The sequence below is a fragment of the Lepus europaeus genome, chromosome 1 (genome assembly GCF_033115175.1).
Source record: "Lepus europaeus isolate LE1 chromosome 1, mLepTim1.pri, whole genome shotgun sequence".
Classification (NCBI taxonomy): domain Eukaryota; kingdom Metazoa; phylum Chordata; class Mammalia; order Lagomorpha; family Leporidae; genus Lepus; species Lepus europaeus.
In genome coordinates this window covers 109,071,448-109,215,626 of record NC_084827.1, presented here as the reverse complement: position 1 = coordinate 109,215,626, position 144,179 = coordinate 109,071,448, and the positions used below count along the sequence as shown (strand labels likewise).

The 144,179-nt window shown below is 37.7% G+C and overlaps 1 protein-coding gene across 1 annotated transcript; it reads left to right on the top strand.

The window, feature by feature from the left end:
* Positions 1-46,069: 46,069 nt before the first annotated feature.
* Positions 46,070-111,641, top strand: SCN7A (sodium voltage-gated channel alpha subunit 7). Its single transcript, XM_062200245.1, has 24 exons — positions 46,070-46,297; positions 48,387-48,505; positions 48,833-48,922; positions 50,726-50,854; positions 52,284-52,375; positions 62,047-62,253; positions 63,260-63,329; positions 66,972-67,113; positions 72,163-72,375; positions 79,614-79,704; positions 80,707-80,945; positions 83,619-83,792; positions 85,763-86,119; positions 91,041-91,478; positions 92,280-92,385; positions 94,202-94,356; positions 96,827-97,000; positions 98,875-98,982; positions 102,606-102,884; positions 103,612-103,665; positions 104,345-104,482; positions 107,004-107,108; positions 107,687-107,957; positions 110,596-111,641. The coding sequence occupies exons 1-24, from the start codon at positions 46,070-46,072 to the stop codon at positions 111,639-111,641; spliced, it is 5,025 nt and encodes a 1,674-aa protein (XP_062056229.1).
* The last annotated feature ends 32,538 nt before the right edge of the window (positions 111,642-144,179 follow it).

Here is a 144,179-nt window from a genome sequence, read left to right as displayed (position 1 = left end):
GAGACCCAAGAACTTTCCCAGATCCAATGTTTCGCATGCAGGTTATTCTGGAGACTGTACACTGGCATGGATGGGTCTGGAGCAGTACAAGGCACATAGGATGTAGAGAGCCCTGATCTCTGCCTTGAGAAGCACTCTGGCTCAGGAAAAAAAGGGAGTTCTTCTGGTGGCAATGGGGCTGCATGCTGTGGTGTAATAAAGAAAGGAACTTAGAAGTGCCTATGCTCTAGCAGCTTGAGATTGGGGATGGAGGAAGGCGATATGGGTTCCTTTTTTTGAGTAACACACTTGCGAGGGTAACAGATTTCTGCACTAGATTTAAAGTCAATATGAGGACTGTGGATTCTCTTGTAGGGAAGGCTATTGATCTCTCATGATGGTGGGGGTCACAGATATTTCCACTTAATTTCCCTAGTAAGATGGAGCCCTCCAGCTAGGTTAGCTAGCATAGGAGCTATGATGTGCTTTGTTTCCATCTCCCTGATGGCTTTGATTTTGCTGTTTAGAGTTCCCATCACTTCTTTTTGTTTTTTTGTTTTTTTTTTAAGACATATTTATTTATTTATTTATTTGAAAGACAGAGTTACAGACAGAGGGGCTGGGGAGGAAGACAGAGAGAAAGAGATCTTACATCTGCTGGTTTACTCATCAAATGTTTGCAATGGCCAGGACTGGTCCAGGCTGAAGCCAGGATCCAGGAGCTTCATCTGGGTCTCCTACATGGATAGTGGGGGTCCAAGCACTTGGGCAATCTTCCACTGCCTTCCCGGGAGCATTAACAGAGTGATGGATTGGAAGTGAAGCATCCAGGACATGAACCAGCAGCCTTATGGATGCCAGCCTTACAGATGATGGTGCCACAATGCCGGCTCCTCCTATCATTTGTTTGCTGAAGGTTTCCCTAAATCTCTTGGCAGTCTTCCTTTGGTAATCTAGTTCTTCTTTGAGATGGGGTTAAGTGCAAGGATCTCCAGAAATATTTTTCGTTAATTCTTAATAAATTAAGAAATACAAAAAGGAAAATATGTAAAAAAGAAGTTAAATCTAGACCCAAACACACCAATAACATTAAGAGAAAAGAATTTTCAGACTGAATGAAAACCAAGCTAAATTTTCTGAGTAAAATAAACATGACTTAATTATAAGAAACACAAAAGTTAAAGGACGTGACCAAGTAAAGGATTAACCAAGTAAAGGATAGCTACAGTAAAATAATGCAAAAAGACTAATGCAAGAAAGATAACTGGAGATGCACATAACATTTCATAATGACAAAGATTGAACATGAGGAACTATTACAGTGTTATATCTGTATATCCAAAAATGAGAGAGAAATATTCAGAAAATCAAATGAAAACACAATCATATGAAGATATATTTCCATATCTCTTTCAATAACTCGTGTTATATTATTATTACTAATTTAACTTCCACATATGAGAGACCACGTGATGTTTCCTTGCATCTGCCTTAGTTCACTCAGCATAAAGATCTCCAGTTTCAGAAGAGTGTGTTCTAAACCTCGCTAGGGGGACACAACAGTTTCTGGTGTTTTACAGTTTCTGGTGTTTTGCAGCACTGTGGGGGAACTGGAACAGAAGAGATGGTAGGCTTCAAACACCTGGAAAAGATTAGAAAAATGTAAAGGCTGATTGATTGGCTGCTATTGTTAATTAGTGCAGTGTATATATGCTTAAAATTTGCATTGTACCACTTAAATTTGCAAGTATTATTTGTTAATAATTATATTAAACATAAATTAAAAATAAATTAAAAAGCAAGCAATTCATAAAAGGAGATAAACAATCAGGAAGCATATAAAATATCTGAACAACATCTTTAATGAAAATGGTCTGACATAAAGACATTCTACCCAACAACAAGGCAATCTATCTTTTCCTCATGGGTATATAGAATATTTAACAAAAAGGATCATATCTTGGTCCATAAAGGCAAGAGTTTTAAAAACATTCGGAATGCTTCTCTGACCACAATGAAATTAAGCTAGTAGTAAATAACAGCAAAGAGAAAATTACCAATTGTTTTGAAATTAATTAATATACTTCCAGTGAGCACATTAAATTGGCAAACAAGTAATACTTTGAACTAAATGTAGATAAAACAAAAACTTACAGAATGTAGTAAAGCATACCTAAGTTAAATTTATAGACTTAAATGCATCTTGTCATAAAGAATTCTTGAACATTAATAATTCAAAAAATAGAGAAATACCTGCAATTTAAATATATATAAAGAAGAAATAAATAATAAAAATAAGATACACAAGCAATGAAATAGAAAACAAATGAATAAGAAAAAACTCAACAGAAACATATTCATTTCTTTAAGAAAATTGAAAATAAAGTGAAATTGATCAGAAAAAAGTAAAGAAATTATCAAGTCAAATTTTAAAATGGGACAGCTTACATATTCTGCAGTTATAAGATAATAAGGAGAGAATATAATGGACAATTATGTTCCAATAAGGTAAACATTCAGATTGAATGGTCGCATTTCTTGAAAATGTATTTTTTCAAATTTTCCATGAGGATAAATGGAAATTAATAATAGTTCTATACCCATTTAAGATATTGAATAAAATATTTTTTCAAATTTTATTTGTTATACAAATTTTATAAATTTCATATGTACAGATTTAGGAATATAGTGACACTTCCCCCCTTCCCTGCCTCCTACCCATGCTCCAACCCTTGCTCCTCATCTCTCTTGCATTCCCACTCTTAATTCTTACAAAGATTATTTTCAGTGGGCTTAATGATCATATAGTTAACTCTAAGTAAAAGAGTTCAAGAAATATTATGAAGAGGAAAAACAAAAAACAAACAAACAAAAAACACTGTTACTCAACAGAAACTATAAACAATCATCAAATCTCAAAATGCTTATTTCACTCTAGTACATTACATTTTGGGCACTCTATTAGTTACTTGAGATCAAGGAAAATATATGATATCTGGCTTTTTGGGACTGGCTTATTTCACTAAGTATAATGGTTTCTAATTGAATCCATCTTGTTGCAAAAGACAGGATTTTGGTGTGTGTGTGTGTTTTTTTTTTTTTTTACAACTGAGTAGTACTCCATAGTGTATATGTACCAGAATTTCTTTCTTTTTTTTTTTTTGAAAGATTTATTTTATTATTTATTTGAAAGACGGAGTTACAGAGAGAGGTAGAGACAGAGAGAGAGGTCTTCCATCCGCCAGTTCACTCCCAAAATGGCTGCAACAGCTGGAACTGCACCGATCAGAAGCCAGGAGCTTCTTCCAGGTCTCCCACTTGGGTGCAGGAGCCCAAGAACTTACGGCATCTTCTACTGCTTTCTCCATCCATAGCAGAGAGCTGTACCGAAAGAGGAGCTGCCAGGACTAGAACTGGTGCCCATATGGGATGCTGGCGCTTCAGGCCAGGCTTTAACCCACTACACCACAACACTGGCCCCACTATAATTTCTTTATCCAGTCAATAGTTGATGGACATTTGGCCTGATTCCATATCTTAGCTATTATGAATTGTGCTGCAATGAACATGAGGATACAGATAACTCTTTCATATACTGATTTTTTTTTTTTTTTTTTTTTTTGCTGTGGGTAAATTCTCAGGAGTGGGATAGCTGGATCATGTGGGAGATCTATTTTCATATTTCTGAGGTATCTCCATACTTTCTTCCGCAGTGGCTGCACTGGTTTACATTACCAACAGTGGACCAGCATACTGGTTTCCCCACATCCTCACTGTCATTTGCCATTTGTTGATTTCTATATGTGAGCCATTCTAACTGGAGTGAGGTGAAACCTCATTGTGGTTTTTTCTTTTTTCTTTCTTTTTCTTTGACAGAGTTATATATATATATATATATATATATATATAGAGAGAGAGAGAGAGAGAGAGAGAGAGAGAGAGAGAAAGGTCTTTCCTCCATTGGTTCACTCCCCAAATGGCCTCTATGGCCGGCGCTATACCAATCCAAAGCCAGGAGCCAGGTGCTTCCTCCTAGTCTCCCATGTGGGTGCAGGGGCCCAAGCACTTGGGCCATCCTCCACTGCCCTCCCGGGCTACAGCATAGAGCTGGACTGGAAGAGGAGCAACCGGGACTAGAACCTGGTGCCCATATGGGATACCTGAGTATTTTCTCAAATGTCTGTTAGCAATATGAATTTCCTCTCTTAAAAAATGCTTGTTCAAGTCATTTGCCCATTTTTAACTGCATTGTTTGTATTGTTGTTGTTGAATTTCTTGAGCGCTTTATAGATTCTGGATGTTACCCCTTTATCAGTCGCATAATTTTCAAATATTTTCTGTCAGTTGCCTCTTCAGTTTTCTGAGTATTTATTTTGCGTTACAGTAGCTTCTCATCATGATGTAATCCCATTTGTCAATTTTGGCTTTGATTGCCTACCTGTGCTTCTGGGGTCTTTTCCAAGAAGTCTTTGCCTATACCAATGTCTTGCAGAGTTTCCATAAAATTCTCTAACAATTTGATGGCATTGGGTTGGAGATTTAGGTCTTTGACCCACTTTGAGTGAATTTTATCTAAGGTATAGGTGGGGGACAAGTTTCATACTTCTGCACATGGAGATACAGGTTCTCCAGCACCATTTGTTGAGGCGACCATCCTTGCTCCAAAGATTAATTTTAGCTCCTTTGTCAAAGATAAGTTGGTTGTAGATGCAAGCATTGATTTCTGAAGTTTCTATTCTGTTTCACTGGTCTGTAAGTCGGGTGTGTGTCAGTAGCAAGCTGTTTTGATTGTAATTGGCCTGTAGTATGTCTTGAAATCAGGTATTATGACATCTTCAGCTTTACTTTTGTTGTGTAAGATTGCTTTAGCTATTCAGGGTCTCTTATGTTTCCATATGAGTTTTAGCATCATCTTTTCTAGATCTGAAAAAAATGTCATTGGTATTTTGATTGGTAACATGTTGAATATGTAAATTGCTTTTGGTGATATGGACATTTTGTTGATGTGGATTTTTCCAATCCATGAGCATGGAAGATTTTTTTGTTTTTAATGTCATCTTCAATTTGTTTCTTTAGTGTTTTGTAATTTTCATTGTAGAGGTATTTGACATCCTTGGTTAAGTTTATTCCAAGTTATTTAATTATTGTTGCAGCAATTGTGAATGGGATTGATCTTAAAAGTTCTTTCTCAGCCATGATATTGTCTATGTATACAAAGGCTAATGATTTTTCCATGTTGGTTTTATATCCTGCCCCTTTACCAAACTCTTTTATAAGTTCCAGTAGTCTGTCAGTGGAGTCTTTTGCATCCTTTATATGTAGAATAATGTCCACCGCAAATAGGAATATTTTGATTTCCTCCCTTCCAATTTATATCCCTTTGATTTCTTTTTCTTGCCTAATGTCTCTGGCTAAAACTACCAAGACTATATTAAACAGTAATGGTGAGAGTGGACATCTTTGTCTGGTTCCAGTTCTTAGAACTACTTCCAGCTTTTCCCCATTCAATAGGATGCTGGACATGGGTTTGCCATAAATGCCTTGATTATTATGTTGAGGAATGTTCCTTCTATACCCAATTTGCTTAAGGTTTTCATCATGAATGGATGTTGTATTTTATCAAATGTTCTCTCTGCATCTATTGAGATAATCATACAGTGTTTATTCTTCAGTTTGTTAATGTCATGTATCACATTGGTTGATTTGTGAATGTTAACCATCCCTACATACTAGGGATAAATCCCATTGTGTCTGGGTGAATGATTTTCCTGATGTGTTGTTGGATTCAATTAGCTAATATTTTATCAAGGATTTTACATCTATGTTCATTAGGGAAATTGATCTATAGTTCTCTTTCTCTGTTGCATTTTTTCTGGCTTAGGAATTAAGGTGATTCAGGTTTCATAGAAGGAGTTTAGAAGGATTCCCTTCAACTCAATTGTTTTGAATAGCTTGAGGAGAATTAGAATTTGTTCTTAAATGTCTTGTAGAATTCAACAGTAAAGCCACCTCGCCCTGGACTTTTCTGTGTTGGGAGGGTCTTTATTACTGATTCAATTTCCATCTTGGTTATTGCTGGGTTTAGGCTTTCTATGTCTTCATGACTCAATTTTGGTAGATTGTATGTGTCTAAGAATCTATTTCTTCTAGGTTTCTCAATTTGTTGGCATATAGCTCTTTGCAGTGATTACTGATGATTCTTTTTATTTCTTTGGTATCTATCGTTACATTTCTTTATTCATCTCTGTATTTACTGATTTGGGTCTTTTCCCTCCTTTTTTTTTTTTTTTTTTTTTTTTTGGTTAGGTGGACCAAGAGTGTATCAATTTTGTTTATTTTTTCAAAAAAACAGCTCTTCATTTCACTGATCTTTTGCATTTTTGGGGTTCCAATTTTGTTTACTCTTCTCTAATTTTAATTATTTCCTTCCTTCTACTAACTTGGGGTGTGATTTGTTGTTGTTTTTCTATGTCCTTGAGATGCATTGATAGTTCATTTATTTGGTAATTTTCCAATTTCTTCATGTAGTCAACATGCTTTTGCTGTATTCCATAAGATGTGAGATGGTGTATTGTCACTTTCATTTCCAGAATTTTTCTATTGCTGTTTTGATTTCTTTCTGGGCCATCCTCCACTGCCCTCCTGGGCCACAGCAGAGAGCTGGACTGGAAGAGGAGCAACTGGGACTAGAACTAGTGCCCATATGGTATGCTGGCACTGCAGGCAAATGATTAATCTAGTGCAACACGGTGCTGACCACGGAACCACTATTTATTCAGGGGCATGTTGTTCAGTCTCCATCTGTTTGCATATGATCTAGAAAATCTTGAGTTGCTGATTTCAAGCTTTATTCTATTGTGGTCAGAGAAGATGCATGGCATGATTTTTATTTTTTTGAATTTTCTGAGACTTGCTTCATGGCCTAGCATGCGGTCATTCCTAGAGAAAGTTCCATGCACTGATGAGAATATGTGTACTCTGCCACTGTTGGATAAAAACTTCTGTAGATATCCATTAGGTCCATTTAGTCTATGGTGTTGATTTATTCTGTTGTTTTCTTGCTGATTTTCTGTCTGATTGATCTGTCCATTGCTGGAGGTGGATAAATTTATAAATACTTTTAGAAATCAGTGGAAATGAGGAGTGAGTGTTTAGAACCAAGTAAGAAAAATTACCAAGATGATAATTAGTTTTACAAAATCTTTAATGCCAATCTTTTTTTCACCCAAGTTACAGTAATACTGGAAAATATATTATTACCATCAGAGATAGCTATTTCCTTAAAAGCTAAAGCATCTATACTTAGTCGTATTTAGGAAATGGATTCAAATTTAACTTGCCACTCATGGCTGCTAGAAAATCAGTGAAGGAGTTACTTTTTTCAATACCCTCCATTTAGCAATCCCTGTGGGCCTGAGAGGAATACTTTGTCCTTCTGATGCTTAACATAATACTCTAAGATGATGTCAGTACTTGGCCAGAGATGTTACATTAGGAAAAGTGAATCTTTGGAAGAAGCCCAGGGCTACTCTTCTTGAGCAAATAGAACAATCCCTAGGTGAGTTCTTAGCTGGTTCTGGGTAATGATAGAGGAAGCAGATCATGGTGTGGAGAAGGCCCTGGTGAAGAAGCTGCTGCTCCAACTTCTGGCAAAGACACGTTAGGCTCACATGCACCAAATCATTCCGTTATATTTAGGATCCTTGTCAAGGTAGTATAGCACCCATGCTTGAGCCTATCAAAGATTGTGGTCTGCATTGTGGTTAAAATTTAAGTCACTGAACCTCATTGCATACAAACTAGATTTTCAACAAGTTCTTCCATTTGTCTACACCTGAAGAATTTGGAATATTTTTAATTGAAAAGATTGAGCTTTCTACATTTAATATATAGGGACCTTGGGGCCGGCACTGTGGCTCAGCCGGTTAACACCCTGGCCTGAAGCGCCAGCATCCCTTATGGGCGCCGGTTATAGTCCCACCTGCTCTTCTTCCAATCAAGCTCTCTGCTATGGCCTGGGATAGCAGTAGAAGATGGCCCAAGTCCTTGGGCCTCTGTACCCACATGGGAGACCCGAAAGAAGCTCCTGGCTCCTGGCTTCAGATTGGCACAGTTCCAGCCATTGCAGCCAATTGGGGAGTGAACTATCACATGGAAGACCTCTCTCTCTCTCTCTGCCTCTCCTTTCTCTGTACAACTCTGACTTTCAAATAAATAAATAAATCTTTAAAAAGATATATGGGGACCTATATATGATGGTCAAGGGGAAGAAAAACTAATAATATAAAAAAATAATGTTGTAAAAATAAAGAAGGCTAGAGTTCCATAATTAGAAGCATCTTTGTTCAGTTGTATTGAATCTCAAAGGAACATTAGCTGTTACAAAGTAACAGGGATCCAGATAAACAAGTTATGATGATCTGCCGTTTCAAAACCCATTGAAGAATAACTAGCTCTGAAATGTAAAAGAATGATAAAATTATCTGAGGACTGAGGAGCTCAACAGAAAGGAGAATCCAGGCTATTTTCAAGCAAACAAAATTCTTTGAAAATAATAAATAGTGCATCATTCACATCTGCCATTATGCTTCTGACTTTAATATTTAGCCTAAAGTGAATTGAAGCCCGTCATCAGTTTTGATGAGCTGAAGTACTCACTTGTATTGTATATAATGTTATCTGTAAAATTACAGATCTAAAAGTACTGCTTTTAAACAACTTATTTTAGGTAAAATTAAGCCGGTGTACTCCAGATGCAATTGTTTGTTCTCAATCATAATATTCTTGGTCTCAAAGTCCCCAAGACTCAGAAATTGTTAGAGCAATAATACATCTCTCATATCATCTTCACTCCCTAAATCCATTTTCAGTTTTTCTCTTCTGCTCTTGGACTATTGAAAATCATTACCATTGCAGCCAGATCAATTTTGGTACCATTAAAAATCCTGACATTTATTCTTAATGGCTCTAAATGTGGAAGCCAAAAAGCAGTTGCAATTGATTATATGTGGAAAGTTCTTTTAGTCACCATTAAAGCATTTGCAGAAATTTTAGAATCTGCAATTGAAGATGTCTCAAAAGATAAATTCTTATTAATAAATTTGGCATATAACAGAAAATATTTAAATTCTCATTATCAGTAAATACAATATATACATGAGTTTTCATTTGAAAAATAGATTGGAAACTAATTACCAACTTGCTGTTCCTTCTTTTCCTAGATTCCACAATAGCTGGAATTTAATAAGCTCCTCTTCCCATCAAGTGTATCAAGGATTCCCATGCATTCTGAGATCTTGAAACAGATGATGTGATTAAAATAAATTTTGAGCCTTGGTTTCATATAAATTCCCTGTGGTCTGTCCAGAATATCAAATGAGACTCTCCCTGAAGCACTTTAGTGCTATTATTTTTACTGCAGATATTTTCAAAATTTCTGATGTTTTTCTTATCAACTAACTTAATTTTTGCTCTTCTTTCCTAATCTTTTCCTATGACTGGATCAGGAAAGGATCAAGTATTTAATAAAGAAGATGATTTCCAAGTTTATTTTTTTTTAATATTTTAAGTTGTTATTTCTAAATAAACATGGATTCTGGAAATATGAGATACTTGATGTTAAACTTCACTGCCAGATTTGTTGCCAATACAAACAATCCAACTATAGTTAGTTTATCGTTGAAATTGTGGAATTGGTCCAAGCAATGGACCAAGCTTAGCCACCACTTCTGATGAGTTTATTTTTAAATATCTGTCATCTAGATTCAGAACAATTCTTCTTGAACCTACATATTACCTTCTATTTGTTCTTTAAATGCACTACCACTATGCACTATATGTCCTACTTATTTATCTGAATCCTCTATATGATGATAAAGGGGCATGGAGCCTAGCACAATATGTGGCATATAGAATGTACTTGACAAATATTTGTGTATAATATTTACAATGAAAAATCCCTTGCTGCTTGTCACTGGAGAATTAAGAAGGAAAAATTCTGACGTGTAACAACTTGTTCATCGATATTTTGTCAACTTAAATGTTTTTTTTTAAAATATTTCTCAAATTTTGCTTAGAGCCAATAAGATCTTTGGCTCTGACCTGGGCATCCTTCGACTCCAGGGCAGGTCCATTTCCAGTGATCCAACTCTTGGCAGAGCTGCCAGGGCTCTTCACAAGCTGACTTCTGCTGAAGCCCAGGCTTACCACATTGAAAGCCACTGCAGTGGACTGGCCTGTTGGGTCTCCTTGAGGGCACATCACTGTACAGATCAGCCATTAATAGGCCTGCCACCCATTGCTTCTGATGCCGAGCTTTCATTTCCTCCTGGTTTGTGTTCAAGCAGACCAGAGGATGCAAGTCAAGGGAGTGCCCAAGTCCCATCTCTAATCTTCAGTGGCCTGAACTACAAGTCTATAGTCACAGGCATGTTCTGTAGTAGTTTTTCTAAGGTAGACAATGCCCATGAGGAAAACTATATTCTCACTTAAAAACTTTCTTTCCCTTTGGTCTGAAAGGGAGGTTTTTTCTACTTACTGTATACTTCGCTGATGGCGAAGTGAATCTAGCTATGAGATTATTATTTAAGACATCTTAACCACTAAATGCCTGCCCTTAACTGTTAGGTTTAGATTTTAGACTGGAATTATTTGAGATATACCAGTCAAATCAATTCAAACATATCATATACAATCACTAATCTTACCATAGCTACAGCTGGAATGAAAATAAATCTGATATCCGAACCAAAATTATGTACAACACTCCACTTCCAATAATAATAAAAAAAGCTTTATAAAACAATGAAAGTGTGGGAGAGTAAGGTTGTCTGTTTAGACTAGAGGGCTGAATGTGAACACCAGAGGGCAGTAAGGTATTTTCTTATTAAAAGTAGTGTTTAAATTCTTGCAAAAACTTAATTTGAAATATTTTTCAGTCACAATTACTGAATGTCTACTGTTTGCAGACCTCTGAAGAGTATGTTGAGGACATTCCTAAGAAATAAAGTACATAATTCACAGTCGTTTCAGAGGAAATAATTTTGAAATCCATTCTAGATCTTATTTAATTTGTGCTTGCTAATTCAGTTAAAATATAACCAATACTCAAGTCCAATATAGCAGCAATCTATAATTTATTGAGTGATATTCTACTTCCTTTGTGTAAATTGTTTCTGAGTAGATGGCAATAACTAAATGAGTGCTAATTCTTTTCTCCAGTATTCATACTGCATTAAATCATATAAAGGAAACTCTTTTGAGGTTATGTTTTCAGGAAATCTCATAATTTCATGTGAGGAAAAAATACACAAATAAAATTTTAAAATCAGAAGTAGAAAAGAAATGGCTTCCCCAACATCACATCATCTTGGCATGCTGCACTGCCCTATACGGTAGCAACCACTAGTCATGTATTGCTGCTTAAACTTAAATTACTTCCAATAAAATAAAAATTTGAAAATACAGAATCCCCCATTTCACTTGATATACTGCAAATGCTTAATAACTACTTTTTGCTACTAACCATTGTGTTAGGCAGCAGATTATGGAACATTCCTATCATGGTAGAACACTCTTTTAAATAGAGTTGAGTTTGAAAAAGAGCTGTTAACCAGATTCCTTGAGAAGATGTGCCATTTAAATTGAGCTAGGAGGGGCCGGCGCTGTGGTGTTGTGGGCTAAGCCTCTGCCTGTGTCACTGGCATCCCATATGGGCACTGGTTCAAGTTTTGGTTGCTGCACTTCCAATCCAGCTCTTTGCTATGGTCTAGGAAAGTTCAAGTTCTTGGGCCCCTGCATCCATGTGGGAGACCTGAAAGAAGCTCCTACCTTCTGGCTTCAGATCAGCTCAGCTCTGGCAGTTGCAGCCATCTGGGGAGTGAACCAGCAGATGGAAGACCTTTCTTTCTGACTCTTCCTCTCTGTTTCTGTAATTCTACCACTCAAATAAATAAAACAAAAATCTTAAAAATAAATAAATAAAATAAATTGAGCCAGGAAAGCATGGTGTCAGCAAAAGCAGAGAAAAGGGTAGCTTCAAGAAGGAAGTAATACAACAGGGTTGTTAAGTAAATGGAAGCTGAAAATCATCTATCATTTCTGGCACTGAGGAGTCTCCTGTAACTTTATACAGTGCCTCCCCACTTCGCAGTGTGAATGAAAAAACAAAGGAAGATAAACCAATATGGCACCTAATGGAGACTTCAGTCACTAACTGTAAAATGTGACTTGTGACTCTGTCAAGAGTATTTCTGTAGAAGAGAAGGAGCCTAAAGCCAAATTCCAGAGTTGAATGAAGGGAGCAGTGAGGTGAAAACAGAAATACAATTTCTCCTAATAAATTGATAGAAAGAAGAGAAGATCATACTACATCAGAAGACAGAAGGTTTTTTCACTGCATCTTCTGCTTTGAGATTAATAGATGAGCTTCAAATTCACTCACAAATCTTATTAAATTAAGGATAAAATTTTCTACTTTTGTGCATTTTGTGTCTTTTATTCTGTAGCTAGAATATATGTCTATAGGTTAATTGAATGGAAGAATTTGAAATAAAGAAAAAGAGTTGGAAACTAATTAAGTAAGATGTAAGAAGAGTCAAAAGTACCAGTAACAGATGGAGAAGCAGATAGAAAGTCTTGAAAAGTTCAAAAGTTCTGCAACATTTTTTATTTAAACAACTTCATGTTTCTTCATGATTTCCCCCAAGCTTTCTCCAAATATTTTACTAAATAATATTTCAACATGGACAATTCATCCATAAAATATTACATTTGTAGAACATATCACTAATTTATTAACTAATTTATCAGCAAATATTAACCAATTAGTGTAAGTTGATTTTGTTTAGTACTTTGCTTTAATATTACATGTGTTTAATTGTACCGACACCAGAGATGCAAACAGAGGCCTAAATGCAGTATAACTTCAATTTTAAAACATTTAGTACATTTGGGAATCAACTCAAGATACGTAATTTATTTTCCACCTCTCTTCAGCAGGCCCAAAGTACTCATTGCACTTAGTAATAGTCACAGTTCCTAGGACTCCTGCCTAACTAGTGTGGCGCCACATCCTTTAGCCTGTCAACATTTACTTTACTTTGTACATTTGGAAATTGTTTTGTTCCTTTGTTATTTTACTGATTTTCTTGTAAAAAAAGCTCCAATAACAATAAAAATATCAGTGAGTCATTACCATAACAAGGAGCCCTATATTAATTGCATCATTTGATCTCCTAATGATTTTATAGGTATATTATTATCTTGCTTTGCAGATGACTTAATGTATACAATTCTTGAGTCTTCAAAGCTGTTAATTCCTGCATTTCATCAAGCAAAAACAAAGACATATTTGAGCCTGTAAGACAGTGAGATATGGTGACAAGAAAGAGATACATTCTCTGATTCCTTGCATATATCATTCTGGAAAAAAAGATGCAACTGAAAGAAAGAGTGACACAATTAATTATTTAATTCAAGTAAGAAAAAAAAAATCCCTAACTGGGCTGGCTAACTTAGTGGATTAGGTAGCAATGAAGGATTCTCTTAGGATTTGAAAAATGAAGGAAAAACGACTAACGGGAAAATAAAACAAAGGGCAAAAAGATGCAGTTAGAGAAGAAGCTGGCACAAGATTAAATGTTCATTTGTTCTGCTTTCATGTAACATGCTGAAAAAAAATCTGATTTGTTCTCTGTTTACAAACATTTCTGAATGACTGATTTAGAAGGTTCGCTTTTCACCTCAGCTGACGTCGTGCTGAGATGCTCCCCCTGGAGCATTTCATGCCAAGCTGACTTGATTCACTCAAGATGTATTCCCTCCATCAGCTCTACACTGAGGGAAAGGTCCTGTAAAGGAATTCCATTCTGTTTCTTCAAGGGATGAAATTACTTACGGGAAAGAGTTAGAAACAGAAAGGAAGAAATAAAGACCTGAAGGACTTCACTGAATACAAGGGCTGGTTTGAAAGATTGATGAAGGCTGAATTTTTGAGGCTATAGCTATACATGTAATATCCACTAAAGAGGAGAAAACAAGTTAAATACTTTTTTTTTCTGGAAATTTTTCTCATCTCTGATGAGATGACAAGATGTGAATACCATCTCTTTGGAGAGTCAACTTTAAAAATCTATGTGTGTATGTATGTGTACGTTTGTGTGTCTCTGTGTGTGTGTGCGTGTGTGTGAAATGTGGAACGCCAAGGTTTTTTTTTTTTTTTTTTCTTTCCTTCAGATAGTTTAAAGAACTAACGTATATATCAGGGCAGGTGTTGGGGCATTGTTTATACCTTTACACTTGATCTTAGCCGCTTTAAAGTGGTGTGATAACTTCTTGGAAACTATACATTAACTTTATTTTAAAATACTTTTCTACATTTTCTTCTGGTAAAACAGAAACTTGATTTAAAAAGCTAAATACTTATTTTTAAACCATCTCATCTTCCTGGATTTGTTTCTCAATAGCCAACCCTTTATTTTAACCATCTCATCTGTAATTTGCTACTGGATTTACCAAAAAAAAAAAAAAAATCTTAATACTACTCACTTGCAATTCATCAATTTTAGATATTATCTATAACATTTCTAATGCTACTTTCATTCTGTCTGCATGCACCCTGGCTATTTGACACAGGTTAAGCTCAAATGTTCATATTTATGATTTTACTAAATAAAGAAGAGGGATATAGCCGTATTTCTTGGCATGGACATATTTTCACTTTCCTCAGAGTTAATGTTTCAGTAACTGCTAAAATGTATTATTTGTTTTTTACCCTTGGCTGAGTCTTATCACACCTCCAATTTTTTTCTGCAAAATACCACCTGTGTCTCCATCTCTGTTCTGCCACAGGTGCCCTGTGCTACCGTGCACTGGTTGCTGATACATTCTCTCAAATTCCCCTACATATTTGTCATGTGTCAAAACTCTGGTTACTGTTTCCTAGGAACTTTTTTGTATTGTTTCATCCTTGGATATACCACACTTTAAAGTAACTTCTTAAGCAAGAATGCATAGAAAAAAAATTTTAAAAGTGCATAGCAATTAAATTTTTGAAGGCTTTTCTACATGGAAATTATTTGCATTCTGTCATATTGATTGATGATCTGGCTCCATGTAGAATACCAGATTATCTATTTCTAGAAATCCAAATGTATCACTCTGTTCTCTTGTAGATTTCAATATTGCTGTTGCTAAATCTGATACCATCCATAGCCTAATCTGTTCTTGCTGTTGGTGTTTTAAACTCATAGATGCTATTAGAATTCCACTAAATCCCACCAATGTCATTTTTCTAGTCCATGGTCTGTTTCAGAGCTCCACATTAAATCCAGTTTTCCTATCTCTTTAGTCTCCATAATCTGGGACAGTTACTTGGCCTTTCTTTCCTTGCCAGTCATTACCTTTATATCTTTGAAGAACTCTTGGCAGTTATTTTGTAGAATATTCCTTAATTTGGGCTTATCTAATGAGAATTAGGTTTAAGTATAGGTTTGTTTGTTTGTTTGTGTTTTTTTTTTTTTTTTTTTTAACAGGCAGAGTTAGATGGTGAGAGAGAGACAGAGAGAAAGGTCTTCCTTCTGTTGGTTCACTCCCCAAATGGCCGCTATGGCCAGGGTGCTGTGGCCGGTGCTGCGCTGATCCGAAGCCAGGAGCCAGGTGCTTCCTCCTGGTCTCCCATGCGGGTGCAGGGTCCAAGCACTTGGCCCATCCTCCACTGCCTTCCCAAGCCACAGCAGAGAGCTGGACTGGAAAAGGAGCAACTGGGACAGAATCCGGTGCCCCAACCGGGACTAGAACCTGGGGTGCTGGCGCCACAGGCGGAGGATTAGCCTAGTGAGCTGCGGCGCCGGCCTAAGTATAGTTTTTAAAATGACACTGATATTATACTGATGACTTCTCAGGATGTTATCAGAAGGAATATGATGTCTGCATGTTTTATTTTGGTGATGTCAATGTTAATCATTATGCTGGCTTCTATCATGATACTCCATTGTATATTTGCTATTTCTCCTGCTTGTAATTAGTATCTATTCTGTGACTAGGTTATTTGAGACTTTAATTCCTATTTCTCTTCACACTTTCATCTACTAATCTTAGCATCTATCAATTTGTCTTGCCTTTGGTAACAGGATTTTTTTCCTTATTTGTTTTTTTTTTAACTTTTATTTAATGCATATAAATTTCCAAAGTACAGCTTATGGATTACAATGGCTTCCCTCCCCCCATAACTTCCCTCCCACCCGCAACTCTCCCCTTTCCTGCTCCCTCTCCCCTTCCATTCTTTATTTGTTTTTAAATAATGGTCTTCATTTGTTAAGAGCACTTTTACATTTACAAAAAAAGTTGAGACTATGATACATAGAGCTCTCATATACACTCTCTCCTCAACATAGAGGTCTCCCTATTATTTTATTTTATTTTATTTTTCTTGAAAACATGGAGAAGGAAGGGTATATTATCATTTACATGTTATGATTCAATGAAACAATATTTATAACTACATGGCAAATGTTTATGCCTTATTCTAACTTTCATATTTTAGTTAAAACATGTGATGTTTGTCTTTCTGAGACTGGCTTATTTCACTTAGCACAATGATCTATAGTTCCATCTATTTTGTTGCAAATATCAGGATTTCATTATTTTTATGGCTTAGTAATACTGCAGAGTGTATAAATACCACATTTTTTAATCTAATCCTCAGTTGATGGACATCTAGGTTGAGCTGTTGCAAACATGGGAATGCAGGTAACTCATTAGTATGCTGATTTCATTTCCTTAGAATATCTTCCCTGTAATGGTTTCTCTGTATTATTGCTATCTTACATTCATATGGCACATTTGTTAGCTTAATAAAACAATGTTGATACATAATTATAAACTAAAATTCCTAGTTAATTCAGATTTCTTTAGTTTTCACCTTATGTGCTTTTTTTCTGTTCTAGAACCCAATTACCTCATCAAACATCTAGTTTGACATGTCCTTGTTCTCCTTTTGGATATGACTGTTTCTTAGACTTTCCTTAGTTTGCTGGCCTTAACAGGTTTGGGGAGTACTGGACATGTTTATTTTAGAGTATTTCTCTATTGGAGTTTAAGTGATATTTTTATCATGATTAGTCTGGCGATATGGATTTGGAGATGGACAGCACAGAAGCAAAGTGCTATTTTTACCATATCACTTAGCATGAATACATACTTCACAATAATTTATGTTTGCTAATATTGGTCTTGATAACCTGGCAGGAGTAGTTTGTTAGATTTTTCCTCTATAAATGTAATTTTCCATTTATTTCTTCTTTATTGTATCTTCTTGGTAAGTTTCACAATTTTCATATCCAAACCAAATAATAATCTATAATAGATTAAGTTTACAAAAGATCTTTCACATGGTATTCCTTAATTTTTCCTTGCTTTATTTAAGTGTAATTGATAAATAAAATTATATATTTTCAAAACATGCAATGTGATTATTTGATATATGTAGACATTGTATAATGATTACCACCAGGAAATTAATCAACACATCCATTACCTTATGTGGTTACCCTCTGTGTGTGTCTATGTGCATTTGTGGTCAGGACACTTAAGATACGTTCTCTTGGGGCCAGCGTTGGTGCAGCAGGTGAAAGCACTGGCATCCCCAGTGGGCGCCAGTTCGAGTCCCAGCTGCTCCTCTTCTGATCCAGCTCTCTGCTATGGCCTGGGAAAGCAGTAGAAGATGGCCCAAGTCCTTGGGCCCCTGCACCCACTTGGGAGACCCAGAAGAAGCTCCTGGCTCCTGGCTTTGGATCAGTGTAGCTCTGGTCGTTGTAGCCATTTGGGGAGTGAACCAGCGGATGGAAGACCTCTCTCTCTGTCTCTACCTCTCTCTGTAACTCTTTCAAATAAATAAAAATAAATCTTTAAACAAGAAAGATACATTCTCTTAAGAGATTTCAACTAAACAATAACATTTTATTAGCTATATTTGCCGGAATCTAGTCATCTTACATGTCTTACTTCATTTTGCATTGCTATAACTGAATACATGAGGCTGGGTACTGGATAAAGAAAAGAAGTTTATTTGGCTCTTGATTCTGGTGGCTAGAAAGCCTAACCATCATAGTGACAATGTCTGCAGAGGTCCTCCTGGCTACATTCTGCATGGGATTGAAGTGGAAGAGGAAAAGTGTTTAGAGACCAAACACATGAGGTAACCTCACTTTATAACAACTCACTGCCAAAATAACAAATGCTGTCCTGTGGGCCCTATGAGATGTGCATTAATCCCTGTAAGTGTGGTACCCCTAGTAATCTAAGGACTTCCCACTAGTTTTTTTTTTTTTTTTTTTTTTGGACAGGCAGAGTGGACAGTGAGAGAGAGAGACACAGAGAGAAAGGTCTTCCTTGTCCATTGGTTCACCCTTCAATGGATGCTGCGGCCAGTGCACCACGCTAATCCGAAGCCAGGAGCCAGGTGCTTCCTCCTGGTCTCCCATGTGGGTGCAGGGCCCAAGCACCTGGCCCATCCTCCACTGCACACCCTGGCCACAGCAGAAAGCTGGACTGGAAGAGGAGCAACCAGGACAGAATCTGGCGCCCCAACCGGGACTAGAACCCAGGGTGCTGGCGCCGCAGGCGGAGGATTAGCCTAGTGAGCCGCAGTGCCAGCCATGGACTTCCCACTAGTTTTAACCTCTTAAATGTTCCACAATCTCTTAACATTGACATACAGGGGAGCATGTTTCCACAACATGAATTTGTGGGGGAACAAACAGCATCTTTTAAATAGATTAGTTCTCTTTCATCAACATTCCCCATTTCCTCCATACCCCAATCTCTGACAACCACCATTCTAATCTCTCCTTCCATGAGGGCACTTTTTTAGGTTCCATCTCTAAGTGAGATTACATGGTATTTGTCTATACTGTCCATTTCTAATGGGGATACTTTTATTTTCTTCCATGAACATATGGCTCTCATTTCTCTCATTAGTTATATTATCTTTAAATGTTCTTCTGTAACTCACTGTTCCTACCCTCACTGGGTTACTTCTCTCAGGAGGATTGTTTCAGTTCTTCAGTGCTGTGATGAAGGCATTCCTCCAATGTCTGATTATTCTTCTTCAGTGAACACCAAGACACCCATTGGATTCTTTATGCATTTAAGAATGAGTTTAGGGGTTGAGGAAGTAAAACTTGAATCAAGAATTATCCAGTAATCAACCAACTTTTTGTTGAGAATAGAAAATGCCAGGATCATTATGTCTACCATCTGGAACAGGTCATATTTTTTTAGAAAAAAATCTTATGATCTCATGATCTCCCTTTCTGAAATATAAAACGCGACAACCAGAATTTTCTGTGCAGAGTTATGGGAAGAATTCGGAGGGAGTATATAAGTCTCATGTAGAATATAAATAATATAAATTCTTACTAGATTTCTGTTTTCAGTCCAGGATTTCTCTTAAACTTTCTCTGTGTTTAATTGATTTGCAAACTCTACAATGCAGATTTTTCTAAAGTGCATACTTCTTACTTTGTGCTGAGAAAGCAAGCATTGGCTGAGTAGGCTGGAGTTGGACTGCCAGTAGACTAAAGATTTGCAAACAACTTTCCATTGTTTAGAACTCAATCTTAGGCCAGCGCCATGGCTTAACAGGCTAATCCTCCGCCTTGCGGCGCCAGCACCCCAGGTTCTAGTCCCAGTTGGGGTGCCAGATTCTATCCCGGTTGCCCCTCTTCCAGGCCAGCTCTCTGCTATGGCCCGGGAAGGCAGTGGAGAATGGCCCAAGTACTTGGGCCCTGCACCCGCATGGGAGACCAGGAGAAGCACCTGGCTCCTGGCTTCGGATCAGCGAGATGCGCCGGCCGCAACGGCCATTGGAGGGTGAACCAATGGCAAAAAGGAAGACCTTTCTCTCTGTCTCTCTGTCTCTCTCTCTCACTATCCACTCTGCCTGTCAAAAAAAAAAAAAAAAAAAAAAGAATCTATATTTCAGATTTCCAGCACTAGCAGGTGCCATATATACCCTTCATTTACTTTAAAAAAAAAAACCAAAAACTCAATCTTGTCCATTTGCACGATAAACAGGTCATTTCAGCAACTGAGATGTTCCCAACTGTTTACAGATAAATTTAGCTTGATTCTCGATCATACTTCTTTTTTACAGACAATTAAAGTAGACTTCCTTACCTACACTTTAATGTATAATTTATTATTTTCTATCTACCTTCCACTTTTTATATTGTCTTTTGATGTTACAGACGTTTCTTAGTTTCACTGAAGTTAGTTTCTTAGTTTCACTGTAATGTTAGGTGCTTCTGGGTTTTTTAATTCTTACTTTAAATAATTTGGGATAAGAAAAAAGTTTTTGAGCTACCATCATTATCAAACCAAAAACCAAGTGGTAAAATGAATAAAATAATGTATTTATGAAATTTAAGGAACTTGGAAACAACTGGAATCTATTGCTATACTGTTGATTTGGTTGTTTTTAGGCCTGTTACTTTTAATTTAGGTAGGGAGAAATGTTTATTTTTACATTTTGTTATGGTTTTTAAGTTCTTATATATTTAGAAATCACAACATCTTTCTTACTTTACTCTTCAGCACTGGCATCTGGTCTAAATAGAATGAAAATCATAGATACTGACAGGACATGATAGAGTTGCTAGTCATCCCTCGAAATGTATTGTTGTCTTTACATTTTTAGAAACTTCTATTTTTAGCTCACTGAAAATACACCAGAATAATATGATATTTCCCAGTCTTCTTTGCCATCAGTTGTGTCTATGAAGTTATATTCTGGCCAACATGGCATGAACTCTAAAATGCATAGAATAAAATTTCTGACTTCCTTTATTTCCATCTTCTACTGCCTAGAATATAAATGCATTATCAAGCCACTGGAATCATGCAAATAAAAGTAGCACTCTAGAAACAATAAATCAGCAAGATTGAAAGTACCTGATTCGTAGCTTTCAATTGCTTATGACTGGATTAGTGTATCTGAGAGAAATAAACTTTTGTTGCATGTAGATTATTGTCATTTTAGATTTTTTGACATGCACATATTCAACTATTTCATGGATGTGCAGGAAAATGACAATGGGATGTGCAGATAAATGACATCAAATTGCAACTTTGTAGCTATCTTTGTTTTCTATCTTTTTTTTTTTTTTTGCTTGAAATTATTATGGGCTTCTGCCAAGTCTGGCTGGGAATTACTTGGCAAATAATGGTTGAACACGAAATTGCAAATGGAATGTATTGCGGTCAGGAACATTTTGAACACAAGCTCCAGATGTGTCTGTGATTTTTGTAATCTGATTCTGGGGACCAAGAAATATTATCAAATAAAGATAAGCATAAAAAATTCAAATTGTACCATATAGGTTTGCATTTTCTCAGTGAGATTTTCATATTTGCTTATTTCTAACATTAATTTTTTTCTAGTATCATTTTCCAGTAATGCCAATCTTTGGAAGATTTTTGAAAAATAGAACTGGGTCAATGTGTTTATGGATTTGTCCCAAGGGCTCCAAGAAATTGGAGCCAGTTTAGAAATTTATTAGGTGATAACTAATGTTCTAAAAAGGTTTCACATACTTTTATTTTATACAGAGGAGCCCAAGTGGCTGTTACCATTTGTGGTCTGTTCTTTCATTTCTGAGAATCCTAAGGAAACAGGCTGTTTGTTTCATACCTCTGCAATTGTCAAAGAACTCTTCACAGTTCTAATCAATAACAGGTCTACATTTTATGGTTGTGAAACTTAGGTCAGCATCGAATATTGGCGCAAAATTTTTGGCGTAATTTCAATGAACCTAAAAAATATAAAAGATAAGAACCAAAGAAGAATGCTACTTACATAAAAAGTAACAAGAAACTCATCTTTTATGAGTATAGATGAATGATAAAAACTCAAAGAAAAAGATCAAAGGTGCTCTAAAGATATCACACATTGAACTTAGAAAGTTAATTGGCAGTTGAAAATAACATATGAAGTCTTAAAAGCATAAAGTTCAAATGATTCAAAGAGACATGTTTCTACAATATTTTTATATTATATTCATTATAAAATAAATCTTGGTGGAAGTTTTAGCAATAATCCCCAAACCAGTATCTATTCCTTATTAGCATATAATAAGGGTAAGGAAAATATCTATCTATATTCCTGACACTGACATATTTGATTACAAAATAAACTGCTTGAGATAAACATCCTCCATTCAAGTAAGCATCCAGGAAAGACCCGCACCGGTCTATTAGCTCCAAGCTTAATGTGAAAGAGCAGATTTCCCATCACAAGATAGAGAATGTACCTTCAGTGCTTCCACATTCTAAACATACACTTAGGAAACAACTTCTACATTCTGTGGTTTTTATTTTATTTTTATCCTTCAGTTTTAGTTAACAAATAATGCATCTTATGAGCCAAAAAGGGGTATTTTCATCTTTGTGTACCTTGTAGAAAGATTCAGTCAAGCTAATTAACATACCCATTACCCCATTGACTTGCCATTTTCTTTATGTGGATGAAAACAGAAAAAAATAAGTTTTCTTAGCAATTTTGAAATATACATTGCTGTTAAATACAGACACCACTCAGTGCAACAGATCACTAACATGTATTCCTCCTGTCTGAGACTTTGTGCACTTTGATCAACATCTGTTTTCCTCATCCTCCTGCCTACCCTACCAGTCTCTCATGATAATTTTCCTACTCCTTCTATCCATGAGATTGACTTTTTAACATTCCACATATAACTGAGATCATGCAGTATTTTCCCTCTGTGCCTGACTTACTTTATTTAGCATAACATCCTCCATGTCTATTCATGTCCTTCTCATTTCCATCCTCCTTAAGACTACATGGTATTCCACTAATGGAATAGCACCTTTTCTTTATTCATTCATTGATGGACACTTCAATCATTTCAACATCTTGGATATTGTGAATAATGCTGAAATGATCATGGGAGTCCAGCTATTTCTTTGCCATACCAGTTTCAATTTCTTTGACTATGTGAGATTTCCAGACCACATGTAATTCTATTTTTAGGAATGTCCATTTTCCAAAGTGGCTAAATCAATTTCCAACAGCATACAAGGGTTCTCTTTTCTCTACTTCCTCACAGTTGCTATCACTTATCTTTTGGATAATGACACAATGAGTGTACCTCACACCTGTTGGAATGGCTATTATAAAATACACATCTTTTTGATGTTGAGTGCTTTCTTTCTCTGAGTCTCTTTGTATTCACCATGAATAAATTAGACTTTTTTATTTTTGTTGTTTCTTTTCAGGCAGGCCTGTACTTTGTATCAAGATTCTGCAGCCAGGGGAAATTGTCATACTTATTTATTTAAAAAGCATTAACATATTTAAGTATCAGAGATTAAAAAAGAACAACAACAAACAACAACAAAACCAATTCTTTGGCCGGTGCCATGGCTCAATAGGCTAATCCTCCACCTGCGGCACCGGCACCCAGGGTTCTAATCCAGGTCAGGGCGCCAGATTCTATTCTGGTTGCTCCTCTTCCAGTCCAGCTCTCTGCTGTGGCCCAGGAGTCCAGTGAAGGATGGCCCAAGTGCTTGGGCCCTGCACCTGCATGGGAGACCAGGAGGTGCACCTGGCTCCTGGCATCAGATCAGTGTGGTGCGCCGGCTGCAGCATGCCGGCCACAGTGGCCATTGGGGAGTGAACCAACGGACAAGGAAGACCTTTCTCTCTGTCTCTCTCTCTCACTGTCCACTCTGCCTGTCAAAAAAAAAAAAAAAAGAATTCTTATGTTCTTCACATTACTGTGAACTATGGCCAGTTCCTAGAGTGAATCACCCCATTGTTCCAGGAAGCTCACATGACTAGGTACACTTGGTGACAATTCCTTTAGCAAATTTACTGTGTAGCTAGTACTTTACACCCTCTGTTCTAAGCACCACCGGGCAGTGTGGAATAAATAAGTGCTAGCTGTCAAGCAGCATGCATCTTAGTGGAACAAGACAAAATAAACAAAGAAGCAATAGATATTTAGTGCAACAGATCAGCAGTATACAGAAAAACAAAGCAGTTGCTAACTATGACAAGATTCAAAGTGTGAGTGTGGAAATAATAGTTAAGTAGCATGGAGAAAATGTAATTTATTAGGGATGAAATCAGGACTTTGGACATTGGATGTTTCATACAGTGATCCTTGTATTCAAATAGATGAAGAGTTATTAAGAATGACAGCAAGAGTTCAGACGGAGGGGAAGATTGTCAACCAAAAAATAAATTTTTAATAAATAACAAAGTCATAGAGTCAGAAGATTATTATGATCAGAAAAGGAAAAGGATGGTAGAGCTGGAGGACATATCTTCACTCAAAGGCAGATTTGATTTTTTAAAATATATTTTAGGTTTGGGAACACTTGTTTTCTTGTCTTTTTTTAATAGATTGTTTTATAAACCCTGATGTATTCATGTGGATTGAGAATGAAACCACCAGGTCCATGTACTTTCCTGCGGTAACACCTGTGTGGTTAGAATTAAACAACCGCATTTAAATAGGCTACAAGGAAAGTAATGAACCCAGGAAGACAACTGGCTCTGGTTTAGTGTGAAATAGTGATTTCTCCTGAAAAGGCAGAGAATGGGGGTTTAGAGCTTCCATTCTTCTCTGAATACCCTTAAGAAGCACATCTTGGAACACACGATTGTAAGTTTCTTAAGGTAAAAGAGTAGAAAATGGTCCTCTCTAACCACCGCTTCTCTTGGCTGAGAAATTCAGTGGGCTGGATAGTGCAGGGGGAGGAAAGAGATTATTATGTTTCTCAGTTCCCTACTAGGAGCAGAAACATTGCCAAGATATTTCAGAACTAGCCCAGCAGTATCACCCAACAGTAATGGCAAAATATTTGTTCCAGAATAACGTAAAACAACAACAGAAATGTTGCTTAACGTAGAATAGAGACTCATTACATTGGTTTCCCTTCCGTTTGCCTCTTTTTTTTGTGCAATACCTTAGGAGCAACTGCCAACGTTACACATCATACAAAGCAATGCTTCTCTTTACTTATTTCCAAACACCTTTCTGAAGCTTTGTTTTTTCTATTGGTATTGCTAAGTTTTTAAAGTTCATATTACATTTGAATGTACTGCCAGAAGCATATAATTTTAGTGGTTCAGAAAGTATGCTTACTTATGATTGCTTCGGGGGAAAGTCCTAACACAGTACAAAATGTGCTTGCATCGTCATCACAGTGTGGAGAAGCGAAGCTGGAAAACTATACGATGTGGAATACTTTTTTGTATACCTTAAATAAAATTTAAAAAGAAAAAAAGACTTTTGAAAAGTGAAGGTAAAAATAAAAAGCCTGAAGATAGAAAAAGAACACGAGTGGGTGCTTGATTCTGCAAAATAATCATTCCTGATTTTTTTAAGTGTAAAGATGGTATTGGATTAAATGCTTTAAAACTTCTTGTTATTTAGAGATATGCTGATTTTTGGATTAAATAACGTGCTATCTGATAAAAAGGGTTAGAGAATGAATGTTCTATGGTGTGGCAAAAATTTTTCCAAACTCCTTTTTGGAAAAGACCCAGCACCCCTCTTCCCTTCTCCCACAAAACTACACAGTAGTTCCCCAGGTTTTAAAAAAAGTATGCACAATTTTTCCTCTATCTCTTGTGTTTCAAATCACCAGAGTAGGAAAGAAATCTGGAGCTAGGAGATTATAGTAGCTCTAGCTGTCTCTTCCTTAACAGTTACACACCTGCACACACAACAGCACACAGTCATCACAGCCCTGTCCAGATTGCGATGTTGCACGTTGACAATTGCCCCTGGAAGCTGCAGAGGGGAGAGAGAAACAACTGCAGATACAGAGCCCGACTTTGCTGCCTTCCTCTCTTCTCCTCTCCTCACCATGCTTTTCATTACCCACCTCCCCAATTTAACCGCAGCCCGCTCTTCCATGGCTTTGCTCTTAATTCCTGTACGCCCTCCTAGTGTTATCTCAGCTCCCCCCTCCTCACCAATCCCAGAATCTCTTGCCCCTCCCCGCCCAGGCAGGTAGAGCAGACGCCACAGCTGCCTGCTATTGCCTCCGCAGCGGATCCCATCAAGATCTCCCCGCCCACGCCCTGAAGTCTCGCACTGGCCTGGGGATGAGGGCGGGGGCGAGAGTGGCGTGGCTCGGAGAGGGGAGGGGGGACGTGAGAAGGAGACAAAAACAGCTTTCAAGCGGCGGGCGCACTCCACTTGGCATCTGGGCAGCGGGTCTGTGGGTCAGTCCTGGGAAGCCACCCGGTGATTGGTTTTGCAGCTGGTAATTCAGTGGGGCTCGGCTGTGACCTGAGTGTGAGCCCCTGTAGGGAGCAGACGCCTGCCGAGCAACACCTTCTAAGCAATCAGAACTCAGGAAACCAGAGGGATCTGTGAAGAGAGGGAAGCCCAGGAGGAGGACAGAGCTCCAAGGAGCCCTGCTTCTCAGGGGTCCCTTAGGTGCTGGTGGCGACCTGTCATTTGGTAGCAAGTAAGTGCCTTTTTCTTGCTGTCACGCCCAGCCCCAGGAAAGTGACAGGCACCATCTGCGGCCTGCCTCCCCCCCCCCCATCTGCCCCACCCCCTGCACACCCTTAGGGTCCCCACAGGAGGATGGAAGTTGAAGACTCTGGGTATGAGTTAAGAGAGCTATTCTGAGAGCAGCAGTGGTCTGTGGGGTTGCTCTATGCTGAGTGTGCGGTCAGTTATCTCATCCCACCAGGTAAGCTGCTAAACCAAGATTCTCTCTGGGTATACTATTTCTAGAAACCTTATATGGCAATGACTTTTGTATTACGTGACACAAAGATAGTGTGGAAGGAATGAAAGGTTAGGCAAAATGAAGTATGCTTTTTCCAACGGATTTCTTCTTTTATTCTAAGTAATTTAGTGATTTCAAGGTCGGTGCTTTTCACCTAAGAATTGCCAGTATAAAAGTAGAGGTATCAATATCATTGGAAATGCTCAGTTTAAACAAGTAGTCTTAGGTATTGTTTGCAGCAATAGGACAGTGAGGATTTGGTTTTTCTTTTTTCCATTTTTTTAACTCTGAAAATGCATACCTTCTGGAGGTTTTGTTTTAGAAGTGATGATGTGACTGGTTATGTTACCTCCAATACTTGAGACATTGATGAAAAGAGAACAAATGATGAATCCACGTGAATAATACATTGAAGGCCCTTCATTAATGGAAATGATGGAATCAAGTGTGGATATTGGTCAGAAAAATGTCTTGAAATGAAAGGCATTTGGTATTGCTTCTTGAGAGGTCCCTCCTGATTCCGTACAAGAGAGTAGATTATGGCAAAGCTGAAGGAGAGGAGAGTCTGTAATAAACTGAGTCCTGGGTAGCAAACTTGCTATGACTAGCTCCAACCAAAGGTTTCATAATCTAGCTACTACTTCTGCACATAGGAAACATAAGGTTTATATGGAGTCATTTGGTGAGGTTATCAGGCTAATCAACAAATGAGCTGGAAATACAATGAAACAGATTTTGGGATTTAGAATTGTAATACTTGATTTCCATTTGTGTGCAGATGAAGTAAACTGCTTCATTTGATTAAGCTTTGTTTTTCTTATCTGTACATGATACATTAAAGAATTCTAAGGATTAACTGACAGATATTACATGAAATGTTTTGTGAAAGAAATATCATGTATAACTGTTGGTTGCATTAAGGAATAACTCGGTTTCTATCTACCATTCTGGTTTGCATGTTAAATCAAAATCAATATGAGAATAAAGAAGGCTTTCCTATGCTTCTCTAGAATAACCGAGAGGAAGTCAAATTCAAGTTTATTTTTTGCCACCTGTACAATTTAAAGTATATTTTAACCTCCATTCTTAAAGAGGATGTGCCACAGCTAGACACTCATATTCAAACATTCTTGTAAATTGTCCAAATATGCTTTGCCTCCTTTGTCTTTTTAAATGTTGTTTTAGGGGTGTGTGTGGGGTTCTACTTCTTGGGAATGAAATTATTAAGTATGTTGGATATTGCATAATTTATTTGGTCTGCAAATTAATAATAGGAGAAATCAAAGTTTAGGCATAAATACTCTTAACTGCAGAGGTTTCTTAAACTATTGCACTCAGGAAGAGGTAGAGTGAGTCCATTGTTTTCCATGAACATGTTTAAAGTGGTGGAAGAAAGACCTTAAGATGGACATAGGCTCTGGAAAAGGGCTCAGTAGATCCCAGAGAACAGAGTTGGGCCCCTGTACCTACTGCTGAATCAGTCTCCATTGGAGAACTGAAGATAGAGCAAAGAATTAGGAACTGGGCATTGTCTCCATAGTCTAATGTAGTAGAAATTTTGGAAAGGTAGTTGACATATATTCTCACTGATTTTGCCCAAGTAGAATAAATACATGGCTATGCATCCTAGAAACAAACAGTTAAAAAAAAAAAACAACAACAACTATTTTCCTCAATCTCTCACTTAGGAAAGAACTGTCCTAATACAGTCTAGTTCCATATTTCACTGGCATAACATTTGCATCATAACTGGGCAATCAGAGAAGAACCTGCATCTCTCTACTGCCACGTTGGACCCTCTCTTGAGAGTTGGTTATGGAAGCATTCATGTAAAAGGGACACTCTTGGTTTCTGGGAGCTTGATCCAATTTTTTCCCAATAGGCTATAGCAGTTTGAGCTATTTGTGACAGAGATATCTGTAACCCTTGCCCACCTCCACCAGCTGTCAGCAGTGCTCAGTCACCTATGGTCACATGGGATTTACTTTTCTCTGCCTTGATCCCCTTCTATTAGTGTGGGTTAACCAATGTCAGGTAAGAATATCTCATCTTAGTAACAAAGAGGGAACCTCTGAAGTAAAAGGAAAGGTTTTTATCCAAAAGCTTTTGGGAGAATTTTTCAGCTCATGCATATCTCCTGGCCCAGCTAAAATTGTGATTTCCATGCATTTTTTTAAATTACTCTTTTAAAAAACCTGGCTCCATCTTGGTACACTCCATTCTAATAGCCCTAGATAATGACATCCATATTGTCTGTGTGATCTCTCTAACTGGATTGAGTTGGCCTGGTGTTGGCTTAGGATAACCAGCTGTGTGGACAGGATACCTCTGAATGTAGTGCAAATCAAGCACTTGTCTGACAGCATCAGCATCAAAGAGCTTGACAGAAACAGTGAAACTGAAACCTCTCAGATAGAAATTTTGATCAGAAATGTCTGAGATTGGGATGGATTTTAAACTAGAAGAGCAGATGATACTGATTTAGGGACCATTGTCCCCTGATTAAATATGTTGTGTTGAGTACTATATTACATCTTTTGTGCTTTAAACAGTAGAGCAAACATCCCAGACCACCAACCTCTCATTCTGAGTTTTCCCAGAGGCGTCATGCTCTAAGCACCAGATTACTGGCTCTAATTTTGTCTCCAATCCCTATCTGCTCTCTTCCCTGGACCCCAGAGCCCTATTTTTCGACGCTCAGAGTGAGACAAAAACTAATTCATGTTCACTCTATTACGATTTTCTCTCTAGTTGCACTCCCATTTAAGGTGTGGGTTTGTACATTTGGATTCATATTTGAGAGTGGTTTCTGGGGGAGGGGGAAGATTCCTGGAAAAGCATACAGACTCTGTAAGAGGTCTCCAGGATTCCAGTAGATGTGCCAATTCTAAAATTTGAAAAGATGTGTTTTGTAGATCCAGTGGCATCTAAAACTATAGATCAAAAAAGCTCTTGTGATGCTGGTGAGTATCCAAGTTACATTCATGACAGATCTCCTTTGTGTGACACAAATAGGGGCAACAGTGAATTCCTCTCTTTTGAGCTCTGGCTTCTCTCTTTTGGCTTCTGGCCAGATTCTTCTGATCAACGATCTGACTGACAAGGGTCACAAGAATAGCTAGCTTGAAGGAATGAAGAGATTCTGACTTTTCCCCCCAACATGCTTATTTTGGTATACTGGACATGCACAACGTGGAAGTTTCCATCATATCACAGAACAAGGAACCCTGTTAGTGAACCATGCAGTTTCGTAGGGAAGCTGAAATTAATGTATTGAAAACAAAGAAGTTTTCTTTTTCATTTCTGGAACCCTTCCCTGTCTCTGTTGTCTGGTCAGTCACAATGGCTCACCCTAGTGAGATTGCATCTTCTACTAAGTATTAATGTCCTGTGTATCCTCTCCAGGCCTCCATGCTTTCACTGAACTTTCCTTGAAATCATTCCTGAGTGTGGCTTTGAGACGGGTGCTGGTCTCTGACTTTGTCACGTGTCTGTCCACTCTTCTAGTAAGGAGTATAGATTGACTGTGCCTTTCTGAATGTGCATGATCTGCACTCATCCTCCCTGGAAAGGAGTCACTGGCAAAGACCTCAGCTCCTGATTGTAATGAACCATTGCTAGAATCTGAGTTTATTACACTTTGCAGGGAGTTCGTTTCTCCAAAGAGGACTTTTCATTTTGAGAAGAGAGGGGACATGTCTCCTTGGTTTTTGCTGGTGCTTATTTACATACTAGCTGATATCTTGGTTATTTAATTCAGGGTAAAAGCCTGAATTTAAATTCTTAAGAATGATAACCAAAACAAATAACAGCACAAAACCAAAAATTATTCTTTTTTAAGATGAAGAAAAAAAATGATTGTTTTTTGTTTTCACTTAGCATGATGGTCCCCAGTTTCATTCATTGATTGAAGCTTATGTTGGTTTCATATCTGGCTGTTGTAAATAATGCTGCAATGAACTTGCATATCTCTTTGGTGTACTGACTTCAATTTATTTGAATAAACACTTATTGTGACAATGTTGATGATTCTGGAGGACATTATGCTAAGTGATAAAAAGACAAATACGGCTGCTCAGTACCTCTGGAGGGTTAGTTCCAGGACCCCCACTATATACCACAATCTGAGACTGCTCAAATCCTTTATATGAAATGATATGATATTTTTATTTAACCTTATGCATATCCTCCTTTATACTTTAAATCCTCTCTAGGTTATTTAGAATACCTTACACAATATAAGTGCTACAGAGTTCTTATGGTGTATCTTTAGGGGATATTGACAAGAAAATAAATTTATGATCAGTACACATGCATTTTTTTCTGAATAATTCTGAACCACATTTGATGAAATCCATGAATGCAGAACCCACAGACACAGAGGACTGGATCAGCTGGGCTGTATGATCTCATTCATGTGGAAACCTCCAAAGCTAAACGCAGAAGTGGAGAGGAGAATGGAAGTTGCTGGAAGCTCAGGGAAGAGGCGTATATGAGGGAAAGGGAAATGTTGATCAAAGTGTACCATGTTTCAGTTAGTGATATATGGCACAGTATGGTGGCAACAGTTAACTAATGATGTATTTTGTATTTGAAAACTATTAAAATAGCAGATTTGGAATGTTTTCACAAGTAAATGATAAGTATGTGTGCTATGGTTGTAATGATCAGCTTGATTTAATCATCCCACAATATGTATGTGCATGCATCATCACATTGTACCCCGTGAATATCTACAATTGTTTTTATCATATATAAAATTTTATAAAATAGGCAACACACACTTATTTTTTTTTATAAAGCTACTTATTTACAATTTCTTTCACAAGATAACATAGTCTAGGGATGTGTTGGCTGAAATTGTCAGAGTGAGAGAATTGAAGCCAGAATTGTTGATATATTGAGGAATCGGACCTGAAGCCAAAATGAGATGATCTGGGAACAGAACATGGCTATGTGCAGAATCCACGTCCAAAAACAAGGTTGCAAAAGTGAATTGTTAAGCTAGACAAACTGTCTGAAAGGATGTGTACTGGAATATGTATCAGATATCAAAACTAATGTGGGCCGGCGCCGTGGCTTAACAGGCTAATCCTCCGCCTTGCGGAGCCGGCACACCAGGTTCTAGTCCTGGTCGGGGCACCGGATTCTATCCCGGTGGCCCCTCTTCCAGGCCAGCTCTCTGCTATGGCCCGGGAAGGCAGTGGAGGATGGCCCAAGTCCTTGGGCCCTGCACCCGCATGGGAGACCAGGAGAAGCACCTGACTCCTGGCTTTGGATCAGCAAGATGCGCCGGCCGCAGCGGCCATTGGAGGGTGAACCAACGGCAAAAAAGGAAGACCTTTCTCTCTGTCTCTCTCTCCCACTATCCACTCTGCCTGTCAAAAACAAACAAACAAAAAAACTAATGTGTAAGTAAATAACTCGTGGAAAAATAATCCAAAAGCAGAAAATCAAGTGAGTTCAGAGGAAATTAAAAAGCATCCATCCACACAAATGGCTGTAGAATTGTAGAATTCCAGGGGGATTGTTGCAATTTCAACCAAGCTGTACTTTGTACCCAAAGCTTCAATGTACAAACGTTCATCTCTGTTTTAGTAATAGATATACATGATGAGTTCTGCTTAAGTCGTACAGAAATATTAGCTGAAAACAATAGAATCTTGATGCCCTTTTTGTTTCTTTCTATAGATATAAAGGTGTATTAACTTCTAGTAGGTAAAACATACACACACTAGCATATATAGCTCTGTGTATATAATAAGCTGAGAGTATGTTGATAGCGATGGGAGGGTGAGTATTTAGAGGGGATGGGAAGATGTTGGTCTAGGGATATCTAACTAAAGTTAGATAAAAGGAATAAATTTAAAGAGATCTGTGGTACAAAAATGTGACTATAGTTAATGACAATATAAATTGACCATATATTATGTTATTTAAAAATGCAAAGAGAGTGATTGTTATGTGCTATCAAAATAATATTTGTGTGGATGTAACATATTGGTTAATTGGTGAGACTCAGCCAATCAAGAATATATATATGTATATACACTCCATATTATATTGCACAGACTAAAAACATAATGTTATCTGTAAATTTCAAAACAACTAAATGAAAAAAATTTAAAAACCATTTTATCTGAAGATGGGTGATGCAAGTTGTTCTCAACTGTATTTTTCCACCTAGTAGTTGATTGAATGGGTAATCCTCCAGGAGCATAGATCTATCTGTCATTCTTTATTACTGACCAGTATTTCATGATAGTAACAGGCTAGAATTCATGGTATTAGCTCCTTAGTATCAATAGGTTGATTCTAGTGTTTGGAATTAAAAGTATGCTATGATAAATCTTTTCACAAGTATGACTTCTCAAACTTCAAGAATTTTCATTGGGTAGTTTAATTACTGAACCAATGAGTACAAATAACTTATTAGGGAAAATATTGACAAGTTGCTCATTTTTTTTTTTTCTTTTTCAGGTAGAGTTATAGACAGTGAAAGAGACAGAGAGAAAGGTCTTTCTTCCGTTGGTTCACCCCCTAAATGGCCACTACGAAGCCAGGAGCTGGGTGCTTCTTTCGGGTCTCCCATGCAGGTGCAGGGGCCCAAGCACTTGGGCCAACCTCCACTGGCCTCCCAGGCCACAGCAGAGAGCTGGACTGGGAGAGGAGCCAGCGGGACTAGAACCTGGCGCCTGTATGGGATGCCGGCACCGCAGGGGGAGGATTAGCCAAGTGAGCCATGGCGCTGGCCCCTACAAATTGCTTTTTAAAACTGCACCAACTTACTGTCTTACCTGAACTGGATGAGGGTGCCGGGTGCCTCTATATCCTAGCTTGTAGAAGGTTTCATTCACTTCTGTGGTATCCTCTACTGTTGAGGAACAGTGTTTTTTACTTCTTACTATTTTTTGAACTCTACTTAGTGTAGGGTTAATCTTATTAGTATAAAGTAAACTGAAAGTATAGCGTTGGAAAAATTAAGAGCAGGAACAAGAGAGGAAGGAGGAGGAAGCGTGGGAGCATGGGCAGGAGATAGGGTAGGATGGGAAATATCAGTATGTTCCTAAATCTGTATGTATGAATTACTGGAAATTTATTTATCTTAAATTTTAAAAATTGGAAAGGTCTCATTCATTGAGATGAGTCTCAATTATGTCTCTACAGAGTTTTACCACTAAAATTATTATTGTTTTAAATTTATCCACATAAGTTCAGAATCTCATTAGCTTCAATCATCTTTTCTTACAGGCTTCTACTTCCTAGAAGCCAATGATAATATTTGCATAGCCTCCCATTTAAAAAAAAAAGCACTGCATCACATATCATTTGAGTTCTAAACTGTTGGGGGCAGAAGGATTCTAGTCAGAGAGGTCTATGAGAAAATCCTGCGTCAGAGAATTTTGCTGTGAGTATTCCTGCAGTGTGGGAAAAATGAACTATAAGCTGTCTTGTGTCTGTTAAGTACAGTCAAGTGGCCTCAACCAACAAAAATGATCATCTAAATTGGTCACTAAATTGCTTAATTGGTCAGCAGGTATGATTTCCTACATTCTTAACGATCTAGATTCTATTTAATGATCACATTAATTCTGTTACATTACATGGAGTTGGTACCTTCTAGCCCTGTGTTAACTTGTTTTCATGGGTTTCTTATTCACATTTTTCTTTATGATTATTTGAATGTTACTGGTTCAATAGGCCTGATGTATTATCCAGGTCTAATATAGAGCACCATTTTTTCAAGATAGTTTGAAAACTAATGAGATGCCATTTTATTCCTATTTCATATTTCATGTCAGAGTAAATAGGCACTTGAGATATTATTGCTCAATGGATCCACTGCCCTAATTTGTTTATTTTGCTTTATTCATTCTTCATTTGTCTATATTGCTCTGTAACCTGTGTCCTTCTGTGCTAGCCTAAGTCTTTTTGGAAATTCATTAGGTATCTTGTAAAAAAAAATTCCTACAGTTTCTTTGGCAAAGCTAATCTAACATTTCTTTCTCTTCCAGTTTTACAGAAAGCATAAAGATGCATTATTTAGATGCTGTATTTTCATTTTCCTAAGATGGAAAGAAAGTATGTGTGACTCCATCCCCTACTTGCGGAGAATCTGTCTCCAGAGCCTGACTGCATTACTGGCATGCTCTGTTCTAGGAATCAAACTAAGGGACAGGAGTAGCATTTGCAAGTAGTAGAAGGAAAATATTAACTTCTGCATCATCATTCATCCCTACACACATTATCTCAAAAAAAATGCAGCTAAAGTTGTAGATACAGAATACTGTTGGCATGGCCTCTTCCCTGGGAGCTTAGAAATGGAGAGGACTACCACTGACTCACTGATGGGGTGACCATGAAACTCATCACCCAACTCAGGAAATTTTGACAATGAAAGAGAACATCATAAATAATCTTCAACCAGATACTTGGCACATCTGATCACCCTACTTAAAGATGAAATTGAATGGTTTGGAAAGGAGAGGATAGGTAGAAGGCAAAGGATAGAGTTGCTATTCCCAAGTTTAGTGGGAGCTACAAGAAAAGGTGGATGTTCTAACTGTGTATCTTTGGTTTCAGAGTTTATAGCTGTCTTGTACCAGGACCTCTGTTGCCTGAATGAAAATGGAAAGTCATTGCCAAACAGACACTCAAAGAATGAGGAAAGCCAGAGAGCTGAGGGGAAGCAGGGGCCCAAAGTGGTGAAGAGTGTGTATCTTTTGGAGAAGGCATGCTGTGAAACATATTTTCCTCAGCAATTCTGGTAGATGCCTCATTGCTCCTACTCAGAAAATTAGATGAGAAAAAAACAACCAAAGAGAATATAATGATGTGTCTGTTTTATGAGGGTGTTTGGGTGAAGTGCCACTCTTCAGATGAAGGGATCTTTCTGCCTCTCAGACTGCATCAGATTCATCTCCAGGGATCCCAGCCCAAGATATTCTGAAATAGCCTGGCCAAGTTGTCCCACAAAATCCTAGATTTTCATTATTAGCCCTAGGAGATTTCTGATATGCAGTCAGAAGCAAGGAGGATTCAAAACCAATGCATTGAGAGGATTTGAGTTCTCTATAGCTCTCAGCACCAGGGAGTTCATCAGAGGCTGCCCTCCTTTCACCAGTTTTATCATCGTAGAGGTTCCAGGTCTTATGCATTACAGATTTGGCCATGTCCCATCTATTTAGCTTCTCAGAGTCTTTTATAATGTTAAGGCTTTGCATCCATCTAACTTTACACAGAGCCAGATGAGGTGCCTGAGTTTATGATTGGCCATATATGACAAAATGTTTGAAACTTTTCTATCTGGTTGTAGATTTAGTGTATGGTTTATGAACCTGTGGTCCTTGTTCCAATGCCAAGAAGCTGGACAACAATGAAGGTTCAAGGAAATCCAATAGACAAAGCACAGATTAGGAGGACACTCGAGGTGGTCAGCTGGTTCTGAAAGGATCACAAGATCTCCAGGGATGGACCTGGTTCTGGAATGTTTACAAAAAAATTTAAAGTCTTGAGTCCATCTAGTTGTATGAAAATGACTCCTTTGTGTTCCTATGGAAAGGAGAAGCGAATATTTTCCTTTTCCTTATTAAATCCTCTTGTGGCCACTGGCCAGGAATTTTTGGTCAAGGATCTGACAGATTGCATCAACCAGAAATAGAATTCTAAGAAAATCCTGGCTCTTTTACAACTTGCTCATTTTGGTGGGATAACAAGGGATACTTCAGAAATCCTAGAATGACTTCATAGAGCAGCAGTGGTTTTGAGAACATCTGGAGACAATGGGCATATTGAGGGGTTTAGAATATTGGATTACGGCAGTTTCCCAAGCTCATGGGTAGGGAGCCAAAGACTTTCATTATCTTCAGGTGGGAACATTTAAAGTTGAACCAACTTCGCTGTGTTCTTGGCCACTTCTCTTCCTGTTGCCTTATCAATACTATCAGGGGTTTCTTGGTGAGGCAAGAGACCCTTGAGAGGATCTCTTTTCAACTGATCTGGTATTTTGACCACCAATAAGCTCCTATATGTTCATTGCTCTTAGTAAATTGGCATTCAGATGCAGATAGGAAGATTTGGTGTGGTTATCTGGCACTCTGTAAACTTTTAATCTGACTGCAGCAGGTGACTATTGTCCTGAAGATTAATGTTTTATATTGCTCCCTTCCTCAAGAAGAGAGACATTCATTGTTCTCAGATTATTGGACAATTTGATGAACAGTAGATAGAATCCAGGTCCACCAGTGTTTCGGATGATTTTATTTTCTTTAAAGATTTATTTATTTATTTGAAAGTCAGAGTTACACAGAGAGGAGAGGCAGAGAGAGAGAGAGAGAGAGGTCTTCCATTCATTGGCTAACTCCCCAATAGGCCACAACAGCCGGAGCTGTGCCGATCCAAAGCCAGGAGCCAGGAGCTTCCTCAGGGTCTCCCACGTGGGTGCAGAGGCCCAAGGACTTGGGCCATCTTCCACTGCTTTCCCAGGCTGTAGCAGAGAGCTGCATTGGAAGTAGAGCAGCTGGGTCTCGAATGGGTGCCCATATGGGATGCTGGCGCTTCAGGCCAGGGTGTTAACCTGCTGTGCCACAGCACCAGCCCCTTGGGATGATTTCAATTTCAATCTCTGTTCCTCTTGAAATGTTGATCATTATCAGATATGCACAGTGTAAGAATTGGTTTTTAGTTGTCTAAATGTCTTTTTCCTTGTCCTTGAATTCTGTGACTGTATTTTATTAATGATTCTAATGCTGCTGCCTGGTACTGTGCTTGACACTTATTAAATATATGTTCCCCAAATATCTACTAAATAAATGAATGCCAAAAGCATGACAACCTGGCTAAGCTTATTACCATATAGTTTATAGCTGAAATAACTTCATGAACAATCTTGGATAAAAAAAAATCAGCGCTCACTATAACATATCTGAAATAAAAACTTATGCTATATTATAAAACAATGTATATGCTTGTTTTATGGAGAGACATATTTCTTTACAACTTTAATACTCTTGTTTCTCTTCAAAATGCATACATCTTTCACCTTTTACAACTTCATTCTCTAAGATAGCATATTCCAGTAAAGTGTTCCAAGGATCTGAGAGTGATTAGGACAAGAGAAATAAGGAAGGATGGAGTTACACAATCTGGAAATTGGGGGTCACAAAAAGCCTACAAGTGGGACAATAAGACCACCTTAGATCAGGCAGACATTTTAACCAAAATTGACTGAATTATGGGCACAACTGCAAAGAATTGAAAGATATGAGTCAAAAATAAATTTTTTATTAAAATTTGGAAAGACTAAAACCATGTCAGGGACAAGAAAGAGTTAGAACAAAGAAACTGACATTCATACTTCAGGGATGCAAATACAGTGAAAATCTAAATATAAACTAGTTATCCAGCAACTGTAGGGAAGCCTGAGTCAGTTTCAGAGACTATAGCTTGTATATTCCCTGGTATTCATGACTATTTTCTACGAGATATTAGATCTATCCAGTAGATTGCCATTCAATCAGTCTGCCCACATAGAAATCACTCTACCCTAGGGAGATGAAATCATTATGTAATAATTGTGACAAGTTTTTGGATTACATTGATAACAAAAAGAATAACATCAGTTTCTTCTATCCCTAACTAGAATCTGGGCATCTGTGGACAGATTATAACTCCTGGATAATCAACATGGTAATAATAATCTATCACGTTTAACCCTTCAAGAAAATAATGGGATGTCAGGTTGCAGGAGAGGATAGGATGGCCATGGTTCTTGAACAACTGCAACTTTTATAGTATGGTTGATATTTTGCATTGAGCATTTTGGAATGCCACTAAAATTTTGATTATTGTGTTTAAGCATGGTAACTTAGAGATACTTTTTGAAGAAAAAGCAGATAGAAACAAGCAAATTAAAAGTAGCAAGAATAAAATCTGAATCTTATACAAGTAAGTAATGCAGAAGACAATGTGAAGTGCAGAGACCTTTGAGCCCTAAAATTCTTTAGGAATGTTACAGATGATCATTATACTAGATTATTATTAGTACTTTGGATTATCAGTAAGAAATTATATTATACATTTTCTGTAAATTTCAATATTTAAGGTAATTATTTTCTACTAAAAAGATAGTTAAATATAAAATACAGTGGTTATAGGGTTAAATAATTCTAAAAATAATGTCTAATAATATTTATTGATGTGTAGTGCCTGGCAGATGCTTGAATTACTCTAAGAAGTAGGTACTATTGTTATTCCTATTTTATGGTTGAGGAATCAGAGGCATAGAGAGGGTGAGTGCCTTGCCTAAGGTCACAGTTAGAAAGTAGTAAAATCCAATATGACTTCACATAATCTAGCCTCAAAAGTAAACTTTGATTCCCAAAACATTTATGATAAAGTATTTAAAATTTCTTTTATACGTATATATAAATATATGGAACAAATTTCTTGCATATGCACAGTTTTAGAACAAAATGGTACTTTTTAAGATTTATTTATTTATTGAAAGTCAGAGTTAGAGAGAGAAGGAAAGGCAGAAAGAAAGATCTTCCATCCACTCGTTCACTCTTCAGTTGGCCGCGATGGCTGGAGCTGTGCCAATCCAAAGCCAGGAGTGAGGAGCTTCTTCTGGGTTTTCCACATGGGTGCAGGGGCCCAGGGACTTGGGCCGTCTTCTATTGCTTTCTCAGGCCATAGCAGAGAGCTGGATGGGAAGTGGAACAGCTGGGACTCGAACTGGCACCCATATGGGATGCCGACACTGCAGATGATGGCTTTACCCGCTATACCACAGCGCCAGTCCAGTTCATTCATTTTTGATATTGAATTATATTCTGTTATGTACATATGCCACCATTTTTATTATTAATCTATTCTTTTAAAGAAGAATCCTATTTTTAGGTAATATGACTTTTAAAAATGTTTTCTCGTGTATTTTTTGTTTCTCATTCTATTCCTTCCTTCTTAAAGATCTAAAGTTTCCATCACAAACATCTGGACACTGCCAATGGCTCCAATGCTACTGTTGGTCTCCAAGTTGCTGCTGAAGCCTCTGCCTCTCTTGTAAAAATGGATTATCTATGACCCCTTTCACTTTGTGTCCTTAAATCCAAATTTGATATCTTGAGCTACTTTATTTGATTGGCTTACCCAAAGTCATTTGGTCGCTTCTTACATCCATAAGTGGGTAGAAGAGAGGCCCTTTCTTTCATGTCTGTTGCAGAAGGTCTCCCCCCACAATAGCAGATTTCTTAAAGGAAGATAGTATATTTCAAATGTTAGGCAGTACCTTGTTTCCTCTGAGTTAATGTCCACTACACTTGCTCAACTTCAGTTTCACAAAAAGGAAAATATCTTACTTTGGCAGCATTTACATTAAAAGAGTCTAGATAATTCCACCTGAGATCAACCTGTCAGTTATTCAATGATGAAGGTGGTGGCTAAGCTATTCCTGAGGTTTCATGAGTTTTTAGACATTTTTAAAGTAGTACAAATGAGTTATAAACATTTACATTTGTCTAAAATATGTACAACTTATTTGTGTTTTTATGGTACGTAAAAGATATTCATATGCATTTGTAAAACCTGAGTTAGCATTTATTTCCCCCATATAACTATGGAGAAATCATGAAACTATCTAGATCTGTCTCCTCATCTGTACAGTGGTAAGCACAAGAAGGCTATGTGAGAAAATGTGATAATACACTTAGATTTAGTGCAGTGGCTCATGACTGATAATAATTCAGTAAGTAGCATAATTATAATTGCATAACTATTAAAATGTTAATACTCAAATTTTAAATTTGCTTTTGAAAGAATTTTTCTCTAAAAGCATTAGCCCATTTCTTAATGATTCTACTGGTTCTATAACTTTCAACTTATATCCAAGGGAAATGGCTTCTTCTTCAATCAACAATATAAAATATTGCTACAGCCAGAACTTTAAATTAGAGTCCAAGTTTGAATTGACTTTGAAAAAAATATTGCCAAAAGCTTACTTTATCTATTCAATTTTTCAGAAAGGCAGCCTAATGGGCAGATTAACTATTAATGTTTCAATGCTTTGTAGATCTTAGAGCTGTATGAAGATAGCTCACCGGAAAGCATAGTGCCTGGACCATATTATATAAATTCCCTACAGAAATGCTTTTACTGAATTATGGTTTAATGATTAATAATTTATAATCTGCACTTGACCATCTATAAATCAGATGTATGCCAGCTCCATTTGATAAGTAGTTGCATTTCTCTGCAATGTTATAGAAGACAATACCCATTATCAATTCATTCATCAAGTCAACAACCCAGGATTGATTTCTTTCAACATCAAAATTGTTACTGAAAAGTGGTTTCTGGAATAAGTGACTAGGTTGAGAGAGAAAATTAGTACCAATGAAACCAGTGTTGTGGCCTAGAATTTCTGCATCATATTATATAATCTTTAAGACCTTGTGGGGTTAAGTGAGAAATTCCAGATTTTATTCAGGAAGAAAATAATTATTGAGTGACTTTTTTTATTTGACAGGTAGAGTTAGACAGTGAGAGAGACAGAGAGAAAGGTCTTCCTTCTGTTGGTTCACCCCCCAAATGGCTGCTACATTTGGTGCGCTGTGCCGATCAGAAGCCAGGAGCCAGGTGCTTCCTCCTGGTCTCCCATGCGGCTGCAGGGGCCCAAGCACTCGGGCCATCCTCCACTGCCTTCCCGGGCCACAGCAGAGAGCTGGACCAGAAGAGGAGTCAGCGGGACTAGAACCTGGCGCCCATATGGGATGCCGGTGCTGCAGGCGGAGGATTAACCAAGTGAGCCACAGCGCCAGCCCCATTGAGTGATGTTTTAAACTCTCTTAGTTAGTTGGTAGGAAAATATGGAGGAATCAAAGATGATTTTACTATGAGGTGGTAACAGAAAAAGCAAGGGGGGTTTATACTTGGATGATTCAATAAGAAGATTGGCTGACTAAATAAATCCTAAGATTTCAGTGAAAGGTGTCTGAATTATTTTCATTAATGGTCATATTGATTTTGTTTTGTAGAAATGTGGCCAATTCTACTTTCAGTTTACTTATTTGAAATCTAAGAAACAGAGACAAGGAGATCTCCCATCCAGTGATTCACTCCCCAAATGCCTGCAATAGCCAAAGCCAGGTGCCGGAAACTCAAACCTGGTCTTTTATTTTGGTAACAGGGACCAAACTTGGTTGAATTGTCAGCTGTTGCCAAGAAGTCTGTGCATTTGCAGGAAGCTGCAATCAGGATCAGAGTGAGGACTCAAAACTCGGGTGCCCCAACGTGGGATGTATACTCTGAGAGACAATATTCTTTTTCTCCCCTGAAAAGAAGACAGAGAGACTGAGCTCCCATCCAAATGCCTGCAATGTCCAGGGCTGGAGCTGGGAGAATGAAACTCAAGCAAGATCTCTCATAAGAGAAGCAGGGACCCAATACTTGAGCCATCACCTTCTTCCTTTTAGGGTTTGCACTGGAGGGGAACACAATCGGGAGACAGAACCAGGAGTTGAACCCAAGCAGTCTGACATGAGATACAGACATTTTCACCAGTAAGCCTAATATCCACCCCTTATGGAAAATTATTCTTAACATATACAAACTTAATAATGTTTATTAATCAGAATTGATCTCAAAATATGAGGCATAAGAATTTAATTGTTATCTGAAAAGGCTTTTTAATTCAATGCTGAATAAGTTTGTTTTAGCTAATAGTAAAGTACAAATTTTTAAATCATGTAATATTGCACAACAAATTCAATCCAAAGAACTTTACATAAGAAGGTTACAAAATATTAATATTTAATGCTACCAGTCAGCATTTGGACCCATTTAAATCATCCAGTTCAACTGTCAACAAGTTCATACTTTCACACTACTAGCGAGGAAAGTGGAAGTTCTAATGCCCAAATTCACATTCCATGTTTAACAGCTATTTAGATAGGTCATTATTTCTTTAGCCAAATCTGTTCTGGCTTCAGCTAAGTGACCTGAGTTCATCTTTTGTGAATAGTAACAAAGTCTGATTTCCTTTCTTTATTAGAATCATTCAGCTACTTGGAAACAATAAGGTTCCATTTGGATTTTTTTTTCTGCCTCAACTATACACATTCTCTTACCTTCTCTATATATGGTGGCATTTTATTTTACTCAGCATTCTGGTCCCATTTGAAGAATCCTCAGTTTTTATACATACCCTTTTTGGGTGATGCTTGTGGGTTATAGCTGAGTAGAAAAGGATTGGCTCCTCCATCTCCCTTCCACATGGACAAAGCTCATATTAGTTGTCTTAGCAGACACAAAGCAGTATTGATTAGTGTTGCAATTAGTGTTAAGTGAACCCCTTGTACTTTTCTTTTTTTTCTTTTAAAGATTTATTTATTTATATGAAAGACAGCATTACAGAGAGGAAGAGGTAGAGGCGGGGGTAGGGGTTGTCTTCCATCCACTGGTTCACTTCCCAAATGGCTGTAGCAGCCAGAACTGAACTGATCTGAAGCCAAGAGCTAGGAGACTCTTCCAGGTCTCATGTAGGCGCAGAGCCCCAAGCACTTGAGCCATCTTCCACTGCTTCCCCAGGCCATAGCAGAGAACTGGATCAGAAATAGAGCATCTGGACTTGAACCGGCACCTATATAGGATGCCAGCACTGCAGGCTGTAGCTTTACCCTCTATGCCACAGCACTGGGCCCTCCCCTTATACTTTTCTGTGATACAAAAGCATATCTCTTCTCTACTATACTGGTACAGGTGGGTTATTCTAGTCTGAATTTTAAGTCTTACACATATTTCTCTTACATGTTATTTCAGATTTGGTCCACAACCCTGATTTTATCAAAATTAAAAATTCATGTTTATTTCCCAAATATTATTTGCCAATCATTGAAGTATGTATTTTAATTCATATTATTTTATATTATCCTTATTTAATCCAAGGAGAAATCTCAATATTATGACAGAGAAAACAAGTACAAGGACATTAAGTAATGTGACTGCAGCCCCTCATCGTATCACAAAGAGTTTGGGATTTTGAGTGCATGCCCTTCTAATTTCAGAGTTCATGATGTTAGCTGCTTTGTTTATTTTTACTAGGCTGTGAAAATTTATTTACTAGGCAAGTAAAACATTAAAGTTTTAAGTGACACAATTTTCAACAATATTGGAAAATTTTGTCTTGAAATGTATGTGTGTATGCTATATTGTGTGTGTGTATGTGGTGTGATTTTCTTAGGAATATATTACACAGGGAATTCCATTAGTACAAGCACTGCGAGAGACAAAACACAAATGTATACAATGGCACATTATAAAGTACAAAATTTCTTATCCTCAATTAAAATAATAAAATTACAAAGGAAGTTTAGGCAAGTAAATAAAGGAAAATCATTAAATTGGACCATTTAATGAACATTAATTAATTTTTAAAGATTTACAGAGTTGCAGAGAGGCAGAGGCAGAGTTGGTTTAGTCCCCAATGGCCACAATGTCCCGGAGCTGGGCCGATACAAAGCCAGGAGACAGGAGCTTTGTTCCAGGTCTCCCATGTGGGTTCAGGGGTCCAAGCACTTTGGCCATCTTCTACTGCTTTCTCAGGCCACAACAGAGAGCTGAATCGGAAGTGGAATAGGTGGGATTCATGCTGTTGCCCATATGGAATGCCTGCACAAAGATCTTTTATGAACACGTGGCTTTACCAACTATGCCACAGCATTTGCCCAATTAATTAAAATCATTAAATTAACATAAAGGATCACTTGAGTAAATATTGATAAGAATGGGTCTGTAACAATTCAATACAAAGTAGTGTATCTTGAACAGTAATGTTCTGAATGAATTTTTGCATGAAATTATATTTGATAAATATAATTTATCATAATATACACAATTATAAATTATATAATTATATGTAAAAAATAATATATGTATAATTATATAAATATTATTTCAAGTGACCTGCAGAATGACTTGAAACAGATGAAGACTAGAGTTTAAATATATGAAGACTGCCAAAATATGTATCCCAAATATAAAAATATATCCCAAATATAAGATTACAAGACTGACAGCTTTCAATTGGGTATATAAATGGATAGTATTCAAAATACCTAATGAAAATTTATGGGAAGAAAATTATTTTGTGTAAAGGGAATTGATGATAGAAAAATTTTGGAAACAACTTTCAAGGTAATGACTTTGTTTTTGTTTTTTCTATATTTGGAGGTTGAGTAATGATTTTAGTCATGGAGAATGACAATGATTTTTGTTTTTCGCTGTTAAGTTACTGCTGTTGATGAAGGACATCTGGGGGAAGAAAATGTTTTGGGAATTGTAATTGGTAAATATACATATGGAAAAAGTAATTAAAATTCTTTGCTTATCTATGCATTCATCAAAGAGGTGGATAACACAGAGAAGGAAGACAGAACTCTGAGGGATATCAGAGATAAAATTTTAATTAAGATTATTTGTCCTGGCTCAAAATTTTATCCATATTAAAGTTGAGCCGAGGCCAGCGCCGTGGCTCAATAGGCTAATCCTCCACCTTGCAGCGCCGGCACACAGGGTTCTAGTCCCGGTCGGGGTGCCGGATTCTGTCCCGGTTGCCCCTCTTCCAGGCCAGCTCTCTGCTATGGCCCGGGAGTGCAGTGGAGGATGGCCCAAGTCCTTGGGCCCTGCACCCCATGGGAGACCAGGAGAAGTACCTGACTCCTGCCTTTGGATCAGCGTGGTGCGCCAGCCGCAGCGCACCGGCTGCGGTGGCCATTGGAGGGTGAACCAACGGCAAAGGAAGACCTTTCTCTCTGTCTCTCTAACTGTCTAACTCTGCCTGTCAAAAAAAAAAAAAAAAAAGTTGAGTCAAGATAATCAGAAATATTAAAAGATATACAGGAGAGTAATACCTACAGCCAGTAAAGTTTAGAAAAAAAAAAATCCACTGTGATATGCAGCTTATGTGAAGCAATTATATTTTGGCAGAAAAATAAAAAGACATCTGTACCAGTCTTGTTAGAATGCAGAAGTTGAAACACAGATTTCAGTAAAATAGTGTTTAAGAGATCAGTAATGAAGCAGATTGACTTGTGAAATTACAAGGTAAGTCTAATATAAAGTATAATGAAACCCAAGTAGTACGACGTAGATTTCTACAAAATGCAGGATTGTGTTCTTTAAAAGTCTTTATTCATAGTTTGTTGGTGTCTATTTTTCAGACCCTCGCATTTTGTCATTTTAAAGCTTTTCTTAATGTACTACTCAGCTTTTATACAGTACTGAAGAGTGTTAAATTCTTACAGGTACAAAATTGGAAATGCTGGCTCCCCCAGAACCTGGGGGCCTTGTCCCCTTCACTAGAGAATCTCTTGAAGTCATAAAACAGCACATTGCTAAAAACCACAGCGAGGAACATGAAGAAGATTTAAAGCCAAACCCTGACTTGCAAGATGGCAAAGAGCTTCCAATTATTTATGGAAATCTTTCCCGAGGAATGGTGTCAGAGCCATTGGAAGATGTGGACCCCTACTACAAGGGAAAAAATGTAAGAATTCATTGAAATCGTTGTGATTATGTTTGTATTGTGTTCCTAGAAATGCAAAAAAAAAAAAAAAAGAGGTAATTGAGATAATACACAAAAAGGCATTGAAGGACAGATAAACACTTTATTTTAAATTTTACAAAACTTTAAAAGGACATTTTAATTTGGGGATATATATATATATACATACATACATATATATATATATATATTTGAGATTTTATCCAATTGATATCTTACTTAGTTGTATAGTTTTTAGGCTGGTTTACTTTACTTCTTATTATAGGTATTGGTAGGCCTTAATCTAAATGATGAGATACAGAGAGAGGAGGCAAGATAGAATGAGAGAGAAATCTTCCATATGCTAGTTCACTCCCCAAATGGCCAAAATAGTCAGGGCTGGGCCAGGGCAAAGCCAGGAGTCAAGAGCGTTTTCCAGGTCTCCCATGTGGTCGCAGGAGGCCAAACACTTGGGCTGTCTTCTTTTGCTTTCCTAGGCACATTACCAGGGAGCTGGATCAGAAGTGGAGGCCACAGCTTGAATCAATGCCCATATAGGGTGCAGGCATTGCATGCAGAGTCTCACTGTGCCACAATGCTGTCAATTTTTAAGAGAGAATGTAATGTGTAGATTATTCATATCAATGAAAAATGTTCTATTTTATGAGTTTACACAGAAATTAGGAAAGAAAATTCAACTTGTGTGAAATCATTTCTTATTCAATCATATATTCATAGTGTCTCCCAAGTGAGTTGACGCACCTATTACTACTGTAAGTCTCAAACGAAGAACAAAATATTTAATATGAGCATAAGTATGTTCAGAAAAGACAGAGATCTCTAAGAACAGATGAAGCTTCAAGTGTTCATTAAGAAAGTAATATTGTGTTATGCCTGGAGGAACACTTCAAATTTTAATAAGACAAAGAAGATCTTTTATGAACACATTAGAGCAAGAATTGGTTATGGAATGAGGAAAAGACCAAATGGTGTGTAACTGGAAACTTAGCTGTGTTGGCAAATGTGGGGAAATAAGATGAGATAACAGAGATGTTAACATGGATTTAACATGAGCAAATGACTGATGCAATTAATGTAATGTTTAAGTCAATTAAAATTGTCATAGTTCCTTTTTTTAAAAAGGGTTATTTCTCTACTTGAGAGGCAGAGTTAGAGAAAGAAGAGAAAAAGATTTTTTTCATCCGCTGGTTCACTCCTCCAAATGGCCACAATGGCTAGAGCTGGGCTGATCCGAAGCCAGGAGCCAGGAGCTTCTTCTGGGTTCTCCTCATCAGTGCAGGGGCCCAAACACTTGGGCCATCCTCTACTGCTTTCCCAGTCCACAGCAGGGAGTTGGATCAGAAGTGGAGCAGCCAGGACATGAACCCTTGCCCCTATGGATTGCTGGTACTGCAAGTGGATGCTTAACCTACTATACCACAGTGCTGGCCAGTGAATTGTCACATTTCTAAATTACTATTTCATGGAAGAGAGTGTCAGAGTCAGGAATGTGAAGGATAAGAGATGAGAGAGAGAGAGAGACAAAATCTGAAGTTAATAGGCCTGTATTACAGTGGTTTCTCAGAGCAGAGAAAACAAACCTGAGCAGTAGCAGCAGGATTTATCTAATAATTCCAATTTTTCAGCTTGAAAGAATATTACAGTATATTAAATCTTTTTACTATTGTGGTCTGGTTTGATTTTTTCTGCAACAAAATGAAGTGTTTTACTTTCATCAGTTTCTAAGATATACCACCTCTGGTACTATGGAATTCATCTCATTTAACCACAAGGATATAGTGATCTTCCTATTCTGTTACTTCTGTGAAGAGACCTGACAGTGAGGTACATTGAAAATGACTTTCTCAGGTACAACACTGGTAACAAAGCAAAATAAGAACGATGGCTAAATAGATATGCCTGAACAGTAATGAAAATAGTTTTAAAATGCATCCATTTGACTTAGTCTGTAAGAGAATATCAAAAATAAGAAAAATCTCAGCTGGTAGAACCCAAGACCACAATGATCATTGGGAATATGTTATATAATTGAAAAGATTATAGTTCTCACTTTTATTTATTCTTCTTACAGACTTTCATGGTATTAAATAAAAACAGAACAATCTTCAGATTCAATGCTGTTTCCATCTTGTGTACGTTATCTCCTTTCAACTCTGTTAGAGGAACAACTATAAAGGTTTTGGTACATCCATATCCTTTTGTTAGCTGTACTTTAAACTGTAACTATTCTATGATTTTCCAGTATTTTTCTGTTTCCAATTGATATTTCATCTAAGGCCATATTATATCTCAATTTAAATGTATCATATTTGAAAATATACATAGAGTATATTTTCTATTGTGCACAATATTAATAAGTACTAGCAAATATTAATCTCCATTATTTTCAGTAAGAGTGCATATTTTCAAATGTATAGAAAAATATTTTGCCTCATATGTTTACATAAATATAAATAGATCACAGAAATGTATTTTCCAGTATTATGCATTACTCATTTTTCCTTGACTGTAACCTACATTTTTCCAATATTTAATTTTAATTTGTGTCCTTATTGATTGCACATTTTTGTCCATGATTAATATGCCAAAATGGGGAACAGCAGTAGAGTAAGTTATACAATTTTACTGTTTAAAATGTCATATATAATTATTTTACTTTTTAACATTATTTTAAAATACATTAAATATATATTTAAAATATAAGAGTAGAAACAAGAGAGGGAGGAGAGGTACAGTTCGGCACATGCTCAATCAGGACTTACCCTAACGGTAGAGTTAGGAACGTGCCAGTGAATTCCAGTTCAATCCCATCAAGGTGGCATGTACCAATGCCATCTCACTAGTCAAAGTGATCAGCTGCAGTTCATAATTGATCATAATGATAGGATTATGAGTCAAAGGGATCACATAAACGAGACTAGTGTCTGCTAATACTAACTGATAAAATTAAAAAGGAGAGAAAGATCTAACATGGGAAGTGGGATACACAGCAGACTCATAGAATGGCAGATGTCCTAAACAGCACTCTGGCCTCAGAATCAGCCCTTAATGCATTCGGATCAGGTTAAAAAGCCCATGAGAGTAACTCAGGCATGGAAAGCCAAGACACTGTGGCAAAAGAAAAAAAAAATGACCTAAATGAAATATCTCTGTGAGATCCCAGTGGAAAGAATAGGCCATCAAAGAAGGAGGTGCCTTTTTCTGAAGGGAGGAGAAAACTTCCACTTTGACTATGACCTTGTCTAAATAATATTGAAGTCAGCGAACTCAAGAGGCTTCCATAGCCTTGGCAACTCATGACAAGAGCCTTGGGTGATTACTGATGCCATAAACAAGAGTGTCAATTTGTTAAGTCAACAACAGGAGTCACTGTGCACTTACTCCCCATGTAGGATCTCTGTCCTTAATGTGTTATGCTATGTGAATTAGTGGTAAAACTAGTACTCAAACAGTACTTTATACTTTGTATTTCTGTGTGGGTACAAACTGTTGAAATCTTTACTTAGTATATATTAAATTGATCTTCTGTATATAAAGATAATTGAAAATGAAAAAAACATTATTTTAAAATATATTAAAATATATAACATACTGTATAAGATGACATTGTACAATTAAACATTTATAATAATTATATTTTAAAGATCTGCAGTGTAAAATTTTAAATATATCATAGTGAATGAATTTTCCTACTGAAAACAAATATACACATGCATATTTTGATTCATAAATTTTAGGTTTTGTTTTTACCCTTTTATTATTTTAAAATTTAAATAGTTCGATTTCCTGACAGATTAGATTAATGTAATATAAACACTTGAGTCTTTAGCCATATGTTCCTACCTATGATATACAAGTGTGATTTTATTTCATATTGGATTATTAATGATTAATATTTCAGGGCCTCAGGTCTTTACTATAGCTACTCCACACGTGATTGATTCTAATTCAAATAACTTTTCTTTCTTTCTTTCATGAAGAAATAGTTTCTCTTCCTTTCTGTTCTACTTCTTTTGTCTTCCTGAGGGATGTGATTAGTCTCACTTGTATTAGACTACAATGATTGACTGGCTCATTCAATTTTCTAGGAAATTTTACATTACCTTCTGAGATTTAACTCTATTTTTAAAACTAGTTGACTTTGGAACTTGGTTGTCAAATTCCATGGCCAGGATCACAAGATCGCCCATCCTGGAAGCCCTTTCTGAAGTCCTGTGCTGAGATTTCAGGGACACTTGATTTTCTGATTGTTGTCTGGTTGGTTGGTGGCAGGTTACAGCTTGACAAACAGACGTAGCCCCACATTTCTGATAACTTATTTTCAAATACAAGATAGTTACAATGGATATAATATTCAGAATTGAAAATTTGTTATTATCATTTAATATTTATATGAAAAACTTTCTGCAGGAATACGTTGCTTGGAGTTTACACATTTGAAATATTTGTAAAACTGCTTGCAAGAGGCATCTGTGCAGGATCCTTTTCTTTTGTCGGTGATCCGTGGAACTGGCTCGATTTCAGTGTAACTTTGTTTGAGTGAGTATATCCTTCAACTATAAACACCTAAACATCTTGCTAAGCAATCTTCTTATAAAAAAAATATGTGAGACCTACACAGATTTGTGCCTGCAAAATACTAGCAGCTGAGCAGTTCTTCATAAGTGGAAGTCATAGTGAGTTCTCTCAGGCAGCTGTCCCTGAGTTTGTCCTCAGAAAATGTGGTTAAAATAAAAGGTATGTGGTATTTTCTGTTTCCTATTTTGAGGAAGAATTATAGATAGAATTTGCTTATTTCGAGTGATTCTTTTTTTTTTTTTTCTGTGAGCAGAGAATTCTCTGAAGAATTAGGAGAAAATTCTACCATATTTGATTCTTTGCTCTATGCTACATTTAATTTAGCTACATTACTTATCACAAGTAAATATGTCAATATGTCAGATATTAGAACAAGATATTTTAAACACACATATCTAGAGTGTTACATGTAATTCTAATGATTTCCTGTCTGGTCCATGCAATGCTTGTATATATTGTTTTCTGCTTTTTGTCTGTGGAAATTATCACTGGTATCAAACTCCTATTAAAAATGTTAAATGAAAAACAAACAAAAATGTTAAATGATATTTTATTTGTAGATTTTTCTATTAAAAGTAACATTTATAAAGGGCATAAATTGGATCTACCTTGTGTTGAGCAATTAAAATAGTAGCTATTATGATTATGGTTATATTTTAAATGATTACTACCATTAGCTCTGCTATCGTGGCTATTGCTGTTAGCTTTAATAACATGTATAGAGTCTTCACTATGTGCCAGTTGCACTTCTCTATAGTTTGCCTCTATTAATTCATTTAATCCCAAAGAAAAATCCCTAGAATCAGGAAATATTATTAATCCCACTTTACAATTGAGGAAACTGAGGCAAGAAAGTTTGAGTAATTAGCAGATGCCATACAGCTAGTTGATTATGAAGCCTCAGATTCTATACAGGTAGTCCGAATCAAGTCTAAACCCTTAATTTAACTAATGTACATAATACCTCCTACTGTCATCACTGTTCACTATCATCACCATAATTACTATCATCCTCATCAGTTTAAATACCTAAATATCATTCTTTTACAAACTAGCCATTGTTTTTTCTTAATTACCTTTTTAGTAGATAAAAATTCATGAACATAATATAAAATATTTGACTTATTATTGGAATTAAGTTATTCACAGTGTGAAATTTTCATGGACTCATAATTTAAGCTTGGAAATTAATGGTTGCCTGGGTACTTCACACTGTGCCTATCTTTGTCTTCCAATCAATAATGAAATTATTTGCAAAAATAGTGTAATGTGAGCAAGGGAAATGTCTAGATACGTAATTTTAAAAATTGCTTCAAAAAAGTATAAAATGTCCAAGATAGCTTATATAAATCTAAAATGACTTCTAAGTAACTATGATTTAATTCTACAGGCTTTTAGCAAGATATTCACCTCTAAACTTGATTCTTAAGCTTGAAATTGTTAGAACTTGGAGAATTTTGAAAATTATTCCTTTAAATCAAGGTAAGAAATGGCATTAAATTCTTTTTCTTTATTTTTTAATGTATTGTTGTGCATTCATTGAAAATCTGTTGTTCCTTAAGAAAATGTTAGTTTGAGCAATATCTCTCCCTTGAAAAAAAAGTTACCTTATATTTAAGTTTGTCACTGCAGCAAAACGGAAAAAATATTAACTTTTACTGTGTTTATTCTGTGTGGGTTCAATACTTATAGTATCAAATATAGAGATCATTAAAGTATACTTTAATTACATCTTAAATGTGAACTTATAAAATTACCCTAAAATATCTGAGAGAAATGACAAACTAGACACATCTAATTTGTCTCCTTTTCCTCATTACATCGAGAGACCATCAGAAACAACCAAAGTCATATAAAATAAGACAAATTCCTCTTTTCTCTCAGTGCTTAGGGTGCAATCCGATGTCACACAGCTCAGGGCGGCTGTGCTACTGGGGTCACTGGATGGAGGAAGCTGAGGACTGATTTTAGCTTCTATTCCTGAAAACACCGTAGCAGAAGCCCACCAACACCTAATTCGTTGTTTTGAAAGAATAAAAGCAGATAGAAACAGCTCCACTCAGAACTTTTTGGCTGCTGTGAGATGTATCTGGCCAAAGTTGCATTGAGAAACCCAAAGATGAATGTAAATGATAGCCTTCCTCCCTGTCCCCAGCCTCCCTCCCCCCAAAAAACCCATCTACACACAACTTCTCTGATCAGGAACACTAAGAAGGCCAGACATGTGAATAACTTGCCCTTGGAGTTCAGGCTGAGAAAAAGAGCAGCAGATTGGAGATGGTCTTAATAGATTCATAACTTGTGAACACACTAAAATATCAATTTGTGCATATTAAAGTTATGAACTGTAGGGTTTGGGAATTGTATCTCCATAAAGCTGTTTAGCAAAAATGACCTGTGGCTTCACCAAATCTAATTAAGAAAATAAGTAGTGAGAGTTCCCTTAATAGATTTTTCCACATCTGCTGCTCAGTTACCACACTCTGAATATTACTAGAACATAAAGTTGCATCACCTGCACCTTTATGTTAGGTTTATCTTACGTTCTTAGAGCCCTCTACTTTCTTTTTCCTCCAGGAGAATAAATAAGGCAGATCCCAACAATATGAAGTTTATGAAAATCTTTACCCTTTTCTTTTTTTATAATCCAGAAAGAGAAACATATTATTTAGGAGAAAGTATTTTATTAAAAAAAAAATAGCATGTTGAAGGAATAGAAGTAATCATAAGAAATCAACATTTTGTAGTTCTCAGTAGAACCTAAACTCTTTCAAACAGAAAATGAAAATGAGATAATAAAATACAAAAATACAAATAGCTTAAAAACAAAGTGATAAAAATTGAAATGTCCCAGGTGAATATTCAACGGTAGTAGTGGCAGCAAGAGAAAGTGTTATCAAACACATTTGTGTAAGGAAAGATCATAGGCGTTCTGTATTAATGCAGAACAAAAAATGGGATGGATTAATGGATAGAAAATTAACTCCAGCTTATGGATAATTCATGACCCTGAGTAAGAGACCAGGATAAATGTCATAGAAATATTTTTCAAAAATAAAGTAGATTGGCCAGCGCCGCGGCTCAACAGGCTAATCCTCTGCCTGTGGCACGGGCACCCCAGATTCTAGTCCCGGTCGGGGCGCCGGATTCTGTCCCGGTTGCTCCTCTTCCAGGCCAGCTCTCTGCTGTGGCCTGGGAGGGCAGTGGAAGATGGCCCAAGTGCTTGGGCCCTGCACCCGCATGGGAGACCAGGAGAAGCACCTGGCTCCTGGCTTTGAATCGGCGCAGTGCACCGGCTGTAGCAGCCATTTGGTGTTGAACCAACGGAAAAGGAAGACCTTTCTCTATCTCTCTCTCACTGTCCACTCTGCCTGTCAAAAAAAAAAAAAAGTATAGTAGACAAGGTTAAACATTTTCTTCACTGGAGAAAGGCTTTGCAAATGGAAGGAGCTCATCTTACCCCAGACAAAAAAGAAAATAGCAAAAGACACATTTTGGCATATTATAAAAGTTTGTATATTTAAAGAATCAAAGACTAAAAGTATTGTAAAAAGAACCCACAAGCACAAAGCAAAAATACAGGGAAACAGATTATCTGGAAAAGTCACCATTAGCCTTCTAGATAGCATTACATGCGAGTAGTGAGCGTGGATCTAGAACTTGGAGAGGCAGGTTGGACGCTAGAATTCTATACCCGTCATCCATATGCAAAGTCAATAGGCTAAAATGTTCAGCATGAAAGGGTTCTGAAATTATGTGTTTCTTTCTTGAATATATACTAAATAAATAAGCATGAAAATTAAATCAACAATTGGAAGATTTAGCTTTAAGGTAATCCCAGTGAGTGAGCTCTGAAACCATTTCAAACCATTGCAAATGACTTTTGGTGGATTAAAAAACTGAATGCAAATGTTATAAAGTAAAAGTTAAGGCTTGAACGTTTGTGGATCATTCTTGAGCCCTACGTATTCTGTTTGTATTTTAGACAGTTTTGAAACAGATGCCAACATTGGAAATATCTGGTGACTTTACATTAAAATCTAGATACTGGGTGAATTGCCAAGGCCTGCTGCGGTTGAGGGACAGCTGTCCCTTTAAGCAGGCTTATTTCTCTGGTCTTCTCTCTCCCTGCCTGCATGCATTCAGCTTCCTGACCCACTCTTGTAAAGATTTGTATTTTTACTTATTTTTTACATTTTTAATTAATATAGAGAGAACAGATTTCATGTATTGTATAGGTAATAAGTTCTAAGAAGATAAACCTAGTTTCTACCCCTTCCTCTTCCCCCAACCCTACTCCTTCTCATCCTTCCTTTTGTTTCATTAACTCTTAAAAAGACATAATTTAATTTACTCTATAATCACACATTTAATTCACCATTAAACATTTAATTCAACAAGTGAAAAATAAGATGACCACAGTTACACAGGAGTATAAACAAGTGCTAAAAATGACAATCATATCACAAAATGGATTTCCTATGCTTTTTTTGTATTCTATATTAACTACCACCTATCAGAGAAAAAACATATTTGTCTTTTTGGGACTGGCTTATTTTACTAAGCACAATTGTTTCCTTTTGTATCTATTTTATTGAAAAAGACAGGATTTCATTCTTTTTACGAGTAGTATTCCATAGTGAATATATATATATATATATATATATATATATATATATATATAACATTTCTTTAGCCAGTTGTCAGTTAATGGATATTTGAGTTGATTACATGTCTTAACTATTGTGAATTGAGCTGCAATAAGCATGAGAGTAAAGATAACTCATTCCTATGATGATTTTCTTTGGTTGGGTAAATTCCCAGGAGTGGAATGGCTGGATCATATGGTAGATCTATTTTCAGATTTCTGAGTAATCTCCATACTGCCTTCCATAATGGCTGTACTAGTTTACATTCCCATCAACAGTGGATTATGGTACTTTTTTTCCCACATCTTCACCAGCATTTATTGCTTTTTGATTTTTGCCTGATAGTCATTCTAGCTGGTGTGAGGAGGAACATTGTGGTTTTTCCCTGCATTTCCCTGAAGGCTAGTAATCCTGAGCATTTTCATGTGTGTTGGCCATTTGAATCTCATACTTTGAAAAATGTCTCTTCAAGTCCTTTGCCATTCTTAACTGGATTATTTGTTTTGTTATTGTTGAGTTTCTTGAGATCTTTATAGAATCTAGATATGAATCCTTTATCACTTGTATAATTTGAAGATACTTTCTCTCATTCTTTCAGATGCCTTTATACTTATTTGGTATATCTTTTGTAGTATAGAAGCTTCTTAACATGATTTCATTTCATTTATTTATTTTTACTTGTATTGCCTATACTCCTGGGATATATTTAAAGAACTCTTCGGCATATGCCAACATATTGCAGAATTTCCCTGCTGTTTTCCTCTAATAATTTGATAATATTAGTTCACAGACTTAGATCCTTGATCTGTTTTGAGTTGATTTTTTATATGGTGTTATACAGGGGTCTTGTTTCATACTTTTGCATGAGTAGATCCAATTTTCCCATCACAATTTGTTGAAGACTGCCATTTCTCCAGGGATTGATTTTAGCTAGTTTGTCAAATATTAGATGGGTATAGATGTATAGATTAATTTCTGCAATTTCAATTCTGTTCCATTGGTCTATATGTCTTTTTTTTTTTTTTTGTGCCAGTATCAGGCTGTTTTGATTATAACCTCCCTGTTGTATGTCTTGAAATCTGGTATTGTGATTCCTCTGGCTTTTTTTGTTATTATTTGTTTAAGACTTCTTTAACTTTTTGGGTTTTTTTTGTTTCCATGTGAATTTTAGCATTGTATTTTCTAGATCTGAGAAAAATGTCATTGGTATTTTTCCAGTTACTTGGGCTATAAATTTCCCTTTAACACTGCTTTGCTGAATTCCATGTGTTTTGACATGTTGTACTGTCTTCTTAATTTATTTCCACAATTTTCTTATTTCTCTTTTGATTTCTTCTATAACACACTGTTTATTCTGGAGTATATTGTTCCATCTCCAGGTGTTTGCATATGTTCTTGAGATTCTTGATTTGTTACTAGCTTTATTCCATTGTGGTCAGAAAAGATGCATGGTATGATTTTCATTTTTTTTAATTTGGTGACATTTACTCTATGACATATTAAGTGGTCTATCCTATAGGAAGTTCTACACACTGATGAAAAGAATGTATATTCTATAACCGTGGGATGAAAGGTTCTGCAGATATATTAGGTCCATTTGGTCCATAGTTTAGATTAAATCTGTTGTATCTTTGTTGATTATCTGTCTAGTTGATCTGCCCATTGATGAAAGTGGTATGTTGAAGTCCTTCATTATAATTGCATTGGAGTCTATATCTTGCTTTAGATCCACTAACAGTTTATTTTTTTTAAATAGGCAAGAGCCCTGGCATTGGGTGCATATACATTTAGTATAATCACATCTTCCTGTTGAATTTTCCATTTATCACTGCATAGTGCCCTTCTTTGTCTCTTACCAGTTTTTGTGTGGAAGTCTATTTTGTCTGAATTTAAGATGGCTACCCTTATCCTTTTTTTTGCTTCCTATCAGCATGAAATATCTTTTTCCATCCTTTCCCTTTCTGTCTGTATGTATCTTTGTTGGTGAATTAAGTTTCTTTGTAAGCAATGAATAGATTGGTCTTATTTTTCAATCCATTCAGCCAGTATGCATCTTTTGACTGCAGAATGGAAGCCATTTACATTCAAGGTGACTATTGATAAGTAGCGATTTGACCTTGCCATTTTTCTATAAATATTCCTATTTTTTACTTTGGATTTCTTTTGTACTTCTACTTTGGGACTTTCTGCCTTCACATTCTTTCATAATCATGACTATCTTTCTGTAGAGCACATCCTTAAGCATCTTCTACAAGGCTGGATGAGTGGTGACAAATTCTTTCAATTTCTGTTTGATATGGAAGGTCTTTATTTCACCTTTATCCATAGATGAGAGCTTTGCAGGGCACAGTATTCTATGTTGACAATTTTTTTTTTTTCTTAAGACTTGGACTATGTGCTTCCAGTCTTTCCTAGGCTTTAGGATTTCTAATGAAAAGTCAGCTGTAAATCTAATTAGATCCTCTGAAAGTAGTCTGGCATTTTTCTAGTGCACAATTTAGGATCTGTTCTTTATGTTTTACTCTTCAAACTTTGACTACAATGTGTTGTGGTAAAGTTCTTTTCTGTTCATGTCTATTAAGAGAACTACATGCCTTGTGTACTTAGATCTCCCTTTCTTTCTCCAAATTAGGAAATTTTTTGTAATTATTTCACAGAATATGCCTTCTAGTCCATTCTCTCCACACCTTCAGGAACTCCTAAGACCCATATGTTCGGTTATTTAATAGTATTTCATAAAACTCCAACACTGTTTTTAATTTTTCTAATTTCTTCTTCCTTTTTTGGGGGGGTGGGGGAAAGTCTGACTGAAAAATTTCCCAAGATTTTTCTCTAGCTAGGATATTCTTTCTTCCGCCTTACAGTTTGTTGTTAAAGCCTTCCACTGTATCTTTTATTTGACATATTGACTTCTTTATTTTTAATATTTCATTTTGATTTCTCTTCAAAATCTCAATTTCATGGGGAATTTCTTCATGCATGTCATGTAAGGATGTCTTTAATTCACGAATTTGCTTCTCATTGCTTCTGAGTAATCCTATGATTAATTTTTAAATTCCATTTCAGCTTTTTCATCAATCTCTTCATGTTCACATTTTAATATTGAAGTAGTGTTGTGTTCCTTTTGCCGGGGGGAGGTCATATTTTCTTCCTTATTCTTGTTTCTTGAATTTCTACATTTATTTTTAGGCATTTGTGGATATCCTTGTTGTAATTTTCCTCTGATGGCTTTTATTTTTTACTATGCCTCTGTGCCTAAATGGAGTATCTGTTCTCTCAGTAATATCCAGAGGTATATTCTGGGTGTAGCCAGGGAACTCTGGTCAGTGCTCAAGGGTGGGGTGAGTATCCAGGGTTACACCCAAGTTGGGCATGGTAGATCTCCTCTTTTTAGCAGAAAGGAGGGTATGATCACCTCTATTGGCATAGTAATACCCTCATCTCCTCTCTTCCAAAGTGATCAAAGCCCAGGAGTTAGTCCACAGTATCTGCAATACTCATCAATGCTACCATATGAACTGCACCAAGTATCTGTGCAGTTTTTTGTGTAAGCACAGATCCCATTGCAATGACCCACCCCTGATAATCAGGGGCCTCTGAGCTTATGAAGCTGCTCATCTTGAGTGCCTAGAGACTCAGCTATATCCTATATCTTCCCATGTAGTCACAGAGTTCCCAGTCTTGGCACATAAGTCTTCCACAGTCACAAGGTGAAGAGGATCTGCTTTGCCCTACTAGCCTGTCTTGTCCATAGAGAGGTGGAAACATTCTCAGAGCAAGCTGCTCCTGGGTGCTCTGCCTATGTGGTTTGAGCCTTGAGTCTGTGATATGTTTAGAGATTGGATGCACCTCACAGTCTTAAGTGGGTTCCCAGCCCCCTGTCAATCCTCCCAGCCAGACTCAAAGGCAGTGAGGAATGTGGATTTTCCCTCTGGTAGAATCCCTGGATCACATGTGTGCACAAGAACCACGAGCTGCAGCTCCTACTTGCTTCACAATGTTGTCTGCCAGGTGCGAGTTGTGCACCCCCAAGCTGCTACTGCCACTACTGAGACAGGATAGTGTATTGTCCTCTCCAGTTGCTGAGTGTGTACATAAGAGCTTCCTCAGCTGCTGGTTATATCCAAAATGGCACCCACCCTTTTTCTGCTGGTAGCTGGGTACCATTGTAAGGGGAATGGAGACAGAGAAATGTGCCCATTTTTTCACTGGGTTAGCGGGTACCCTATCTGCCTTAGGGCTTGAGGCCAGACTCATGCCCAGCTCTCCCTCTGGCTATATCACCAGTGGCATGGGTTGCCCTAATCTGATCTCACCTCACTCTCTAAAGCTGGTGCCTTCTCTGGCTCTCAGCTGCTGAGGTTGGGTGTTCTATCTGTGCTCATGCTGTGCATCCACACCTTCCACATTGATCCACAGCATCCCTCTTTCTTCCATAGAATTTCCCCTGTGGTTTTCTTTCTAACTCTCTCCTACAAATGTACTTCCTCCACTTTTTTTTTTTTTTTTTTAATGCTATTTACCCCTAGCCTAGAGCTGTAGGCCCATTCCCTATTCCACCATCTTGGAATCCTTGTGCTACCGTTTTCCCATAAGTATTCATATTGTTTGCTTTGGATCCTTTGTATTTTTTCTAAGAGATTCTCTGCCTTGACATTGTTTCATAATGGTGACTATCATTCTCTATTTGTGTAGCAATTCCTTAAGAATTGTTTTTAAGGCTGGATGAGTAGTGTCAAATTTTTTCAATGCCTGTCTGTTTTCAGAGGTCTTTATTTCACTTTCATTTATAAATGAGACTTTTGATAAATATAGTGTTCTGTGTTGACAGTTTCTTTATTTTAGGTCTTGGAATATGTCTCTCCATTCTCTCCTAGCCTGTAGGGTTTCTGATGAGAAATCAGCTATTAATTGGGAAATCTCTGAAGGTAGTATGGTGTTTCTCTCGTGTACATTTCAGAATCTTTATTCTTTACTGTTAAAAGTTTGACTATAATGTTTAGTGTTAAAGATCTTTTCAGATCTTGTCTGTTAGGAGTTCTATGTGCTTCCAATACTTGGAAGTCTCTTACTCCAAATTAGGGAAGTTTTCCATTATTTCACTGAATAGGCCTTCCAATTTTTTGCTTTTTCTATGCCTTCAGGAACTCCTTAGACATGTTTGTTTGGTCTTTTGATTGATAGTATCCTATAAGTCTCAAACACTGTTTTCAGTTTTTCTAATTCTTTCTTCTTTTTTTTTTTGTCTGATAAAGATATTTCTAGGCCAGCACCGCGGCTCACTAGGCTAATCCTCCACCTTGCGGCACCGGCACACCGGGTTCTAGTCCCGGTCGGGGCACCAGATTCTGTCCCGGTTGCCCCTCTTCCAGGCCAGCTCTCTGCTGTGGCCAGGGAATGCAGTGGAGGATGGCCCAAGTGCTTGGGCCCTGACTCCATGGGAGACCAGGATAAACACCTGGCTCCTTCCATCGGATCAGCGCGGTGCGCCGGCCGCAGCGTACCGACCGCGGTGCCATTGGTGAACCAATGGCAAAGGAAGACCTTTCTCTCTGTCTCTCTCTCTCTCACTGTCTCACTCTGTCTGTCAAAAAAAAGATGTAGAAAGACCACTGTTTCACAGGAGTATAGACAAAAGCCATAAACAATAATCAAATCATATGATGCTAGTTTCATTCTTACACGTTTTTTTCTATATTAATATGTGAAATATATTATTATTCCCATTTCAAGGGTAATAAAATGAGGCAATACTAATGTTGATATCTTACTCAACATCACAGAGCTAATATTTTCTTATTCATTGTTGAGCAAAGCAGTTGTTAAGGGCCTAAATATACATATAAGAGAGGAAGAGAAAAGATGAATAGGGAGGCAAGGAAGGAAGGAATGAGTTCATATACCATAATTATAAGAGTAGTTTCACCCATGAGATAAATCACATCATTTTTGGTTTTAGTTTCTTGTTTTCTGTATTTTTAGAATTTGTAATGTTTTTTAGTACTTACAAAAATATCCTTAAGTAAAGCCAGCTTTAAATTAGAATTCTCAATTAGAAGGATACTGATATAAATACAGTTTACATACATCACAATTGTGTTATTCTATTGCTAATCACTGATGTTTTTCAAAATCTTTAAGCTACTCTCAAATCTGAATCCTTATTGAATGCAGAATATTGTTTCTTCAAACCAGTTCTTATTTCAGCAATATTTCCAACTCATTTACATTATAGCTTTATACCTTTACTTACATTCATAAAAAGAAATAACTAGCTCTAAAAATTGTGCCTGAATTATTTTGTCAGGTGTTATAAATTACAATAATACAGAAACCTCAAAGGTTAGTATTTAGTCCCTTTTATTTACTAGACCTAGATAATGAGAATTCAATATGAAATACAAAACTGTGGGTTTCAGTGGATTATGCATTTTACAAGGGCAAGGTTTGCTAATGCTCAGCTGAGAGACTTTATTTAACCACAAACAAACCTTTCTATTTCAGGTCTGAAATCCCTTGTAGTTAGCCTGATTCATTGCTTAAAGAAACTCCTTGGTGTCATTATCTTAACTTTGTTTTTCCTGAGCATATTTTCTCTCATTGCAATGGGACTCTTCATGGGTAATCTGAAGCATAAATGTTTGCGATGGCCCCAGGAAGATGAAAACGTAACCTTGCACAACAGAGCTGGAAATCCATATTATATTCGAGGTAAGAAGCACATACCATCTATGGTAGATTCAAACCTTTATTGAATATAAAGGAATCTTCATAGAAATAGTGAACACTGAAGTTCAGAGCAAACTTTGTAAATCTGTGATGATGCTCAAATACTAATTTGGATCAGTTTCATTATCAGGAGAGGAAAGTGCCCAATCTTCAGAGAGTTAATTGTACAAATTTTATCCTTTCCAACAAGACTACAGCCAAAATCTCATTTTCATTAGAGGAATTTCATGTTAATTCCATCAGAGGAAGTTTAAAATCAGAGTCTCATAATACTATCTTTTTTCAATAAAGTTGTTCCTTAAGATATAAAAGTTAGTTTACTAATTAAAAATTTTCACTTGGGTCAGCTGTATCCCATATTGGAGTGGTTAAATTTCAACCCTGGCCCCACCGCCCGCTCAGGTGCATTCTATGAGGAAGTAAGTGATGACTCTAGCAGCTGGGGCCCTGCACATGAGAGACCTGGATTTAGTTCCCGGCTCCCAGCTTTGGCCTCTGCCCAGCTATGGCCATTGTGGGCATTTTTGGAGGAACTAGTACATGGGAGCTTTCTCTGTTCTCTCTCTCTCTCTCTTACTTTCTGTCCCCCTGCATCTCAAATAAATAAAAGTAAATAAATTAATAATTAATATATTAACAAATATGTCACAGCCCACTTGTGGTCTTCAGTTTTCAAACAGTTTAGTCATGGATTTTTCCTTCAGAAGCCTGCTCGTACCTGGCTAGTTTTATTCGTTCTCTCAAACCCTTCATTTAAAGAAAGTGGTTCTGTCTCTGTGCCAAGTTTTAGCACTTTCAGTGCAGCAGCTAGGTCCTGGGAGGCCTTGTGCTATGCATCAGATGCTAGGTGAAAAAGGCCAGAATGTGAGCTCTTTGCTTTTATAGCTGCAGACAGGGCTGTTCATCTTCTGTGCAGATCCTGCCAGCCTTCAGGTATTCCACAAACTCAAGATTACACATACAGTATTGTTTCTTTCCTCTTTTCCAGAAACAGACAACTTTTATTACTTGGAAGGAGAAAGATATGCTCTCCTGTGTGGCAACAGAACAGATGCTGGGTAAGTGATGTGAATGTTTTCTCCTATCAAGTTGATGTCACCAATCAATATTACTTACTGAATGAGTGTTGCTCTTACTCTTCATCTCCACTTGATTACATTATTTCGCTTTATGATGAAATCCATGGCGAGAAGTTATCTTTGCCCATTCAGGCTGCTGCATCAAAATACCTTAGGTTTGTGGCTTATAAACAACAGAAATCTCTTTCTCTCAGTCTGGGAGGCTGAGAATTCTCTATCAAGGTGCCAGCAAATTTAGTGTCTGGGAATGGCTTGCTTGCTCATGGCCAGTTCTGTTTCCAGAATGGTGTGGGGTCTGTCCTGCACCTTCTCTGTAAAGGCAGCAATCACCGGCAGAAAGTCTGCACTCTCCTGACCTAGCTGCCTACTCAGAGTTCCGCCTCCGAATCCCATCACCTTGGAGGTCACAATTTCCACATCAGAATTTTGCACAGCTGGGGCACAAGTTGTGGTACAGTGTGTTAAGCCACCACTTGCTGTGCCAGCACCCCATGTGGGAGTGAAGGTTTGAGTCCCCACTGCTGTGCTTCCCACACAGCTCCCTGCTAATGCAGCCTGGGAGGGCAGTGGAAGATAACCCCAGGGCTTGGGCCCCTGCCACCCCTGTGAAACACCTGGATGGAGTTTCTGGATCCTGGCTTTCATCTGGCCAGAGTTTGCTGTTGCTTCCATTTGGGGAGTGAACTAGCAGTTTCTCTCTCTCTCTCTCTCTCTCTCCCTTTCTCTCTCTCTCTCTCTTTCTTGCTCTGGCTTTCAAAGAAACAGTTGTTTTTTTTTTTTTGTTTGTTTGTTTTTTATATATATTTGTAAGGTGAACAAATTTCATGTATTTCATATATACAGATTTAGGAACATAGTGAAGCTTCCCATCCTACCCTTCCTCCTACCCATGCTCCCACCCTTCTCCCTCCTTCCTCTTCTATTCTCTCTCATAATTTTTACATAACCTACTTTCAGTTTACTTCATGCTCATAAGATTAACTCTATGCTTACTAAAGAGTTCAACAAATAGTAAGAAGCAAAAACACTGTCCCTTTGGCCGGCACCGTGGCTCAATAGGCTAATCCTCCACCTTGCGGCGCTGGCACACCGGGTTCTAGTCCCGGTGGGGGTGCTGGATTCTGTCCCAGCTGCCCCTCTTCCAGTCCAGCTCTCTGCTGTGGCCCGGGAGTGCAGTGGAGGATGGCCCAAGTGCTTGGGCCCTGCACCCCATGGGAGACCAGGAGAAGTACCTGGCTCCTGCCTTTGGATCAACATGGTGCGCCGGCTGCAGTGCGCCGGCCGCGGCAGCCATTGGAGGGTGAACCAACGGCAAAGGAAGACCTTTCTCTGTCTCTCTCTCTCTCTCACTATCCACTCTGCCTGTCAAAAAAACAAAAACAAACAAACAAACAAAAACCACTGTCCCTCAACAGTAAAGACAAGGGCTATAAACAGCTATGAAATATGCATATATATAAAACTGCCAAACTATTTTTTGAAAGAGTTTTTTTTTTTTTTTTTTTAAACAGGCAGAATTAGAGAGAGAGACAGAGAGACAGAGAGAAAGGTCTTCCTTCCATTGGTTCATCCCCCAAATGATCTCTATGGCCAGCGCGCTGCGCTGATCCGAAGCCAGGAGCCAGGTGCCTTCTCCTGGTCTCCCATGAGGGTGCAGGGCCCAAGCACTTGGGCCATCCTCCACTGCACTCCCGGGCCACAGCAGAGAGCTGGACTGGAAGAGGAGCAACTGGGACTAGAACCCGGGGTGCCGGCGCTGTAGGCGGAGGATTAGCCTAGTGAGCCGTAGCACAGCCTACAAAGTATGTTTGGAGTGGACACACATATTCAGCACAATATGAAATAGTATATTAATCCAATGTTACAGAATAAACCACAGGTAGAACTAAATGATGCATTGAAGGTCAAGAAGCTAAGAAACAACATGTGTAAGATTTAAACAGGGAACTGATCTGTTAGTGCACTCCAGAGCCAGGAAGCATTGCCAGAGAGGATAAATAAATCTGTTTTTTGGAAAAATATTAAAAACCTGCTGTTATTTCACTTATTTTGTATACCTTTTATGGCTAGAGTTTATATTAATAAAAATGTTATTTTATTCAGCATTTATAAATAATTCTTCCTTGGTAGGACAGAACCTTCGTGTCTTATTGTTGCATAATTTCAGATGGAGCAATAAGAAAGCAGAAACAGGGTGCTTCTCAGTAGTGTATGACAGACACGTAATTCCTGTGTTGCTTTGCTCAACTTGGTTGACCCGACATTCACTGATACCCTCACCTTTTTCTATGCTCTGGGGCTCAGAGCAACAAAAGCCTCATGGAGCAGCGAAGCATGAGTTATATAATTTAGTCAAATTGAAGTTATTTATACATTTTATCACTTACTCAGCATGAAATTATTTTTGCATGGCTCATGGTAGGCCTCCAATCAATTCTAAACACAAATTGTGAACCCATCTCGTTGTGACTGGCCCATTCCACTTTTGCCAACCCTTTTAATTTCATTCCTAACTCCATTATGACCTAAATGCATTTTGAAGTTCTCGGTCATGAATAATTAAATCATATTGATACATTTGAGGCAAGAAGAGAAAGTCATGTCATGTTTTGCCTGTAGCAATCATACTTTACTGCAAGGCAAACTTCTTCAAAAGTTTGTAGCTTAGTACAGCAACAAAAATTCATTTGCTCCGATTACGTGGGTCAACAATTTAGCAAACCCCAATCCATAAGTGCTTTTTAAACCTCTTCTTGTTCCAGTAATAAATGCCTAAAATAAGTTGCATGACCAAACCCTGAATACTGTAAGAGAGCGTGAATCAATGAAATGTGATTTATTGGACCGCTACTGTCATGTTTGACCACCATACTCAAGCCCCTCAGTAGATAAAAATATGGGACTCTGAAAAAAAAAAAGTAAATATATATTAGTCTCCTCTTTCTACCAGAGAGCAAGTACATACTGCTCATCAATTATTGATGTGATAGTTTCTCACCCTTAAATAATGTGATCTAGCCATTTGAGTTAAGACCCTCTGAAGATTAAACCCCCAAATCGGCCACTTTTATGTTTATCTGTACTATTTTAAAAAAATTATACTTCCCCTTTGACATTCAGCCATTTCCTCTATGACATCGTAGAGTAGAGCTCTAGTGAATAACAATATTTTGTATTCTTGAAAATTGATAATGGAGTAGATTTAAGTCTCCTCACAAAAAAGTGATAAGTACCTGAGAAAATGCATATGTTAATTAGCCTGATCTATCCAATCCACAATGTGTGTGTGTGTATATATACATTATAAAGCATTATGTCATATATGATTAATATACAGTTTTTATTTTTAATACCAAAATACATACACAAACTAAAGCGGTGACAAAAATTATGTGTGAGGCCCCTTTTTAAATTTAGTTCACAAACACTGTTCACATTTATCAACTTGCAATTGATCTCATTTATAGTTCTTTGCCCAGGAATTTTCGGGAAGATGACAGATTGCTCTGTGTGGAAGAAGGAACCTTCTATTATTAATAGATAGATGGTCTATATTTATGATTTTCCATCATCTGAATGTCACTTAAAGTGAGCAGTTTCTGTTTTCTTTGGCTTCTCTAGTCAGTGTCCTGAAGGATATGTGTGTGTCAAAGCTGGCATAAATCCTGATCGTGGCTTCACCAGTTTTGACAATTTTGGCTCAGCATTTTTGTCTTTATTTCGGTTGATGACTCAGGATTACCCAGAAGCACTTTATCACCAGGTAAGAATGTGGAGATTTCGCACTGTACTTAGGAATGGCACCATGCCCTTGCTTCTAAAATAACCTTCAAATATTATACACTTCACTAAATTTTTATGTGTTAATAATTTTTAAGCAAAATAGAAGAGAATCAGAATTAGTGAATATATATGAAAATTATATAAGGTATGCTTATTATATAAGGTATGTGACTTCTTATTTAATCTTTGAATTAATTCTATAAAGGAATACCTCCTCTCCCCCTGCCTTCCCCACTAACCAACTTATAATGGGTCAACTTAACAGGGTTTCGGCTTTACTGTAGGACAAAAGTGATGCTGTTCACTAAACATCTCAGTTTAATTTTGAATTTGGATCTCTTCCTGGGATAGCAGTATGCAATGTGGTGCTCTCTTGTGATGCTAGGCAGTGACCATGAGTCATAGACCACCACTAGCAAGGCAGTCACAAGTTTAACCACCAATACTTGCAGAACACTGTGTTGCTCAGCTATGATGGTCAACAGATCAGGTGAAAGCATGTATTTTACATAAAATCTTTCAGCTACAAGTGCGTTTAGTGAGACATAAGTACATTGTAAGTTGAGAAGCATATGTGTACCTCTCTTTTATATGAAGATATTAAGACTCAGAAAAGTTGTGTACCTTCCTCTGCCTGCCAGAGCTCAATGTTCTGTTCCAAACTTTGCAATAATTACATATATAATATTAAATGAGTAAAGAGCATTTTTATGTAGCAATGCTTTAGTCAAGACATTTTGAACCCTTGAAATTACCTTGTGTTAAACAGTTACTGAGTGCAGTACATGCAGTGTCCTATTTTTTTTTTATTCTTCTATTTCATCTTTTCCCATTTTAATATTCAACCATGCTTCAGTTATGGTAATATAAAGCTTGTTTTTATGAGATTTGAAATGAAATTAAAATTCTGGGAGTCTGTTTTCCTAACTAATTATGTTATGCATCATATTTTCTTTGAAAGATAAAATACCCATTGAAATAGGATTCAGATTTTCTTTGAAGTTTCCTTTAGAGTAGAATATACAATTTTATTGTCAAAGCAGCATACTTGATCTGAAAAGACAGTAATAAATACAAATGTCTTTGGATTAAAAAGCTATTTTTAGTTAGATGAGAATATTCCTTTTATAAAACACGCTCACACACACACACACCCATTGCTTATTTTGATTGACTAGATACATTGTAGAAAGCGTGTCTACAGGTCACTGATAATGATAGGATAATACAAAACATTTGGACCACAGACAGGTTCATAACATATTACTAAATGAAAATCAAGGAAACCATATATACATGCAGCACAATTGTAATTTTGATAAGATACATGGAAATATTATGTATAAATTTTTATTTATGCAAACTATGTGTTTCTAATTTTGTTATGTTGGTAATTATAATACTATTTTCCAATCATTTTTACAAGTATCAATACTTCTCCCACAACTCTGGGAGTTTCTTATTCCTAAAATAATCTTCTCATATTATCCTCCTAAAAATCCCTCCGTGGTTTTCAGATTCCTATGGCATGAAGTTCATGGATGAAAATAAATGGTTCCTTTATGCTTCTACAGATTTGTTACCTAAAAAATCCAAATATATACTGTTTCATTTGAAAATAAAGACTTGCTGTTTCCTAAGTGAGCATCTCTCATGATTTCTTGTTTTCATGTATGTTGTACATTTACCTAAATTCAACTTTTCTCACAACTATATTCAATCTCATGCCTCAAATTATTACATCAAAGCTATGATTTCTTATTTGAGCTTTTTGAAACTTTCTTTTCTGAATAAGGCATATTCTACACTGGAATACCAGAATACAGTGTAATTTCTTTCTCTGTATGTACTCCACTAGGTGACAGGACGGCGGACAAAGATTTTGTCTTATTTTAACTTTTTGTTGTCAACATTTAATAATACAAGCATTTTTCAAAAAGCTCGTGGGAAATGGAATTGAAAAGTGAGCTTGTTTTGTTGCAGAAACATTTAAAAATTCATGGAGACGGCCGGCACCGCAGCTCACTTGGCTAATCTTCCACCTTGCAGTGCCGGTACTCTGGGTTCTAGTCCTGGTTGGGGCGCCTGTTCTGTCCCGGTTGCTCCTCTTCCAGTCCAGCTCTCTGCTGTGGCCCGGGAAGGCAGTGGAGGATAGCCCAAGGCTTGGGCCCTGCACCTGCATGGAAGACCAGGAGGAAGCACCTGGCTCCTGGCTTCGGATTGGCACAGCGCACCGGCCGTAGCAGCCATTTTGGGGGTGAACCAAGGGAAGGAAGACCTTTCTCTCTGTCTCTCTGTCTCTCTCTCTCACTGCCTAACTCTGCCTGTCAAAAAAAAATTCACGCAGATGAGTGGTATTCAAAAGGTTCATGAAGAACACATATAGGCCGGCGCCATGGCTCAATAGGCTAATCCTCCACCTGCGGTGCTGGCACCCTGGGTTCTAGTCCCAGTCGGGGCGCCAGATTCTGTCCCAGTTACTCCTCTTCCAGTCCAGCTCTCTGCTGTGGCCCAGTAGTGCAGTGGAGGATGGCCCTGCACCCGCATGGGAGACCAGGAGAAGCACCTGGCTCCTGGCTTCAGATCAGCACAGTGCGCTGGCCACAGCGCGCCGGCCGCGGCAGCAATTGGAGGGTGAACCAACGGCAAAAGGAAGACCTTTCTCTCTGTCTCTCACTGTCCACTCTGCCTGTCAAAAAAAAAAAAATACATATTATAAAAAAAATGCGTGGATATGTTTTAAAATTTTGCTCTAAAATAAACATCTATAATTCCATTTTTATGACAATTTAGAGTACCATCAAAGAAATACTTGTGAAATTTTTAAAAATATTTTAACATATATAAAATTGTATCTTAATGAAATTTTAATAAAAATATAGATAACTATGAACTATATAATTTTATATCCCAATAAAATATTGCTTTTTCTGTATATTTCCAAAAGTATGTTACCCAATTTTCTTGATAGCATTGCTTTAAAGACAATCTTTTCCTTCTGATAGTGAAACAGCAGACCATTCGATGCGTGATAAGTGTTGGAGTTCTTTCAGGATGTTCATCAAAATTATGCTCTAAGTTCTTAGTAACTAGTGTAGGTAGCATTCACTTTGACTTGGTCTGGATTTGTATTTATTTATTTATTTTTTTGACAGGCAGAGTGGACAGTGAGAGAGAGAGAGAGAGAGAGAGAGAGAAAGAGAAAGGTCTTCCTTTTCCGTTGGTTCACCCCTCAATGGCCGTTACGGCCGGCGCACCGCGCTGATCCGAAGCCAGGAGCCAGGTGTTTCTCCTGGTCTCCCATGTGGGTGCAGGGCCCAAGCACTTGGGCCATCCTCCACTGCCTTCCCGGGCCATAGCAGAGAGCTGGACTAGAAGAGGGGCTACCGGGACTAGAACCCTGTGTGCCGGCACCGCAGGTGAGAGATTAGCCTATTGAGCTACGGCGGTGTCGGCTGGATTTGTATTCTTAACATTGCCATAAACTGAACTGATAATGGAACTGATGAAAATTCATCAATCATTCCCAAAGACTATAGCTCATGCTTTAGAGAGCACTTTTTTCTGTTCATTCAACAAATATTTGATCCAAATACCCTTAAAATTCATATACAGAAATGAATCATATACAGAAATGAACAACACAGTGTAAATCCTCACAGAACAGTTATATTTAACAGTGTAATTAACATTTGTTGTGTAGCTGCCATGTGCATTGTTTCATTTGAAAGGGGAGCTATAATTATATTTATAAAAATTAATAAAGCTGGAATTTTACACTTTTCTGTGCCAGTAAGAAGGTATACATTTTAATGCTCCTAGCATCATAGAAATATGTTTTAGTGCACTAGCATCATTTACAGAAAGAATAAAAGATTTTAATTCAGATGTAACTCCCATACTATGAGATCTTAGGAGTAATTTCTCCACTCTGATTTTGCTTTCTCTTCTGTATATTGAAAACAACATTAAATATCACATAGATATACTGTACATAATGAGGAAATAAGTATTATTTATTATTGTACATAGTCTTCATGGTACTCTATAATACTTATTTCTGACTGATGATTGCATTATTGTAAATAACAGCCTGTTCAGTGATAAAAATATTTAACTAAATTCTAAATAGCTGTATTATTGGATAATAGGTTCATTAAAAATACTTTTAAAGAGAAATGGTCTCTAGGTCAGTAAAATTGTTTCCAATGGAATTTTGGGTCTTCTATTGCACAAGCATTTTACCTCTTTTTATCTGTATAATATTTTCTGTAGATAATACTTATATAGTTTTGAGTGGATGTTTAAAAGTTAGGACTGTTTCCATTTATTTTGTTGAATTTTGTTTTTATAGTCTTAACCAATGACTATAAATTAGTAGATAATGTTTTGCATTTCTAATGTTCCACTTATAATTTTTCTAAATTTTTAAAATTTCTTATCTAAGGTAATTATTATTAAATAAAACTAGTTATACACAGTTTGAAAAATCTAAATTCTTGTGTTTTTCCATTCATAAATATTGCCTACTCTAATGGTTTCATATATCATGTACCTTTTCCGTGTGCTTTGTCTAAAGGTTTTTTCACCAAAACAGGTAGGCTGATAGGAATAGAAATATCCCTGCTCCCTACCTCTGTGTAAATCTGATTTTGCACCACATTATGACTTTTCATAGAAGCAATATTCAGAGGAAAATTTCTAAACATTTTCTGATTAAATTACATACATTTAAAATTCTATTGCAAAGAACATAAATTTCTTTGGATCATGAAATTTTTATCAAGAGATAATTTTTCCTTTCAATGTGTTTTCTCTATTAACACATGGAAGTCAGATGCTCACCCCAAATGAATTAAATGACTGAATCTTTGCTTTAGTTTTATAGTATATGTTCTATCCCTTCCACATATGTCTAAAGTTAAAGTCTAAATATTTTCATAACTGAATTTTATTCTTCATTTTAAAATGGAATACAAGAGGATAAATAACATTTTCATCTTTTGTTCTGGTTTTGTCCTCCTCTTAGATTCTTTATGCCTCTGGGAAAGTCTACATGATCTTTTTTGTTGTGGTGAGTTTTTGGTTTGCCTTTTATATGGCAAGTTTGTTCTTAGGCATATTTGCTGTGGCCTATGAAGAAGAAAAGCAAGCAGCTGCTGAAAGATCCATGAAGATTGGGCCAACATTTCAACAGACTTTAAAAGAACTTCAAGAAAGAGATGAAGTAGGAGAGGTATGTGTGTATATTGTTAGGTTCTTAAAATCACAGTGCTAAGGATATCTTGTCAAGGTCTTGGAGTATGTTGCTTTCTGATAGATGCTAAATTTTGTGTGTAGTGCATGAGCAGATTAAAAAGACCATTTTCAATCAGAGGGGCTCACTTTTGCTATTTAACATTCCTTCCTCAGAGCACAAAGAGTGGAAGACAACCTGAAAAAAATGCCTCTAATACAATTTCATGTTCCAAAATAATGTGTTACTACTGCTGGCAAATGGTGGATATACTTGGAGTATATGTTTTCAGAACTTCTTTTGATATAGGCATAGTTTACTGATTTGAACCTATTTCAAACAGCACATCAGAATTAATTTTGGACATTGTGTGCTACTCAAAAGTGACAGTGACTTCCCTAATTTAGAAATTATTAAGGACTAAAATAATGGATTACAATACTTTCCTAAAGTTGTGAAAAGAGAAAAACTCATGTTATGTTATTGGGTTTCTGCTTTGTTTAAGATGAAATGTGCTGTGCATCATTGTGTAGGAAATTATTTTATCACTAGAATAATTAAATCCATGACTAGTAAAACCTACTAATAATTTTAATTAATTTTAATTCCCTTAATGTTGGGTGTGAGTATTTTTTCATAATATTGGCCTCATGGCAAAAAAAATTCAGTCTATGAATTTGAAGGTGTTGATACAAGCAGCATTAAGTAAGTTGTGGAAAATATCTTTAAATACCCAAATTGTGCCATAGATGTGCTAACAGGAAGAGCAGGACGAAGAAAACTAAACAGAGCAGCTTTTTTTTTTTTTTTTTTTTTTTTTTTTTACAGGCAGAGTGGACAGTGAGAGAGAGCGAGACAGAGAGAAAGGTCTTCCTTTTTCCGTTGGTTCACCCTCCAATGGCCGCCGTGGCCGGTGAGCTGTGGCCGGCGCACCGCACTGATCTGAAACCAGGAGCCAGGTCTCTCCTGGTCTCCCATGCGGCTGCAGGGCCCAAGGACTTGGGCCATCCTCCACTGCACTCCCGGGCCACAGCAGAGAGCTGGACTGGAAGAGGAACAACCGGAACAGAATCCGGCGCCCCGATCGGGTCTAGAACCCGGGGTACCGGTACCACAGGCAGAGGATTAGCCTATTGAGCCATGGCGCCAGCCCAGAGCAGCATTCTTATATCCTACAAAGCTGTCTTTTTTTTTTTTTTAAGATTTATTTATTTATTTGAAACTCAGAGTTACACAGAGAGAGAAGGAGAGGTAGTCAAAGAGAGAGAGGTTTTCCATCTGCTGGTTCACTCCCAATTGCCCAGGGCTGCGTGGATCCAAAGCCAAGAGCCTCCTCCGGGTCTTCCCATGCGGGCACAGGGGCCCAAGAACCTGGGCCACTTTCCACTGCTTTCCCAGGCCATAGCAGAGAACTGGAGCAGAAGTGGAGCAGCCAGGACTCGAACTGGCACTCGTATGGGAAGCTGGCACTGCAGGCAGTGGCTTTACCCGCTATGCCACAGCACCAGCCCCTACAAAGATATCTTATACCTCTTCCTTGAATCATCTTTCTGGTAGATGGGAAATGGATCTAGATTGAAGAGGAAAAAAAGGAACAAGGTATATGTTCCAGTGGTTGAGATGATGATAAAATTGCTCATGTCCTACATTGGAGGACCTGGGTTAGACTCTTGGCTATGGCTCCTTATTTCATCTTCTTGCTAGTACACACCCTAGAAAGTAGCAGTAAGGACACAAGTAGTTGTGTCCTTGCCATCCACATGGGAAACCTGGACTGAGTTTTTAGAATTAGGACTTTTGCAACCCAGCCATTGTAGGCATTTGTAGTGTGAACCACAGAATGAAATCTTTCTCTCTCTCTCCCTCTCAAGTAGATAGATAAAAGTGTCATATTCTCACATGAAAAGGATCAAAAGAGATGGTGGAAAAAGCGAGGGACCAAGATGAAATCTGGAACTAAGTGCAATATGTAGTAAGGCTGACTAAGAGGTTCACTGATAATAAGTATCCTTTTGTGAGTCAGAAATGGGGAATCGTTAGCTGTCCTTTGTATGTAAGCCTTATATCAAGTTATCTTCAGTCAAGAATCCCCAGAAAGTCCTTGGAGCCTGAATAACCATGTAGGATCCCACCAAATGGCTTGATAGCTACTTGTATCCATAGCATGTGTACCACTGGCAAGAAACAATGAAGGCCAGTATGAAGAAAACACGAATGAAAAGAGGCTTTTGAATAGCCATTATATCACCCATGAGTAAGCCACAGGAAAGCAAATTGCAAAAGCTTTCTGTCTCTGAAAATGACTCTGAGTTCCTGCAGATTGAATGATTGGGGTCTGAATGATATGTTGAATGTGTATTTTGTTCTAAAGTGGCATTTCAAAATCTGAAGGGCTTGAGGCTACTCACAAATGCATCTAAGTGTATGACAATACTTCTCTTATCGTATGATGAAATACTCTATTAGTTCCTTTTATGAAAAACTTGAATATTCTCAAATTTCCCAATATCACCATTCATATTGTTTTTTTTTTCTGTTGATCACATAAAATTTTCCTATTTTAGTAAAAATTTTTCAATTATAAAGAATTTATTTTTCTGGAACAATCCTGTAGCATTTTGTCCTTTGGAATTTCCTGGGAGTTGAGACTAAGAATCATTTTCACAAGATTTATTTTCTTTCCTTTTTGTATTTATGTATAAAAAACCTTGGCGAGAGGAGAATTTAGAGTGGAACATGCTGAGGAACCTTTCAGTGGCTTATCTAAGACCAGTCAAGGGGCCAGAGATGTGGCATAGCAGGTTAAGCTGTTGCCTACAGTGCTGGCATCCCATGTGGGCACTGGTTTGAGTCCTGGCTGCTCCACTTTTGATCCAGCTCCCTACTAATGGTCTGGGAAAGCAGCAGAGAATGGTCTGAGTGACTGGCCCCTGCACCCATGTGGGAGACCAGGAGAAGCTCCTGGCTTTAGCCTGGCACAGGCCCAGCTGTTGCAGCCATTTGGGGAGTGAACCAGCAGATGTAAGATCTGTCTCTTTCCCTCTGTCACTCCCTCTCTCTCTATGTGTAACTCTGCCTTTCAAATAAATAAAAAGAAGCCCAGTCAATTCTACCTCTGATGTTGGAATGAGAGATTGCTTAGACACTGCATATTAGCATAATATAGAAAAGCTGTAGATAGTATTAGCTAAAAGCTCAGTTTTGTAGTCAAATAAATACAGATTTCAGTCCACATTAGCCATTAATAGATGTATGGTATTTGGTAAGGCTTGTTATCCATTCTAAATCTCAGCTTCTTTCTCTGTAAGATGTATATAATGATAATATCTCTTATAGGTTGTTGTGAGGCTCAAATGAAATAAATATATGAAAAACATTTAGTAATGCTTAACTAAAATGGTGAAGTACAACTAAAATCATGAAGAAATATTAATAAAATTATTATAGCATATTAATGTTGCATATGACATTAAGGAAATTTACCCAAATTATTATACTCAGTAATCCACATAAAAACAACTGGCCTTTAGAGGAAAAAATTCTCTTTGAATAAATTCAAAGAATGTAAATTCAAAGAATGTAAAACTAAATTATTTCTTACAATATAATGTTAATTATATATGACATTTATTACCTAATATCTTCTAGGCTCAGTGCTAAAATATTTACATTCATTCATTGTCGGAACCTTTTGAGGTAGAGAAATTATTTCAATATCTTACATGATAAAAAGTGAGAATTGGTCCCCTAAGGTAACAAATGTAGATTTAGCCAAAGTATTAATTGTTTATAGTTGTACTGTATCAAGTTCAGTGTACATGTAGTAAAGGTTAGAAACACAGTAGGAGACTATCTGGAACACATCTAGGGGCAGGTATCCTGTCACAGTGGGTTAGGCTACTACTTAGAATGCATGCATTGCTTATTTGTGTGTTTGGTCCCAGTACTTCACTGTTCTGGGCTTCTTCCAGTCCAGTTCCCTGCTAGTGCACCTGGGAGGTAGAAAATGATGGCATTAGTACTTGGGTTCCTGCTACCCATTTGGGTGATCTAGATGGAGTTCCTGGCTCCTAGTTCAGCCTGGTATAGCTCTGGGTATTGCAAGCACTTGAGAAGTTAATCAGCAGATGGAAGATTAATCTCTCGCTCACTCTCTCTTTCCCCCTCCTCTCTCCTTCCCTCTTTGCTCCCTCTGTTTCTCCTCCCTCCCCACCACCATCTCTGTCACATCTGACTTTCAATTAAATAAATCAATTAATATTTAAGGAAAAAAAGAACACAGCAAGGCATAGGTGTCTCAATGGAGAAAATTCTATCAACATAAAATTCTTAAGTCCTTGACTATAAGTACTGGCAATTAAACTGCTATTAGCAACTGCCTAGCAGACATATGATAAATGTTCTCAAGAATTTTCAAGTTGAAACCTCATTGAGGAACTGCAGCTGCTAAATTTGATTGCTACTTCCTGACATCTGACTTCTTAACACAGGAAGAAGGCACAACTACCACCACCTTGCTTTCATATTCAGGAGGCTCAATGCTAAAACAATGTGATCCATCAGCTACACAGGTTGCAGGTGAAACTTTCCTGCGATTTGTCAGTTACTGGCAAAACCTAAGGAAGTAAGATATATAAAATCGTAGAAATACAAATAGTTACATGTCTCATCTAAAATAGCATCCTTATTTATCTAATTAATTAACACTGACAACTTTATTAAACACTGGAAATAATTCTCAATAAGTACAAATAAATTGTCCATCTTCATGAAATCAATGGTGTAGTAGACAGACTAAAAATTATCATAAACACAAGAGTGTATCTCGGAGCTGGTGCTGTGGCACAGAGCAGTAAAGGGCCTGGCCTTATGGGCCATATGGCCCATATGGGCACCAGTTCTAGTCCCGGCTGCTCCTCTTCCAATTCAGCTCTCTGCTATGGCCTGGGAGAGCAGTAGAAGATGGCCCAAGTCCACCCACCAGTGTGGGAGACCCAAAGGAGGCTCCTGGCTCCTGGCTTTGGATCAGCATAGCTCTGGCCATTGCGGCTATATGTGGAGTGAACCAGTGGATGGAAGACCCCTCTCTTTGTCTCTACCTCTCTCTATAACTGTCTTTCAAATAAATAAAATAAATATTTTTTTAAAAAAGAGTATCTCTAGGACAACAAGAAATTATGCTTCCCGGTGTTAATGGAATAGGTAACAGAAAATGCCGTGTATGATAGATTCTTGCAGAAACCTGAGCTAAGTCCAATAAGCCAGTTGATCTGATTGTCTTTATGCAGATAAGAGTAGAGAGAGAACATAGTGAATGTAGAAAATTCTGTAATATAAGTGACTGACTATCTTTCAAAAGTAAACTATATAGGAAGTGAATTAAAACCATAAGATCATTAATATACCTGCCAATTAAATATAATGTGTGGCCCATGTTTGTATTTTGATTGGCACATATCATTATAAAAGTATGATCTGGGTACTGGTTAATATTAAGGAATTACTGATTTTGCTGATTGTGATAATGTGATTTTTGCCCTCTAAGAAGTTTTATTAGAAAATTATCTGATTTAATTAAATTATTTTTTAATAAAGTGGCATGAGAAGTAAGTGAAGAAGGAATAGTGTATTGTTATAAACTGCTGTGGTTGAATATTGAATACCAGAGGTTCACTGCAGTAAAGCAGAGAAACAAGGTGTTTTCAGAGCCTTGAATGAAGGATTTCTCTGAGTCCCAAAAGCTTATGTAGATCAAAGACTTGACCTGAGATGTGATATGTCAACACCAAACAAAGGGAAGGGGCAGGATGAGTGGCAGGATTAAAAAGCCAGCACATCTGCGGGACAGAGTAAATCTGAGTCCAGATGGACACTAAGACATTCATAAGTAAATGAGAGAATGGGGCTGTGTTCTTCCTCATTGACACCTCCATTCCAAGGAAAATTCAAACCCATTTTGAGAAGAATCCTCACCCCCATTTCTTGTCTAATTTTAACACTGAGTCTTCTGAAATTCAGGTATATGCCATTATGAGCTCTTACCATTCCAGTAAGGGAAAGTAATTGTGTTACAAACCTCTCGATTTACATTGTAAAGCAGCCACATCGTTAATAATCAGATAGGTGATAACTTATTCATTATTTATGAGAAGTTTAATCAAGGTAGATAGGTTAATAGACTGATATGTGGTTCATTCACTATATATTGTAAAATATACCTGTAGTTCAAGGCAAATTAGTAGAAAGTTGAGCATTGATTTTATCAATAATATTTTAGTGCCTTTATGGCCCCCACCCAGTGCCTATATCATTATCTTTATTGAATTGATTTTTGGTGTAATTCCAGCAAACATTATCACTACTTGTAATAATTTTATAACAAGTGATTCCCTATATACTCATGATACAGTTGAGGATGTTTTTTACTGTACCACAAGCATCATCTTTTTGAACATACACTGTGGCATCTTAATAAGAAAATCTTTGGGACTGGCACCATGGTGCAGTAGATTAATCCTCCGCCTGCGGCACTGGCATCCCAAATGGGTGCTGGTTCTAGTCCCGGCTGCTCCTCTTTCAATCCAACTCTTTGCTGTGGCCTGGGAAAGCAGTAGAAGATGGCCCAAGTGCTTGGGTCCCTGCATGCGCATGGGAGACCAGGAAGAAGCACCTGGCTCCTGGCTTTGGATGGGCACAACTCCTGCCGTTGCAGCCATTTGGGGAGTGAACCAATGGATGGAAGACCTTTCTCTCTCTCTCTCTCTCACTGTCTGTAACTCTACCTGTCAAATAAATAAATAAAAATCTTTAAAAAAAAGTTATAAAGTTAACATATACTTACTAAAGGAAAAAATATATGATGCTAGTGAAATATTCTGTTATTTTATTACTCAGTAGTATATTTACCAACTAAATATTTCACAGTAATCCTAAACTGTGTATATTGAATCTTTTGTCAAATATGGATAATATACTACCATCTCCTGATCTCTACTGATTTTATGGTTGGCCCCACAGTATAATTTTATTGAATTGCAAGGATATACATTTGTTTTCCAAGTATGAGTACCATAATCCCAAATCAGTTTAATACTGCCTAAAGTGTAAAGCTTGGCCAATGATGGAAACCTAAAACACTTCTAAAGGCAAGAACCAGCATTTTTTATATGGCTATACAACACCATTATAGAGTTGAACCTACAAAGATAAGAAGGCAGTTAGACCCATCAAATTTTTTTTTTCAGACAACACAAATAGAAATGAAGAAAAGATCATCAACTTCCATAAACACACCTATGGATATACTGGAAGACACTACTCTCAGACAAAAAGAAGGTAAGGCAAAATACTTAAGCACTTACTGAGGAGGGTTCTATTCATGGAAGATTCATTTTGAAAGAAATCCTGCAATTTCTTCAGGACCTTGGATGGTTAGTGATAGCTTTGGGATTCACAAGGAGAGAAGGCCTACACTTCCGGGAATGGAGAGTCCCTTCCCGCACTTCCAGGGATGAAAAGTCCTTGTCAAGGTCCCCACGGGTGCCTAAAGTCAACCAATGAGGATCAGACCTACCTCAACCTTTAACCCCCATGCCCTGTATAAAAGGAGCCCTCCCAATCTCTGTCTGATGCTTGACTTCCTCAGCCCCCACTCTGTTGGGACTGGTGAACCTCGCCAGGGAGCGGAATCCCAATAAAAGATTGTGAATTAATTGATTCATCTGCCTGGGAAGATTTGTTACGTGCGGGACATCTTCCAGTTAGAATGAGAATTTAAGGAATAACATAAGAAGATTAGTATGAATAATAAAGAAAAATTCAGAAGGTCACTAAGAAGTGACAAAGAATTTCCTGTGTTCTCTTTGCTTAACATTGAAAAGCATATTGGAGTATTAACATGTAACTAAAAAGACAGATGGGAGCATCAAACATTATTTCAGTAGAGCTATCATCACTTTGTTTTTTGTGATGTATTACCAGTAATTCTTTTCATGGTCAATACTAAAAAGCATTATTCTATACAGCATATAAATCTAGCAACTATAAATTATTATGTTCTCAACTATTTTCTATATTTGTCTTCTTGAGATACTTCTGTTTTTTTTTTCTTCTAATACATAGTTTGACTTATTTTCATTTGTCTAACTCAGCAAGCAAAATGAAATATGGGAAATTTATGTCACTCTGCTTTTTGTTAGTATAGAATACTTCCTTTTCCTAATTCCAAATGAGAAGTCTAATTTCAAATCTCTCTTTGCATGCAATAGGCAATTTTTTCTCTTAAAGTCAAAATAAATAGTTTTCTAAAATTTGATTTTTTTAATTTTTTCACTACAGAAATTAAAAAATCCAAGAAGCTATGCTCATTGTGTTGGTATAGGTTTGCTAAAACTTTCTTGATATGGAATTGTTCTCCCTGTTGGTTAAAATTGAAAGAGATTTTCCAGAGGATTATAACAGACCCATTTACTGACCTTTTCTTTACCATATGCATAATTTTAAACATATATTTTTTGGCTCTGGAACATTATCCAATGAGTGATGAAACCAACCACCTTCTTAGCATTGGAAATCTGGTAAGACTCTCATTGCGGATTGTTTTTGTTTGTAGTTGCACCTTTGCTTTATCCATTATTTTCTTCACTGTTTTATTTTCTAACTGCAATACATTGCACTACATATTATTATCAGATTACTTGCCCCAGTCTATGCTTATCATTGTGAAGGACGTGTACTTGTGAAAATTTACCAGAGCCTAACCTGCTGAAAAACAAGGAAGTTTCAAGAAAGGTCAGTTAGAAAGTTTCAAGAAAGGTCAGTTTCTGGGAAACTGCAACTTAGCAGATAACAGGGAATACCAGTTTGGAAACCCACCTTGTGCAATGGTTAAGATAAGTAAAACTGATGTGTACTAAAATAAGTAAAACTGCTGTAAACAAAAACCCCCTTCCCCTTTGTATTCACTTGCTTAAGATAATTTTGTGGTTTTTGCCTTTAAATACTGCCTGTAACCCTCCTCTGGCACCTCACTCTCTCAGGAGGGAGGGGTCCGTTTTGCGCAAAACGTAAATAAACTGCCTCTTGTGTTTGCATTGCTGGTGTCCGGAGTCTGAATTTCTGGGTCCCCAGGGTGCTACCCAGGACCCCACCAGCTTTGGGTCCTTCAATTGAATGTTTTCACAGCTGGACTTAAAAATCCTGTCTTATAAAAATAAGATTCCTAGCAGTCAGGTTCAGTGAAAATTTGTCATTGTCTCTCACTTCTCAAATATGCACTCTATTGACACCATTACCTCACATATCAGAGTAGGGGGCAGAGGTAAACTGAAAAAGCACAAGATTTTCATTGATACCTTAATTCTGAATCCTGATTACAATAGAGCCTCCCCTGGATGTCATAATGGCCTTTAGTTTTGGTTTTGGGTTTTTATTTTATTTTTTTGGATCTTCTCATTTTGGTGAGATATTATTTTATATACCTCTTTTATTCTTATTTTCTTTTTAAAAATTTTATATTTATAAAAGGTGTACAAATTTCATCTATTTTATAAATAGATGTAGGAGCATAATGATGTTTCCAATCCCACCCTCCCTCCCATCACATTCCAACCCTTCCTCCTCCTTCCTTTTTTTTAATTTTTACAATGACATACTTTTGCTATGCAAAAATGGAGGCAGTTATTTTTGTTACCTCGGTTCTTTGTCTCACATGGAAGAAGAATTTGTAAGTGGACAGCAAAGAGATTTAAAAGTATTTATTAGAATCAAGGACCTCCAACCAGACATGGAGGGAGGCTTCCAAGAGAAGAAAAAAACCCGAAAGGACTGGTGGCAGTGTGCTTTTTAAGTACAATTTTGAAGGAAAAAAAAAAACAAAAACTTGACAATCAGATTGGCATTCAGTTACCAGGGTTAAAAACCCATCAAAAAGCCTGATTCACAATTTTCCACCCTGCCTGGCCTGCTAAGGGTGGGATAGGTAACTTGTTTTCACAATAAGCTGTGAGCTCAGGAAGAGCTCCCTCGCTGTTCTCATGGTAAATTTGGAGATTCCAAAGGAAAGAGGGTGGCCTGTTTGTTCTTGCTAAAGATAATGTTTTGGGGAAGGAAGCAAATATTTTACACCCCAAATTCCATTGGGATCCCCTGACTACCTATTAACCCATCTGACTTCTCACACTTTCCTTTATTTTATAATCACAAGTTTAACACTCCACTAACTAAGGAATTCAACAGATTTTATATATGCAAAATATTTTACATATATTCTACATCTCACATATAGTGAAAAAGGCAAACTAGAATTCTCCCCATGTAGGATCTCTGTCCTTAATGTGTTATACTATGTGAATTAACAGTATAACTAGTACTCAAACAGTACTTTATACTTTGTGTTTCTGTGTGGGTGCAAACTGTTGAAATCATTACTTAGTATATTCTAAATTGATCTTCTGTTTATAAAAATAATTGAAAATGAATCTTGATGTGAATGGATGGGAGAGGGAGTGGGAGATGCGATGGTTGCGGGTGGGAGGGAGGTTATGGGGAGAAAAAGCCGCTATAATCCAAAAGTTGTACTTTGGAAATTTGTATTTATTAAGTAAAAGTTTAAAAAAAGAATTCTAAAAGTTTAAAACAAATCATATTCAAACAAATATATGTTGTAGTAGTTTTCTTTGCTCGTATTGTTTTTGTTTAATTTTGTTTTGTTTAATTAATTATATTAATGCAGACACCTTGTTACCAGTTTTGAATTATACATATACTTGATACCAAAATAATATTTTAGCTATTTCTGCCAGTACAATTTTAAAGTTTATTCTGTTTTCTTTCTGGATCAAGTACATGTATAGTAAAAATTATATTCATGTATATGTAAAATACAGAAAGTAATACATACACTTTTATTTTACAAATTGAAAAATGAAATATCTCACATATATTCCACATCTCATGAGTAACTATTCAAAGTGGAAAGATATTTATCCTCAAATATTCTTTTGTTTTTATCAAAGATGGCACTTATTAAAATAATTGAAAATTCTGTATGAAGTGTTTAATGTTAGATTGTTAAAACCTATGACCCCGTCATTATAAGACAGACTCCAGATGTAACTAGATCTTACATCTTATAAAGGAGTTATAAAGAGGGTGTATATGAAAAATGAACATTGTGTTAAGTTTCTATGTATGTAGGCTTGGATATAGCTTTTGGAATCACTTTCTCCATGTGTTTTATTTTTATTTAGGTTTTCATTGGAATTTTTACAGCAGAAATGATTTTTAAAATAATTGCCATGCATCCATATGGGTATTTCCAAGTAGGTTGGAACATTTTTGATAGCATAATTGTGTTCCATGGATTAACTGAAGTTTATCTAGCAAATGTTGAAGGAATGGCTCTTTTTCAATCATTAAGGATGGTAAGTAGAATCCAAGACCTAATTTTTACTTCATCAAAATTTATCTCAGTTTTCAGACCTAAAAGGGAATTTATCCCATTTGGTCATTGAGAGTATTAAATGAATTCCTTGACATATAAAGATCTAGGTGATCCCAAGAAGGAACAAATAGTCTTCAATGCTGCTATTTGACCAACATATTAAACAAGTTCGTATTAGCAGCAACTTAGAGATGTAGTTCTAGGAAGCAGGGCCAATGAAACTGTAAGTTTTAAAAGGTAAGATTGGTGAAGACTTCCAAAAGTCTATTACATATATGTGACTAAGAAAAAGGAATCCAGTTATTTCTAAATGTAAGGTTCTAAGTATTTCTAAATGTTGGCCGGCGCCGGCACACCGGGTTCTAGTCCCGGTTGGGGCACCAGATTCTATCCCGGTTGCCCCTCTTCCAGGACAGCTCTCTGCTATGGCCCGGAAAGGCAGTGGAGGATGGCCCAAGTCCTTGGGCCCTGCACCCGCATGGGAGACCAGGAGAAGCACCTGGCTCCTGGCTTCAGATCAGTGCGATGCGCCGGCCGCAGTGCGCCGGCCTCAGCGGCCATTGGAGGGTGAACCAACGGCAAAAAGGAAGACCTTTCTCTCTGTCTCTCTCTCTCTCTCACTATCCACTCTTCCTGTCAAAAAAAAAAAAAATTTCTAAATGTCAGGAAGAAAATTACATTTATAAAAGAACTAGTTAAGTCATCATAGTATTTTTATAATTTTTGTGTGAAATCCATGCGTATAAAGGATCTTCAAATAATTTTCCATTGCATACAATGAAAAACCTACTCATGGAGTTTAAAAAAATTTATAACAAAATAAACTTATCTTTTACTTTCATTTTTTTAACACAAACTCTTGAAATACCTCACTTAGTATAGTTGGGTATATTGAGGTTATTAAGCTGAAATCAGTATATGTCTACAATTTGAGATCATTGTGTGAATCAGAAAATTAGAAAAAGAAATATGATTACTAGAATGACATTCTTATGACAGGTTGAACAAATATGGCAGGGATCAAGAACAATTAAGAAGATTTTATCTTATCTAAATGATTACTTCCTTGGGGGCAGATTCTTCAAAGCTTCATCTCAATTCATGCATCATCCTTAATCTTTCTAATGAGTAAGACAAATATATAGGATATTGTCTCCAAATTTATGGATGAAACAAGATGGGCAAATGTATAAGATATGCTAAAATAAAGAACAAAACTACATTAAAAATAATAATGGACTGAACCTAAGATGATTAAACTTTACACAGGCATGTGTAAGTATCTTACTCTTGAGTCCAGAATGCCAACCAGAGACTAGGAAAAATCAAAGGGCATAGTACGTATAAAAATAATGTATAGGCTTTAGATTTTCAACTATTATATGGTGACCAAAAATATGAAGGCAACATTGTTCTGTTGATGGTATTTAAAAATCTTATAAAAAGAAGGGGAATATTTAGACTGAACCTATTCTGTTTCATCTTTGATATGATATTTTTAAGGGAAAATATGTGATAGGACTTTTAGTGGAATTCAGTGGTGGATCTTGGAAGACTTTCAGTATCATCTGTCAGTTACAAAGTGGAGAAATTTCCAATGTATTATATGAAAGAAAAAGCCAAGAGTGAACACCTGCTCTGAAAGAATTGAAACAAGCAAGAGTAGTTATAATAACATATATTGAATGGGGGGGGGTGGCAGATCAAGAGAAAAATATATCAATAGAGTTAGTTTACAAAACTATAGAATATGAAACACTCATTAAGAACCACACATAAAATGAATATTATGTAATAGTAATACTTTAAAAACATTACTTTAAAGGCCATATATGTACATGTGTATAATGTTGATAAATATTTAAATGTACATTGTAGTCAATACTGACCAGATTTTTTTATTTTTGGTTGTTGTTTCTTGCTCTTGTTTTCTCTATTTTGTTCTATTAGTTGCGAATTTTCAAGTTGGGGAAATACTGGCCGACTTTCGAGAAGCTGATGCTGACTCTTAGTAATTCACTGGACGACCTGAAAGAAGTGATCATTCTGCTGTTCACGTTCATTTTCTTTTCTTCTGTGTTTGGCATGAAGTTGTTTGGTAGCAGTTACAGCACGTGTGTCTGCCGCATTGACAAAGACTGCCGACTCCCGCGCTGGCACATGTCCGACTTCTTCCACTCCTTCATGAATGTGTTCCGGATTCTCTGTGGAGAGTGGATAGAAACCCTATGGGACTGCATGGAAGTAGCAGGCCAACCTCAGTGTATTTTGTTTTACATGATGGTTATTTTAATAGGAAACTTACTGGTAAGTAGTCCGTGCTTTATTTTTCTTTGGGAAATCTTGTATAATGCAGTCTGGTATTTTCATGATGTGAATTAATGAGAATCCAGTTGTCCATAACTAAGTTTTCCAGTAAGTTGACTCCTCTCCACATGTGATTGTTAGTGGAAATATGCTTGGTCCAATCTGAGACTTGCTATAAATGTAAAAATCACACTGCATTTATAGTTGGACCTGAAAATAAATGTAAAAATTTCGGAAATAATTTTATCATTGAATATATTTGAAAATATTTTTATTTAACTATATACATTTAGTAAAAAAGGCACATTAGTAAAATTAATTTTACCTATTTTTATATGATTTTAATGTGACTATTGGAAAATTTTAAATTGTGTATTTGACTTGTATAATATGTCTACCGGAAAGCACTGTTCGTATTGAAATCATACAGAGATGGCTAGAAATGCAGACATTCAGACACCATCCCAGACCTAAGGAAGCATAATCTTCATTGTAACAGCATCTTCAGGTAATTGTGTGCACATTAAATTTTAAGAAGCACTTAAATGTAACACTGGCTGTCAAAATAGCCTGCACACCAGAATTACCTGGGGATTTAGTTAAAACATGCCTTGGATCCATTCCCAGAGATTCTAATTTTGTTGTTATGGCTTGGTCGTCAGGATTTTTAAAAACCTCAGTTGATTAAATTGTACAGCCAAGATTGAAAAACACTGGTCTGTTTTTATGCATTTACCAAGACAGAAAGCTTTCACTTCTAAATTTCCTAATAATCAAAGTGGTGTTACATGAACTGAGTAAGTAGCTTTTACTGCTTCTGAGAAAAAGGTATGGTTTATAAAAGAAAATGGTTCTTACAGGAAGATTCGATATTCACCTTTTACTCATATGTCATAAATATCAAGTACATTTTCTAAGAGACTGAAAGAAAAAAATACAAGTTAGACTCAATTTTGTTTGTGCCCTTCCTAAGTTCCTATTTCAACTTGGGAAAAATTCTTGTCATGCACTTTACCATATTGGCATTCTGTTTAATTGTTGATATAATTGTCTATCTTGGTATTAGATCCCATGACAGAAGAGACCATTACTCTTCTTTTATCATAAAGCCTGGAACACTATCCAACATGTGAAACTGTTTTAGTACTTCCTGCCTTTTGTAACTAGCAATACATGTTCAACTCCTAGTGACATAAAGCACAGTCAAGAGTGAGCATATATGTTAGCCTGCATAAGACAAAACAGAGAGCAATCTTAACTGTAGTCGTAGGGTGGCACAGGTATTCCAATACGATCATTAGAGACAGGTTTCTGTATATCTCAGTTCCATCTCTGTATTCCTCTCTACCTGGTATCTTCTGTGTTATCAAGATGACTATTTCACTTTGTAGTCTTACATCTTCAAATCATCTCATGTCTAATAGAAGAGAGAATTTCTTACCTAGAAACCACAGCAAACTTTCCTGGTATCTCAGTGGTTCTGAATCACCTGCCCATTTCTGAAATAATCTTTATTGCACAGAGTGTGGGATACATTTCTTTTTTTAAGCCACTCACCAGAGTTCTCCTTTGGAGCTAGAGATGGCATCAGTCCAAATCCAAGCGATGACTAATAATAGAATAAAGGTAGCTTCTCAAATGGACTGCAAGTTTCTGTCTCAAATGAACTCAGGTTTCTGTCTCCTAAAGGAAGGTCTATGGATTTTGAGGAAATCAACAACATCACACACACACACAAACACACACACACAGTTCAAGAGCAATGAAGAAGACTGGGACATGTTATATATTCTTAATGTGCTATACTTAAAATATATGCTAATATTATATATATTTTATATAAAATGTTAAGGCATTTCTGTTTCCTTACTTCTGAAGTCCATTCTATTTGTAAATTTTTTATTGCTACTGATCAGAAAGTTCAAGTGCAGGGAGAATTTCAGAATAAAATGGAATTACATGAAACTCCATTTCCAATTGATTGGCCATCATACTTCTTGGTCTACTAAATCCTTTCAACTTTATTCCATTAAGAGTCATCCAGCTGTGGCACACCATGATAATAATGTTTTTGTCTTATAACATAATAAGATCTCAACAGTGATTCTGATCTTAAAATGGAAACACTTAAAAATCTTATACAAAATCAGATACCTAAGTAACTTTTCATATAATCCTGTCATGTTGAGTTGTAGGAAAGGAAGAGTTCAGATCCAAACATAGTTTCACATTCCAGTTATACTAATTAAATGATTTTGGGCATATAACACAGAACCTTTAAATTTGATTACATTTATAGGAAATGAACATAATAATATTACATGTCTTATAGGATTGTCATAATTTAAATAAGATCATCTAGCACCCTATAAATCATAAATATTTGTTTTAATTTATATTTTAGAAAAATTAAGGTCCACATTTATAGATTTTTGTTAATTATTTAATATTATTTAGAAGTTTTATTTCTTAAAGGAACAATTTTCTTCCAGGAGTTTTACCTACAACTTACATGGTGGCCACTAAGTGTGTTTTGGTGTCTGATTATAGTTATATAAACAAAATAATAATGGATAGAAAAATAAAAAGAAAAAATATATAAAACGTAAAATTCAGTTACTTTTGAAAGTAAAAATTGGTCATAAATTTGTATTCTATATAGATTTATATTTTCTCAAATTCAATGTTTATATTTAATTAGAACAGAATTAAAACAAAAAATTACTCTGTTCATGTTAAATACTTTAATACAAGTTTATTTCCTGATTCCTAATCAGAAAATCAATACTTGGATAAATCATGACCTTCCTTTCTGTTTCATTTCGATCTATTTTGGAATGAAGGGTCAATTCTCATTCAATAAGTGGATCTCTTTGAGGTGGCTAAAAACAAATTTCAACGGAAACATTTAAGCATCTTGTTTTGGATGCATTTCTTCACTTTTCCTCTCTTAACAGAAAGCAATACATCCATGTTTAAAATCTAGTTATATTGCTGTGGCCAGAGGAAAGTTACTCTTGATCCCTACCTTTTTCCTTCCCTTTATTAATACTCCATAAATCATTCCTAGCTTGGGCCCTTTACACACTCTATTTTGACTTTTGATTTCCTTAAGAGACTATATTGTTTTTTAAATTTTCAAAGCATATATGAACAAATTGGTGGAGTTCTGCAGTGTTATGAAGTTCTTTCCTTTAACCAAAATTTTATGGCATTTTGAACTTTTAGGATGAACTTCCTTTTCAGCCATATAAAATGTCCACTGTATATGCATATGCATGTGTAAATGTGGGTTTACAATATAAGAAATTTTGTATTATATTCACTTAAAATATACTGGCATATTTCTCATTAAGAGGAAAACCTGGTTACTAATCACATGAAGTTTATAGTCATGAAACACATACCTAATACCCTTTTTTATTTTATGCTTTGCCTAATACTTAACCAGAAGAGGAAGAAGAAACAACTATACATCACAGACCTACAGTTCTAACAATGATAAAACTGCTCACAGTGTGGCCCCTGAGAGAACGGTGGAGCCTGTGTTTGAGATTCTCACTTCTTCAAATGGATCCAAAATTTTGAAAGAAATTTTTAAAAAATGAATATTTAGATTTCTTCCAATACTTACTTTATGTAAACATAATCACTGTAGTTATTTTTAACATAGATCTCAATATTTGAAGAAATCAAATTAGTCAGAAAAACTTTATATATTATATGTATACATATACACATATATATAAAGCATAAAGTCATTCTCAGAAATCCAAATAACTAAAAGAGAGGGGAGATAGCTACCAAAATAGTCAAAGTGCTCTAATTATTACTTTGAATCTAAGTGAGGAACCAATGTGAATCTGCAACACTAGAATCCAAAATATGAAATCTGTGCCCTACCATTATAAGCAAGATTAAATTCTAATTCTCTAGAAATGGCCAGACCATGACCATATTTCTTAACAGTAACAAGGATCAAAATATAAACTAGTCTTGAGTTCAAAATAACATAAACATTAGGAATGGTTTTTCTTCTTTTTTTTAATAGAGGTTTTATTTATTTATTTGAGAGGTAGAGTTACAGACAGTGAGAGGGAGAGAGAGAAAGGTCTTCCTTCTGTTGGTTCACTCTCCAAATGGCCGCCACGGACAGAGCTGCGCCGATCTAAAGCCAGAAGCCTCCTCTGGGTCTCCCACATGAGTGCAGGGTCCCAAGGACTGGGCCTATCCTCTACTGCTTTCCCAGGCCACAGCAGAGAGTTGGATTGGAAGAGGAGCAACCAGGACTAGAACCAGAGCCCATATGGGATGCCAGCGCCACAGGTGGAGGCTTAACCTACTGTGCCACAGGACCGGCCCCCAAGGATGGTTTTTCTATCACTCATGTTTTTTCCTATTACCAAATTTATTACAACAGAGAATCAGCTAATCTACTTGACACCTCTTCCCTTGCCCACATGTTTGGCTGTTTCAATAACTACTATATATAGCTTCAGCACCATGGAGAACTCTCTACCCCTAAGAAGCCTGATTGGTTTGCAAATCCTACCTGTGCTACTGGAGTAATGTGAAATCAGCCACCTGGCATCCCACATAATATACCATACAGGCTGGCTCAGTGATAAAATAAGCTCTGGAATAAGACAAACTTGAGTCTAATTGGTGTGACCTTTGATAAGCCTTGCTCTTCATTTATAAAATAGAAAAAGATCATATTGCATAAGACACTGGGACTTAAGATGACTGCTGCCTATGTAAGCCTCCACCATTCTTCTGACAAATTATAGATTAGTTAGATCTCAATAGCATTGCAGATCATGTGTTCTGTTTTCAAATATCTGGTAAGCTTTTTAAAAAGGCATTTTAAAAAATTTAGGGGAAAATGGCATTCATTTAGTCTCATTTCACTTCCTCTTAGATACTTTACTTGTTTCTGGCATTGGTGAGCTCATTTAGTTCATACAATGCTGCAAAAACTGAAGAGAACAATGAAACAAAAAATCTCCAACTTGCCATGGAAAGGATAAAGAAGGGAATAAACTATATGCTACTTAAAATATTATGCAAAAAACAAAGTGCTCCAAGGGAGACAATGAACCAAGTGAATGACATGTATGTTAAAGAAAATATATCTGACCATACTCTTTCTGAACTGAGCAACAATCAAGATTTCCTCAAGGATGAGGAAAAAAGTATTGGCACTGAGAAAAACACCATGACTGAAAATGAGAATCTGTCACTTATGCCCAGTCCTAGTGTCTCAGAAACAGTGCCAATTGCCTCAGGAGAATCTGATATAGAAAATCTGGATAACAAGGAGATTCAGAGCAAGTCAGGTGATGGAGACAGCAAAGAGGTAAGATGTTTTAGTAAATTTATTTGTTGTTGATTTATGTTCTTGTTTATAAATAAGCAAATCAGTGCTGAAGTCAGTAGGATGATCCATTAAACCTAACTCTACCACTTCCAGCTGCTGGTTTTAGGCCAGTGATCAAATTAAGATGTCTGAGATTCTGTTTTCTCACCTGTAAATGAAGATAAAAAGTGTGCTATATATTTTGTGGAGTAGATAGAAGGATTATGAAAAAATAGTTCAGTATTACATAGGAAAATACCAAGCAGATAGTAAACATTCAGGAAATATATAATACAAGTGTGAAGTCTCGGAAATTAATAAACTGGTAATTTGGGATGATGAAAAACACATTGAAAGAACCAAAGTTAAAATCAATGAGTATGACTGGAGAAATCCCTAAACATCTCTGGACTTGATCATCTTTAAAATGATTTAAAGTTTATATTAGAAGAATGCCAAGAAAGGGTGAGAAGGAAAGCAGAGGAAGGAGGGAGGGAGGGAATATCATTATGTTCTTAGAACTGTATCTACAAAACACACTGAATCTATTAAAAACCAATTAAAATTAAATTTTTATAAAGCTATTTTAGGTTAAATTATTTTAAAATAATTTTCTAAAAACTTCAATTCACATCAATTCATATGTATTTTTATATCAGTCATGGAATTGGCTTAAGTTCCTTTAAATATGATACTATTCTTTCTATACCAGATTATTTTACTTCTGAAAATGTAATAAACTTTCTTTACAGCAATAAAATAGTATTTTAATCACATTGTTGATGACACATTACCTTTTAGAAACTAAAGCAGTCTAGCTCATCTGAATGCAGTACAGTGGACATTGCTATCTCTGAGGAAGAAGAAATGGTCTATGAACATGAAAAGCCAAAGCATCTAAAAAATGGTAAGAAAAAATTTCTTTAATAATTTTGTTGAAATTAGACAAAATTTCTCTTAAACCTAAGTGATAGTATTAGGTTTCTTTTAATGTTAGAGAGTTTATTAGTTTGGCTACAGAATACATACACTACACACAGGCACCCAACTATATCCTCATAGACAGATAAAACAAATGTCAACAAACACTGAGAAAAGAGAGAAAGGGCCTGTTTCTTAATAGTCTTTTACTGTGATAAAAACGGTTGGCTGTGGAATCAGATATGTTGACTTGATCCCCCAGTATACCACTAAATTTCCTCTCTGATTCAGTTTCCCAATCCAAGATATGAGGATAAACCATATAATATTGTCAAAAAATTAAATTAGTGTGTTTGTGCATATGTGCACAAATTGTGTGTATGTGTGTGTAATCTTGGAAAGAGAACCTGACCAAAGAAAGAATAACCCCAAGTAATACCATTAATATCATCATACATCATTAAATTATTTATAGACATTTTGATCAATGTAGTTAATGCAGAAAAGAACTGTTAAGTGTTGTCTCAGTGTAGTATTCTGGGTAACATTGATTCCAAAATGTGTTTTACCATTCTATAAGTAATAGTGGGTAAAATTGTATACATATTGTTCAAATCTAATTTACAACACGATTTAAGAGTAAAACAGAAAATCAATATTGTTCAGTTAGACTGTGTGTGTGTGTGTGTATATGTATGTCTAGAAGGGAAATGAAGTATATTTAGACCTAGTGAAATAGGATGATACTTAAAATATTCATATGAAAATATCCAATAATTTTTATAGAAAGACAATTTGTGACAGTGACACATTTATATATTTCATATGAATATTAAGAAATATATATAATGCAATCAGTTATCTAGTATTACATATAAGTATGTAACACACCTCTCTGACTTATAATTCAAGTTGGTTTCTTGGCAAGATGAAAAAATTACTACAGGTTTGGTCACTTGAAATCATTGAAAAGATATCAAAATGGTAATTGCTGAGTACTCAAATTCCTTTCTCTTCAAAATAAGAATCTTTGTAACTTGAATTCCAGGAATTGCATCCTCTGAGACAGGGGAAGAAACATGTTTATGTTTTTTCAGACTAGAGTTGCAGTATTTGACACTAGGCAAAAGTCTAAACTGAAATGTTTTGACTTCTGCCTCCAACCACTTCCATTTCCTTTAATATTATTAACCTGTTAGTCATGCTCTTCTCAAGCCTTGAGTTATCTTTTGCTGATCTTGACCAGAGGTAGAGTTCAGCCCCATACACAAAGTATTTTACAATCCAGGTTACCTCCTCCAATAGTCTCAATCAGAAGTCTCATTTCCTTGCCACCCAAGAACTGAAATCAAAGAATCCAGTTGGTTTAATTAACATATTGTCTTTTAACATCTTATGAATGTTTTTAAGTGGGAATGTTTGATATGCTGCAGTGAATCTTCTTGGTTAATTTTCAGGCATTATGCAAAAATATAACATTCAGAAGATGTTGTGTTGGTATTTTATTTTTGTAGGGATGGAGGATAAATTTCATTCTCAAAATATTCTTCAGAGGAGTTGCTATTCCAAGCCTTTGAATAATTTCTTTCTTTCTACAACTACCAAACTCATGTTTTTCTCCTTGGTGATTGCAGTGATCACTGTAGCAGAAGTAAAAATCAATCGAATATTTGGAAATCAGAGACTACTTAAGTCAGCATCTGTAAATAACTAACTGAGGAAGCATATGCTGGAAAGTTTAAGACATTTACTTTTTAGTGAGTTTTCTAGATTTTTGCTTTTATCAGTTCTATTTTTGTCAGGTTGTAGACGGAGATCTTCACCTGGTCAAATCAGTAGACTATCTAGGAAAGGAAAAATCTGGCAGAACATAAGGAAAACTTGCTGCAAGATAGTTGAAAACAGTTGGTTCAAGTGTTTCATTGGACTTGTCACTTTATTCAGCACAAGTGCTCTGGTAAGTGAGCAATCAGGGTGAGTGACCCTGTCCCTGGGATAAATATATGATAATTCTCTTAATTCAGAAAGTCACCATGCTAGATTATTACTTTCCTCAGAACACTTGTTAAACTGCTAAAAATTTTGTATTCTGGGATTTTCATTTCAGGAAGTATATGTCACTTGTTCATGGAAAGTCTGTGCATCAGTGTTGAATTTAATAAATTTAATTCTGCCATTAAATACTGGCATCAAAATGTTAAGTAAATAATATGACTGCAAAATATATGTGCTACAGTGGTAAAATGGACCAAAACTAGAAACTTGCATCTAGTTGCTTTTAATGAAGTTTTTTGTGAAAGAGTTTTATAGCTTGTACAACCAAAATTCTGCTGTGTTTTTCTAATACTTTGGTACCCATTCAAAAAAGAAAGAGAAGTATTATATGTATTTTAAGGACCTTTTAATTATAATTACAATACACCTGTGAAATTATACTACACATATTTGACCATATGTTAAAAATTCTCCAAAATATTCTTTGTTTTATCAGAGTTATGGGGAAAAGGGACCCACAAAATATGAGTGCTTAAATATACTGTGGTACACAATGCCATCTCACTAGTCAAAGTGATCAGTTTCAGTTCACAATTGGTTGTAATGATAGGACTAAGAGTCAAAGGGATCACATAAACAAGACTAGTGTCTGCTAGTACTAACTGATAGAATTAAAAAGGAGAGAACAATCCAACATGGGAAGCGGGATACACAGCAGACTCATAGAATGGCAGATTTCCTAAACAGCACTCTGGCCTCAGAATCAGCCCTTAAAGCATTTGGATCTGGTTAAAAAGCCCATGAGAGTATTTCAGGCATGGAAAGCCAAGACACTCTGGCAAAAGAAAAACAACAACAACAAAAAACCATGATCTAAATGAAAGATCTCTGTGAGTGAGTGAGATGCCAGCAGAAAGAACGGGCCAACAAAGAAGGAGGTACCTTTGTCTGAAGGGAAGAGAGAACTTTCACTTCGACTATGGCCTTGTCTAAATAAGATCAGAGTTGGTGAACCCAAGAGGCTTCCATAGCCTTGGCAACTCATGACAAGAGCCTCGGGTGATTACTGACATCATAAATAAGAGTGTCAATTGTTAAATCAACAACAGGACTCGCTGTGCACTTACTCCCCATGTAGGATCTCTGTCCTTAATGTGTTGTACTATTTGAATTAATGGTATAACTAGTACTCAAACAGTACTTTATACTTTGTGTTTCTGTGTGGGTGCAAACTATTGAAATCTTTACTTAGTAAATACTAAGTAGATCTTCTGTATATAAAGATAATTGAAAATGAATCTTGATGAAGAATGGGTTGAGAGAGGGAGTGGGAGATGGGATGGTTGTGGGTGGGAGGGAGGTTATGGGGGGAAATCTGCTATAATCCAAAAGTTGTACTTTGGAAATTTATATTTATTAAATAAAAGTTAAAAAACAAACAAATAAATAAATAAATCTTTTAAAAAATATACTGCGGTACAATCATCCAATGGAATATTATGCAGCTATTTTAAATAATACGGAAGCTGCCTGTTTGCTGGTTATTTCATGCTCTAAGATATGGTGGTAATTGGGGAAAGAAGGGCAGAGGACAGAGTATATGTCATGCTGTATTTAATATAGGAAAGGAAGCAAATAGAATGTAGATTTTCATTTGTTTGCATTTAACTAAGAAAAAGCAGAGAAGCATACACAAGAACTAGTTAAGTGTGAGGTATACAGAGCAGAGAAAATCATGGTTGGGGGTCATGGTTCAGAACCAGGTTTTGCACTGGGTGAGTTTTATAGTAAACCTTTTATTGATACATGACATTTAAGACAAAAACTGAAGACTGTACATGTCCTGAGTGTACAGCATGAATGGTTTGTACAAAGTGAGTATGCTGATGTTAATAGTCACTTAGATTCAGAAACAGAACATTACTTCTGACAATTACTTCTCCACTAACATAGGTTAGTCTTATCCACTTTTTTACTTAAAACGGATTCAAGCAATATGTATGCTTGCTTGCTTCTGGCTTCCATTTTGTTACAGCATCCCAATCCTCACAATGATTCAGATCAAATGTCCCTGAAAGTCCTTTTGTTACTGGCATAGGAAATCCAAATTTACAGAAGACAATTTAGCTTTAGTTTTAGTGGAAGATATGCAATGTCCTATAGCCATATTCTGGGGCCAAAGAACAATTATGAAGCCTTGTTTAGTCGCTATAAGAAGAAGTCCTATGATAAATGAATGCCAAAGGCATGAGATGAAAAAATGGTAATTATTGATACTATCATTAAATCCAAGCAAAATGAAAAAGCCCTAGAGACTACAGTCTGTGACTTTGTTCATCAACTGCTTATTATATATACAGTTTCATTCTTTCAAGGAGTTTTTAGGAATTCTGTGAACACTAACCCTAAGGGATTTTTTTTTTTACCCACAGGCTTTTGAAGATATATATATTGATCAGAGAAAAACTATTAAAATCTTATTAGAATATGCTGACATGATCTTCACTTACATATTCATTCTGGAAATGCTTCTAAAGTGGATTGCATATGGTTTTAAAGCTTATTTCTCTAACAGCTGGTACAAACTGGACTTCATGGTTGTTATTGTATGTATTTCAAATAAATATTTAGAATGCTATTTGTTTTACTCTTTCTTGTTTACTCTTAAATGTTCTGTTCACTTTTGTTTTCAATTTCCTTCTGATGTACAATTTTCAATGACTAATATTCCATCTCTTTATTTAAAATGTTAAATATTGATCTTATTTAAAATTTTAAAAGTTCAGCACTTTATTGTACTAGTTACCTATGAACTCCCATATGATAGGTTTGTTACATGATGTCTAAAAATATTAGCAACCTAAAATCTTTAAGTTCTTTTGACTTGAATTTTAAATCATATATCCAAAAATGTACTGTCATAACCAGTGCTGTGCAGATCCACGCTATCAAAATTTCTCATTTGGATCCCAACAGTAGATTTCAAACTGATTTCCCTGCTTCTCCCACTGCACACCTTCAGTGGGTTCTCCACCAAAGCAGCAGAGTGACTTATGAAATAGCAGTCAGCTCATGTCACATCACTTAAGCTGGTCTTTGCAGTCAAAGACCCACAAGTCTCCACATGATCCAATCTTGTCTCTTACTATTCTTTCCTCGGGTCCCAGTCTGTTTATTGACCCACCAGCATGGCTCTTCATGAAGCTCCACAAACTAAACAAGATTACTTCCATATCAGGGCCTTTGACTTACTCTTCCTTCCAACTGGAACTTTTGTTGACATTTATGTCTTGGATGAAATGAAACCATTGGAGGTGGATTTTCCTCACTGCCTTGTTTTATACTGCAACCACACAACACTAGTTTCCCCTTTCTCTGCTTTATTCATCTCTACAGTCCTTATTCATGTTAAATAATTTATTAATTCACTTTGTTTTTGTCTATGTTTTCTCACAAATCAGTAAGTTCCATTAGTGCAGAATTTTTACTTAGTTTTCTTCCTTCCTTTATCCTCGTGCCGAGAACAAGTACTGCCATATATGTTCTAATATTTTGTTGTGGAATGAGCAAAGGCTTCCTATTCTAAAAAATAGGATAACACCTCCACAATGTATAATTGACTTGCAGTAGCTGATCTCTGTATTGTAAACTAATTCCTGAAAATTAACCTCTACTCCAACCAAACCACATTGCCTGCAGCTCACCTTCCTGTTTCCTAGTGATTATTCTCCCATGTCCATATCCATCCACGCTAGGACTATGGCACCCTTACTTGAAGATCTGCTGTAAGATGATCTCTTTAGTATAGGACGTTGACTTGAACATACAGAAAATATAAGGATAAAATAAAAATTAATCTTATCTCTATCACTTTCCTCAATTTTAATTAGTATTAATATTCAGTGATTTCTGTAGATACATATGTACTTTTAAAAATCACATTACTAGATCATTATACATATTTGTGCCTGGAACTTTTGATTTAACAATTTTCATATCCTTCTTGATGGTTGTCTTTTGAAATCCTATTTTGTATTTTGTCTTAACCATGTTTGTATGTAGATACACATGTGAATATATTACAAATTTTAATTATGTTATTATATTCTATAACAGTACTGCTTTTGAAAAAATCATAAAATTGGTTTTAATTAATTTTAATCTAATTTCAAACTTAAAAATATAGATACTAGTCCTTGATAATACAGAAAATAAAATATAAACATTTTTGTTTATCTCAATAATATATATTCCTTACTACCAGAATAATTTTTTGTTTTATCTTCTTAAAGTGATTTTAACATAAAACTATTTTCTTATAACTTTGTGTAAGTTATTGTCAAGATGTTTTTATATGCTTTAAAGTACTACACATATTTATTGATAGGTTTTGTGTATCTTTTTTGGATAAATGCAAAGTTAATTTTACATGTTATTTTAATTAAGATGGTCTTATTAACTCTTCTTTATATATGTATAGGTGTTTTGTCTTGGTTTAATAGGCAAAACTCGAGAAGAGCTAAAACCACTTTGTTCTATTAAATTTCTACGGGCACTCAGAGTTCTATCTCAATTTGAAAGAATGAAGGTAAGATAAAAGTTTCTAACATAATCTATATTTTTTGTTAATAAGCTTTGTTGTCTTCTCATTTGTACCTTTAAGAATATCAATACAATAAAAGTCTTATATTCTACTGTTTAAATATAGAAAATTTGTAGATTAGTTGTGCTTATTGAGATTTTAGGTCCATATGGTTAAGATATAAAAACACATAAAATAAGCAAAAAGAAAATATTATTAGAGAAATTTTAATTGAAAAAAATATCTTTATGGAAGAGGCATTTAACATGGTGGTTAAGATGTCTACACTCCATATCAGAGCCCTTGAATTTGATTCCTGGCTCTGGCTCCTGATTCCATCTTCATGCAAATGCGGATCCTGGGAGGCAGCAGTGATGGCTCAGTGATTAGGTTCCTGCCACTCCTGTGGGAGACCTAGATTGCATTCCTGGCTCCAGACTTTGACTCCGGCCCTGTCCCATCCATTTGGGTTACTTGAGCCATGAACCAGCAGGTGAAGCACATTTCTCTCTTGCTCTGTCTCTCAAATAAAAAAGTTCTGAATTTTTTAAAATAATATAATAATTTAGATAATGTCACATAAAATGATACATATTTAACCCACATAGATATGTATGATTTTTTCTCAATTTAAAAACAATGTCCAAAAATGAAGCTATGATGTTAGCTAACTTTTTAAAATTCTTTTTTTTTTTTTACTTTTATTTAATGAATATAAATTTCCAAAGTATAGCCCATGGGTTACAATGGCTTCCCCCCTCCCATAACTTCCCTCCCGCCCGCAATCCTCCCCCTTCCCGCTCCCTTTCCCCTTCCATTCATGTAAAGATTCATTTTCAATTCTCTTTGTATACAGAAGATCAGTTTAGTATATATTAGGTAAAGATTTCAACATTTTGCCCATATAGCAACACAAAGTGAAAAAACTACCATTGGATTACTAATTATAGCATTAAATAGCAATGTACAGCACATTAAAGACAGAGATCCTACATAATTTTTTTTTCAAATTAATTAATTTTCTATGCCATTTCCATTTTAACACCAGGTTGTTTTTTTTTTTCATTTCCAATTCTCTTTATATACAGAAGATCAATTCAGTATATAATTAGTAAAGACCTCATCAGTTTGTGCCCACACAGAAACGCAAAGTATAAAAATACTGTTTCAGTACTAGTTATAGCATCACTTCGCTTTAGACGACACATTAGGGACAGATCCCACATGGGGTGTAAGTACACAGTGACTCCTGTTGCTGATTTAACAATTTGACACTCCTGTTCATGGCGTCAGTAATCTCCCTAGGCTCTAGTCATGAGTTGCCAGGGCTATGGAAGCCTTTAGAGTTCGCTGACTTTGGTCTTATTCCGATAGGGTCATAGTCAAAGTGGAAGTTCTCTCCTCCCTTCGGAGAAGGGTATCTCCTTCTTTGATGGCCCCGTTCTTTCCACTGGGATCTCACTCACAGAGATCATTCATTTAGGTCTTTTTTTTTTTTTCCATGATATCTTGGCTTTCCATGCCTGCTATACTCTCATGGGCTCTTCAGCCAGATCTGAATGCCTTGAGGGCTGATTCTGAGGCCAGAGTGTTGTTTAGGACATCTGCCATCCTATGAGTCTGCTGTGTATCCCACTTCCCATGTTGGATCTTTCTCTCCCTTTTTGATTCTATCAGTTAGTATTAGCAGATACTTGTCTTGTTTGTGTGATCTCTTTGACTCTTAGACCTATCAGAACTATCAATTGTGAGCTGAAATTGATCACTTGGACTAGTGCGATGGCATTGGTACATGCCATCTTGATGGGATTGTGTTGGAATCCCCTGGCACATTTCTAACTCCACCATTTGCGGCCAGTCCGATTGAGCATGTTCCAAATTGTTCATCTCCTCCCTCTCTTTTTCCACTCTTAGATTTAACAGGGATCACTTTTCAGTTAAAATTTAAACACCTAAGAATAATTGTGTGTTAATTACTGAGTTCAACGAATAGTACTAGAACAACAACAATAACAACAAATACTAAAAAGGATAAAGTATTACATTGTACATCTAAAGTCAGGACAGGAGCTGATCAGTTCATTGTTGCTTATAGTGTCCATTTCACTTAACAGGTTTCCCCTTTGGCGCTCAGTTGTCACCGATCAGGGAAAACAAATGATATTTTTCTCTTTGGGACTGGCTTAATTCACTCAGCATGATGTTTTCCAGATTGCTCCATCTTGTTGCAAATGACTGGGTTTCGTTGTTTCTTACTGCTGTATAGTATTCTATGGAGTACATGTCCCATAATTTCTTTATCCAGTCTACTGTTGATGGGCATTTGGGTTGGTTCCAGGTCTTAGCTATTGTGAATTGAGCTGCAATAAACATTAATGTGCAGATGGCTTTTTTATTTGCCAAATTAATTTCCTTTGGGTAAATTCCAAGGAGTGGAATGGCTGGGTTGTATGGTAGGGTTATGTTCAGGTTTCTGAGGAATCTCCAGACTGACTTCCATAGTGGCTTAACCAGTTTGCATTCCCACCAACAGTGGGTTAGTGTCCCTTTTTCCCCACATCCTCTCCAGCATCTGTTGTTGGTCGATTTCTGAATGTGAGCCATTCTCACCGGGGTGAGATGGAACCTCATTGTGGTTTTGATTTGCATTTCTCTGATTGCCAAAATTCTAAGAACATGTATACACAAAGTAGTTATTTACTGAATGAAAGAAAACATTTGATTTCAAAATAAATTTACATTTTTTAAAGTAATAAAGTACAAACCATAAATTCTTTTTTTTTTTTTTTTGAGAGGCAGAGTGGACAGTGAGAGAGAGAGACAGAGAGAAAGGTCTTCCTTTTCTGTGGGTTCACCCCACAATGGCCGCCGAGGCCGGTGCTGTGGCTGGCGCACCACGCTGATCCGAAGGCAGGAGCCAGGTGCTTATCCTGGTCTCCCACGCGGGTGCAGGGTCCAAACACTTGAGCCATCCTCCACTGCACTCCCGGGCCACAGCAGAGAGCTGGCCTGGAAGAGGGGCAACTGGGACAGAATCCAGCACCCCGACTGGGACTAGAACCCGGTGTGCTAGCGCTGCTAGGCAGAGAATTAGCCTGTTGAGCCATGGTGCCGGCTACCATAAATTCTTACAAGTCCTGTATTAAGGAATGTTGTGACCACTGTGAAGAAAATGGTTAGATTGAACCATTTAGAATGGTGTCACTGATTCTACAATTCAGAGCTCATGCTTCCTACAAGTAGACTCCTCAAGCCAGTTCTAGGTCCATTCTGTCTTTTTTTATGAGTTTTTAGATCATTCCATATGTACATATCAGTTGAATATTTCTGACTCAATATAAGAAATGAATAAAAATGTTAAATCAGTGAAATAATTTTTTTATTCTGTATTTGTACTAACCCTACCTGTTACCATTAACTCGTACATTGTGAGTGTATCTTGAGTTTTAATGTATATTTTTTATTGAAATGAATTTCTATTTAGATCATCACAATACTGGCATGTGGCCTATTTTATGTATGGCCCTTTTAATTTTTTCAGTAGAACATTGCATTGATTGCTATTTTTAATTTGACTGCAAATTAAAATAGTTTTACATGTGATATGTGTATATTTTTTTATATGCCAGGTGGTTGTGAGAGCTTTGATAAGAACTACTTTACCAAGTTTGAATGTGTTTCTGGTCTGCCTTATGATCTGGCTGATTTTTAGTATCATGGGAGTGCACTTATTTGCTGGGAAATTCTATGAATGCATTGATCCAACAAGTGGAGAAAGGTTTTCTGTATCTGAAGTCATGAATAAGACTCAGTGTGAAAGTCTTGTTTTTAATGACTCCATGCCATGGGAAAATGCAAAACTAAACTTTGATAATATTGGAAATGGTTTCCTTTCTCTGCTTCAAGTAGTAAGTACACTTTTGATGTTTTTATTAATTATATATTCATCTGTATTATAGTTTGAATACAAAGGACTAAATGCAGATGATTAAAAAATTGATTATAAAATATTTTAGCAATTATTAGTCAATGTTACAGGACATACTATACTGGATTCCTCCAGAGACATAAAAGTGAAATATACTTCTGTCCCATTGGAGACAGAAGTAGAGATGAAGGTAGGATTGACAGAGAAAATAGCAGTTACTGACCAAACCTATTTGTGAAATTAATGACCAAATAATCGAGTCATAATTCTTTGATCCACTCTGGGTTACTACCTTTTTTTTTGTTTATTGCATTGAGGAAAGACTAATCAGTGAGCCAATATCTGCCAAATGTAAAGAGTTAGACTATTTCTCTCTTATCCATCCCCCAGAAAAGCACATGTACACCAATTCCAAGTAGCTGTGGCACTTGGCAGCATGAGTTTATTTACCGTTTATTTATGTATTGCCCTATTTTATACCATCTTAAAATATTATTAAACATTAACTAAACTAAGCATTCAGAATCAGAATAAGTAAGAAAAATCTAATAATGAATATGTCAAAGATATTAATTGCATTGTATATTGAAGAAGGATAAGATTTACTGTCAAATGTTCCAGTATATTAATAACAAATTGAATTTTACTTTTTATTTACCATAAAGCACAGATCTCCATAGGAATTAAATACATCTCATTTTTTGCAGGCAACATTTAATGGATGGATCACTATTATGAATTCAGCAATTGATTCTGTTGCTGTAAGTACAATATAATATAAAAACTATTTTTACATTTCAAGCGAAGTCAGTTTTGCAACTTAAGTACAGAAAAAAAATAATACCGAATTTTAGGTTGGATATTTAATGGGCAATGAAATGTTTCTAGGGCTGTATACAGTGACTGAAATACATAGGGCCAAATAAATGATTAACAGAATTTATATTGATGATTCGATGATTCAATGATTCAATCGATATACAATGTATAAGAGTAAAATTGATATCTTATGATTTGATTATTGCTTAAAATTCTTATCTATGATCCTGTGGAACAGTGATCTTACTACTTTTTACTTGTCAAACACTGTATTTAGTGGAGCCTTAAGCATGGTATTATAAAGCAATTTGAAAGTACGTTATCACAAAAATTAAAAGAATAAAATAGGAGGAAGGAGAGAGGGAGGGAGGAAAGAAGGGACAGAGGGAGGTACTTTTTAAGTTCTTATAATTGTGTCTGTGATAGACATGAAATCTATTCTGTTTATATTAATAACAAATTAAAAACCCAGATAAACAAAACTAATATCCTTTGACCAAAAGCAAAGAAAACATTATTTCAAATAGCGTTGTTGGAGTTTTCTTCTCATAAATTGTTTTATAAATCTGTGTTTTAAAAAGTCAATATCAATACTTTTCTAATTTTTAAATTAACTTTTAGATAAATATGCAGCCTGCTTTTGAATACAACCTCTACATGTATTTTTATTTCATCATCTTTATTGTCTTTGGATTATTTCTCCCTCTGAGTATGCTGATCAGTGTGATTATTGACAATTTCAACAAGCATAAAATAAAGATAAGTATAAATATTTTTTTGTTCATCAATGCTTGAGAAAAACATTCATAAAAACACCCTCTCTCAAATAATTGGTTTTGGATTTAACTTTAATATAATTTTTATTTTATTTTTTTACTTAGAAAAAATAATTAGTGTTCTTGCACACTGTTGAACATTGCTATAGTGTTCATCTTTCTATTACTTTCAATACTTAAGGTAGGCCGGCGCCGTGGCTTAACAGGCTAATCCTCCGCCTTGCAGTGCCGGCACACCGGGTTCTAGTCCCAGTCGGGGCGCTGGATTCTATCCTGGTTGCCCCTCTTCCAGGCCAGCTCTCTGCTATGGCCCGGGAAGGCAGTGGAGGATGGCCCAAGTCCTTGGGTCCTGCACCCCATGGGAGACCAGGAGAAGCACCTGGCTCCTGGCTTTGGATCAGCACGATGCGCTGGCCGCAGCGGCCATTGGAGGGTGAACCAACGGCAAAAAGGAAGACCTTTCTCTCTGTCTCTCTCTCTCTCACTATTCACTCTGCCTGTCAAAAATAAATAAATTTTAAAAAAATACTTAAGGTATTACAGACAAGTTTAAGAGATAAAAATCTGATGTGTTTCTATATATGTGTGTTGTAGATAATGATGTGTTGAAAATAAGTACTTTTCCATGAATCTAGATAAATATATGAAGTTAAAAACACCATCTTTTACTGTCCTATATATGCAAAGTCTTCAGAGTCATAATCAGCATGAACATCTTCTAAGTTAGAGTATCTCTTTCTGCTAGAAGTACAGAGAGTTGTAAAACCTATTTGGGTGACCTAGCTGGAAGTTCTTGAACACAATAATAGAGAATTCAGAGAACCGCCTATATTTGGTGTCATTTATACAGAGACCTCAAGAGCCTCCACAAACAGAAAGGCCTCAAAAGATATCTGTGTTCACAGAGATGTCCTACTAAGGCACCGACTCTCTATAAAATATAAGAAAACCTTCCAAAAAACTCAAAGGAAGAGTAGCTTAATTTTGAAATTCCATCTTCAGCCATGCATCAAATGTTAGTTCTATGCAAAAGCTTTTGTAGCATTCTGAGTCTCCACTATTGAGGTGAGGGCACACAATTCAGTGATAAAACATGGTTTCAATTGGATACTTCAGCTTCCTAGGAACCCAGAGGTGTAAAATCCAGAATTGGATTTTGAGCTTCACTTGCTGATTTCTGTTGATTTTAAGTGACTGCATGCTGACAGATGATGGCAGTAGCAATACATTTGTTTACAGATTTTATTTATCTATTTGAAAGTCAGAGTTACAGAGAAAGAGAGGCAGAGTAAGAGAGAAAGAGAGAGAATCTTTTGTCTGCTGCTTCACTCCCCAAATGGCTGCAACAGCCAGGGATGGGTCAAGCTGAAACTAGGAGTGAGGACTTTATCTGGGTCTCCCATGTGGGTGCAGAGAAATCATGTTCCACTGACTTCTCCAGGTGCATTACTAGAGAGCTGGATCAGAAATGGAGAAGCTGGGACTCGAACTGGTACCCATATAGGATGCCTATATCATGGGCAACAACTTTACCTGCTACGCCACAGTGCCAGGACCAGCAGCACTTTTTTTTTGGTCAAGATTTTATTTATTTATTTGAGAGGTAGAATTACAATGAGAGAAAAAGACAGAGAGAAAGGTCTTCCTTCCATTGGTTCACTCCCCAGATATTTACAATGGCTGGAGCTTCGCTGATCAGAAGCCAGGAGCCCGGAGCTTCTTCCTGGTCTCCCATGTGGGTGCAGGGGACCAAGGACTTGGGCCATCTCCCACTGCTTTCCCAGGCCACAGCAGAGAGCTGGATTGGAAGAGGAGCAGCTGGGACTAGAACCGGCAGCCATATGGGATGCCAGCGCTGCAGGCAGAGGATTAACCTACTGTGCCACAGCACTGTCCCCTTACAGCACTTTTAAATTTCTAGATTAACATGACATTGTGCAAAATATGTATTGTATATAAGAGACTGAAATCATCACTAGAATTATAAAATTGTAGCCCTAGAAGGTGCTACAAAGAAGCAAGCACATGGTGCTTTTGAAACAATGGCAAATAAAAATATTATGATAGAATTTTGAAAATAAGGTAATGCATGAACTAGAAAATACAGATATGACAAATTATATGTATCCATATTCATTAGAAGGTACAAATTCACTTTCCCTATTGCCTAGTAAACACTTCGTGATATCCTCCGCTATTTTCTGATCTCCCTCTTTAGCAAGAGAGAGGCTTCGTTAGACTGAAATGTGAAAATAGGGTTGATTATCCACAGAGACTTGCACCAAAAGCTTACTGGAGATTATCTATAACTAGCACATATTCTATGTGTGTTCCATATGGATTTTTGTGCAGAAGTCAGTCATATTCAAACATGATTTAGTCCAGTACAGCTAAGCTATTTTAAAGAATTAGATCTGTAATTGCCAAATTTTCTAAAACGTATATCAATATTAAGGAAAATTTAGATTAAATAAGATTTTAATATCTTTCATTCATTTCTCTACCAGGGAGGCTCAAATATCTTTATAACAGCAAAGCAAAAGAAACAATACCGTGAGCTAAAGAAACTGATGTATGACAACTCTCAAAGACCGGTACCACGTCCAGGGGTAAGAAAGCATCAAGATGTTTTTGAAGTTCATATATTATTTATATGTTGTCTTTTACAAATGAAAGTGCTTTTGAAATTCTTTAAAAATGCTTAGGAATGGTGGGGGGTAGACAGTACTTGCTGCAGCAGTTAGGTTGTTCCTTGGGATGCCTGTATCCTATATCAGAATGCATGGTTCAAGTCCAGGGTCCTCCACTTCTCATCCAACTTCTTCCTAATGACTTCATCCTGGGAGTCAGCAAATGATGTCCCTGCTGGCTTTGGCCTGGTCTAGCCCTTGGTGTTGCTTGCACATCAGCAGATGGAAGATCTCTCTCTGTCTCTTTGTCTCTCTACTTTTAAAATACAATGAAAATATACTTTAAAAATTAGCAAATGTTTTTGATAAAATTTATAAAGTATGTTTCTTGACAGAGCTTTTAATGGTCTTTTTTTTGTTTCTTTAAACTATATCCTACAATTATAATTTAGTGAAATATTGGGCACTTAACTCTATTCATTCTGGAATGGAAGTTGTGGAATCAAAAACTGTGTGTATATTATTAACATAATTACACATGTCTTCTTTACCCACAGAACAAATTCCAAGGATTAATTTTTGACTTGGTAACAAGTCAAGTTTTTAATGTCATCATCATAGTTCTTATCTGTTCCCAAGTAATTACCTTCATGATACAAAGTGATGAACAGAGTCCACAAGTGGAATGTGCTGTCTACTGGATTAGCTCAGTCTTTGTTATGCTGTATACTTTGGAATGTCTCCTGAAGCTCATCTCTTTTCTTTGTTACTATTTCACCATTGTGTGGAACATTATTGATTTTATGGTGGTCATTTTCTCCATTACAGGTAAGATGTTTAGTCAAGCTTTCACTTGTTGATATGGGCAAATTCTTATAGGGAAGGCCTCTCAAGATACATCTCTCAAGAAGCAAAACAGTCACTTAAGAAATGGTCCATAAGAAAGCCTCCCATTTTTGTATCCATAAATGTACAGATATCTGACAGACATAAAATCCTAAATGTTTCTTGAATTAATAGCATGGACATTATGCCACAAAACGCCAGGTAAATTTGTACACAAACACTAGTTTTCTAGGATGACACTAGAAGGATTTTTATGTCTCACAATGATATAACCTTGTTGTTTTTTAACTTTTAATCTCTAAAACTATTTACAATTTAAAGGCCTATAGTTTTAGGCATTAATGAATTTGCCCCTAGAGGTATCTTACTTTGAAGATCCCATCCTTTTACTTAAAAATATATTTAATCATCCTTTTTGTGAAGAATTCAGTAGTATGTAAGATAGGCATAATTCCTGCATACACATATCTTGTACACTATTAAAAAGTATGGAATATTAAGCAGTATATTTTAATGCTGTGCTGTTAAGGTTATGGTTGGAGTAGCACAGTGGGCTGCAGCAGCATACCAGAGGGAGGGGTATAGGGCAACTGTGGATCTGTTTAGATCTGTTGGATAAGGAGGTAGCCAAACAAAGAATTTAGGAACGAAGTGTTTCATGTAGAGAGAATTTTTTTACCTTCTTCTTTCTCATAATACACATACCAGAATGTAAACTCCATAAGAAATGGGACAGTGTCTTAGAGTTATTGTGTCAAGCACTATTTTATGTTTTCAGTAGTCTAAAATGTAATGTCTACCCTCATATTTCTAGAAAACTCATTCTGTTGAGAGTTGAAGGAATGCAACTAATTAAATAGAAAAAAAGCTCAAGTAGCTAAATGAAAAAGTGCTTTAATATGGAGGGGGATAATAAGAAGAAAACAGCAATTATGGAACTACAGAGCCTTATGACATTGAGGAGGGGGTGACTTGATCAGAGAGCTGGAAAGAAAGAATTGTCATCAAGAGAAAATTGTTTGAACTTGGTGATTGCAGAAGGTTAAGTATCCTCTGTCCAGAATGTGGCCATAGATATGGACAACTGGAGTAAAATGGTGCAGACGATTAAAGCTGAGAAGGCCAAAGTCCACGACGCTGGCCTTAGAGTTGCTTGCTGATGGTAGATATTGAGGTACCATGGCCAATGACTCAAGTGAACCAATGACTCAAGTCCAGCAAATGAAAATGATTCATAGAACTAAAGAATGGTAGGAAATGGTATAGTTGAATTGCATGTTCTAAAAAAGTAAAAAATAATTACTTTTCCTTTATAAAAATGATAGGAAGGAGAAGTGGTTGGAAATAACAGTGCAACAAGAAAAAAAGTATTCCATCTTTCTTCCCTGAGAAATGTTGAGTAGGAGAGAATGCGCTGTATGCACTTGAGAGAGTTTAAGGAAACTGGTGACCTCCAGATGCAATCAGATTTTAGATAAGTTAAAAAAAAAAAAACAGTGCTGATTATGTAGAGAAATTTACAATTAAAGGAAGGCACATCCTGCATAATGGAAGCATTTGGAAGACAGAGGAGAAATGGAATTGGGGTCAGAGTGGAGGACTGACTAAGGCACTTTGCATATGAGGGCACAGATGAGGGAGCAATGACCGAGCTTGATAGAAAAGATGAGGCATCACACTTCCAGAGGCAGCAAACATACCGTCTCATTTACAAGACTCATGGACTTCTCCCCTCCACCAGCTTCTCACTCAAAATGATCCACATTTTCTCTGGTACTTCCAGAAAACATCTCTTATGTCTCATGGTAATTGAGTATAATTTTTACCTTTTCAATTGTTTTCCCCCAGTCACTCCCATACTTGCCTCATCTGTTAACCACCACAACAACAATTTCTAAACAAAGACTCATATATTCAGTTTATTTTTAAAGCTCATGAGGCCCAATACTATTTATAAATTATATTATAATGTTTGAATCACTGGATGCCAGACACTTTTGTAATTATATTTACCAATTAGGCCTTTCTGCCTGGCTTTGTAATTATTTTAAATGTCCATCACTGTTTTCTATATTATAAGATCTTTGAGGACAGAAATCATGTCATTCATCTTTGCATATTTGCATGATATCTTCCTTAGGCATTGGTAAAGGATGGATTGCATTAAAATTCTTGATCCAACAGCAGTCAGAAAATAGTATGAATACTATGTTTCATTATGGGTTATTTATATTTAAGTTCCTGATTCAAAACAGTAATCAGCAAAAATGTATATGTCCTTCTTTATTCAAAACCTCTATAATTCCAGAAATATTTGATTTATAGTACTTATAGAAAGATGATTGTGTAGAAGAATTATCTTCCAAATTTTACTCAATATTCTGATAGTTGACACAGATAGTATTTGGTTAACATAAACTTTTGATATGCTAATTATTAAATAGGAATTCATAAAGCTAGAGGGATTAATAAAGAATAGTAAAATTTAGAACAACAGTAAAATGTGAAATAATTTATGTTCCTCATTACGTTTGTGGTTGGATAACATATTACATTATATTTCTCTAAGTACATTTGTGTTTGGATAACATATTGCCTGTCTTGTCTTTCCCACATCAAGGATTATTACTGCCTATGACAGTAGGATACTACCTTGTGCCTCCCTCCCTTGTGCAACTGATACTTCTCTCACGGGTCATCCACATCCTACGTCTTGGAAAAGGCCCAGAGGTGTTTCATAATTTGATGCTTCCTCTGATTTTGTCACTCCCTGCATTGTTTAACATCAGTCTTCTGATCTTCCTGGTCATGTTTGTCTATGCCATCTTTGGAATGTACAACTTTGCCTATGTTAAAAAAGAAGCTGGAATTAATGATGTGTCCAACTTTGAAACCTTTGGTAGCAGTATGCTTTGTCTTTTTCAAGTTACAATATTTGCTGGTTGGGATGGGATGCTTAATGCAATTTTCAACAGTAAATGGTCTGACTGTGATCCTGATAAAATTAACCCTGGGACTCAGGTTCGGGGAGATTGTGGTAACCCCTTCATTGGGATTTTTTATTTTGTCAGTTATATCCTCATATCATGGCTGATCATCATAAATATGTATATTGTTGTCATCATGGAGTTTTTAAATATTGCTTCTAAGAAAAAAGCCAAAACCTTGAGTGAAGATGATTTCAGGAAATTCTTTCAGGTGTGGAATAGGTTTGATCCAGATAGGACCCAGTACATTGATTCTAGCAAACTTTCAGATTTTGCAGCTTCTCTTGATCCACCTCTTTACATGGCAAAACCCAACAAAGGCCAGCTCATTGCTATGGATCTTCCCATGGCTGTTGGAGACAGAATTCATTGCCTGGACATCTTACTTGCTTTTACAAACAGAGTGATGGGTAAAGATACAAGGATGGAGAAAATCCTTTCAGAGATAGAATCAGGATTTATGTTAGCCAACCCTTTTAAGATCACATATGAGCCAATCACAACTACTCTAAAACGAAAACAAGAGGCAGTTTCAGCAACCATTATTCAGCGTGCTTATAAAAGTTATCGCTTAAGGCAAAATGACCAAAATAGATCAAATATCCATATACTAGATGGTGACGGAAATGTTCAAACTTCTAGAGAAGGTGACTATTTTGATAAAGCCAAGGAAAAGTGAACCAATCAAAGACAGGTCTAAACTTACCATCTCTTGGTCTTCATGTAGCCAAAAATATTCAAAGCTCAAGTCAGAAATTAAGGAAAGATCAGAAAAAACTGAGATGATAATCCATTGTTTATAACCTGGGGAAATTAAGTGTGTATTTTCATGACTCCATGCAAATTCACATTTTACCTTTACATATTCATTTTACTCAATCTATCAGGAAAGATAATCCCTCAAAATTGCTGAAGTGAGTTGAAGTGGGTTAAAGTTACCATTATCCAGTGTTGTCTTCTTTATCTGAATTTTGTGGTGTATACCTCTTCTAAAAGAGTAGAGAGGTTCTGATAGAGATAAGCTGCAAAGGTGGGGCTTCCTTATGTATTATATGTAAATGTATAGCTTAATACACATTTAATAACCACATTAGGACCTAGTTAAATATAAGTACTATCTTATTTGTGGGATGGTATTTTTAAAATAATGAAGTGTGTTAGACTATTAAGTCATAATTTTGTCCTGACAAATGCCAAAGGCGGAAGGGCAAGGACAGTTCTTTAGAAAGTGCCTTTGATGGGAGGTACCTTTCTCTAAGGGAGGAGAGAACTTCCACTTTCACTATGACCCTGTCAGAATCAGATCGAAGTCGGCGAACCCTAAAGGCTTCCATAGCCTCGGCAACTCACGACTAGAGCCTAGGGAGATTACTGACGCCATAAACAAGAGTGTTAAATTGTTAAATCAACATCAAGAGTCACTGTGTACTTACGTCCCATGTGGGATCTGTCCTTAATGGGTTGTCCAATGTGAAGTAATGCTATAACTAGTACTGAAACAGTATTTTTACACTTTGTGTTTCTGTGTGGGTGCAAACTGATGAAATCTTTACTTAGTATATACTGAATCGATCTCCTGTATATAAAGATAATTGAAAATGGAAAAAAAACACCTTGGTGTTAAATTGGAAATTACATAGAAAATTAATCAATTTTTAAAAAAAATCATGTAGAATCTCTGTCCTTAATGTGCTGTACACTGTGATTTAATGCTATAACTAGTACTCCAACAGTATTTTTCACTTTGTGTTGCTATGTGAGGGCAAACTGTTGAAATCTTTACTTTACATATACTAAACTGATTTTCTGTATATATATAAAAAAAAGAAAGTGCCTTTGAGATCAGACACAGAAACTGAAAAAGATTGGTTGAAGCCTTATTGTTTGCTATTAATGTTTTTTGGATTAATATGGTTTCAATTTCTTGGGCTCATGGTTTCTCTTCTATTTAACTGGGGTTCCAGTCTAAACTCCAGCTCTTCATGAGGATCTATTTACAGGACAAAAAGCATAAAGGAAACTGTGGTTATGGCCTACATTTTCTCATATTCTTTTATTGGCTCTTTTTTTAAAAAAAAACACATTTACTAAAATTATCATAATAGATAATATGTTAATAAGCTTAAGTTTTACCTTATTTTGAAAATGATATATTTTACTACTTATTTGTAATGTGACCTTAAATATGTAAGACCTAGCCAACTGTATGTCATTATACAAATTTGAAGTGTTGCGAGCTACCATTATTTCCAGAGATTTTCAATATCTTGACCTGTAATTCAGAAACTGCCACTGCTTTGCATTGCTTTTCACTGTACTTTATAACTTTAAGAAAAAGTATTCATTCAAACTATGAGGACTGTGACTCAGAAAATGACAGTTTAAGTTCTTTGTTGTTTTATAACATTAATATAGCAAGTTAATTTTCACTTACTTTCCAAGTAATTTTTACGTTGTGTCATCATATACATAATAACCCTGTAAGATGTTTTATATTTTAAACACTTCAAAATTCTAAATTAATTTTCACTACTGGAATTCTTTTTTAAAAATAGTGACAAATGTTGTTTGACATTCATAAAATGAATTCATTTATATCCATGTAATTTGATTCTGATATTTATTTCACTTCTATGAGGACTGATTTCAATTATTCACCAAGTCCTAGAGATTTCAAACAGAAAACATTTGCATTGTTGACTTAAATAAAAAGTTTAACTATGTTGTATGGCATTTATTATCATTTACATTTCAGTAATTGTATTTCGTTATGAATGCATGTTCTTGAGCCTTAATTATTATAATCAATTTCTGCTCCTCAGAAATTTAATAACCTTACCAAAATGCCTTTGGGGGACCCCCTAAGTAAATGTATTTCAGGTGTCTGTTTTTTCTTAAAATGCTCCTTCCCTTTCTCCTGTTGTTCTCCATCATGTGCTGGGGACCAGCAAGGAATCAGTGTTAACTTGGCAACATGGTTACAGCTGGTGCTTTATCTAAGCTTCTGAGTTTTCTAGTTATTAGGAATGCTTTAACAGGGAACTGCTTCAGATATTTAAGCTGAGTCATAAGTTGCTTCTGTAAATTTTATAAAAAACACATTTTTAATTTGAAAATGATAGCTTTTACTATAAACTGTATTTGCCAGTAACTTTACAAAAAACTATGTAAAGAATTATTTTTAACAAAGTCTTACAATATAATCTACATTTTACATACTATAGAAAATAATAAATACAACCTGATAACCACACTGAGTTTTGTTTTTTTTTGTGTTTGTTTTTTCATGTAAGAAGTAAGATTGGCAACTTGGTGCAGCAGCACTTTTAAAGATAAGCTTTACATGAAAGCTTATTTAATCAGTCTCTAAAATCAAAACTGGCCATACTTGTACATCCTTTAGATCATTTAATTCTGTAAAATAAATATTAGCAAACTTATGAGAGGCTCCTATACATTTACCTAATGTGAAAAGCACTCATCAAAATCATAATAATTTTACTAGATGTATCTCAGTTTTATTAAAATTTGCCAAAATTAATTGTGTCATTATGTTACTATTTATCAATTTCTACTCTGTCTAAAAGTTTCTTCTTAAATAATAAATATAGTATACTTGAAATGGTTTGAAAGATGATGGAATATCTACGATTTCTATTGAAAGGACTGTCACATCCAGTCTTGTCCAAGGTATTTATCATGCATGAAGCTGTGCTCACTCTCAATTTATAGATTTAAAAAAATTAGACTTGGAAAAGTTACAATAACTTTTACATGACATAGAGCATGTAAGTGACAAGGCCAGGAAACCAAGCCAGTTCTACTTTCAGAATGCTAATTTTCATTCTCTTTTTCCTCTTCTCTCTTTCTTCTACTCCCCTCCCCTGTCCTTGGTGGGGGTAGTTTTAAATGTGGAGACAATCCCTGTAAAAAGACAAGGAGCTTTTTTTTTTTTCTTTTAACATTTATTGAATGCTTGACACCAGGGGTCAACTCAAAGCCTGTCCACATAGAAAGATAAATCTTACACTCAAGAGGTTACTGAATACTGGAAGAAACCCTAACTACTCAGCTGAGTATAAAATAGAATCAAATTCATCCTATTAGTGTAAACTCTAATGTCCCTGTGTACACAGGAAACAATGCTGAGTCCTGCATTGGAAAGGAGAGCTGAAGTCAGTAAAATGGGCCCCTGGAGAAGAAAAAGTTTAGCCTCTAAAGAACATAATTGTATTCAACACAGAGGGAATTTTAAGAAGAGTTGCTCAGGAGGCTGGCAGCTGGGATTCCAGGGTACAGGTACAAATGAAAGGTAGGAGCCAGGGTCACAATAAAACTTCCACCCGAGATTAGCTGGAAAATGTGAGCAGGATTACTCTTCGTACCTGAGCCCCATCCAGACATAGTTAACTTCTCCTGTTTGTTCTTGAGATATGCTAGCTAGATCTCAGTTTTATTAACATTTGCTTTATGGAAGTTAATACCAAAATTAAATATATTGTTATATTATTGTTAATCAATTAGCCTCTTGAGTGTAAGATTTATCTTTCTATATGAACAGGCTTTGAGTTGACCTCTGCTGTCAAGCATCCAATAAATGTTGAATGAAAAAAAAAAATAGCACCTTGTCTTTTTCTAGGGATTGTCTCCAAATTTAAAACTCCCCGCACCAAAGACAGTGGAGAGGAATAGAAGAAAAAGAGAAGAGGAGAAAGAGAACGAGAATTACGGTTCTGAAAATTGATCTAGTTTGGTCTCCTGGCCTAGTTCTCTCCTCCCTGAAACTGTTGCTTCCCATGCATGCTGGGTCTGCATTCTCAGCCATAAGGATCAATAGAGAACTTGAGGGGCTTCCCCGTTGGCTGTCCTGGCTCCACTCCAAGCCCCTCAGGTAGGCAGGGTGACCCTGGAAATGTGGGAGGAAAGGCCTGTGCCACAATGCCCAGCTTCTGTGCTGCCCCTCTCTGCATGCAGAAGAGCCTGCAGCATGACGTGGCCTGCTTCCGGTTCTGTGGATCCAGCCAGAGCGGGTAAAGACATGTAGGAGAGCTAACTTAGAAGACAAAACACCTCATCAGCCAAATATGTTCAATTCTGTGCTGAACATTTTGACACCTCAGTGAGCCCTATAACTAGTCTTTATAGATAGTTCATGGAGACACTGCAACACTTTGATAGTTAACCTTTATAGTCATTTGAACAAGAACTGAGGAAGGATGAAAGCAGGGCACTGAAATGGGGGAAAAATGACCACACTTCTGAAGAAGAACAAACACATAAAGTAACAATGCCAGTGTTCAGAACCCAGGGGGTGGAGAGAAGACCTTTCACCTTGAATCCTTGAATAGAAGGAAATGAACACCTTAAAATCTTTGTTTGCAGTTTTGATTCTAATGGGGAAAATAAACCTACCCCTGAGTGGACATGAGGCTGAGAAAATCCAGAAGTTCTATTTACTCTGGATCACTTTAGTTTTGCTGGAGAGCCAGATGTATTCTATGAAGAGGTCCTGAGAATGTACTTGGAGACTGCAGTCATTTGCTCTGTTGGAAAACAGCAGAAATGGATGGTAGAGAGTAGTGAGCCCTTATGCAAAAAGAAACACTCAAGGAAGTGACTCACTTCTTTTCCATTCTCACTTCCAACGTGCTGGACATAGCAGGGAAAGAGCACCTGCTGGTGTTGGTGAGGTTTGTTGATGAATCTCATAACCCGAGAGAGGAATGTGTGTGCTTCCTGCATTCTGGAGCTGTTGGAAAAGTTTTGGCTGTGAAATTTCATGTTTGCATAACTGAGAAGTAGGAACTCAATGTGAGGTTTTGTCATGATCAGGCTTATATTGTATCCAGAGGATTTTCTTGCAAAATGAAAGTTGTTGCTTCTTACGCTTAGAGAAATATTCCCAAGTTACCTACACCCTCTGCTCTTCCTTTGCCTTAAATACTGATTGGCACAATCCAGCACCTGTCATGGGAGGCTTTGTGTCTTGAGAACAAGTGAGGCAGTTTGTTTCTTTTTTCACCAACCATTGCAATTGCTTTTAAAACTTGACAATGAAATTTCTGTTCTTTTTCAGAATGGTGAACAAAGGGGCAAGAACTGAACAAAAACACTGCTAATCTCAGTGGCCAGACAGGCATAAAATTTTTGACATTTTATGGACCTCCTGCACACTTGTTTTATTTAAAATTCTTTAGATACTGACACAAACATTAGATGGAATAACTGTGTAACTGGCCTAGTATATGTACTCTATAGTATAGTAATAGATTTTTATTTAATTATTACAATTATTATCCTAAAAATGTCTCACCATTTAAAAGAGTCCGGGGAAAATCTCCAGGGAGCAACCCTCTGATGCCTTCTCTGCAGTCAGAAATTTAACTGCAGCCCTTCATTCACTCAATGATGGGACAAAAAATATTGAAGATTGGCCAGCGCCACGGCTCAGTTGGCTAATGCTCTGCCTATGGCGCCGGCACCCTGGGTTCTAGTCCAGGTTGCTCCTCTTCCAGTCCAGCTCTCTGCTGTGGCCAGGGAAGGCAGTGGAGGATGGCCCAAGTGTTTGGGCCCTGCACCCGCATGGGAGACCAGGAGGAAGCACCTGGCTCCTGGCTTCAGATCGGCGCAGCGTGCCAGCTGTAGCAGCCGTTTTGGGGGGGTGAACCAACGTTAAAGGAAAACCTTTCTCTCTGTCTCTCTCTCACTGTCCACTCTGCCTGTCAAAACAAAATATTGAAGAATATCATGAGTTTGGGTTTGAGAAAGCCAAGATTTTGGCAATCAAACTTGGTGTTCAAATGAAACTCCCTGGGAAACTCCGCAGAGCTCAGCTAGGCAAGCTTGAATCTCCAGGAATTTCTGAGAGTTTTTATAAAGAAACTCCTCAGTGTTCCAACTATAGAGCTCATTACTCAGGAATAAATAATGTTCTCATCTTGACACTCTCAGATGAGCTTCAATGTTGTAGAAAACACAGAGGGGAAAGATTTAGAGCTTCCACCCCCATTTATGAAACCTTCCATCTGCCTGACATTAAGTTTTTTCCTAATGTGCACACATGGCTGATAGTCCTGTGTGATCTTTCTGCAATAAGGGTTAAAATGTATGAGAGCAACTCAAAGCATACTCGAGAAACACTTTGATAAACCAGAACTCTAGAGACCCAGTTTTGCTTAATTTGAATTTTGATATTAAACAATCTATATTTAATGGTAGGCACATATATCAAACTCTGTACAACCAAATCATAGCTTCCTAGAGGAATGCCAAAAGCATTGAAAATACCTAATAGAAACTCTTAAACTAGATTTTCTCTTATATTGGATACTTTGAAAGAAGGCTTTAAGATATTTGTGGGCCACTTAATCACTAAACGTTTTTGTCTATATGTCTCCTATTAAACACATTAACCATTTTATTTATTTAAACTTTGAAATTTCATGCGTTGAGGACTTACCACTTCTTCACTAAGACAGCACTGAAAGTGCTGTTTCACTTCTTATCTCTGATAGTTGCAATCTATAATGTTTTTGTGAAGTCATTTAAAACATAACACTTATTATCACTGTGGATCCAATTGTCAATTTTTGAGCTTTCAGTTTTGGGGAGAAATAAATTTTGAGAAAGCATGAGAGGAAATAATACATTTTATAAATGTTACAATGAAACCTGTGATTAAACATTGACTAGCAGGAATTTGAAATGAATATATTTTTAAAAAGATTTATTTATTTACTTTGAAATTTAGAGTTACACAGAGCTAGAAGGAGAGGTCGAGAGAGAGAGAGAGAGAGAGAGCGGTCTTCCATCCACTGGTTCACTCCCCAATTGGCCGCAACAGCCAATGCTGCGCTGATCTGAAGCTGGGAGCCAGGACCTTTCCCCGGGTCTCCCAAGCAGGTGCAGAGGCCCAAGGACTTGGGCCATCTTCTACTGCTTTCCCAGGCCATAGCAGAGAGCTGGATCAGAAGTGGAGCAGCTGGGTCTCAAACCAGTGCCCATATGGAATACCAGCATTGCAGGCGGCAGCTTTACCTGCTATGCCACAGCGCCGGTCCCAAAATGAATACTTTTCTGAGATTTATTATTTATTTTAAAGTCAGAGTTTCAGAGAGATCTTCAATCTGCTAATTCACTCCACAGATGGCCACAACGGCCAGGGGTGGGCCAGGCCCAAGCCAGGAGCTAGTAATTTAATCTGTTTACCCAGGCCATTAGCAGGGAGCTGGTTGAGAACTGGAGCAACCTGGACACGAACCTATAGCGGTTGCTGTATCACAGGTGGTGGCTTTATCCATTGCACCACGATGTCAGTCCCTAAACAGAATTAACAGAGAAGTTTGTGAGCTCATCAAACATGGATTTCAGTGTATATATGGGAGAGTTAGGGTTGTTCACTTCTGGTTGTTGCTGCTTATATTCTGTTGGGCCTTAGAAGCTTTTCAGCAAGTTGGGCACCTGTTTCATGGGCAAGACAGACTCAGTGGCTGGTGTTCAACAGTGCTTAAGACACGTCCCTTATTTGAGTGCCTGGGTTTGAGTCCCTGTTCTTCCTCTGATTCCAGCTTCTCCTTAACGTGCACGCTGTGATTCAGCAAATGATGGTCAAGTACTTGGCTTCCTGACACCTACATGAGAGACATGGATTGAGTGCCAGGATCCTGGCTCGGCTTGGCCTGGCGCAAGTTTGGCATTTGGAGAGTGAGTCTATAGATGGAAGAAGATTCTCTCTCTCTCTCTCTCTCTCTCTCTCTCTCTCCTCACTCCCCCCCACCCCGCATGTGTGTGTGTTTGTCTCTCCCTCTTACTCTCTGCCTTTCAAATAAATAAAAAATTTTAAAATCTCTATTCTTAGGAAAGACTTGTGGTCCAGGGATACTGGCAATTGACTGTTTTCTTCTGACTTCTTACATGACTGCATCTAATGCCTTGTCTTGATTTTTTTTTTTTTTTTGACAGGCAGAGTTAGACAGTGAGAGAGAGACAGAGAGAGAGTTATAGAGAGACAGAGAGAAAGGTCTTCCTTCCGTTGGTTCACTCCCATAATGGCCGCTACGGCAGGCACTGCGATGATCCAAAGCCAGGAGCCGGGCACTTCCTCATGGTCTCCCATGCGGGTGCAGGGCCCAAGCACTTGGGCCATCCTCCACTGCCCTCCCTGGCCACAACAGAGAGCTGGACTGAAAGAGGAGCAGCCAGGACTAGTACCTGGGGTGCCGGTGCCACAGGCGGAGTTTTAGCCAAATGAGCCATGCGCCGGCCCCTTGTCTTGATTTATAAGCAAAACCTACAAAATAAACACTTTGTGGTTTATATAGAAATAAAAGAAAAATATTGCTGTTATTTTGGGTGAAGAAAATACATTTTATGTACTTTATTTCAATCAATAAAATTTGATTTTCTTGTAAAAAATAATAATAAAGAGCTCTGGTGAATGAGTGAGTGACCACTTCACAGGTGGAGATTTTCATTTCCATTAGATAGACTAAAATTTTCAGAGTCCCTTATTCATTTCCTCATCCAAATGTGAACTTCTGTCTTCAATGATCTAAAAATCACAAATTGGCACAGAGAACTCCCTCAGCTCCAGCTCTAGATTTTATTGACCACCCAGGTGACACAATGTCTCTAGAGTCTGTTCTGGGTCACATTAAAATCAACATTTCGGGGCCTGGCGCTGTGGCTCACTTGGCTAATCCTCCGCCTGCAGCGCTGGCATCCCATATGGGCACTGGGTTCTAGTCCTGGTTGTTCCTCTTCCAGTCCAGCTCTCTGCTGTGGCCTGGGAGGGCAGTGGAAGATGGCCCAAGTGCTTGGGCCCCTGCACCTGCATGGGAGACCAGGAGGAAGCTCCTGGCTCCTGGCTTCAGATTGACACAGCGCCGGCCGTGGAGGCCATTTGGAGGGTGAACCAACAGAAGGAAGACCTTTCTCTGTGTCTCTCTCTATATGTAACTCTACCTGTCAAATAAATAAATAAAAAATCTTTTAAAAAAATCAACATCTCAAATGATCTGCTAGTACAGAGTTCCTATTCACGCAAAATTTCAGCTCCTTCTTCCCTTGCTTTTCTCTTTTATTTCATAAAAATCCATTGTGTGCCTCCTATCTTTTAGGAACAGCAATTTAGAAGTGAATAAAGCTGTCTTATCCTTAATAGAGCTTTGTTTAGTGTGATAAGCCAAGCACTAAGTTGGTGTATAGTATCTGTTTACTCCCTTCCTACTGTGGACACAGGAGATAGTGGAAAGTCTTACTGAACTTCCCAGCAAAACTACATCTTGAGTTGAGTTTTCTGATGGATATGAATTCTTGGGGAGCATGTTGAAGGTGAGAAATGGTATCCCCAGGTGAAGTAACAACAAATGTAGGCCAGCGCAGTGGCTCACTAGGCTAATCCTCCGCCTGCGGCGCTGGCACACCGGGTTCTAGTCCCAGTGGGGGTGCCGGATTCTGTCCAGGTTGCCCCTCTTCCAGGCCAGCTCTCTGCTGTGGCCAGGGAGGGCAGTGGAGGATGGCCCAAGTGCTTGGGCCCTGCACCCGCATGGGAGACCAGGATAAGCACCTGGCTCCTGGCTTCAGATCAGCTTCGGATATGCACCAGCCACAGTGTGCCGGCCGTGGCAGCCATTGGAGGGTGAACCAACGGCAAAACGGCAAAAGGAAGACCTTTCTCTCTGTCTCTCTCTCTCACTGTCCACTCTGCCTGTCAAATAAATAAATAAATAAAAAACAATAAATGTAGAGGTTTAAAACCAGAGTCCTTAAATTCCCAAGTCTTCCACCTAATATGGTCATGTAAAAAGTATTCAGAGAAGAGTAGATTTAGATTATAGGATGCATTCCTATAAGGCAAAAGAAAAATGAAAACCTGAGCATAGGTGCAAAATTCCTCAAAAAAAAAATAAATAAACCAGTGACAACTCAATTCAACAATTGATATTTATCATTAGGATGCAAAACAGTTCATTATAAATCACTAAAATGATGCTGAGCCATTTTGCAGACTAAGGATTAATACCAATTTATTGTGGTGAATGATCATTTAACATGCTGCTGAACTGATTTCTGCTGTTTTGTTGAAGAATTTTACCTCTATGCTCATCAGAGATGTTCTATTCTTTTCTTGTAATGTCATTATCAGGCTTGAGTATCAGGGTAACATTGACCTCATAAAATACTTTTGGAAGTGTTCCATACCTTTCAATTTTTTAGAAGACTTTAAGATTTATTTTTGAAAGGCAGTTACACACACACACACACACACAGGGGAAGAGACAGAAATCTTCCATCCATTGGAGGCATACCAACCTGGGGCCAGAGTTTGGTGTAGCAGTTAACAGCTGATTGGGAGGTTTGCACCCCATATTTTGGTGTTTGATTAAACTCTCCATTCCAATTTCCTACTAATGCACACCAAGGAAGACAGCAGTTGATAGCCCAAATACTTTTGCAGTTTCCACTCATGTAGGAGACCCAGATTGAGTTTCCAGTCCCTAACTTCAGCCTGACCTAGCATCAGCTTTCAATTGCTCGAGGGAATGAATCAGCTGATGGGAGATCTCCCTCTCCCTCTCCCCCTCCCTGCCTCCCCTTTCCCCCTCTCCCTCTCCTTTTCCCCCTCCCTCCTCCTTTCTCTCTCCCTCTCCCATTTTTCCCCCTCTCCCCATTCTCTCTCCCTTTCCGCTCTCTCTCTCCTCCCTTTCTCTCTCCCTGCCCCACACCCTCTCCCCCTTCTCCCTCTCCTCACTATTCCTCTTCCTCCTTCTCCCTCTTCCTCTTCCTCTCCCCCCTTTCCTTCTCCCTTTATGCCCTCTCTCTCCCTCTCTCCATCTCCCCTCTCCTCCATCTTCTTCCTTGTTACTGTGGATTCATTTCTGAGAGGAGGAGCGTGGTGGGGTCAAGAGGCACGGAGTCACCACACAGACCCCTGGGAGTCAGGTGAAAGCAGGCTTGAGGCAAGCAACCTGAAGACTCATTTATTTCAGTTGCTACAGCTGCTTATATAGCCAAGGCAGCCAATCCAGTCAAGGGGCGGTCTATGCCCTAACCAATCACAGCCTGTTGCCAGGCAGTTTCCAAAGCCATCCAATCACAGCCTGTTGCCAGTCAGGCTCTGTTGCCAGGCAGTTTATGAAACCATCCAATCACAGCCTGTTGTCAGTCAGGCTCTATTGTCATGTGGTTTCCGAAGCTATCCAATCACGGCCTGTTGTCAGTCAGGCTCTGTTGATGTGTGCTTTCCAAAGCCATCCAATCACAGCCTGTTGCCAGGCAGTTTCTGTTGTCAGTAGCCATCTTGGCATGACCTTCTAACCTTCTCATTCCACCACACTCCCTCTCCCTCTTCCCTTTCTCTCTCTTGTCCCTCTTTTCTTCCTCTCCATCTCCCACTTCTCCCTCTCCCTCCCCCTCTCCCCTCCTCTCTCCCTCTCTCCCTTCTCCTTCTTCCTCTTCTCCCTCTCCCTCTTTTCTCTATCCCTCTCCATCCTCTCTTTTTCTAATAAAATGAAAATAAATAAGAATTTAAAATACACCAACCTTTGGGGCTGGCATTGTGGTATAGCAAGTTAAGCCACCACCTGCTATGCTGGCATCCCATATGGGTGCTGGTTTAAGTCCTGGCTGCTCCAGTTCCAAGCTAACTCTTTGCAAATGTGCCTTGAAAAGCAGTGGAAGATGGTCTGAGTACTTGGGCTCCTGCTCCCACATGGAAGATCCATATGAAGTTCCTGGCTCTTGTCTTTGCCTTAGCCCAGTCCTGGCTATTGTAGCCATTTGGGGAATGAACCAGCAAATGGAAGACTCTCTCTCTCTCTCTCTCTCTCTCTCTAACTCTTCCTTTCAAATAAATAAATAAATCTTTAAAAAATATACCAACTCCAATTATTAATGGAAGTAAAGATACTATAGATGATAACTGATATCACCATTGGACTTGATCTTGCCTTTGACCAAAAACTAACAATTGAAAGTATTTTCCCAAGGTTCAGCCCTATTCTTCCTCACTTGCTTCAACTCCCATTTGTGTGAAGCTTTTTCTGAGAAAATATGCTGAGCTTCTGAAAATCTATCAGCAAGGATATTGAGTCTTAATGCTCTCAAAGCTTCCAATCTAGAACAGAAACAGATAATCTGCTTCCTAAATGGTACCACGCTCTGTCAACTCTGCAGTCCCAAATTGCTAGCAGTTCAAGGAACAACGATTAAAAGTAGGCAGTGGGGGCCTGCGCTACAGTGTACTAGGTTAATTCTCCACCTGCGGCACCAGCATCTCATATGGGTGCCTGTTCTAGTTCCAGTTGCTCCTCTTCCAGTCCAGCTCTGGCTGTTGCAGCCACTTGGGGAGTGAACCAATGGAAGGTAGACCTTTCTCTCTGTCTCTCTCTCACACACTGTCTGTAACTCTGCCTGTCAAATAAATAAATAAAATCTTAAAAAAGATGTAGGCAATGAATTGAATTTAATCTTCAGTGTGAATCTTCAATGGGGTAAATGTTTTCTGCATGTGTATCATCATTCAGTCACTCTGTGTGGTATTAATGACTACTGATTGCCAAAATTTCATGCTCAGGGCCAGCATTGTGCTGAGATGGGTTAAGCTGCCACTTGTGTTGATGGCTAGCATCCTATATGAACCTGATGAAGTCCCAGCTGTTCCACTTCTGATCCAGCTCCCCACTAATGCACCTGGAAAAGCAGCAGAAGATGGCCCCAGTGTTTGAGTACCTGCCACCCAGCTGGGAGATGCATATGGAGTTCCAGACTCCTGGTTGGGGGAGTAAGCCAGCAGATGAAACATCTCTCTCTCTCTCTCTCTCTCTCTCTCTCTCTCTCATCTTCTCTCTCTCTCTCTCTCTCTCTCTCTCTCTTTCAAATAAATAAAATAAATTGAGAGAGAGAGAGACAGAAAGAAGCAGAAGCAGAGAGAGAGGTCTTTCATCCGCTGGTCACTCTGCAGATGGCTGCAAAGGCTGGAGCTGCGCCAATCTGAAGCCAGGATCCAGGAGCTTCTTCCAGGGTTCCCATGAGGGTGCATCTCTGCTACTTTCTCAGTCACATAGCAAGGAGCTGGATCAGAAGTGGAGTAGCCGGGACTCGAACGGGTGCCCATACACTATAGGCTGGGACTTTAACCCACTGCGCCCTCCTCTTCCTCTTCCTCTTTCTCTTCTTCTTCCTCTCTTTCTCTTACTCTTTCTCTTTCTTTTTCTCTTTCTCTCCCTCATAACTCTACCTTTCAAATAAATAAATAAATATCATTGTTTTAAATTTTTAAGGATTTTATGTATTTACTTGAGAGGCAGAGTTACTGACACAGAGAGGGACAGAGAGAGGGAAATGTCTTCCATCTGCTGGTTCACTCCCCAAATGGCTGCAACAGCTGGAGCTGAGCCAATCCAAAGCATGGAGCCAGGAGCTTCTTCCAGGTCTCTCCCGAGGATGCAGGGGCCCAAGCACCTGGGCTATCTTCCACTGGTTTCCGAGGCCATTAGCAGAGAGCTGGTCAGAAGAGGAGCAGCCAGGACATGAACCAGCACCCAGATGAGATGCTGGTGCCCCAGGCAAAGGCTTAGCCTACTGTGCCACAGTGCTTGCCCCAAATAAATAAATCTTAAGGAAAAAATCATGTTCAAGTCTCCTATGATAATAGCATTCCTGATTCTTAGCTAGACATATGACCTTGAATAAACACTACATTTCTTTTCTAATTAAATCAAATTGTATTAATAAATTATGTAATTTTAAACTTTTTTCTGCTCACTGGAACATACATTAAGAAGTGAGCTATCTGTTGGGAAATTAGTGAGGCCAACAGTCAAATAATGATAAGCAACAAACTATAATATCATCCTGGTTCAGAAAATACAAATAGCAGAAAGTACCTTGGCTTTTTTCTTATGTAACTAGGCTATAAAGAACATCAATATTTGAGTGACACTGAGATGATATTCGAAACCTTCCCCTCAGGGTTTCCAGGTAAAGATCTGAATTTTTTTTAAATCCACACCTTTATAGAAATACCATATTCTAAAAAAAAAATATGTTCTCTACAGTCTAACCTTGAATATTTTATATAGTAGTGATAGCATCGTTGTCTAATATAATATCCCATTTTAATTGACTACATTAACTATATGGGTTTATAAGGAATAGTTTCTAATTCTACATTGATTTTTTTTTTCACAGGCAGAGTGGATAGTGAGAGAGAGAGAGACAGAGAGAAAAGTCTTCCTTTTTGCCATTGGTTCATCCTCCAATGGCCACTGCGGCCGGCGCATCTTGCTGATCCAAAGCCAGGAGCCGGGTGCTTCTCCTGGTCTCCCATGCGGGTGCAGGGCCCAAGCACTTGGGCCATCCTCCACTGCCTTCCCGGGCCATAGCAGAGAGCTGGCCTGGAAGAGGGGCAACCGGGATAGAATCTGGCATCCCAAACGGACTAGAACCCGGTGTGCCGGCGCCACAAGGCGGAGGATTAGCCCATTAAGCCATGGCGCCGGCCTACATTGATTTTTCACTTCTCATTCAGTAGGTATCCAAGATTCTTAAATAATAACTTAATTGCAGCAAATTTTCATGAACCAATAAAATAGTGCAATGTGAAACAGGATTACATTTTGCTGTTTCAGATTATAAAAGAACTGTCTTGGTTTACAGAATAAATATTTCTTTTAATAATCTTCTATAATTCATGCTTGATGGTTTTGAACAGGAAATGTATTTATGCTTTCAGCTGAGTGAACTTTGTTTAGATGAAGATGAAGCCCTGGCATATTCAGGACAAGACTCTACAATGCTAGCATTAGTTTGATTGGTAGATGTATGCTGTTTATTTTTATTTTGCATCATAAAAAGTGATGAAGATCTATCTCCAAGATGTCTTTGTTCCTCCTAAACTTTTTGAATTATTAGATATTTTGCTGCACGTTGGCACTGTTTCTGCAGGAAGAAATGCTGTGTCCTTTCAGTGCACACAAAGATTCTACTGCAGTGCAGCCTAAGCACAATGAGTCAAGGTCTTCTGGGGATCTCTACTGCAGCCACATTTGATGCACACAGGAATTGCCTCATGAATAATGTGCAGTTATAAACAGGTGGCTGTATCAAGCTCTCTTCACTTACTACTATTCCTGAACACATTCTGAGGGAAGTAATTGGATGCCTTCATTAGCAATTGATCTTTACAAGGCAAATACTGTGATTAAAAGCTTTGAAAGGCATTGATCACATGTGCATTAGCTTATATTGACCTGAATTTTTCTCTACAGAAAACTCATATAAATCAGAACAACAACCCAAGGTGTAACATTAAGCAGAAATATAAAAATTCTGTAGCCTTAAGTATGAAAATTGTGAGCTATTCTTTCACTACAGAGTGTGGAAAAAGCAAAATAAGCTATCAAGAGGTGACTTTATAATTAAATAAGTGCCTGTGAGTCAGTGTTGGGTGGTGATGGGCCACTGATAGATCAGCTTGTGCAACATGAATGCACTCCAGTCCATTTTCTTAACACCAATGACAAGAAGTGCCAGGAGTCTACAAGCACCTTCCCGGAATAGATATCATGAGTCTACAGGACAATCACTTTACCTTTTTATTATTTTACATGAAAAAATGTTGGTCACTTTTTTCCCAACAAAAAGTATTAAATTTATAATGTAACAGCCATCATGCATCCACTCCCATTAGCCAAAATTATGGACACAATTGGCTAAACTTAATTGCTGCTATTAACGGGTGAAAGTTGGCTGGCTCCACAATCAAGTCACTTATTACAGACATAAGCTTCTTGATGAGATGAAAATGTAGTATACCATCCTAACATTATAATGAATTACTATATACTAAACAGTTGTTGGTTTTGTAAAATTGCATTACAATGTTGTCATGTTTTGTTTTATTTGACATTGTTTTACCTTGGTGATTATGGCATAATAAGAAAATCCTACATAATATTAAGTTTGAGGTTATTTTTCTCTCTGAGATTATATGATCTAATTGCTTATCTAGGTGCTGTGACATTCTATTTTGCTGATTGTAGAAAGTTTAATCTATATCCTTACTCTGTTATGATTATGTTCCCTACAACTCAATTGTTCCTGATAATTTTTATTTAATGCATAAATATTAAATGTTAATGTAGGGAATAGAGGCTGCATGGGCAGTAAAATATGCTAATGTAAAAGAGAAAAATAGAGTTTTAATCTGTCAATAGTGTGAGGTGTAATCATTGGAGACATTGGGTTTACTTGAGGTTATTTTAAAATAACATCAGGGTCATCTGCTTCCATTTTGAATTGTTAACTGCTATTTGAATTACTTTATCATTGTAAACAACAAGGAAACTGGAGAAAATTATTAGACATTGGATAACAGGCAACCCAGGACTGTGAAATATGATAGAAGGGATCCTGAGACCACTAAATTTTAAAATCCATTTCTTACATTAAAATTTACTCTGGAGTTAAGTCAACTTCAATATAAGAATAAAAAAAAAACAATTTGTTAGGTCCACACCACGTTTTAGGAATACAATAAAATATAATACTTCATCATGTAAAGTTCACAGTATTCTGTATCCAATAAAAACCTTCAAGATACGGAAGTAGCAGGAAATATAATTCAACTGCAAGTAAAAGGAAACAGATTTGGGTATGACATAAATTAAGAAACGAGAAGATAATGATATCAAAATGGTTATTATAAACAGTATTACTGAAAAGTTGCAAAGAAACATATAAATATAATATAGAGTGAAGTTGAATATATATCAATAGTCTAAATATCCAAGTGGAAATCATAGAGATCTAGATATCATTTGAAATAAAAAATAAACAGAATGGGTTTTAATTCAGATAGACACCACAAAAGGCACTGCTGAAGAGATCAATGCATTTGAAGTCACAATAATGAAAAAATACAGATTTAACAAAAAAAGAAAAGATCAAAAGTTTAAAAAGGACAGTGACCTAATATCTAGCAATTTAACTCATAGATAGTATTTCCAAAACTAAGATGAATAAATATTTTAGCACAAAAATAATTAAATTTACTACTAGTAGCATCATATAAAGGAAAAATCAAAGGAATCTCTTCAAAAGGAAAGCAAATGATATCAGATGGAAATGTACGTGTAAAGAATGGAATAAAGAGCAGTTGAAATTGTAACTTGTGGATAAATAGAAAAGACATTGTCTCATTTTGGAATATCTTAAAAATTATCTATGTAAAGCAAGGATGACTATGCTATTTGTATTGTATTTGCAATAGGAATTAATATGCATGCTAGAAAATGCTTCACAGCCACAGCACAAAGGACAAGACTGGTGAGATGGAATAATACTTAAGATTTGCACATTATACTTGAACCAGCATAATCTTTTTTAATTAATTAATTAATTAATTTTTTATTTGACAGATAGAGTTAGACAGTGAGAGAGAGAGACAGAGAGAAAGGTCTTCCCTCCGTTGGTTCACCCCCCAAATGGCCGCCATGGCCGGTGCTGCGCTGATCCGAAGCCAGGAGCCAGGTGTCCCCTCCTGGTCTCCCATGCGGGTGCAGAGGTCCAAGCACTTGGGCCATCCTCCACTGCCTTCCTGGGCCACAGCAGAGAGCTGGACTGGAAGAGGAGCAGCCGGGACTAGAAACCGGCACCCATATGGGAATATCTGGTCACCGTCAGTCCCACATTCACTGGTGTGGGTCTTATAATGCTTTTTAATGTTATTTATTCCTTTAACAATTGAGCTTCTTTGCTACGTATCCTTCAGACCTGGAGAACGGCAATAAAGTAGACACGTTCTCTATTTTTACAGAGCTCTATTTAGGTCTGGGACTGAAAAATAAGTAAGCAATAAATATGTCACAATTTTGTCAAGTGTGAAAGAGAATTTCAAAGAGTTATGACAGCACTGGGCTGGAAGAACCTGACCCAGACATAGGAGTTTAGAATTGACTTCTAATTGAGAAAAGGTTGATGAAAAGATTTACCAAGACAGAGATTTGGGTGGCCTGCAGTCAGATAAAACTGCATAGACAAAGGCCTCAGAAGTAGAGTATTTCATGTTCAGACAACTGAAAGGAAACAGTTTCCCTTTTCTGTCTGTAATTTTTTCTGTCTCTCCACCTCTTTGCTCTTACTTCTCTCTCTCTCTCTCTCCCTCCTCCTTTGTTGATTTTTTATTTTTTCTCAAGAGAGATGATATTGCACCATGTAAAAGCACAGTCACTAGAGTCATAGACAATATCCCAGTTCTACTGCTTATTATTTGTGGACAAAGTTATTTATTTAAGAAAAACTCCAGTATCTTATCTGTTAAGTAGGAATATGAAAATGAACAACTCCTATATTGTAATCAGGATATAATGTAATTTATGCCAATGCCTAGCATGTCGTGAACACTCAAAAACCTTAGCTATTTACTTCTCTACTTATGTATTTAATCTTGAACATTAACTGTGTGTTCTATGTGCCAAGCTCTGCGAAATCTTTGTAAAAATATAGTCTTATGGCCGGCGCCGCGGCTCACTAGGCTAATCCTCCGCCTTGCGGCGCCGGCACACCGGGTTCTAGTCCCGGTCGGGGCACCGATCCTGTCCTGGTTGCCCCCCTTCCAGGCCAGCTCTCTGCTGTGGCCAGGGAGTGCAGTGGAGGATGGCCCAAGTGCTTGGGCCCTGCACCCCATGGGAGACCAGGAGGAAGCACCTGGCTCCTGCCATCGGATAAGCGCGGTGCGCAGGCCACAACGCGCCTACTGTGGCGGCCATTGGAGGGTGAACCAACGGCAAAAGGAAGACCTTTCTCTCTGTCTCTCTCTCACTGTCCACTCTGCCTGTCAAAAATAAAATATATATATATATATATATATATATATATATATATATAGTCTTATTTAATCCTTGCAGACTTATAAGGCATCTGTCACTGTTCCCATGTGAGTGATTGTGTGATTGGTCACACAATCAAGCAACAATCTTCACCTCTCTGCAGCCTAAACACTAAAACATGCATCCTTTCATAGCATGTGTCTTCATCTTCTCTTTAAAATGGAAAGATACTCTTTAATATTGACTTTAAGTACATTTGTGTAGATACAGAAACTAGGGAGATCCAAGATGGCTGAAGAGGGTATAGCCACAGTAACTTAAGCTTCCTGGGATATGAAAAGAACAAAGGAAGGACTATTTCTAGGGATCTGATTGACAGAAATTTTTAGTGGAGACGTGGGGAAAAAATTAAAGACTCTGTGGGACAAGAGGAGAGAAGAGAGAGACACTGCTGCAGCCAGCCACATTGGGGTAGCCAGCTGCTGGCTGTGAGCCACCATGTTACCACCTTAAGGTAGGAAGAATTTGCATGTGCACCACTGCTCACAGTTTTACCTGAGAGGGAATTCCACAGTAACCTACTGACTTTTACTTCAGCCTGGAGAGCTGACTGTGATCTGAGCAACTGCTAGGCTTGGAGCAGGGAAGCCAAGTTGATTTCCTTTCCACCCTTTTCCCAACCACATAGAGCATCATACTATGTAGCAAAAAGCCATGCAGCCCACCTCTATTCTGCTCCTGCCAGCATCATAGTCAGAGCCAGAGCAATGTGTGGGCAAAGGACAGATCCCCTGCATCCTGCTACTATGAGAGTTTTGGGACCTTAGCTACACTCATGTAGCTACACTCATGTAGCTACTTTACGTGAGCTAGGGAATTCACCTAAGCTGCTGGGGGCTAACATCAGAAGCAGCCCTTAAAAAATATGTTCCCACCTTGCAAGATCTGGGTAATGACCACCACTATACCCTGCAAAATCAGGGCCATAACAATTTGTTCTAAATTTCTAGTACTACTTGAATGTGCCCAGTAGACATAGGGAAGGACCTACCCACATTCCATGTCTCTGGACTCATGCCCTGCACACTAAATTCTGTATACCTTGTAGTCACCCTGTAGGACTGGAACAGGGTTCACCTCACATCCTGTAGTCCTAGGATTAGGGCTGTTGGTATGATAAGCCACAGCACCAGTTGCACTCTCCTAGTAGGACCTGAGGAAGTCCATCTGTGTCATGTAGTCCTAGAACCATAGCAATTAGAACCACAGCCATGACATCACTCAAGCTTGCTGGTAGGACAAGGGGGCAGCCACCCTTATCTCCTTTGGCATCAAGAATAGGGCCCTGGCTATCACATTCACCAAGGAGACTGACATAGAACTCTCTGTGATCCAAAGATACTCACCCAAGGAAACCCTTATTCATCTTTTATTTTTTTTATTTTTATTTTTATTTTTATTTTTTTGACAGGCAGAGTGGACAGTGAGAGAGAGAGACAGAGAGAAAGGTCTTCCTTTTGCCGTTGGTTCACCCTCCAATGGCCGGTGCGGCCGGCGCGCTGTAGCCGGCGCACCGCGCTGATCTGAAGGCAGGAGCCAGGTGCTTCTCCTGGTCTCCCATGGGGTGCAGGACCCAAGCACTTGGGCCATCCTCCACTGCACTCCCAGGCCATAGAAGAGAGCTGGCCTGGAAGAGGGGCAACCGGGACAGAATCCGGTGTCCCAACCGGGACTAGAACCCGGTGTGCTGGCGCTGCAAGGTGGATTAGCCTGTTGAGCCGCAGCGCTGGCCCCTTATTCATCTTAAAGCCACACTTTTATCCCTAGAAACTGCAGCAAACTAAACCACTGTGTCACTTATAGACATAGCTCACGTTGATTGAGACAAAAGAAATCATTCAGAGGCTACACTCCCAGGCTCACTTGGAACCAAAGTCAAAGCAACAAGCCAAATGATACCCTGCAATCCAGCTAAACCATAAATTCTTTTCCAATAAAACCTCCACAAGGAAGAAGGGACAAGTACACCAGATGGGCAGACATCAAAATATGGACACAGGAGACATAAAGAAGCAAGGTAGCATGACACTTTCAAAAGAACACAACACTTATCCAGAACTAGATCCTGAAATGAAGGAAATCTATGAGATGGCAGATATAGAATTCAAAATAATGATTGTAAGGAAAGCGAATCAGATGCAAGAGAATACAGATTAAAGAAATGAGGAAATCAACTAGCAACATGAATGAAAATATTACTAAAGAGATATAACTCATTAAAAACAATAAAATAGAAATTTTGGAGATGAAATTTTCAACCAGTGAAATAAAAAATATAATTGAGAGCTTTAACAGCAGGATAGTCCAAGTGAAGGAAAGAATTTCTGACCCCCAGGACAAGAATTTCGAAATAACCCAATCAGACAAAAACAAAGTGAGAGGAATTAAAGAGAATGAAGAAAGTCTATTTGAGAAGCCAGTGCTGTGGCACAGCAGGTAACTTTCACCACCCACAGTGCCTGCATTCCATATGGACACTTGTTCCAGTCACTCCGGCTGTTGCAGCCAATTGGGGAATGAACCAGCAGATGGAAGACCTCTTTCTCTTTGTCTCTCCTTCTCTCTGTGTGTAACTCTGATTTTCAAAAAAATAAATAAATAAATCTTTTTTTTAAAAAAGAAAGTATATGTGAAATACAGGATACTACTAAATAACATACTCATATTATAGGTATTCCTAAAGGAGAAGAAAAGGAAAAGGGCACTGAGCATCTGCTAAATAAAATAACACTTGAAAGTTTCCCAGGCCTTGAAAGAGACATAGACATCCAAATAGAATAAGCTCACAGAACCCCAAGCAGACTCAACCAAAAAAGTCTTCTCCAAGGCATATTGTCATCAAAATATTAAAAGTTAAAGACAAGGAAAGAATCTTGCAGCTCTAGCAATATTTAGCCAATGCATTTCCTGTCTTCCAGCTCTTTTATTTCCATCCTTTCATTGAAAAAAATCCAAGCTGGTGTCAGATTGGAGATTATTTTCTCTCTCTCTCTTTTTTTTTTTTTTTTTTTTGACAGGCAGAGTGGATAGTGTGAGAGAGAGACAGAGAGAAAGGTCTTCCTTTTTGCTGTTGGTTCACCCTCCAATGGCCGCTGCGGCCGGCGCATCTCGCTGATCCGAAGCCAGGAGCCAGGTGCTTCTCCTAGTCTCCCATGGGGTGCAGGGCCCAAGCACTTGGGCCATCCTCCACTGCCTTCCCGGGCCATAGCAGAGAGCTGGCCTGGAAGAGGGGCGACCAGGATAGACTCCGGCGCCCCAACCGGGACTAGAACCTGGTGTGCTGGTGCCGCAAGGCAGAGGATTAGCCTATTGAGCCATGGCGCCGGCCGAGATTATTTTCTCAAAATTCCTATAGTTTTCCCAGAATGGTGTAACATAGGGAAATTTAACTTCATTTTCTTTTATATTATTATGTAATACAGATTTGCTTCTAGTACAGGGAAGTCAAGAGAGAAAGATTTGCATGAAAGTTCTTTGGGAAGTACTTTGCAGAGCTCTGGGAGAGAGGAAGTAGGGAAGTAAGTTTGAGTGTAAGAGGTGAATTGTAGTGTATTTGCAACAGTAGTCTTGGTGTCCCTACGGGAAGTTCTAGCTTGTGTCTAGACAGAAGATTGACACCTTTGTTGATCACATTCACCAATCACTGGAAGTGGGTTCTTTCTGGAGAGGGACCACAAACATGAGTGAGGCTCAATCAAAAAACAATTCCCAGATAGCAATTCATAGAGATTGGAGAGGTCTGAAGTTTTGCATACGACACTGCTTCTGCCTGGAATGCCTTCCTCCTCCAACACCATCTCTGTCAGTCTTGAGCACCTTTCCCCACCCAGCTTACACAGTACTTTTTCTGGGATGCTTTTGCTGGCACCCATATAAGCAATTACAATAAAATGTGACACTAGTTTTTTTTTTTTTTTAATTTTCTTTTTTCACATTTATTTGACAGAGTTAGAGAGAGAGACAGAGAGAAAGGTCTTCCTTCCGTTGGTTCACCACCCAAATGGCCACTATGGCCAGAGCTACGCTGATCTAAAGCCAGGAGCCAGGTGCTTCCTCCCAGTCTCCCACGTGGGTGGAGGTGCCCAAGCACTTGGGCCATCCTCCACTGCCTTCCCGGGCCACTGCAGAGAGCTGGACTGGAAGAGGAGCAACCGGTACTAGAACCGGTGCCCATATGGGATGCTGGTGCCGCAGGCAGAGAATTAACCAAGTGAGCCACAGTGCCAGCCCCGACACTAGTTTTGATAAGCAGAAGTTTGGTGCATAATGAGAGCATGGAGGAGGGGAATCTAATCCATGCTTGGCAAATCAAACACATTTTAGAAAATGTGATATCTAAGATCTGCAAGAAGATCTGCTCTATCTAGAGCACAGGTTCTAAGGCATAGTACTCCACTTCAGGAAAGGGCAAGAGCAATGACCTGGAAGCCAGAGACCACAATGTATATGTTAGAGAATTCCACTTTGATCCTTAGAATTCCACTTTCATCTCATTAAACAGGAGAGTGGTAAAAGATTGTAAAGCTGGCCGGCGCCGCGGCTCACTTAGGCTAATCCTCCACCTTGCGGCGCCGGCACACCGGGTTCTAGTCCCGGTTGGGGCGCCAGATTCTGTCCCAGTTGCTCCTCTTCCAGGCCAGCTCTCTGCTGTGGCCCGGGAGTGCAGTGGAGGATGGCCCAAGTGCTTGGGCCCTGCACCCCATGGGAGACCAGGAGAAGTACCTGGCTCCTGCCATCGGATCAGCGCGGTGCGCCGGCGGCAGTGCGCCAGCCGCGGCAGCCATTGGAGGGTGAACCAACGGCAAAGGAAGACCTTTCTCTCTGTCTCTCTCTCACTGTCCACTCTGCCTGTCAAAAAATAAAACACACACACACACAGATTGTAAAGCTGCAGGCTGACACTGCAGCATGACGATGATTTCTGCGGCCTAAATTAGAGTTTATACCACTCAAGCTTAGATGGTGAAAAAAGCAGATAAATGTGGAAGATGTTTGTGTAAATCTTTGAGGGCAAGGAAAAAAGAGAGGGAGAGAAGGTGGATGGGAGGGGAGGAGGGAGCAGGCAAGTTAACTCAGCAAAAATTAAGGTTGTTCTATGTTTCTTTCTTTTCCCCTTTACTTAGTTAATACAAACCACCCCCACCATTCCAGGGTCCCCTGAATCTTGACATTTGTTATCTATCACTTTTGCTTTTTTCAACACTACTAGAATTTTTTTATTATTTGTAAACACAAGATTTGCAAATCTGATTCAGAAACAGACACAATGTTGTCCAATAACATACTTGGTATTAATGTTTTCATTTCAGCAAAAAATACAAACATTACGTCAGATGCCTTGCACCCTGCATTTACTTATTGTTTTTCTTTGTTTCTCCTCTCTTTCAAGAGCAGAAACTACTGAAAGCAGGAAAAGTAAGAGAAGAAATCAGGGGAAGTTCATGTCTGATGTCTGTTTAGAAAATGATGAGGGACCATTCAAAGCCTTGCTAAACTCAGCAATAATCAGTGTGCTTTTCAGACTGGCTCAAGCTCTAGAAGAAAACCAAGGTCCTGGTTAGAGACTGTCCTGGAGAGCCAGAGGCCTACCTCTTCTGAACAGCATGACTCCTCCAGGGGTACTGTCATCTATCTTCCCTCAGCTCTCCTGCAACAATGCTTCTGTTCGCCGGCACTGCGGCTCACTAGGCTAACCCTCCACCTGCAGTGCTGGCACCCCAGGTTCTAGTCCCGGTTGGGGCGCCGGATTCTGTCCCGGTTGCTCCTCTTCCATTCCAGCTCTCTGCTGTGGCCAGGGAGTGCAGTGGAGGATGGCCCAAGTGCTTGGGTCCTGCAACCGCATGGGAGACCAGGAGGAAGCACTTGGCTCCTGGCTTCAGATTGGCGCAGTGTGCCGGCCGTAGCAGCCATTTGGGGGGTGAACCAACAGAAGGAAGACCTTTCTCTCTGTCTCTCTCTCTCTCACTGTCTAATTCTGCCTGTCAAAAAGGAAAAAAAATGCTTCTGTTCTATAGGCTCTGCTGTACTCTTTGGTTACCTGTCTAACCAGTACGTCTACCGGTACCTCTAACCAATCCTACCTTGAATTTCCTACAATTTATATTTATTGTAACAGAAGAGATTAATATATATTCATGAAAATTTTATTTGAGGGCCCAGTGCTGTGGCATAGTGGGTTAAGCTGCCATTTGTAGCACCAGCACCCCATGTGAGTGCTGGTTTGAGTCCCGGCTGCTCCACTTCCGATCTAGCTCTCTGCTATGGCCTGGGTAAGCAGCGAAAGCTGACCCATGTCCTTGGGCCCCTGCAACCACATGGAGATAGGAAGAAGCTCCTGGTTCCTGGCTTCAGATTAGCTCAGCTCTGACCATTGTGGCCTCTCTCTCTCTCTGTGTCAGTGTGTGTGTGTGTGTGTGTTTGTCTCTCCTTCTCTCTTTGGGGCTCTGTCTTTCAAATAAATAAACAAATCTTAAAAAAATTGGCCGGCGCCGTGGCTCAACAGGCTAATCCTCCGCCTTGCGGCGCCGGCACACCGGGTTCTAGTCCCGGTCGGGGCACCGATCCTGTCCCGGTTGCCCCCCTTCCAGGCCAGCTCTCTGCTGTGGCCAGGGAGTGCAGTGGAGGATGGCCCAAGTGTTTGGGCTCTGCACCCCATGGGAGACCAGGAGAAGCACCTGGCTCCTGCCATCGGAACAGCGCGGTGCGCCGGCCGCAGCGCGCTACCGCGGCGGCCATTGGAGGGTGAACCAACGGCAAAGGAAGACCTTTCTCTCTGTCTCTGTCTCTCTCTCACTGTCCACTCTGCCTGTCAAAAATAAAAAAAAAAAAAAAAAAAAAAATTTTGTTTCAGAAACCAAGTTTAAAAACTTGCACATCATAAAAGAAAGAAAAAGAAAGGAAACTACAGAGTAGGTGTTCAACCTAGAGGTGAAGATGTCATTTGGGGTGCCCTCATCCCATATCAGAGTTCCATGGTCAAATTCTGGTTCAGCTCTCAACTCTACTTCCTATTTATTTGCACCCAGTAGGCAGCAGGTGATGAATCAAGTACTTGGGTCCCTTCTATGTCTTTGACATGCATATTTTTTCTTTTCCTATATTTCAAATCAGGGAATAATATAACATGAAATTATGTGATTCAAGGAAAGCTTTTCTGTATTAGATGTACCTCCCTCAACAAAAAAGTTACATGAATATTTATGATAGAAATCACAAATAGTCAAAGAAAAACTTGAACAACATAATTTCAAACTGTTGAAAATATGTCTTAAAAATAATAAAAAGAAAAATATTCAAATCAGACCTGTGAAATTTACTAACTAAATGGTCCTCCTTAAAAATTACTCTCATAAACAGTCAGAAGTCATTGTCCTTGGCTCATTTAAAGGTAGAGCTGGGAGGGTGTTTGGCAGTGGTTGAGATCCCACTTGGGATGCCTGCATCCCATATCTAAATGTCTGGGTTTGAGTCCCCTTGCCTGGGTTCAAGTTTTGGTTCTGTTTCGGATCCCAGCCTTCTACCAATGTGCACCCCAGGAAGCAGCAGTAGTAGCTCAAGTAATTGAGTCATTGCTGTCACATGGGCGACCTAGATTTCAATTCTCAACTCCTAGTCTTAACCTGAGCCAGCTCTGAGTGAATCAGTGGGTGGACGCACACTCTCTCTCCCTCATTTATTCTCTCTCTACTCCCTGCTTTCACCACTCCTCCATTCCCACCTTTTAAATAAAAATACATTCCTGAAAAAAATAAAAACACATTGATGAAAAACTTAAAAATAAACACAATATGAAAGTCCCATATTTCTCTTTAAAAAATAATCTGAAGTCTGAACACCAGAAAGGGAAACCATAAAAAGGGGTTTTGGATGACGTTGGAAACCGGTATACTTATTTTGAACACCAGGTGGCAGTAGATGTAGCATTATCAAGAAATGAATGAGGGAGGAGGAACCAGAATTTGAATATTATGTATGCAAAGGAATAGTATATACAAAGTGTCCATTGGGTGTAGTGTGCAAGAATTTGTATTTGGATATCTCTAAAGAAAACAGTCATTATCCAGTGCTGTAGCTAACTCCAAATTTGATTCTGTGGCTTCTATTCAAATAAGTTTCATTTTATCATTTCTCCTAATACGTATCATAAGACAAAATTACCCAGACTGGTGCTGTGGTATATTGGGTAAAGCCACTGGCTTCAGTAATGGCATCCCACATGGGCAATGATTTGAGTCCTGGCTGCTCCATTTCCAGTCCAGCTCCCTGCTAATGCACCTGAGAAAGCAGCAGAGGATGGCCCAAGTGATTGGGGCCTAGCACCCACATGGGAGACCCAGAGGAAGCTCCTGGCTCCCTAATTCAGACAGGCCCAGCTCTGGCTATTGTGGCCATTTGGAGAGTGAACCAATAGATGGAAGATCTCTCTCTCTTTTCCCTCTCTCTCTCTCTCTCTCTCTCTCTCTCCTTTTCTCTCTGTAACTCTTCCAAATAAATAAATAGATCTTTTCATTTTTTTAAGAATCATTCTGGCATTTTAAAAACTTAAATTATCAATTTTTATTTGCACTAAAAATTTTTAAGGAAATTTGGAGATTAATACACACATAGGATTTAATTATCACAGCAGAAAAAAAAAAGGCATGACTATGAAATTTTGGAGATCACTGTGTTATGTCCAAAAGGGCAAAATGTTTTACTGAACACTTTAAAAAATTAAAGAAATAAGAAGTAGTGCTGCATCCATAGAAGTATTTAATTTTATTTTCTATGAAGATTTGAAGTTCCCTCAGACAATTTCAAGCAAATGTCACTTTTATCAACAGTGAATTTTCATTTCTCATATTGTATTTCTCACATTCAGATATCCTATTTTAGTGTTTTTGTAGCTTCTCTTTTTCTTCACCAGGTTTAGACTTTACTGTCTTGAGTAAACAGAGGATGCCTACAGGATTTGATGTTCTAGTTTGTTAATTCCATCATGTTGGCCATTTCTGGGTCTTTTCCTCATGAACGGCTTTTCTGCCCATGATGGCTCAAGTTTACCTCCTTTGCATCCTGCATTTTTTTTTTCTTAATTAAGTGTCAGCCAATGTGAATGTTATGTTGTTAGATCCTATAAAAGGTGTTAGATTTTATTCTAGCCCTAATCTAATAAATTAAAATCAGGTGGAAGCCTTTAAGCCTTGCTTTAAAGCATTGTTAGGGTAAATCCAGAGCAACTTCTGTCTACAGCTAATTTAGTTCCGCTACTAAGGCCAGTGCCTTTCTAAGGACTATGAGTATCTATGCATTTGTTCACAGGATTTTCCTACTTGATTAGAGATATCCCAAATTATTCCTAGTCATGTGTGAGGTCTTGGAACTTTTAAATCTGGTTCTTAGCATTTATTCTTTCTTTGGCTGTTGATATTTTTGTCCTCAAACACTGTAGGTAAGTAACAACCAAAAGCTCAAGGGCCCTCTGCTACATAGCTCTGGATTAGTCTCCGTCCAGTTCCCTTCTCTCTGGTATTATGTTTCACAAATTCCAGCTGCCTCAGCCTCTTGAACTCGTTTCTGTCTTCTAAACTCAGAAGGCTAGGGTGTTTCCAGTTTCCCCCTTTCTGACTGTTGGGCTGGAAACTATCTTCATGTATTAAATTGGGTTTTCATGGGCTCACCTGATTTCCATACCCTTGTTTTCTCAGTCTAACGTATCATATTGCCCAAACTCTAAAAACTTATGTTTCTTATAGTTTTCTCCCTTCTAGTTTATTGTTTCTTCAAAAAGGAGGTGTTGATAACAGCAGTTTTGATCAAAAAGTGCTCCACAGAAAGCAGATTATCAGCAAAAACATTGTTCTGGTAAAACACTCATCAATGGGTTGTTCGACCCTGTGGGAAGACTGTTTTATGAATAATTAATCAATCAATATACTTACCAAGCACCTACTACAACCAACGTAAAATGGTTATTCTTCTTCACATGAGTGTATTGGGAAAAAAAGATAGATTCCATCAAATTAAACCAGCAAACAGTGATGGTGATGAATTTAGGAAGCTGGTGTTCCTATTTCTTCAGTATGTGCAATTTGTCCATTTTATCGTTCCATTGTCTGATAACCATTGTGTATTGCGCCTTGTTATATTTTTATCCCCACATTGAAACTATTTTTAACATTACTTTTTATCTAGGTATACACACAAAAAAACTGTAGTTCTATTCTTTCATTTTCACAATGGCAAAATTATTCTTTTTTAAGTTGCACTATCTCCATGTAAGCAAATATTAGAAGGTGAATGCATTTTTCTAATCTCATTTAATTAGAAAATAATCAAACTGTCAGAAAAATCCTAGAACTGGCAAAAGAGCAATAAAATTGTGGAGTAATAAAAAGAACATGTTACAAAATGTTCTGGAGACTAGAAACGGTGCCGTACAACAGCACCAGTCCCTGTGCTATATTGAATTTATTGGTTGTATTGAGCAGACCTTGTTTCTGCATGAAACTAATTGCAAAACCCACTATTTTGGAAATAAAGATGTATTTTGTCATATATAAATTAAATGAGTAAAACTATTTTAAATGTGTGAGCTTTAAAAAAAAAAAAAGAGCAACTTTATGATTACAGAAAAATTGCCTGGAAGACAGAGACTTCCCACAGCTTTGCTGACCCTATGTATCAACATCTTCCACCAACTTTTGTACAATTAGTGAACCTACACCTTCACATCTTTAACAGGTCCATAGTTCACATTAGGGTTTCCTCTCGGTGGCCTACATTCTGTGGGTTTGCACGAACATATAACACTATATACCCACTGTCATAGTATTGGACAGGTCGTTTCACTGCCCTAAATGTCCTCTGTGCTCTGCCTAGTCCTCCCCTCTCCCCGGCCACTAACAGTCATTGACCTGTCTACTGGCTCCATGGTTTTTCTTTTTTCAGAGTGTCCTATACATGGAATAATGCAGACTTTTAAAATTGACTTCTTTCAATTAATAATGTACATTTCAGTTTTATTCATGTCTTTTCATGGCTGGGGTATTCATTAAGCACTGACTACTATTCCATTGTTTGGATGTACCACAGTTCATTCATCTACTGAAAGAACATCTTAGCTTCTTCCAAGTTGTGACAGTTACGAATAAAGCCTTTGCATATTGGTGTGTAAGTTTTTGTGTGGACATCAGATTTCAACTCCCTTGAGTGATCATTGAGAAACACAATTGTACATCCTGTTATGAGTATACTCAGTTTTATAAGAAACTGCCAAACTATCTTCCAGAATGCCTGGACCATTTTGGATTTCCCTTGGCAAAGAATGAGAGCTCTTGTTGCTCCCCATTTTTGTGATCATTTGGTGTTGTCAGTATCCTGGCTTCGGATGGGCACAGCTCTGGCCATGAGGCCATCTGGGGGAGTGAACCAGCAGATGGAAGACCTCTCTCTCTCTCTCTCTCTGTAACTGTGTCTTTCAAATAAATAAAATAAATCTTTAAAAAATAAAATAAATAAATTTTAAAAATCCTCAAGTGACTCACTTCACTTCCAATGGAGAGCTTCAGAAACTGAAAAAGTTTCCTTCCGTCAACAGTGCATCCTACAAGTCAAGAACTTAATATCCAAAGCCCCAAGGAAAAACCTCAGAAGCTCAGAAACCAGCAGGGAAGAGTAGACCCTGGGGCTTAATATTCCTTATTTACCACTAAGCGCCCTTTCCATGTGCAAACAAATAATATAGCTGCAAATGTCCATTACTAGTGTTTATTTTGCAAAGCCATCTGCTGTTTTGTGAGGCCTGAATCTTGAAATCCACCCTGGAACTGTCATCCCTTGGTGGAAATTTCCTGTCTCTTCTTGAGAAAGATAATTCAATCCTGTTTTCATTGCTCTTTCTCCAAGGCTGCTGTAGAAAACACATGCACGTCCCTCCCTCCCCCTCTGCCACAACACAGGCACACACAGACAAAATAGAATTCCTTTTCAAGGTGGTCCAGCTCTGAAATTCTGAGCCCACATGATTGATGGTGCCTCCAGGGGAGCGGATCCGAAGTCTGGGAAAAGCAGCTCTCCCATCCCACCTAACAACTTCGGCCTCCTCCCTCAACCTGCAAAAGAAAATGCATGCTTGGCCTGCCTGGAAGGCTCTGCAACCGCATCCATTATTAAAAAGAAAAGGGGAAAAAAATCACAGCCTAGAGACAGGTCTTGAGCGCCACAGCCCTGCTCTCCGTGGGTTAAGCCCTAGGGAGGAAAGCAATTCCCATCCTCTAATCCTCAGGAGCCAGTCGCCAGGCTGGCTCCCCTCCCATTCCCCCAGCCCCAGGCCTTTGCCATCGGTCCCCACCTCCTCCGTCCCGGAGTTTTTCTTCCGCCACCCCCATTAAGGCATACTAAGTGGCTTCTCGGAAAAGCCAGCAGATTCTGCTGAGCAGGAAAGGAGAAAGGGGATGATGGGGGCGGGGTTGGTAAAGGCGAGGCTCGCCTGCCTGCAAGACACACACCCGCGCGTGCACACAAGCAGCTCCATCCAGGGAGGTGGCCGCAGCTGGGGTCGTGCGACCCCCCGCCTCCGCCCCCTACTAGCGCACCGTGGAGAGACTGCAGCATCGCCGCCACCGCGCCCCTCGCTCAATCCCCGCCCTGAGCCGCCTGCAGGGAGCAAGAGTGGAAGGAGCGAGCGAGGGGGGCGGGGACCCGAGCGCCGAGGGCGGGGTGGAGGAGAAAGAGCGGCGCCGCTGCTTCCCCGGGCGCGCCCTGGAGGGAGGGGCGCAGGCTCAGTGCAGGCCCTCACCCGCCTTCGGGCAGCGCCTGTCTTCCCAATTCCGCCGGCTCCGCTGGGCAGTCCTGGGGACCGGCAGCCGGTAGCGGCAGGCGCCCGCGGAGCAACAGGAGCCCAGAGAAGGAGGAGGCGGTAGCGGCAGCCGAGAGGCCCGGAGCGAGGAAGGGGTCCCCGAAGCCCGCGCCCTCCCCTAGGGCCAGAGTCTGCAGGTGCATTGGGTGGGCACAGTTTGCGGACAAGGTCACAAGTAAGTGCCTTTTCTCTTGCTCCTCTGGTGTGGTGGGGAGGGAAGTCTCCATTCTCGCCGGTGTTCGCCCTAACCGCCACACCCACCTGTGTCCATTTTCCCATCTCTTGATTTTGGTGAACTCTGTACTACGCCACCTGGAATGCAGAAGCAGGGGAGAAGCTTGGCGGAGGGGTCCTCGCTGGAGGAGCTGGAAAAGCCACTGTTTCAAAAGCAAGGGTACTCCTGTGCCGGTTTTGACAGTGTAGGCTTGCTGCCCGGTTCTGGAAATGTGGAAAGCAAAGCGAGCGATACCTGAAGGTTAACTGTCTT

Coding starts and splice junctions, on each gene's coding strand:
- SCN7A (XM_062200245.1), top strand. CDS start 46,070: ATGCTGGCTCCCCCAGAACCTGGGGGCCTTGTCCCCTTCACTAGAGAA. Junction 83,793..85,762: donor TTTTTCAATCATTAAGGATG/GTAAGTAGAATC, acceptor TTGTTCTATTAG/TTGCGAATTTTCAAGTTGGG. Junction 91,479..92,279: donor GTGATGGAGACAGCAAAGAG/GTAAGATGTTTT, acceptor ATTACCTTTTAG/AAACTAAAGCAGTCTAGCTC.